Source organism: Pisolithus orientalis, assembly GCF_024613125.1.
Source record: "Pisolithus orientalis strain OTSU chromosome Unknown F5J12scaffold_54, whole genome shotgun sequence".
Taxonomy (NCBI): domain Eukaryota; kingdom Fungi; phylum Basidiomycota; class Agaricomycetes; order Boletales; family Pisolithaceae; genus Pisolithus; species Pisolithus orientalis.
Window position 1 is genome coordinate 6035 of NW_026260835.1, and position 114751 is coordinate 120785.

Sequence of the window (114751 nt, forward strand, 5' to 3'; positions counted from 1 at the left end):
ATGAGGGATCTTTTCATGGAAATATGCAACAGTGAGCATTTATTTGGTTCTATTCATGTGATCAGTGATATTCATTGATTATGTAGGTGAACTTCCATCCACACAGCAATCTCTTCAAATGGAACAATGGGGATTGGCACCTGTTCCATGATGCAATCAAGGTATGGGCATGAGCTTAATCTGATACACCTTTGACATTGATAATTTTAGTCCTGCATGCCTTACATGCCATGGTATCTCGCTATTGTGGAAACACCACTCCCAGCCACATGCTGTTCGATCCCACCCTCAATAGGCACCTTGTGCAGGCTGCGAATGCCATTGCAAGAGAATTGGGCACAGCTGCAAGGGACCAGTATGGTGCAGCCTCTCAGGGCCTTCAACTCATCAGTATGCTTGATTTGATGGAAGTCATTCATTATCTGCATTCCACCTTTGAAAATTGTCCCAAGCCATTCATTGCCAGCCAATCACACCCATCTTGCCAGTCTGTGGTAGAGATGGGTATCCTCTACTTGGCATGCCAGATTGAGGTGGCCTCTGTACATCTGAAGCAGACTGCTGATGTTATGGGATGGCCCACACATTGGTTTACAAACCTAGCAATGGACTTGGTAGGTTTTACATCAATTTTTCACAATGTGGGACTGATACATAATTCCTTCAGAATCAGCTTAATAACTTGATTCTGGTGATGGTGTTGCATGCCAGTTATACTCCCCCCCTCCTGGCATGCTACCATGTGTACCTCAGACACCAAGATGATGAGGTTAGCTTCCACAATCAAATGCAGCTAATTCCCCTTAGTGCATTTAGCATAATCGACAATATCAGTGCCATCATCCCACATTGGACCCCACATGCAGCTGATCCCAATTCTGGCTTTGCATTCCCTTGGTGGCTATATCATTCCAAGGAATATGCAGCAGATTCCCAAAGATTGCAAGGCAAGGGATTGTTTTCCACAGCCTGGGATTTTTTTAAGGTATGCCACTTATTCTCGTCGCTGCAAATAGTTGATGATGGCCCAGGGCTTATGGCCATTGCCTGAGGCGCCAATTGCAGACCATCTCAACGGCCATATCGAGGAGCAAGTAAACTACTGCATCAAAAATATTCAGAAATATGCCAATGTTGTCAATGGTCAGGGTCGACAAATTGACCATTTCTATGCTAGGTGGTGGGCATTGTGTGGGTTGTTGGGCATGCCGCTTCAATAGTTTACATGTTTTTGACTGTGGAGTTGGTTGAATATACATTGCTATAAATGTTGATCATTTATGAGATGCCACCCATTTGCATGATGTCTGAACCCCTGCCCATCCATGCAATGTCTGACAATCCACCCATCTGCATGATGGCCTGAGTAGGTTTATTTTTTTTGCAGTTTATGATGCACACCCTTTAGCTCTGAGTACCTGCCCAATCTATGATGTCAAAGTACCTGCCCATTTGCAAAATCTTGGCAACACCACCCATCCAAAGTTCAAGAGCCAGCATATCATAATAAAATATGAGATCCACATCACCTACTAAATCTTACATTAAATTTTGCAGCTTCAAATCAACAGTTGTCCAGTTGCAACTGGTCTAGGTAGTAGGTCGTCCATCCATGGTGATTGACACATGGGAACATGCACTGACTGATGTACATTGGCATGCATGTAGTATGCCAGGCATGCTCTGTCACTGTCTACAGCTCCCACCCCATGCTCCAGTGCTGAACCTGAAAATGCAATAATTGTCCCTGGGTTGTAGCATAGCTGCAGATTCAACATTGGAATGACAAAGTCCAAGGGTGGGTAGTTGCCCATGGTTACCAGCATGTCATACCATGGATCCTGTCCATTGATATCCCTGTGGTAACAAGTTGCCTGATTCACCATCACAGACATGCTGCTATATGTGGAGCTCCATATTGGCGGTATGGAGCTCATATCCAAATCTGCCTGCTGTTCTGCCTGTTTGCCAAGGCAGATCAACACTTCCCTGCCATCTGCATACATTTGTGGATGGATGACATGCAGGATCACAGATAACAGGGCATTGGTGTCAGACATTTGGTCAACCCATTCCCTTGTAGAAGTGTTTTTCATCCTGGATTTGAGCAGCTGTGAGGCTTCTGGGAAGCCATTTTGGGGCTTCAAGACAGATGAGCACTTTATTCACAAGGAAAGAAATGATCACCCACCCCATGACCCTGTTGAAACCATGTGGGTGACAGGTTGATGGCACCTTTCAACTCAGCATTATTGCAGAAATGTGACTTGTCTGTCTGCCATGCCTGTGGGGAAGCCTTTATGCTCTCCCACAGTGGTTCCCTCAGAAGATGAAGGCAGTTCCATACGTCAGCCTGCCATTGCATTAAGTCAGTAGAATATGAGATTCTGCATTCCCTTACCCTTCTTTTTGGGCTGAGAGCATCCAGCAAATACCAAATGCAGATGGTGTTTGAGTCAGTCACCAGAATGGATGGCTCAGTCACTTCTGTGTATCTCTCAGCAGCTTCTGCATTGCAGGTTTTTCCACCCCAATTTTTCCTGACATTGACTGCAGAAGGATGAAAACTTCCATTGCACCATTATGATGGACTTACTTGGGCGATGATAGGCCTGTGAGATTACTGATGATATGTGATCCACTTCACATAACACCAGAAATGGAATCAATATATCTGGAAGGGTGTGAGGCCTGCTGAATACCTCCTCTTGAAATCTAGCTTTCATGTATGACGCAATGCAGTCTGTTAGTTCCATTCACCATCTGTGGGGGGTTTTATACATGTCTCGCATAGTATTCATGCTTGGGGTGGATGAGGTCAGAGTTGTATAGTGGGTGAGCCACTTGCAGCTTGTTGGAAAATTACGGCATGTCAGGATGCTTGCCTCAGTATTTTGCTGTGATCTGATCAATATGTTGTGATGCTATACATGCTATTGGTGTTGGGCCTGTCTTATGTTGCAACAGGGGTGGATCTTACTAGACAGACCCATCCTTGTTTTATGGCGATATAAAAGATATTACTGAAGGACCTGTCCGTATGTTATGACCATATAAATAATACTGCTGAAGGGCCCTTCCATATGTTGTGACACTATAAATGATGTTACTGATGGGCCTGTCTTTATGTTGTGACAGGGGTGCATCTTACTAGACAGGCCCATCTATGTGCTGTGACACTGTAAATGATGTAAATGATATTACTGATGGGCCTGTCTTTATGTTGCGACAGGCATACATGTTGCTATTGATGGGCCCATCCATGTGTTGTGACCGTGTAATTGATATTACTGACAGGCCTGTCTCATGTTGCAACAGGGGCATATCTTACTAGATGGGCCCTTCCATATGTTGTGATGCTATAAATGATATTACTGATGGGCCCATCATTATGTTGTGGCAGAGGTGCATCTTACTAGACAGGCACATCTATGTGTTGTGACACTGTAAATGATATTACTGACAGGCCCATCTTTATGTTGCGACAGGCATACATGTTGCTATTGATGGGCCTGTCCATGTGTTGTGACTGTGTGATTGATATTACTGACGGGCCCATCTTTATGTTGTGACACTGTCAATGATATTACTGATGGGCCCATCCTTATGTTGTGACAGGCGTACATCTTGCTATGGACAGGCCTGTCTAGATGTTGTGACACCATAAATGATATTACTCCTGGGCCTGTCCATATGTTGCCAACTCTGTAATCTATCATAGATGGGCCCCTCTTTATGTTGTGACCCTATAAAGCATATGACAGGCAGGCCCATCCATGTCTTACAGTAGCTTAGCATACTTACTTGGTCATGGGCCCATCTATATGTTGCAGCATCCTTACCCTCCACAGGCCCTCCCATATGTTGTGGAATTGCATTTATGGGCCCATACATATGTTGCTCTCACTATAGGCCCTCAGGCCTGTCCATGTGTCATGGCTAATCTATTTAGACAGGCCCATTGTGGGGTCTATATAAGTGTTGGCATTTTGGCATGCAGGCTACCTATATGTTGTGACTAAATGGACTACATGGGGTCTGTTGTCATCATGTCATCAGGGTATGGTGTCTGGGGGTTTTCCAGCTGTATGACAAGGTTTTTAATGCAAGTAAGGGTTCAAGGGCATCCTTTGTCACTTCATACAGGTATTGGTTGGCACATAGGTCATCAATGAATCCACCAATCGAGGACTTCAAAATCTCGAGTTTAACATGGTTGAGGAACTTTGATAGCGGATCAAAAAGGCCCCAAATGAAGGGGATGGGTGCAACGTCACCAAGGAGAAAGTCAACAAGGATGGGTCCAAGTGTGATCTGTTGCATAAACTTGGTGACCTGATCGAGTTTGTGTGCATGGAGACTAACCTTCTTGATGGAGGGTAGGTAAATATCTTCAACAAGTTCATACTTGTCATCATCGTCATCGTCATCAGGGATGCCACAATAGACGCTGGTCAGATGCTCAGCTTTGACAACAAAATCTGAGATGCATTCTGCAGCGTTGGTTGGAGATACAGTGGAAGAAACTCTTCGAGATGTGGACAGTAAATATACAGGAATGACATAAATGTCTGTTTGCATGTGGGTCAGCAATCACCAGGGAAATTAAGAGTAGAAGAGTGGGGGGAAAGATGAATTGAATGAACAAGAACATGTTGTCACTGTTTGCTGGCCATGAAAGTATCTTGAGGTTAGGAAGAAGCGCATTCCCAGGTGCACAGGGAGGGGGCTCAAGAGACATAAGGGGTCCAAACTCATGAAGGGATCTTGCTGCTGATAACCCAGAATATGCACGGGTCTAGTGTAGCCTTAGAGAATATGAAAGTGAGAAGGTTCGAGTGGCAGGTCAAAACACTGCATCCCACCCATGTTGATTCCCCAACATGCAGGGTACTCACAATTAAATCATCAGATCTGCTGCGAACCTCGACTGGTAAGCAGGTGAGGAGAGGATACAATGAGTCGAGATCAGTTCAGAGTGCATTGGGGGCTGGTTCCTTAAGAGTCCATACAGTATATTCATGTAGTCTCGCTACACAGTTGCTTGCCAGCCTTGGTATTTTACTTTGTTTGTGCCCCTGGCAAGCCACTGCTCTGCCATGCTGTGGAGTTTGTATTTTGAACTGCTCCAACAATGATGGATAGTGAACCCCTGGAACCCCTCCTACCAATTATTGCAGCACTAGTGACTCTCATCAGTGAGTCTTGCCTCAAGCTAGTGACTGAAGATATGCCTTCTGATAAGGATTGAACCAACTGGACTGAAGAAGAGAAAGAGGCCCTTGTCACTTTCCTTGTTGATGAGAAAATTGCTGGCAAGATAGGTGATGGGTCATTCAAGTCTGCCACTTGGAGTGCAGCCACTGCCCACATAAACAAGAAATTCCTGAAACAAAAAGGAGTGATGAAGACCTCTGATATGTGCAGAGGGAAGCTCAGTAATGTGAGTATCCTGTTCCCTCCCCAGTGCCTGTGTAGTTTAATTGATCATTATCAGTACAGCTCAAATCCATGCTGAGGGATATCAACTTATGGTGACTTTGTTCTGGAAAGCATTGGGATAATGAAAATGGGGCAAATATCATCTCTGAGAGTGAGGAAAGCGACTTCAAGGAGTGGTTAGCAGTACATGTCCATCATCTTGGGTCCATAGCTTGACATCAATAACATCCATTGACAGGGCCAACCCAGGAATGCTATGTGCCAGTTTAAAAATGTCAGATGGCCCCTGCTTATGGTGATGGAATTGTTGTTTCCAAATGACCAAGCCCATGGTATGTGTGCCTACCATCCTATGACTTCTGCAGCATTCATATCTGGCACCAGCTAGCCATACCTCCAGTGATCCAGTGATGACTCCATCTACATCCTCTGCCACTTTACAGTTCATAACTCCTCAGGTTGGAAGCTCCACCAGCATCATTGCAGATGATGCAATTGATCAAATGTCCATTGACAAGGTAGCTCCTAACAGAATGAACATGCAGTCCCAGTTATTTTCATCACAATTTAATCCACCCATGCTGACTCTTGCTTCCCCTATGACATTACTTAGTTCATATCCCCCCTCAACTACCAGCTCTATGCCATCAAGTAGGAAGCATACACATGTGGATGCCAACCCTGCTTCACCCTCTGCTGAGATTCCATCAGTACAAGCTGTGCTCCAGTTGCTCTCTATCAAGGATGATGTAGAATGCTCTTCAAAGAAGTCAAAGAAGAGTAAAGAAATGTCCACACCTGCTTTACTCATTGGTGCACAGGGTTCTCTTACATACCTTGGGTCTGTTATCAGTTCATTGTCTGCAGTTGCTGTGCAGCAAAGGTGTACTGACCATATGCACACCACTGTAGAGATGCTCACATGGCAAGATGATGACCTTCCCCTGTTAGCTAAGATGGCCCTGATGGAAGCATTCTGTATGGATGGGGGGGCAATCAATTTATACCTCATGTTGGATGACAAGACCCTTTGTAGAAACTGGATTCAAACTCATCTTCATAACCAGAAACTCATCCCAGATGACCTTGTGTTGTAGTACCTCCATCATGTTTGCATCCCTGCTTGCAATATATCTGACCTGGTGCTTTGTTATGCAAAGAATGATTGAAATATATTCATTTGTATAGTGAGATAAGTGTATGTAGAACAATCAAAGATCAGGTTTGCCCTCACTTCTGCAGATAATCCTGGTAGTCATGCCACATTGCCTCAGCAATAGAATTGCACAAGGCCCTGGCTGATAATTCTTGAGGGCTGTTGTCTCCCTCATCATCCCCTAATAGTGCGCTTTCTTCTTGCTCAATGTTGCCAACTTCCTCAGTATCCCCATCACCTCCACTATCCCCCTCCTGCATTTCTCCATCAGCATCTGGATCCCATTCATGCAACATAATTAAATTGTGGATAACACATAGGGTGATGGGAATGAGTGCCTGCATCTTGATAGGATATTCTGGAGGGAGAAGAAGAATTTGGAAATGATGCTTGATGACACCAAAGATTCATTTGACAACATTCCATGCAGATGAGTGATGCAAATTGAAAAGCCCTTCTTTGTTTGCAGGCCTGTAAAATGGGAAGTATATGGATATCAATCATGCAGTAAATGCATACCTTAATGATGCTTGGCACCACTCTGCCAGGTGATAGCATGTGTGGCAGTAAGGTACGAGGACTCCTTCTGACAATGGGAAACCAGCATCACCAAGGAAATACTTTCCTTGGGGAATATTGAGGCTTGATGTGCACACTTCCTGGAAAATTCATGCATCCATAGCCAAACCCTCCCAGCCAGTCAATACATAAGTGAAATTCATGCCAAAGTCACAGGCAAACATGCAATTCTGGGACATGGTGCCCTTTTGGTTGTGGTATGCAGTGCAGTCATGGAGTGGCAGGGAAGCAGGAATATGACTGCCATCGATGGCACTGATTGCATCCTTGAAGTATGGCCAGAACCTATGACTCCACATGATTTTGGGGTGGATGGTGGTAGTTGAAGAAGTGAATGGGAGTGATACATTGTGAGTCAAAGTGTGGAAGGGTGGTGAAAACCAACCAAAACCAACACCAAAGACAAATATGAGTGAGTGGTGGTTTACCTCTGTGGAACCTGGAGGGCAGAGAAACCTAAAGTGGGGGAAATGTCAATGGCAGGTGCTCCTAGCACAAGTCAATGATGAGTTATGCATGAGAAGATGAATGAATGCTGATTGAGAAGGGGATGCTGAACAGAGTGAAGGTGTTCAGCCGAAAGTACTTGGGAGTAATGGACTTCAATAGAATATGCTCCTGGTGCAAGTCAATGACAAGTTATGCAGGAATGGATGGATGACTAAGCAGACTTGCTGACCAAGTGTGGATGAAGCTTCAGATAATGATGGAGGTAGATAGACCCCTTTGTAGAGCCTCAACTACCAATGATATGAATGAAGACAGATAGACTCTTCTGAATGAGCCTCAACTGTCAACAATGAGTTATGCTGAGCTGAGCTGAACTGACTGCTGAGTGAATGGCTTCTGGTTCACTGGGGGTGTAGCTAAGTACATGGGGGTTTATATACTGTGGGGGGAGCGCAGCTTGTGACAAACAAGGCACAAACACTTGGTAAGTAATGAGTAAGGACTGAGTAATCATGATGAGTAAGCAAGAAATGAAAAGTAAGCAAGCAAAGAAGATTGGTAAGTATTGGCAATAAATGAGTCAAGGACAGTCAAAATATCACAGAATGAGTCAAATGGAGTCAGAAACTGAGTAAGCACACTGATATCACATTTGGGGGTGGTGATGCAAGTCAGATCTCAGCAGAGACATCTCTAGACCCAAAGATGGCATGACAGATGGATGGTGTTTCCAGATAGGGAAGTATTAATTCCAGAATTGAAGGGCATGAGTCAGGTGTCAAAGGGGCTAGGGCATTGGGGGTCTGTGGGGCAATGGGAGCATAAGCAATCACATCTCCCACCCTTTCATCCTCTCAGTGAAGTTAACAAAAGCTTCATGGATGGGGCTCTGATGGAGGAGGAGGGGAAGGGGGGATGTCTTCTGCTGGATCTTGCAGTAAGAAGGCAAGATGCATGTCATACTCATCATGAATGTGATCAGGGAGGCTGGAGAACAGTAGACTATGCTGCAGCTGTCACAATGCAGGAAGAATGATGGATGAGATTGGAATAAAGACAGTGCAGGGAACAGGGAGGAACGATCCATATGCTTCATCAAGAGGGGAGACCAAAATGGCCACATAAGACCTTTCTAACTGAGTGACAGACCTGAGGCAACCAAAGAACATCCTTCTGGAAGTCATACTGACAAGGAGAACATGCTGACCAAGCTGCATGGGATGAGATGGGGCTGACAATGATGGGATGAACCAGGGGGCTTCAGGATGGAAGCTGGTGGGAATGCCTGGCAGATATACATAGCCACTGTCTCTGGCAAATGAGATGAGCGAGATGGTTGACGAAGAGGCAGCCATGATTGATGGACTTAGCAAAATGAGTGTCTGATGGATGGAGTGCTGTAGAAATGCACAGGGTGTGAGGATCCTCTCCAAATTTGGAAGGAAGAACCACATGGCTGAGCACTTTAAGCAAGTGTGAGAATGGAGTCAATATCTTTGGAAATGGTGGAGATACAATGAAAACTGGAATGCTGTACATGGGCGCTAAAAACCTTTAATGCATGCTTAACTTGCTTCCTCTTTTCTCTTTAGCACTGACGACTCATTCTTGTGTGAAGGATGACTGTTAATGTCCAGCAGTCTTTCTATGCATGAGGCCTTTAGTCTTCATCTGCATGGCATGGGCATTGCACACAACTCATTGACAAGTTAGGCAGAGTCAGCTGAAACCATGTCCACAACACCTTTGGTGTGTGACAATGTGCTTCAAATAGAAGGGTTCAGAGGCAAAGATTGTAACCATTTTGTGGAAGTATCAAAGTACAGACATTGTTGGAAATGCGCATGGAAAAAGAATCAAAGTGTACCTTGAGATTGTATCATTGGATCTCTGAAAACATTCTCCAACATGTCTGATTGGTAGGCCAGTGACACATGTATACAAAAAAATTGTGAGCTATTCTTCAAGAGAGGTGTACTTTGAGGCTTGGTAGCCATGGTTGCAGAGTTGAAGAGTAACTTCTTTGAATGTGTATACACTCATACCTAACTCACAATGTATACAGTCTGGGTGACCAAGGATCAGCTCAACCAACCAAGCCTCTCCAGAAAGTGCAGATGTGTGGTATGGCCATATATTCTTAGGGATCTCTCCAGAGAGGAGATCAACCATTAGCTTGGTGAGAATCTGGACAATGATGAGGACCTTCTCTCATATGAGCTCTCACAATTGATGTGCTTCTTCATCATTCATGGCTGAGCACTGAGCATTGATCAGCAATATGAGCATAATATGAGCATTGCAGCTGGCAGTCAACTTTCAATTTCTGACCATTCTTACTAATCACCCAATATATCTTTGTAGAATTGTCAAAGAGTGTAGTGAGACTACGTGAACATACCATACAGACTCTAAGTGATTTGCAGGTACAGGTGATGCACTGGCAGACTGTTTGGTCAAATTGAACATGGTGTTGGAAGGCAAGGACACAGCCACATTGGGCTTAGTCAGATGGAGGTAGACAACTACATCACATGCTTTCCCCATGGATTCCTGGATGCTGTCAGGCCAGGTTTCCAAACTCTTCATGAGCACCAATCATACCAGACTGACCATCTGGTCACATGGGCCTTGAACCTTTTGGGGTGGTCGATTTCTTTGGGGTATTGCATTCATCATGCTCTGACAGATGACTTTGAGCTGCACAATTCATTGTGCACATGTCATGGACAGTGGCATTTGATGCTTGTATGTTGACCTTGCTGGTGTCAGTGATTGTAGAGCTCTCAGCTATGAGTGTATACAACAGGAGTATGCCTTCGAGCATGTTGCAGTCTACAGTGATGTCATTGGTGTGTTGTGCTAGTTCTCCTCAGGAGTTTGTGGAACATTATCCATTCTTGAGTATGAAGGATACATCTGCAAAACTAGCTGGGCTTTAATGGACCATAATGGACATGTGTCGGCAATGTCATGGCAATGGTGACTTAAGAGGTCATGTGTAGTTTGGGAAAGACTATTAATGAAGTTAACAATAGTTATCCTGCAAATATTTGAGTAGTGATTGATTTTGGCCAATGACTAGTAGTATTACATTCATGCCCCTAACATCTCTGCCCCTCATACATATATGTCCTCTAAAAGCTTATTATAATTTTCCAACTCATTGCCTTGTAGAGTACTCATGTGAGAATATAATTTGCAATGTAGCAAGCCACTGGTTCTTGCACTGAAGTCTTGTGGTAAGAATATACTGTTTGAATACTCATTGAGCACTTGGTGTAGGATTGTTCCAGTGAAGACAATGGTGGGGGTGAGGTTCTTTCTCTTGACATCAAGATACTGCTGGTATTGCTTGTCACCCCAGAGCAGGGTGACAACAGTTTGAATGAGTGCTGGGTGGCCAAAAGGTATGCAGCTCATACCATACCCATTTTGAAACAAAGTGGTCAGGGCACATTTGGACTGTAAGATGGACAAGGCCTACCATTAGGGCCTGTTTGGCAGCCCTCTGTTTTCATTTGTTTGCAACTGTTCTGTTTCATTTTGATTTCCCATGGTTTGCAAATGGATGAGTCTGCCCTTGCTGTTTCAAAACAGTCTGTCATGCTCCATTTTACCTTGGGATACTATATCTTCAAGTTTCGTACTACTAATACCCTACTACCACTGTCTTTACAAGTATGGCTCATGCGTCTCAGGCTGCCAATCAAGCTCCTGCAAGTTCCACAACTTCTCATGACAATACCAAGGCTCCTTGTAATGCCAAGTGGAGCACCAGTGATGATACAGCACTTGTCAACACCCTCAAGACCTATGCAAGTGGGAATTCTGCAGATAATGGGACTTTCAAGTCTGTAGCATTCACAGCCACTGCAAAGGCACTCGAGCACAGCCATGAGGCAAGTGGTGGTGCCCTGAAGACTGTGAGGAACTGCTAGGTGTGCTGTGGCATCTTGTCTATAGATGGTAGAATGGCCATTGTGACAGCTGCAGCCAAGACAGCAGTAGCAATTGCTGCTACTTTCTTTTTATGGTGGTGGGATAATGATCTCAAGGCTTTCAAGGATTTTCTCTTTTTCTGAGATGATGATGGAGCCATGGCAAGGTAGTGCAGTACCATTGATCACTATCTGATGTCTGATCTACATGTGACTATGGGTGTGACATATCTGTGACATTTTGTGATGCTTCTGTTTTACTTGCCCACCCATTCTGTTTGCAAATGGTGGGAATTCAAAATGAAACAGAATGAAGGCAAACAAGCAGCTGCTGAATGGGCCCTTAGAACTTCATCCAACCACATGTATCTGGAAAGAAGAATGGGTATCCATTCTTGTTGCAACCTGACTTCTTGTCCACAAGATTGTATATAGACAGTTAATCCATACAGCAGTGGTGCTAAGATGCATGCAACATTCTTGAAGTCATTGCAGATGTTTGTCACAATATCTTGGAGTTTTTTCATTCCTTTGTGGCATTGTACTCCAGCCAGTGTTTGAAACTGGCTGTAATAAATATCAGTGGTCAGAATCATGCATTAATAAGATATTTACCTCAATCATATGGTATTGCTGCATTGTACAAAGCCTGTTTGATCATGGTCACAAGCTCATCACTGTCAGGAAGAAGATTTTGTGATAGTAGGATTTGCTTTAAACCAGTTCTCACATTGATGGTGATCACACAGACCTCCTGTGCTCCCAAGATGATCACAGATCTGTGGTCAGTCACTGATCCAGACTCTGGCACATGTGGGGGGGGGGGGGAAGTCACAAGCTGGATCTGTCCCAAATGACACTTTGAGTGGTTTTGCCCACCTGCTGCAAAGCAAACCAGAGATTAGACCATAGTGTAATGGTAGTGATGAACAACTTACTCAAATGACATGTCATTTGGGGATAGAAAAGGCTTCATTCAGTGTTGTTTCTCCAGGCCAAAGATGCCTTTGTGCTAACTCAGCATGCTGTGATGGTATGCTGTACAGAGTAGGATGAGGGGCTGCTGAGTGCATGAACCTTGTGGCAAGTGTGGGCAGGGCATAGTTGAGCTCAGGTGGAAGGTACATGTAAGGTCCCAATGTAGACCCACCACACTGCCCTTGTTGGACATGTGAGTATGAATGAGGCACTTCAGGAATGGGAGGGTATGTGTATTCATATGTGTATTCAGGTGCAAAACAAGTTGGTGCTTCAGGTGCACTGGTGAGAGCTGGTTGCATGGCATATGATGAGGGCCCATCCATAGAAGGTATCTGATCTTCTTGATCACTGTCAATATTGTTCAGATAGTGGGTGTGGGCCTTGACTCACAGCTGCCATTCAATGTCAGATGCTGGTGCAGGTTGCTCCTCTGTGAGGCCAAGCTGGGTCACCACTGAGTTTTCAGACAGATTCATCCCAGAGTTCCCAGGAAATTTCTCTTTTGTCTGAATTAGATTAAGGAGATTAGAATCATTTGAGAGACATTTTTACAGATGACAGGGTACTCACCTTTCTCCCTCACTTTCCCCTTGACAAAGCACTCATGATAGTTAGAGAAGAACAGGAGTTCACATGGTGTTCTTATCATGATCACAGATGTGATAGGGTTCACCAATTGTCTCAATTCAAATGTATGGCAATTCCAGATGCACAACACATATATATTGGGGAAACCTGCTATCAAAACATGCTTAAATCTGAAGCTAGTGTCATTAGAGATACAGCAATGCTTGTTGAAAATGGCACTTACTACTGTATTACAAATCATCTTCAGAGTCACTGTGCTCACTCCCATCTGTTTGCAAAGTGTCAACAGTAATTGAAGCAGCCAAGATGGCTGACAAGTCATCTTCAGAGTCAGCTGCTTCCCTCTCCCTTCTTTCACCTGACACCTCCTCCATCTGGGCAAGACATTCATCTTCCAATGCAAGCAATGTTAAATCTCGACCATATGCCCTGACCTCAAAGTCTGCCTTGTGTTTCAGTTCATTGACTGAGTGATGTTCCATGGTGGTCATGAACAACTGGAGATCATCAGTTGATTGAAGGAACTTCTGCATATTCTCTTCTTGGATTGTGAGAAGGAACTATCTCTGGTGGTTGACAGCTTCCAGCGCCCAGGCAGTTGTAAGAGCACACAGTCATGCAGATTCTCTGTCAGCCTCCCTCATTGCCAAGGCCTTGCTGAATGCATTCTCAGGCATCACTCACAGTCCATGCATGAGAAGTGATTTTCCCTGAATAATGTGTGAGAATGCATGAAACAGACATATAGAGATTGTTTACCACTCTCACATCTTCCAAAGTGATACCATCATATGTCTGTTTTCCAAGGGATTTCTCAGTAAAGCAGAGTTCAATAGAACTTGCACCATGTGGCTTCTGGTATGGTGTAAACTTGTTACAAGCTTGCTTTGCACAGGCCAATAATGTATGAACAGTAGGAGGGAGGCATGTAGCAAGATAGTCCCCTGAGTGATCCCCTGTGGGACCCTTTTTGACACTGTGGGAAATGCAAAGTGTTTCTTGCAAGCTGTTATGTTCCAGTAAATGCTTTGGAACTGGAGTACTCAGCAATGGTGTAATTCCTGTATATCTTTCTATCAAATAATTTCTGGGTCTTGGAGGTGCAAAGGGGAGAAAGGAGTGGGGATTTTCTGTGATGTCTGCTAGTATCCAAGTGATGGGATTGGGGAGAGCTTGGGGGAGGGGTAAGGTGAGAAGACATGATCACAATCACCAATGGGACTACAGATGCGGCCTGGGAGGACAATGCCAGAGGGAAGTGGAACCCAGGAAGTGGAGCTTGAAAGACTTAGAGAATTGTCAAGCCTCTCCCACTAATACATTGATATGGATACTCAAATATGCCCACTTCCCCCTGCTCTTTGTTCAACACAGGAGTCAGGGGATCGCACTGCCCAATACCATGCAAGATTGGGTTGGGTGTATGGTCAGTCGAAGAACACACTGGAATGAATAGAAGATGATTGGTATCAGAAGAATCATGAAATGAACATTTACTGGCTTTTCCAAAGTCATGCAGAGTGGGGGTTGGGAAATTTTCTTGTTGAAAACCTCATGCAGATTCAAATCAATGTATTTCTCAAATTGGACTGGGTGAGTTTCATGTTAGTATTACCCAGAACACTTGCCTCAACATTCCAATGCAGTTGAAAGGTCAAAAACCATCATTCTCATCAGCTTGCCAGCTCCTTGAGTGGACAGACACCCTGTCATCAGGGCTGAAATGGCAAGTCAAGCAACTCAAAGTCAATGGCTACAACACAGAGAAGAAGATCAGGCTCATGTATCGAGATGGACTGGAGGTTGTAGAAAGTCTTTTTGGAAATCCAATATTCCCATAAAACATGTCCTTTGACCCCCTTCATGTGTGGAGAAATACAGAGCACAAGTATGGTGAATGGTTCACAGCTCATGAGGCAACCTGTATCCAGGTCTGCTGTTTCAAAGCACTTACTGCCTCCTGCACAAGGCTAATTTTTGTTAAGGACACACTTCCTGAGGGTGCAACCATCATTCCCATTATTGCTGCATCAGACAAGATGCCTGTCATGAAGCATACTGGTAACCTTGAAATGCATCCCCTGTTTCTAACAATTGCCAACATTGACTCTGACATCCACATGAAGGCCACAGCACATGCCTGGCATTGTGTTGCCTTCATGCTGATTATTAAGTTTAATGTTCATCCAGACTACCAGACAATTTTGCAGGCTCAGCTCTGGCATAGATGTATAGACATTGTCATGGAGAGATTGAAGCATGTTGCTAATGTTGGAGAGTTCATGATGGATGCTTTCAGTGACATCCAATTCTGCTTCACACTCTTGGTAGCATGGATGGCTGACCTACTGGAACAACAATTAATTGCAGCAGTGGCTAGAAATGCATCCCCTATCACCCTGGTGACTCTTGAGCAGTTCAGAGACCCAACATGTCAGCCCCCTCACACAAAACAGTATACCCTTGATTGCATTCACCAGATCAGTAGAACAGGGGGCAGAAGGGACCCTTGGAAGGTAGATAGTTTCCAGAAGGTGGTGAAGGCTAACCAACTCCTTGGAGTCCAACTTCCATTCTTCTGAAATTGGCAACACAGCGACCCTGCCAGGTTTCTTGTGCCCAAAGTTCTTCATTCCCTCCACAATTTTTTCTGGGATCATGTACTGAAGTGGTGCAAGGAGGTGGTTGGGATCGATGAACTCAACACTCTCTACAAGGTCCACCACAAATGCATTGGTTTTCACCACTTTGCTTCTGGGATATCACATGCAACCCAGATGACAGGATGTGAATATCATGACATACAGCACACAATTGTTCCCATGATCACTGGTGCTGCCCCTGCTGTGATGGTTCAGCCTATCTGCACACTCATGGACTTCATTTATCTTGCCCAAAGGCATGTCCACACTGAATCATCCATCAGAGATATGGAAGCCTCACTTGCCAAGTTTCATTCAACAAAGAATGGCATTCTTGCCACTGGGGCTCATGCTGGAAAGGTGGATTTCAATATCCCCAAGCTAGAGCTCATGCTGAACTTCATGGATGCCATCAGAAGAAATGGTGGGTTGATCCAGTATAGTGCCAATGTTTCTGAACATCTTCTCATCACTCACTGCAACATGCCATTCACTCAGACCAATAGGCAATCCAACTTCACTGAACAGATCATCTGCCTCCTTGACTGTGAGGAGTGCATTTGCCTGTTTGATGTATACCTTTTGCTCCATGAACATAACAAGCCCTTGGTGAATGCCACTGAGGATGAAGAGAATCTTCTCTGTTCAGCAGACCCTACCTCATCATGGATCTCTTGTGTTACCCCTGGTGAACAATGCCACTTTAATTCCCCCCACTCTATTTGAAATCTATTCATGAAGGGTTTAATGTCCAAAGGAACTGTAGCTGTGCTATCCATCATGATCACTCCTGATCATGTCAAACTGAAGATCACTGACATTGGTACCACTTATGCACTTCCCAACTTTTTTGAGAGGCTCAATGAATATGTCATGTGCCATGTGGAAAGCATTGCATCCCACATTGCCCTGCAGATGTTTGATGGAGTCTCAGTGTGGTATAAATTTCACATTCAACAATACTTGACCTGCAGGCCCTCAGTGATCATGCTGAGTCAAGTGGTTCAAGCTCAGCCTCCATCACCTGACTTCCCCCATGGGAACTGCAACACTGTTCTTCTTAATGTGGATGGACAGAATCCAGACAACCCTAATTGTATGTTCCATAATGTATGTCCCTGGATAGTGCTAATGTATCATTTATTCACACCACAGGCATTAAGACTTTTCAGTGTGTAAATTCAGTTGTGCAATGCCTTAGCAACAGTTAAATTAATGCAGCATTTCCTTGGGGAACATGATCACATCAATTTTTTCTTAAGAGACATGAATGTTCCAACGTCAAAAGTGATAGAATTTCTTACATTAGTGACTTGATTAATGCTGCAGATAAACAAACTAAAGCATTGTTTTGTTCACAATTTGCGCCATGGCAACATGAATTCCAACTTTATCATCTATGCAAAATTGTATCTGGCAGGAAAAGGTATCGAAATTAATAAATAATCCCAATTTGCGACATGGCAAACTGGGTGTAATTTCCAAAACTACTCTGATGTGCAAATTCAGGTGAAACTCAAGTGAAGATTTTCCTTTGTTCCAAAATGAATCCAGCCTGGTACCATTACCAAATTTAACAAGTTTGCCTGATTTGCTAAGTCACAAATCTGTTCCTGCCTGCTGAATGGTCACAATGGCACTCAACTCCAGCTCTCAGCACTCAGTGCTCAGCTCCAGTTCCAGCTCCTGCACCAACATTCAACATTCACTGGCACCAACCATTGTCATTGTCTGGAAATGGTCAGTATGGTGCCATGTCCACTATCATCAACAAAGCAATAAAGGCCTTTCTCCTTTCATCTCATCATTAGCAGCTCCCTGCCATTTATATGCAACAGTTTTTCCAACCATCTTCTTTCCTGTGCACTGCAATGAAGGTCCCTTCCAGTCACATAAGTGTAAACTCCCACCAGGCTGCAGCTCCCTATCGTTTGCCTGCAAAATGTGCAATAGAGGTAGGTTTTATTGATCCAGACTATTCCAGTGCTTAGCCATTTTGCATAAGGTATCACCCATTTGTCACACATCCTTTCCTTGGGACAAGCCCCTAGCAAGAGTTGATGATTACTTCTTCCAAATAAATGTGGCAGCTATAGATGTAAAGTACTGGTACCTTCTACTTGTGGATGGATGATACTTACACTGCACCTTGTAGTCAATTCCCATTCACTGAGAGTGCTTCCCATCTAATCAGCATCATTTACCATGTCTTTTAAGGTGCATTGCAGTGTTATTCATTAGTGAGCATTGAATTTATAAGCTGATAGGTGAGTGGACACTGTTGACATTGCTGTGGTGTGCCAGACAACAAACCTGGCACCAAGTCTATCTACAGTTTGCAACAGTAGATCTCCTTCTTGATCATTGTCACCATTATTGTGCCTCTCTGGTGGAAATGATGCTTTGCTGTTTTGCAAAACAACTCTGGCCAACTTCAATTGTAGTGTCATCTGTAGAGGAGATCATGATCAAACCATGGTTGTGTCACCCACATCCAGTTCGGGCCCCATTCAGCATGAGTGCAAGATCCAGAATGAAAATATGTATATGTGTTGGTATACTTCTTGTGGGCCTGGTCCCATTCAGTACCCTCCTGCTGATCTGGAGGTTGAACACATTGACCTCTACCTCCATCTATGGGGTGAGTCTGCAGTGCAAGTATGGATGTGGAATTGCAACAAGGAATTATGGGAACCTGCCAAAGAAGGCAAAGCTCACCCTGTTCTGCCTGGGCATAGGTTGTGGCTACAAATGCAGGAGGAGCCAAGTTGGATCATGAGAAAGACTGCTATGATGTACAGGGGTAAACAGAAGCATGAGGGTCAGTAGGCAGGTGTATTGAGTGGCTGACATACATGCACATATTCATGTTGTTTACATTTACACCTGTGTTGAAATAATACATTCCCCTGGAAAACATGCTCTCACTGTTTGTGCACAATAAAGACTATTATTTTGCCCAGATGATCATTGAGGTCATACATAGAAGGATGCAGGCTGCTGGACTGATTGATATGAATCATTATCATGTTCTTCACCAACAACTTTACTGATGATGTCACCACCACTCTGGCAGCAGACATCTGATTCAGAGAATGCACATTCCCATAGCATAATGGGGAGAGTGTCTGCCATTTGATACTCCATGTCTGATGAGGTCAAGGACACTGACTGGCATGACAAGATTGACCCAGGTAACAAGGATATGATGACAGAAGTCTGTGAACTGTTTGGTTAGATCAAGCTTGGAGAGGTTCTGGAAGTCAGTTCACCAACAAGGCAGTTGGTGGCACGTTGTATGAGGGAGATGTGAGCAGTGAAGAAGTACCCACAGCAATAGCATTTACAATTAAATCAGGTTGAGAAGGAGGCAGAGACTGGGGACTTGTGAGGATGTGGATAGTCAGAAGAAGTCAATGCCTTAGAATGGGAAGACATCCAGAGCCAGATTTACCTTTCTTGTGTCCTGCACATGGACTGGAGTTGGTTGAACAGGGGCTAAGGGTGTGATTCATCTTGGGCTCAAGGTTATCACAGCAGATTACAATGCAGTCACTGCCTGATGCCCTCATATATGGTGAGTGATCACTGGGGTAATCCTGCCACAGACAGTCAATCATTCAAATGACAATGGTGGAGCAGTGAAATAGTCTACCATACTGTCAATCCCCAGTGATATCTTGCATAGGGACAGACACCACTGGCACCCTCAGCATTTGAATGAGCACCTTACAAAAAAGGAAATTGCTGCAATAGGTTTCATTTTACTGCATTATTGATTAAACAACTCACCTTAGCATCTGTGGTACTGAGTATCTTGTTACAGTGCAATCATGGCCAGGCAACAACAGTACAAGATTTGTTGGTGCCATGTTCACAGTTGCTGCAGGGGCCACTTGTGAGATCCTCTGATGAATGTATCCATCTCGGGTGTTCTGTTGAAACTGTCTACCCATGCTCACCATCAACATGACAAAGAACTGTTGCAGAAACATCACCAATCCATGGAAAATGAGGGTGTGGAAAATAGGATTTTATTGGCATCCCTTAATATGCTGCAGTTAGATGCTACTGTAGCATCCAGGACCAACTCATTGACCATCCTGGACACTGCTACTATGGATGTTGAATGTGGTTCATCCTCCAGCAGTACATTTCATTAAATGAGCTTTGATTTAGCTAAATCTAGGTGGCCTACCTAAATCATGGAGTGATGTATGTTGTCAGAATATCTCACTGTTAGCATCCTCTAATATTCCATCAAGCTGCTGGGACATCCAGAAATCACAATCACTTTGGCAAATCTGTCCTGCTCACATGCATCAGCATATGTTAGTCCTTGTTTTATTTGTCTGGAATCAGACTGACAATCAAGGCTACAGAGGGAGTGCAGTGCTATCACCAGACAAGACACACATCTTGATATCCAATCTAATGACTGGCCTGGACCTGTATCCTGTGGGCCACTCTGTCATATCCTTATCATTTCCATTCCCATGCAACTCTTCTAATGGAAATTATCCATGTGCTATCGATTTTGTTGATTGTGGTTGGAAGGTGGTCAGTGGAGCTACTGATGGTAAGGTATGGGTGTGGTGTATGAGAATGGGAACACAAGTCCAAACTCTTTGTCATGGAAGTATGTCCAATCCTCTAACATACCTCATAGCAACTGCTTATTCTGTAGGTGTCATGGTACAGGTGCTGTGTAGTTTCCAGGGCAGGAATTACAATTTCTTGGCAACATATGCCACTGGACATGGCATGTGCATGACCATCAAACTCTGGAAGGCAAAAACAGACACAGAAATCGAATGTGCTTTTGGACAGGTGGGTCATTTTGCAGCCATAGAGTACTGTATTTCATGGCAGGGATGTAGCTTTTCAACTTGGACGAAGCAGATCATCCAAGGACTATTAAGATTGTTGTGATCACATTCATTCTAGTTCTTGCTTTGAAAGGCACTTGGGCACTTGTTCTTGTGTGTATACCATCATTCCCACATCACTATCTCTGATGACTTTGCAAATAGTCTTTAACCCCCATTACAGTCAGTGATGACATATGAAGGTTTTGTCCTGCCTGCTGAGTTCACACTCAAGTTGGCACAGGACATCATGCTTGTTGCTCTGACACCTGAATCTGCTTTCTCTCACCCTTGGCATTTCTTGGTGAATGGCACATTTGTTATACATTCATTTCTTCAATGTTTCTCACATTCTTTAAACCTCATTACCATAAACAGCTCATATGGGTCTGACAATTAAACTGTGCAAGCTTCTACTAGAATTCCTGTGATGCATACAGGATCAGATTGATGTTCCCATAGAGGCAGAGCACATTTTGTACATATGAAGAAAGTGTCACATCTACTCATTGACCTGTGATGAAGGGTGCTCTCCTTTCCCTGAAAAAACTTTCCTGCATGTTTCGAATGCTGTGTTCTTGAGATATATGGTGGCGAAGGATTCTGTGAGCCAGAGGGAGACATAACATGCCATTTTGGGAAACTTTTCATGAGCCTTCCATGCAAGGTGTTAGCATCATGGAAGTGAACTAAACAGCTTGTGTGACCCACTGTCAACAAATATCTCATTATAGCCTTGGGATCCTGCTGACTGTATGGTTTCATCAGGTCAAAAAACTGCTTGCAAAGTGCATGTACATCATCCTAAATGATGGAATCTCAGTTGGTGTTACCATGTTACCAGAAAAGTGTAAACATGATCTCAACCTGGACTTTGTTGTAGGTACTATCGGACCAGCCCAATGTTTCCCTCAGAGACCACCCACCTAGGCCTGGCTTTGACATCGGTCCAGGAGGACAAGGGATGAGAGCAAGACCTAACATATTTAAAATTCAAGCCAATGGTCAATTCATGTCACCATTATCAGTACAAACCTTCCAATGGACTCTGGTAGACAAAGTTAGGAAGCATTGGCATTGTCTCAGCAGTGGTCGCTTTGTCCCCATCCTCTGGCCTCCAATGTCTAGAGTTTATACCTCTGTCTGGAGATGACAGACCAGTGGGCAATTCAAAGCCAAAAATCTGCTCTGACATTAATTTTGCTTCATCTTCCCATGGACTTGGACTGCATTCTGCATCGAAGACCTGTGTATCAGTAACTGGAGGAAAGTAGCAGTCATAATGCATCACCATGGCAGGTGAACTGGGGTGCTTCGAGTCGAAGTATCTTACATAATTGAAAAGCCTTTGTCTGAGATGTTCTTCAGGTAAGTAACTTCACTAATCCATAAGACTTCAATGGAGACCCCTTGTACCAAGCTTCTCTGGACCAGTGAAGGACACCATAGGTCTGTACACACCATTGCATTCTCTGACAATGCCCCATACCTTGCAAGTGGCAGTAAGGATTGGAAATTAATGATCCCCTTTTACCTGTATCTGAACATGCAGAGCAGGTAATGATGGCCATATCATTATTTGGAACATGCAAACTGGGAAGCAGGTACAATCCATAAGTGCTAGGAAAGGGCCCATAATGGTCATCTGATGGTACTGCAACACTATGGACTACAATTCTTGCTTCCTTATATCGGGTGGTGTGGATGGAACACTTCAGCTTTGGAAGAAACCAGACAAAGGGGTATATTCCACACCATTCTGTTCCAAATGTGAAACTGAATTTCTTTTTGAAGAACATTTTCTTTAAAGCTGGAATGTTTACTTTGTCAGAAGCTTGTGTTGAGGATATTGCAGTGCATGACAGTACTTGAAGAGTTGCTGTGGTTGCAAGAGGTCATATTGTTGTTCTTAGCCTGGATGTACAACATGACATAGGTATGTTCACTATTTGGATAAATAATAATGCCTACTGGTGACTGGTGATTTGTTTAGGCCCCTTTCAACCCATGGCTTGGGAACCTCCAGCAGGTGTACCTCTGTGCAAGTCAGTTCCTAGATGAGTGCATTTCTTCAAAGATGGAAAGGCTGTCTTTATTGCATTCTTGGACTCCAAAGACATGTAAGTTGTATAGTACTTTATGAATATTCTTCATTTCCCTCCACTGTAGCATTGTGTGGGGCTTGCCAGCATGGAATGGGTTGTGGTGGTCCAAGCTACTGACAAGAATGTCCATTTACTCCTAATTGCATTGCTGTGTACCTCAGCTTACCCTTCCCTTCCATAGTGGTCATACTGCGTGGTCTTCGGAGATTGCAATCAATGGCACAGATAATGGGGAGATTCAGCTTTGTGAAGTTATGTCTGGGAATCAGTGATGCATCCCTCATCACAGTGCAAGTAAGTTGTCCCATTCAATACAGGAAGCTAAGCAGGTTTTTACTAATGCTCTCAGGTGCTCAGCTGGTCCAGATGGTGGCAGTGAGTGTCTCCATATTGAGAGGGCCCTAAGTCGCCACCAGTGCTGAAACTCTGGTCCCTGGGCTCTGCAGTGGAGCCACCCACCTCAAAATCAATCACTGACTTCATGTGTATGGGACTGAGATATGTTCAATGTGGACCATTCAACACACAAGGGATGGCCATCTACCTACTACTAGTTGTGGCATTAGGTATGGGGTACATTGCAGGGTTGCTACAAGTTGGGGTAGGGTTGTGGAAGGAATATACCAGCTACTAGGTTGAAGCTCAGATTGTTTTTGGATATGTAGCATCTAATGACCATCTTGGGATAGTCAATTGCAATCGCAGTTCTCAGCAATCTTGCCTAGCCAAGTCCTGTTTGTGCCTGCCAGGAATTTGTGCCACTAATAGTCAAGAGGGAATGATTGTCTTCTGTTGAGTCTTCAGTTTTTATTCTGCTGTCCAGCATATCCCTCAAATGCATTCTCAATAATGAGCCACCACCACATTCCTTAGCATCTCTTCTGCTGGTCTGCTGGTTTTCTCTTATCAGGTGCTGGAGGGTGATATAACCTCTCACCTGGCATCACCAGTGGAGGAAGGACAATAAATCGATGGCAACAGCATGACCAAATGTATAGAAACCTTGGAACAAGCCCAGTGGAATGTTTAGACAAATATCATATGGAGGGACATTACAAAGGTGTGTGAATAAGATTTGTTGTGTAGGTGGTATCAACCAATACCCTTTAGGTTTACAAGTATGTCAATCAGGAGCATCAGTCAGATGTTTTCCATTGTTGCTCAGTCATTGATGGTGGAAGTCAATGTACATGTTGTCTGTGCCATAATGTTGATGAGATCATATGCCTGAGTGCATCCCACAACCAGCATATGGCCATATCCCTCAGTTTTGCACCATCTCACACACTCCTGTATCTCTGGTGGTTATTCCCCCAACGTCTGCCTCTCTACCCTAAGGAACTCCTGCTCTGACATCTAACCAGTCATTTTCATCTATGGTATTGTCCAAGGCACAACCTACTGTTGATTTGCATGTAGTGGGCATGGTTCAACATCAGTCAGACAATTCATATCCATCATTACTGCACTATTCAATGTCTGCAATCTAGCATTGTCCTTCCATGACTGTCATCCCATTACACCCATCAAAATGTCAGAACAACTTGATGCCCCTGATGATCATGTGCCCCAGTTTCATGCCATTTCACAATTCCAGGTTCCCCCACTTCATGAGCATTGAGCTCCTTCTCCCCTTGCACAGCCAAGGTCAGTTTGTCTACTGGCCACATGCCACTACTGCACCTTCTACAGCCATGACCTTTGCCTTCAATACTCCACCTCTACTGCAGCCCCCACCACTTCAACTATTCCTACCCCCCTTCCCTCCCTCTCCCTCCTTGACATGATGCATGCTCTCAACACACACCGTCATGAGGACATGTAGTCTGTGGATCCAAATTTCATCCCCCCTTCCACACCATCAAGCTTTCTGTTGCATGTGTCAGCTGGGTCATTGTCATCATTGGCCATCACCAGCATCAGCCACAGAAAAAGGAAAGCTGAGTCCATTGCAATGTCCAAGGGTGGATTGAAGCACTCTTGCCCCCCATTGGCCAGAGCACATGCTGAAGAAGATCACAACTCATTCATCACCACCATCACTTCCAAGCTCAATAACATCATGCTGTAGGGAGTGCAATTTCACTATCAGGGGAGTTGTTTTATTTTGCTTGTTTTACTTGGTTTTCATTCTAAACTCCTTTTTCTATGAGTTGTACTTAGATTTCGCTTTTTTGGTTGCTTAGTCAGCAGTAGTACTACTTGTGTATAGGTTTTTCTTTAAAAAAAAAAATAGATGAGTTACCACAGACAAGAGATGAGCTTGAGCAGGTCATTCCCTGCACCAAGACAGCCATAGAAGCTTTCAGATGACTACCAGGATCCAGTCCCAGGCTATAGAAGCCCCTTTTGGTCTACTCATTCCCCTCAGATATCCCTACTAACCCCCTCTCCTCATTTAAATCCCATTTTCCTACAACACACATGATTGCTGCCCCATTGCCCCTGCCACCCCTGCCACCTATTATGATCCCCCTTGTCAACACTGCCATGGACAATATCAACAACATGCCACAGCTCTCAACAGATGATCAGATCAACATCAGTGACTACTTCCTTGGCACAACCCCAGATGAAGTGAATATCTTCCTCAAGCATCAGGAGCTGGCAAAGCAGATTTGGGTGCAGCATTGGCTGATGAAGTACCAGGATGGGCAAAAATAGGTTTCCCCTTTCTTTTTTTTATACAATACACAAATGTACTTGCCCCCCCCTTGCACATCATTTGAAGTCCCCCCCCTCCCCCCCATCATACAAATATGTACATAATAAAATGTACATAACAAGCTTCCTTTGACAATGGAAGCCATTTCTCTACATCCATGAGTGTGAAACAATTGTAAGAACATATATTTGTACACCATGAAATCTGAATGTTCAGGTTCAGAGAAGGCCCCTAATTGTAAGCTGGTGCTGATAGTCAATCCACATCTCCTCTGCAATGTTGTCACACCTATTATCAGCCCTTCTCCTCTCTGCAGCATCTGCTGGTCCATCACCAAGGCTTCCAATACCATCATCCTCTCCTATGTCCATGGCAAGGTCAGGGTCAAAGAACTCTTTTGGATCCTAGCACTGTATGAAATTGTGGAGGGCACAGAGAGCAGCAGGTACTTGAGTTTGGGTGTGGATGCTATATTCAGGGGGAATTTGAAGAATCCTCCACCTGCATTTTATAACACCAAATATCTGTTCAACAGCATTTCTAAGTCCAGCATGGTGAAGGTTGAATAACTCCTCTCAGTTTTGAGGTCTATAAAATAGAAGTTACAGGTACACTGGGCAGGATGGAATAGCAACTTACCTTAATCCAGCCTGGTGCCATTCTTTCAGATGGTAACAAACACTTCAATAGGGAACCAGAAGTGCATCACAGGTCCCAAACCCTGAATCTGCAAGAAGGTACTTCCCAGGTGGCATGTGCAAGTCACTCCTGTGTGCATCATGCCACATGGTTGCATCTGCAGTTGACCCATCAAAGCCAGTGAGGGCATATGTGAAGAAGAAGTCAAAATCACAGATGAAGAGACAATTTTGAGACAGGTAGCCCTTCTGGTTCCTCATGTAAGGCTGGTCCTCAGCAGCAGTGAATGCTCATATATGAGTGCCATCAACTGCACCAATACAATCCTGGAAAAATCAGAAGCATGGGTCACTAGTAATCACAGTTGATATGGGAGTGTTGTTGGTGGGGAATTGCACTTGGGATGCATAGAATTGTCCCCCAGAAAAGAAAGCCAACATTGCTTTGAAATATCTAAAAAATTGTGAGAAAAATATCAGACAGTTCAATGGACTCCCTACCTAGTGATGGTCCCTGGTGAGTGTTGGAACCACTCAGCAACATGCCAGGATGACAACCCAGTAACACAGGTGTAGAGGAATATCCCAAGTTGTTCCTCCACATAAATTCCATTGCAAGAAGGCACAAAACCATGGTGGGTGAGCACCTGCATCAAGTGATCAGAAACCCCATGGCTGACACCAAGGCAAGTCTGTATCCTGTCTGGATGACCATTCAGGAGCTCTAGCATCCATCCCTCACCTGTCAGGATTGAGGTATGGTAGGGGTTTGGTTCTGAGTCAGAATGAAAAAGGAGGTCATAGAGGCATAGCACCTGTATCATCACTGCTACTACAAGTGCAGCAAGACAGTGACAACAATGGTGCTGGAGTTGCTGTGCTTCAAGATCCATAGCAGAGTTGTTTGATCTGTTATCACAATGTTATCTATTGAACTACAAGTTGTATTGTTGTCTTATATAATCATCACATGACTACATTACTGAAGCAGAAGCCCAAACTTAGACTTTGCATTCATGCAGGCATGCACAGCTGATATAAACATCACGTGACTACTTTGCCAAAGTCAAAGTCGAAGTTTTCAACTTCAACTTTGGAGGATGAACAATGCCTAACTGTAGGGTTTTGGCCTGACAGTTGACAGTATGTTCTCAAGTGATGTTTGTTCATATGACAGATCCAATTTGTTTCTCATTTACTTTTGATGTTTTACTTATCCTGCTCATCTACATTGACATTCTGTTCTTGTCTGCTATGGTATAAAGAGACTTGTATGACATAGAGTACCAGGACTCCTTTCCCTACATTGAATACAGACCCAAACATCTGGATAACTTTGTAGTGTGTCTAAGGAAGTTCTGCTGTGCCTACATTGCAAGTCCTGAACTTTGCATTGGAGTCACATATTTTTATCCTTTCTGAAACTGGTCTAAAACCTCAAAACCAAACCTCCCCCCAATACCTCCCTCAACAATTTGTGAACTGATCCCCTGCATAGAATAGAAGTGAGTATCATGTCAACAATCACTGAAACTGTTATGCTGATGACTCGTATTGCATCATGAATTGAGTGTGGATACACAAGCACATGACTGTGTGAGAAGTGACATGTAATTTAACTTCACTAGTGGATGGAGCACTAGTCTTGGCCAACCAAAGTTGTACTGTCAAGTCCTCATGGGTACAGCAAGCAGAGCTAAGGGTGGTTGCAAAGTAGATTTCAAATGAGGAGCTGGTATGATACATGCAAGTTTATATATGTATGTAAAGTACCTGCAGGACAAACATTTGAAAGTGTTTAAACATACACCCACATCCCCAATAAGGCATTGTCAAGTCAGACTTACATGGGCATAAGGGTGAATGAGTCTGCAGATGGAGGGAACTGGGGGTGAATGGAGAGTAACCATGTATATGATGTATGCCAGGGTGGATGTGTACCTGGGGTACATGTGTCATGTGACTGCATGGATCAGGGCCACCAGTGGATCACAGATGGAAGGGTAGATGGACATAATGTCTGGTTATAGTACAATGTGGGGTAGACAGGGGAGGACAAAAAAGGAAACATACACAGAACACAGGCCTAAGGCCTGTGGGCAACAGAACATTGTCACTTGAAAGCATGACAAGGCATGAGCAGTATTGTACAAAGTCTAGAACAGAAAGAATGTGAGCACAGCATGACATCACCCCCCCCCCCCCCCCCAAAGGCCTGAGGTCCTCCAAAGGTGGGTAGAGGCCTTGGGCTACCCAGGAGCAGATTTCACTGTTAGTTGCCACTGTGAGCTGGGCAGTTAGACAACCAATGTCCAAGGCATGAACATTGGTAGCAGGCAAACTGATGAAGGGGATGCTGCCAACTGAGGGGTACAAGCCCACCAAGTTCATGTTTGCTGAGGGCAGAGATAGGTACTGGGATGAAGGGAGGTGCTGGAATAGGTCCTGATGTCTGAAAAGTGTAGAAGAGGGTCCTTCTTGCTGAATCTCTTCAGGCCTGAGCAAAAAAGTCGAGCCAGTCACACAGGGTTCCATTGAATGGGATGTCTCCTCTGTTCAACATCTCTTCTAACCTCTGAAGCTCCTCCTCCTCCAGATTGTGCGCTCCTTTGGTGACTGGCTTCTTCTCCTGCGACCAACTGTGCTTCTTTTCTGTTAGGGTCTGAAGGAAGGCTTGATCTTCCAGACACTGCTTGACACATTGGAGGGAAGAGCCCATAGACCATGACATCAAGGGGGAGCTGGTCAAGAAAGGAATGAAAGGAGGATATCAAGGAGGGGCTGAAGTCTTTGTGAATGATTTTGACAATGGCTTCTTGGGTCTTTAGGGCTTCTTGGAGGATGGAGGAATTGGTGCAATCAATGTCCTTGTGTGTATGTGCTTTGAAACTTCCTTCCATGGCCCTGACCTGGTCATAAACACATTTCCCAATTACTTCTGAGCTTTGGAAGACCATAGACAGTATCCATAAATGCTCATGGTGTTCTCCTGCTCTCCAGCCATGTGATTCCCAGTGCTTGAAGTCATTAAGCAGCTGCATGTAACTGAGGAAGAGGCTTGCCTCAGGAGCCAGCATGAGAGGCTGGGGTTGGAGATCTGTAGGTGGCTTGGGAGAGCAGGGGAGTGTTGCAGGATCAGAGAGAGGGGTCATAACAAGGCTCAGGTGGTCCCTCACAAGCCTTGGACTTTCCCTTGTGGGTGTCCTTGCGAGTTCTTTGGGAAGAGGGGACTGAATGGATGACCAGGTACAGGTATGGGCATGTGGTGGAGGTGACAGATTTGTGAAGGGGTTGGTAGGCACTGCCATGTGAGGAGTTGGAGGGTACCGAGGGGGATAAGGAGCATAGCACTCTGGGGGAGTGTACTGGTGGTTCTGAGAGGTGTGGAGGGGTGCTGGCATGGCAACTGAAGTATGGATGGGAGGGATCATAGGGTTTGTTGATGTTGGCATGGAAGTCATTGTCAAAGTAGTCTGAACTGGGATTTTCAGTATTGGGGGTGTAGGACAGAGCAATCAAAGGTCATGAATGCATTTGTACTCCCCAAGAACCTCTGGCACATTTATAAGGTTGTCCTTGCTCTTCCAGCTATTCTGGGAGTGTGGGTAACCAAGCCATTTGACTAGATAGAGGTATTTTTGCTGCAGGGGTTCACCAGGTTTTCTAGATGATGACTTGACCTTGTGCACATGTTTGTGTTTAAGTATAGCTTCAACCTCCCATTCATTCTCATCTCCTACCAGCTCTGGTGGGGGTGGGGGTTGTGCCAGGCCATACTCCTTTCTCTTGACAAAAGGGGTAAGTTTGGACACATGGAACATGGGGTGTATTTGCCAACTCTGGGGAAGTTGGAGCTTGTATGCAACCAGGCTAACCCATTTGGAAATTACAAATGGTCTGTGTCATCAGGGCACAAGCTTCTTTGATGGAACTTCCCTTTTTAGATCAGAGGCATCTAACCAAACCTTATCTTGTATGGAGAACTCTGTGTAACTCCCTTTCAATTGCTGTCTCATCAACTCCTGAGCTTCTTTATGAGTGATAATCATGGCATCCTGATTGGCAGCCAGCTGCTCAAGTCAATCTCCTGTGAGTGACTCCACCAGGGGTTGTCTGGTTGGATAGGGGGTGGGGTCAAAACCATACATGAGTGAGTATGGCATCTGGTTATGGGATGAGTGTACATGCAAGTTATGTGCCATCTGAGCATCTGGGAGTTTGGTGTGCCAGTTGTGCAGGTCCATGTCTGCATACATGTGAAGATAGGTGCTGACCTCTTGGTTTACATGTTTGGCCTTGCCATTGGTCTGTGGGTGGTATGCAGTGGATGCTTTCAACTCAATTCTGAGGGACTGGTAAAGGTCATGTTGTAGGGAGCTGTATACTCCCTGAGGCCGGAACAGGAGTCAGTCACTAACTTCTGCTGGCCTTTGGATGCTTTTGGGGTTCTTCCTGCTCATAACCTTGTGTTGCCTCCCAACCCCTGTTGCCTTCAGAGTTTCTCCTGACCTTTGGCATGTCACCCAGCCATCAATGAGCTGATCCAGAAATTCTGCATTTGCCCAGAGTCATCTGGAATTCAGTAGCTGAGCCACCCCCAGCCATGTCACCACTCACCCATGTCAGTCACTTTTACAAAAAACTCCAGTTACCTCTGTTGCCCCAAATTCTGCAAGCCAGACTTCATGCCAGTACACTCTGCCCTCTTGTGCTTCCCCCTCCCACTGACTCCACCTTTCACTTGTACATGTAACCTTGTTCTGTCAGAAGATACCCCTTACCATTGTCCCATTTTACTCTCATCTACTACTTGCCAGCCTGTTTCACATGCACCTGTATTTCCTTGATGTCTGTCATCCTCTCCTTTATTTTCTGGTCTTTTAGTTTTTCTGCCCCACTTTACTCTGACCCATACCTGCTTCCCTTGTACTATATAATTCTGCCATGATGTTGGAAATATACCAACCACCTTTAGAGTTGCTGTCTGTGTGTGCTCCATGAGTTTGAGAGGTTCTCAGAGTCTAAGTGCATTTATTGAGTCTCCAGTGTCTACAGCGTCTCCAGTGATCCTTGTGTCTCTTGCATCTTCCAATCCTGCGCACCTTATTCTGTATCCCCCTCACCTCAAATACACTCTTCTTGCCACAATTCAGCTTCTCAGAATTTTGTATACCCATCTCACTGTTCCTCACACATCCACAACCCCCTGGAATTAAATTCTGTAACCATTGCACCTATTATCCCACCCCTTCTAGGGTAATCCTCAACTTCTCCTTCCATGCAGCACCCCTCAGGTCAATCCTAGGGAATTCTCCCTTCAGCTTTCCTCTAGTTGCATGCTTCCCAGATGTCATGTCCCACAGCATGTGAAAGTGGAGACAAACTGAGGGCCTCAGTCTGAGATGATGGCTTCTGGGATGCCCCAGTGGGGGTAGACATATGCATGGTAGAGGTCTGCCACACCTATGCTGTCTACTGTTTTGGTGGTCAGTAGGAAGAACATGCCTTTGGTGAGCCCCTGGTCAATGATGGTGAGGATGGAATTGTATTTTCCTCCAGACAGGGGTAGATCCATTATGAGGTCCATAGAGACCTGCTTGAAGGGAAAGGGGTTCTTGGCTATGTTGTGCAGAGTGATGGGGGGCATTGTCAATGTGTGTTGACCTTGTTGGCTTGGCACAAGGGGCATCCTTTGCAGTAGTTGCAAATGGACTGGTACATTCCAGGCCATCAAATGTACTTGTTCATTTTCTTCGTCATTGCCTTCACTCCAGGGTGTCTGAACACAGTTGTGTCATGGTACTGCCAAAGGATGTCTTGGTGAATGGGTTCTGACACAAATATTCTTCTTTCTTTCCTCCTGACTCTGTCAGACCCCTTAGTTGTTTCTGGGAATGAGAGGGATTTGGATGCCTCTTTTGCCTCCTGGAACAGGTCAGCATTTAGTTGAAAGACACATCCTTTACCTTTCTGAACCTTTGGCTTTTCCTCAAGTGGGTGTTCAGGGGTATTCAGTTCTTTGAGAGCGACCTTCCAGACAGACCTAGGGGTCTTAGTGGTTTCCAGGATGACCTGGTTGATCTTAAAAATGGAAACAACCAGGGGTCTCACCCCCCCCTCAAGCCAAATGGCCTTCAGAAGTGGGGTAGAGATGATGGTAGGCTCAGCATTGAAATCCAAGTGGCAGGAAAGGGTGTCAGTGGCAGAATTTTTTGTACCAGTGATGTGAATGAACTGAAGTGGGTATTCCTGGAGTGTGGCCTGCCAGTGGGCCTGGTGAGCAGTCAACCTCTGTGGTTGTGCATAGTAGGTGATATTTTGATGATCCATATAAACACAAGTCAGTGCTGGTGGTGAAAGCAGGTAAGGGCACCACTGCTTGAGGGTGCACATTACTGCCAGCATCTCCAAGTCATAGACTTGGTAGTTCTGTTCAGCTCCAGTGAGCAATTGTGACATAAACATGCAGGGATGAAGTACACCTGAGTCATCAGCTTGTGACAGGACTGTGCCAGTACCAAGCTTTGAAGCATCAGTATGGAGCACAAACAGCTTTTGCAGGTCCAGGAGATGAAGAACAGGTTTGGATGACAGGGCCTTCTTCAGGGCTTCGAAGGAGAATGCCTGTTCAGGCCCCCAGGTCCATTTTGCATTTTTCTTCGAGATGTCATGCAGGGGTCAGGCAGTCTGTGAGAAGCTGGAAATGAACTGTCAGTAGAAGTTACAGAAGCCAAGGAAGGAATGGAGTTCTTTAAGCATTGTTGGAATGGGCCAGGTTTTGATGGCTTCAATTTTGACTTCCAATGGTTCATATTGACCCTGGCAGATCATGAACCCCAGAAACTCTATTTCTTCAGCTTCAAATGTGCACTTCTTGAGCTTCAGATGGAGGTGTTCTCTTGCAGTGATTTGCAAGAATTGCTGTACTGAAGTGCACAAGCCTTCTCAGGTTTCTGAATGTATGGTGACATCATCCATAAAAATAACAGCCTTCCTTTTGCTTTTGAGTTCTCTAAACATATGGTCCATGTACCTTTGGAAGGTAGGCAGTGAATTGCACTGCCTGAAGAACATTACTGTTGGCTCAAAGAGTCCTCTAGGGGTTATAAAGGCCCCTTTCCACTTGTCACCCTCCTTTACCCTAATATTTGTAAAACCCCAACAAACATTGAACTTGGCAAAGTACTTCAATTCAGCAAGTTCATCAAGAAGGGTTTTAACATCAGGAAGGGGGTACAAGTTGATGATTGTGTGCAAATTCAGGTAGTGGTAGTCCTGGATGAGTCTTCTTTTTCTGTCCTTTTTTCCTACAAAAAACATAGGAGCTGCTTGCAAAGACTTGGAGGGTTGGATCTTTCCACACTTGAGGTTCTCACCAATGAACTTGTTGAGAGCCTTCAGCTCATCAAGTGAGAGTGGATAGATTGCTCCTTTCTTTGGCTGGAAGCTCAGTTTCAAGTGTATTTTGTGGTCAAGGAATCCCTGGTGAGGTGGAAGAGGGATTTCTTCTTCAGAGAAGACTACTGAGAACTCCCAATATTCCAGTGGTAACTCAACCTCTGCTTGTATGTGCAATGCTTCAGGTTTCATAGAAATAGACATGTGATTTATTTTGATGGTCTGGGCAAAGTCAGTTCCACAGACACAGTTCTTCTTGTCAAGGCCATGGTTGAGTTCTCCCCAACCAATTAGCTTTCAAGATGTCCAGCTAATTATGGGGTTATGTTCTTTGAGCCAGGGCATTCTGAGAAGGAGGGACTCCAAGTTCCCAAGTTTGAGGACATACACATGGATGTGCATGGTTCTTCCCCAGATCTTGGCTCTGAAGGAAGTGATGTGGGTTACCCAATCTCCAGTTCTGCCTTTGTAGCTTCTCAACTCCCATGGTCTTGCAATTTTACATGTTGGGATGTCATACTTCTGGACTATTGCCAGGTCAATGATGTTTGTTTTGGTGCCCAATTCAAGGATGGTTCAGACAGTAGCATTTTCGTGATTGATGAGGTAAGTGAAACCAGTGATAGAAGTGATTGACATATCTTGTTCATAATCATACACCTTTTCAGTTTCTGTCTTTACCTCTATCTTTCATGACACTATTGGCTATCTTCCTGATGCTACACCTGTGGAGCCTTTTAAAAATCAGGTTCCCTTTTGGTCCCCCATTGTCTGTGGGTTCATCATTCTCCCCACTGTACTTATTTTCTGATTCTTGATCTTCTTTGTCATCCAAAGTTTTATTGAGTTCCTCAAGCATTGCCAGGATGTGAGTACAGAATTTCTGGGCCAGGGAAGACCTACTGTTTGTTGTGGACAAGGGGCACTTGGAGTTCATGTGCCCTGTCTCACCACATCCATAACAAGTAGGAGCTTTGCCCTGTGATTGGACCTTTGACTTCCAATCAACATCCATAGTGTAAGGGTCTTGGTATGGAGTTGTCAGAGATGAAGACAACTTTGATCCATGAGAAGGCTGTTCCTGCTTCCATAGATAGGAGCAGTCCTGGTAGGTTGCCTTTCCAGAGGAGACCTTGAGAGTAGCCATTGCTGCTTGTGCTGCCATTGCCTGGTGGATCCAATCTTTGACAGTGTCTGGCTTGGGGCCAGCAATGAGGATCCATTAGTTGATTCCTTTGTTAAGGCCTTTGCCAAAGAAGACTGCCACAGTTGAGTCTTCAGTGGATATCTGGGCCTTGTTGAGGCAGTTGTGGAAGTCAGCAATATACTCATCTAGGGAATGGTCTCATTGTCAGATAGCAGAAAGGTAGATTAGCATGGTAGACCTTGCATCTCCAACTTGGACAGTTTCCTTGAGTTTGGCGACAAATTCATCCCAGCCATTGAAAATCTTGAGGTCTCCAAGTGTGGTTGTATTCTCATTGATGTAGGCTTCCATGAAGGCATGGGCAGATCCACTCCCCATATAGGAGAGGGCAAATGCAATCTTGGATTGGTCCTCATAATAAATATGTTTGTTTGTGGTGAGATAGAGTTTGACACTGCTCAACCAAGCAGAAAAGTCCTGGTGAGCTCTGGTGTACAAAAAGGGTTTGTTGAGGCTGATTTCTTTCAGCCCCCCTCCCTTAGAGTCATGTTCCTTTCCTTTCTCCTTGGAACCTTGGGAGGGGCCCTTAGGCCTAACCACATCTCTACTGAAGAGAGATTTATAAAATTTGGCAGCCATTTCAGGAGTTACCCTACTCTGTCTGGCAAAGGGGTCCTGGAGACTGAGTCCAGAGGTTTGGTGGGCAAGTTCTTCTGCCATTGGATTGGTAGAAGTTGGTAAATATATATCAGTGGATGAAGATGAAGAGGGGTCTGCTGGTCCAGCTGTCCCTTGTGGTTGTACATCAGTGTCTGAGCTGATAGGCTGTGGATTTCAGTAAGAAGTGAAGTTAATGGGTGAGGTTGATTCTGCTGCTTTCCCAAGTTGGGGCCTTACTGGCAGGTCTTCAAGACCTATTCGAGGATTTGGGGTTTGCACCAAAGGGTGATGAATAAGTGGCCTTGCTTGGAGGACTTCCTTTCCTTTACGAGAGGGTACTGGAGGTTTGAATGAAGGGGCTGCTGATGGAGGCCTCTTACTTCCTTCTTCTTGGTGTGAAGACATGTTGATGAAGAGGAAGGTTAGTGCCAAGTGTTAGGGGCTAGCTCACTGATATTAAACCAAGTAGTTCCTGTATGAGTGGTGGGGGGTACTCATTTTGCAGGCTATTTTGCCTAGCAAGGATTCCAGAGTACAGGTATCCAAAGGGTATTCTGGCCTTTGATGTGGTTGGGTGATTCAAAATCTTCTGTTATGCCAACAACTCATATGGCATCATGAATTGAGTGTGGATACACAAGCACATGACTGTGCAAGAAGTGACACATAATTTAACTTCACTAGCAGATGGAGCACTAGTCTTGGCCAACCAAAGTAGTACTGTCAAGTCCTCATGGGTACAGTGAGCAGAGCTAAGGGTGGTTGCAAAGTAGATTTCAAATGAGGAGCTGGTACAATACATGCGAGTTTATATATGTATGGAAAGTACCTGTGGGACAAACATTTGAAAACATTTAAACATACACCCACATCTCCAATAAGGCATTGTCGAGTCAGACTTACATGGGTGTAAGGGTGAACAAGTCTGCAGATGGAAGGAACTGGGGGTGAATGGAGAGTAACTGCATATGTGACATATGCTGGGGTGGATGTGTACCCAGGGTACACATGTCATGTGACCACATGGATCAGGGCCACTAGCAGATCACAGATGGAAGGGTAGATGGACATAATGTCTGGTTATAGTACAATGCAGGGTAGACAGGGGAGGACAAAAAAGGAAACATACACAGAATGCAGGCCTAAGGCCTGCAGGTGACAGAACATTGTCACTTGAAAGCATGACAAGGCATGAGTGGTATCATACAAAGTCTAGAATGGAAAGAATGTGAGCACAGCATAACAGAAACATCTAAAGCATGATACAATCTCTGCCAAGCTACTCAAGCTCAAGCAGCATCACCACCCCATAGTCCAACAGCCCAGCCTGGTGCTGAAGTTGTTGAGAACCCCCTGCTGTCAAAAGTGACCCCTGTTGGAAGCTGCTCTCCCATCCTGAACAAAAACCCAACTGACACTATGTGAAAGTATAGTGATGTCATGTGAGTAAGCACCAGAAGTGCAAGTCCAGTGCCCAGAAGTGTGGCCATAGATGAGCCTGGCTCGAGGTTAACCTCACTGGTATATCCTGCAGTATTTAGGCTCCTGGAGAATTATGAGACTAGTGCTGTTGGACCATTGGTGCCAGCTCACAGTATACAACTAGAACTGCCTGGTGATACCAGAGATATTTCTCCTTCACCTTTGCCCATGAGTGAGACCAAAGTCGAGCCAAACAACCTGCAGTTGTGGATCACAGTAGTGTGAAAGAGATTGCACAAAAGACATGCCCACAATAGTAAACTATGGCCTGAACTTGAGTGAACCATTTGAGAAGCCAAGAGAAACCTGACCCCTGAAAAAAGGGAAAGGATTAGGAGGAGATCAATATCTGTGCAAAAATTTGCATGCACAGATACATCTTCAGAACCTGAGAGCTACCCTAGAGATATGAAAGGGAAATACATTGACCCCAAGAACTGGGGAGTGTTGAGCCTAAGTGGCAATGAGGGAAATCCCAAAGCACAATGTGCTGCATTGGCATCTTGGAAAACAGTCCAGAGGCTGATTTGAAGTGATGGTGATGAACCTGGACATTCAGGGAATAAGCCAACAAGCCTGTCAAGGCCAGTCCAAATCTGACAAAGAAAAGTGGCAAGCCTAAGAAGAGAAAGGAGAAGTCCTGCCAGTGGATGAAGGTGGTGAAAGCTGCCACCTACTCTTCTGGAAAACCCCCCAACCCAATAAGAGAAATAGTGGAGAAGGTTGCCTGATGGGATGACAAGTGTGGTGAACAGCAAAAAATGCCAAAAGCTATGGAACCTGCTAAGCAAATCAATCCAAGAAGTTATATTGGGTTGACACTAAAATGTCTTGAAAAAGGCAACAGGCACCCTGACAAGCATGAAGAGAAGAAACACTGATCTAGGGGGAAATCCTACTGTGAAAGCGACTCAGATTCCACCAAGACTACATCTGACTCAAGCAGCAGCTCAGACAATACCTCATCCTCAAGCAAGTCCTCTGAATCTGAGGATTTGGATGAGGCATGTTCGATGAGAGACATGTCGCAAATTTATTTGGTCCATTGTCACGTGCCCCCATTGTAAGCAGCATGTAATGGACCACTTGCCATTATAATGGTCAGGTTTGGCTAGATTATAGCAAATATGTGATATTTTATCTAAGATATAGTGCAAATGTGTAAAATATTATGTACAAATACCCATTTTTGGCAATCTTTCAATGACACATGGGTGGCATTGGCATGGCTTATAACGGAAGTGTGAACAGCCACCCTTAACATGTATTATAAGGTTCTTATCATGTGCCCAAGAAATTTGCGACACAGCTTATCTTTGGATGATGGCAACTTGTCCTTGAGTAGTGATGACAACTCCACCACCACCAGTAGCCCAATGAGCTCTAGTGGATCCTCAAACAGGAGTAAGCCCCACAGGTGGGGGAGATCCTGATGTCATAAACAGGGACACTGTATTGCTAAAAAATTGTCTAGGTCATGATAAAAGATGACACTGAAACCAATCCCACCAAATAAGTATGATGGGTTAGATGACACACACTTGTACCACTGCTTCATCACCAAAGGGACAGCATATGTTGAGGATGGTTGAGTGGTGCCAAAGAAATGTGCTTTCATGTTGTCTCACTACCTGACAGGCAAGGTGTACAAGTTCTACATACAAGAAGTATCTGGAGATCCCTATAAATGGAGACTGTCAGATTTCTTCATGGAGCTTTTTAACTATTGGTTCCCTATCAACTTCCACCTGTGGCAGAGAGAAAAGCTGCAGGTGTGCTACCAGAACTCTAAAACTGTGAAAAATTATGTGTACAAGCTGAATGAGCTCTGGAACATGATTGGGGAAATGGATGAACATGCTAAAGTCCATAAGAGCTAGTTCAGAAACAAAGTCCCACCAAGAATCCAACTAAAAAAAACCCAGAAAAAAGTCCCAGGCTTCATCGCATAAGCATCCAACATTCAAGTGGAGCTTGAATTTGGGAGGAGTATGCTTGGTGTGACATATGTGATATCACAACACAACACATGGCTGATATTGCTGATGAGTTGTCCTCTGTCAATGTGGGCTGACCTGTAGATGAAGAAACCAATGACGAGGATATCAACAAGGACTACCATTGATGCTGCCAAATTATCATTCTTCTTCTATTCTATTATCAACTTCAACTGTTTTCTGCAGATGCTCTATTGACAAACACTCTAGCTGCAATCACTGAAGCAACACAGCATGCTGAGCCAATCCCATACCATACTTCTGCTCTAACTGGGGCAGGGTGGGCTACCAAACTTTTGAATGGCCACCCTGAGAGGATTCGCACAGAACTTGCAGTGCATAAGCATGTCTTCAAGATACTGATACTGCTGCTTCAAGAACATGGCTACACCCATTCCAAGCACATCATGCTTGAAGAAAAACTCATGATCTTCCTCTACACCTCTGTAACTGGCTTGTCAGTCAGACATGTAGGGGAGCATTTCCAAAGGTTGAATAGTATGGTTTCCAAGTGCATTTCTGATTCACATTCCTTCTGATATACTGATCACTGTTGTAGGTACTTCAAAAGAATTTTGTTCGCATTTTCATCTTGAGATATATACAGCAAGTTCATATGATTACCATGCAGTGATGACCCTGTCCACCCCACAATTTTTGATAACCCCAAGTTCTACCCATTTTTTGTGGATGTGATTGGTGCGATTGACAGCACACACATTACATGCACTCCAAGCATGGAAGAAAGGGACACCATGTGAAACTGCAAGGGCTTTACATCCCAGAACTGTCTCATTTGCTGCGACTTTGATATGTGCTTCACATACATGCTTAGTGGGTGGGAGGGATCTGTGGCCAATGTATCGATCTACCATGATGCTTGGCTGAGTGATTTAGCCATTCTGGTTGGCAAGTACTACCTTGCTGATGCAGGGTTCCCAAACTGCCCACAGCTTTTGATTCCCTTCTGAGGACAGTGGTATCACTTAGCAGAATGGGGCCACACACAATTACAGTAGGTGATTTTCACTGCTGTCTTGTTCTCTGATTCACACAGATTTCTAGGCCAGTAAATGCTGAGGAGTGTTATAACCTCCACCATGGTCAGCTTCACAATGTGGTCAAGCACATAATCAGTGTCATCAAGCAGTGCTTCTGAATTCTTGTTGTACCCCCAGAATTTGATATGAACATTCAATCCTGTATCCCACTGGCACTTTGTTGCATCCACAATATCATTCGCAAGTACAATCTGCTGGAATTAGAAGATATCAAAGGCTTCATACCGCCTCCACCACTGGATGGATCAGCACATGCAATTGGCTCGATTGCCAATGCTGTTCCAACTGATGCAGACTGCCTACAGATGACAGAGAAGTGGGGTGTGATTGCACAAAGCATATGGGCTAGTTATGCTGCAGAATGAGCACAAAGGGGGGATCCAGTTGCTAACTAGCTACATATATCATTTATTTTCCCTCAATTCCTAGACATCATCTTTTTGAATGCAAGTTGATGAGTGCAGTGTTCAAATCAGAGAGAGATGTATTGCAAGCCAATGCAAAGATGGATTTAAAACTACAAGGTACGAGTATGACATATGATACAATCACTGCATATATGTCCTGATCTCATCAAGCCTCTTCTCAAGCCAAGCATGCCAAGCTGCAGCAAAATGATCAGGATTGCTTGCGAATGATAAGTATAAGCTGGCATATGCAGCATTTGCCTGGAACTGGTCTGTGATCCAGGCAATATTGATTGGTGAGAACTTATCTACATCTATTGTGAGAAGTGTCTCTGTTGCCTTGTGGACCAGCAGATGAACTGGATCTTGCAAGAAGTTGGGCTTGGACTGGGATGTGGTTCAATAAGGCACAGGTGAGCCTGCCATTGTTGTGATCACATCAGTGATGGTGTTCATCTGGTTATGCATCAAACTGTGGAATTCTCCTAAATCCTCCCCTATGCACTCAAGTGTCACATCCACTCCATGTCACTTTCAAGCCAATGAGGTGAATGAAGCTGCAGTGGATGACTGGGCACCCAATACAACAGACAGGCTGTTGTCATCATCTGCCTTCCACTTTTGAGAGTGCTCCATATGAGCTGAGATGCTGGAGGATGACTTGACAGAGCTGATAGACAAACCATTTAATGAAGATGGGGCAGATGGGGGGGGAAACTTGATGGTGTGCCAGGGACACCAGCAGACTGGCCTGATTGCCAATTGAAAACAGATCCACTGTGAACTGAAGCAATGGTGGAGGGTGCCAGGTATTGGGAAACTGTTGGAACAGGGGGAGCTGGGTTTCCAACTACCAGTGAGCAGAACATGGTGTGGTTCAGAGATGGCAATGCTGGTGGAGCATGGTCCTGGGACAGTGTACTTCCCCCCATGCTCTCACTCTTGCTGTTGGAAGGACCCAACCCAGCATTTGACAGGCCTCCAGCAGAATCGTTGATGGTCAACACTGAAAGCAATTCAAGCCCTTGCCCTTGGAGGGCATGAGGTCTCTCATCTGTTCATAGTGCACCCAACCCTTGTTTTTATAAGGGCTTGCATCCTTGTGGATCTGTTGATGTTGCCATTAGCACAGGAAATTCCATGCTAATTGAATCATACCCATACCTTCAGATAGTTGTTCCATGTATCCTTGCTTGTGACACTGATATCAGCCCCTGCCTCCAGGGAATATGTGAACCCAGATGCATGGCAGAGATGATCAACAACTGCATATGTAGTTCATAGCTGCATGATATCAGCTGGTTATTCTGTTGTTTGACTGATAAGCCACATACCCTTTTCCATTTCTGTTTACATGCTTTAGGGGTCTTGATACCCCCTTTGACAGGTTCAGGAAGGGCTTCAGCAGCCACATTCCAAAATGCATCCTTAAAATTTAAACCATCACCAGCAGTTGCCTTGTGGGAAGCAATGAAATTAAGAAGGGCCTTGACATCATTATCTGACCACAACACTGGCTTGCCTTCTGGGGACTGTGAAGTATGCGATTTACCCTTGGAGGCTGATTTTGCTGTTTTACAGGGGCGCATGACAATGGAAGGATGAAGGAAGATCAATGGACTGTGGAATGTCAGGCTCATAACCCCTGCCCCTAGCACAGCATCTCAGCTGTCCACCAAGCATCTCCTCTCAAATTCAAGCTCCACTTGAATATTGGATGCTTATGTGATGAAGCCTGGGACTTTTTTCTGGGACTTTTTTAGTTGGATTTTTGGTGGGACTTTGTTTCTGAACTGGCTCTAAGCTCTGGTCCAGCCTTTGTAAGGAACTTCAGTGAGACCTGTGGCAAGAAAAGCTAAACACAGAAATCTCTTCATTAAAGAGAGTCATAGCAAGTGTGGAAGTTCTCAAAATTGCCCAGTCCATTACTGGAGATTATGTCCCAAATTCCCAGTGACAACAGAGCAGAAGGAGAGCCATTGCAAGTGCCACTGCTTCTCCAGAGGAACCTGAATCCTCCAAGCAGGGACAGAGACATCACCATAGGATGAGATGTAGGGACTACAATCAGCAAAAGGAATCGGCACCAATGGATGCCAGTCAATCCAGGGGAAAACATGATGGGCACTCTGACAAGCAAAAGTGTGACACACCTAAACTCAGTAAAGATGAGCAGGAGCAGCACAAGGCTGAAGGCCTGTGCTACATCTGCCATAAGCCAGGGCACTTCTCCAGGAACTGTCCAATGAGACATATCATGTCCTCATCAAGCAGGCCCCCAGGGTCATGAGCTTCAGGATAGATGTCAACTTTGGCAATGTTGAATGTCAATGGCAATTAGCCAAATCCTCAAGTGACTATGCTGAGGTGTCTTTGAATCCCATTCACATGCAAGGACTTACCATCCACAATGATGATGATATCCCAGACCTGGAAAGTGTCTGGAGTGATGATGATAGTGAGAACATTGGAAACAGTGTCATGATGGAAAATGACCACTTACCAGAAGGAATGTGAGTTCATGTCTACTCTTGCAGCCAATTCCTTGGTCACCACTCCACAGGTCCCATGCTCAGGCACCCCCTGGAAGAGCAGGCTGTTGAGTGGTTATTGGGCATATGCTATCCAGGTGATGACCCAAACTCACTGAATACCTTCATGGACACCTGGTTCCTAGTCTATGACATAAGAGATGGCCTGCATATGATCACCAACAGCAAAAGGGACATCTTAGGTCCTGCAGATGCCATCACTGTCAAGACCAGCTTGCTGAGGAACCCTGCCTTCCAACTAGACTCTTGGTACTGGTTCAGAAAGGGGGAGAAGGCCAGAATGACAAAGTCTGACTTATGTTGAATGGACAGAGCTTGAACATGGTGATCCACACCTATGGGATGCCTGATTGAGGGGACCATAGAGACCAAACTTGATATGTGTAGTCTTTGGGTGCTTGAAGGAGAAAACCAGAGTCATTTCACATGTGTCCTTAAAGATGACTTGACTTATGAAGTCTATGATTACTATATGGCTATGTGCTTCGAGCTCTCTGCATACAAATTGGGATTGCAGGAGTTTGATGTTGTACATTGGTACACAAAGAGATTATTCCATGCATGTATGGATCTCACCAGGTCTGATCCTACTGAGGATGATGACCTGGGGTTAGTCTGTCTGTTCAAAAGGGATGATGATGAGTCAAAGGATGAATGGTATGAGCTTGATGACCTACCATGTAACATGCTTCACATGCATGGCACTGCCATTAAAACAGATGGCCACTTGACCTTACAGCACAATGCTGTGATTGCAAAGGACATCACTCATAAGGTTCCAAAGCCATCAGTCATGGTGGTGCATGTCAATGGCCAACCTGCTCATGCCCTGATTGACACCAGATCACTGGCTGATTTCATGTCAGTGACACTTGCTTAACAATTGAATGTAAAGAGAATACCTTTCAAAAAGTCCCTTACCATCCAGCTAGCTGTCCAAGGCTCATGATTGAAGGTGAATTTAGGAACAAAAGTATGGTTCCAGTACCAGGGAATAGACTGTGAACATCACTTCAATGTGATGAACATACAGAACTATGATCTAATATTAGGAACACCATTCCTCTACCAACATCGGGTATTGGTAGGATTGCACTCACCACATGTAGTGATTGGCAGTGAAATGCCAATGGAAATGAAGGGACCCCAGGTCTCTGTCCTAGAGTCCTGGGCAGCTGAGGTGTATGATGATAGCCTTGAGAGAGCATGGCATTACCTTCAGGAGCCATCAAAGCCACTTTGTTTGTTAGTTGGTCAATGGCCTTACCCCCATTCTGCACAATCAACCATGAGATCCCTTTAATTGATGAGAAGAAAATACATCTGTGGAGACCATCTAAATGTCCAGAAGCATTACAACCACTTTGGACTGAGGAGAAAAATGTGTACCTGAAAACAGGTTGATGGGAGATCACCACTGCCTGCAATACATGCCCTATGTTGCTCATCCCCAAGGCAGGAGATCCTCCACAGCTGCGAGTTGTGGTCGACTTGAGGGAATGAAATAAAAACACCCAAAAGTTGTCATCACTGATGCCTGACATGGAGGGCATCCTTCGACATGTGGCTCAGAAGCCCTACCAATCAATAATAGATGGGGCTGACATGTACAAACAGATATGAGTAATCCCAGAGCATGTTGAGCATACTGCAGTGATGACTCCTGATGGGAATATGGTCAGCCTTGTTGTGCAACAAGGAGATTGTAATGCTCCAGTGACTTACCAGGCACTCATGAACCATATATTCAGGGAATATATTGGAGCCTTCATGGATGTCTACCTTGACAACATCATCATCTACTTTGATACCCTGGAGGATCATATATGCCATGTTAAATTGGTGCTTCAAGTTCTTGCTCAGGAGAAACTGTACCTGAGTGAGAAGAAATTGTGATTCCTTTGTGATGAGGTCAAAATCCTTGGATGCATTGTCACCAATGAGGGAATTAAGATGGATCCTGAGAAAGTTGATCAGACCTGTAACTGGAAGGTTCCTACCAAATGAGCCCTGTGCAAGGGTTTTATTGGGTCAGTGGGTTACCTTGCCAATGATATTTACAAAGTGTGCATCCCTTTGGGAGTCCTAGCTGAAGCTAGTGAGGAAACTCATCTGTTTTGGTGGACATATACTGAACAGTGTCAAGTCCAGGCCTACTCTGTCCAACTCTGATGCAAAACAAGGTCTGTGGAGAGGTTCAGAAGCAAGTCTGACACAGTCAAATGGAACTTCAACTGGTGGAGGATCAGCAGGAATGAAGTCCACTGAGACAGAAGTGGAGTGGAGTGAGAGTGTCAGGTTTAGCTCATGTACTACCCCCTTGCATGATCTCAGCCCTCATATTTCAGAGGAAGAGACCAGACAAAAGATTGGAGATAACTCTGATAGACAGAAGACAGAGAGATATGGAGTAGGAACTTAGGTGATATTCATACTGAAGGACAGCAGAGTACTGTACATGCCTTTATACCACTACAGAGGTACAGTAATCAGATTTGGAACTGACATATGGAGACTTGTAAATTTTCAAGTGAAAACTTCCTGGATGATGAATGAAAGGGAGATGGAGAACACATGATGGGTAACATAGGACAAACCAAAAAGGAAAACAGTCCAGGTGCTGAACCATGAGGTGCTCACACTGTGGAGTACCTGACTGCACACTGCCAAGGAGAAGTCTAAAGGCTGGACTGGTAGGGGTCACATGACCCACTGAAAGATGGTCTGCTGTCACACACCAAAGGTGTTGTGGACATGGTTACAGCTGACTCTGCCTAACTTGTTGACAAGTTGCATGCTATGCCATGCAGATGAAGACTAAAGCCCTCATGCATAGAAAGACTGCTGGACATGAGCAGTCATCCTTTGCACAAGAATGAGTCATCAGTGCTAAAGAGAAAAGAGGAAGTGAGTCAAGTGCCCATCAAAAGTTTTTAGTGCTTGAGTACAGCATTCCAGTTTTCATCATATCTCCACCATTTCCAGAGATATCAACTCCATTCTCACACTCACTTAAAGTGCTCAGCCATGCAATTCTGCCTTCCAAGTTTGGAAAGGATCCTCACACCCTATGCATTTCTACAGCACTCCATCCATCAGATGCTCATTTTGCTAAGCCCATCAGATATGGCCACCTCTTCATTGATCATCTTGCTTGTCTCCTTTGCCAGAGACAGTGGCTATGTATATTTGCCAGGTGTTCCCACCAGCTTCCATCCTGAAGCCCCCTGGTTCATTCCATCATTGTCAGCCCTGTCCCATCCCATGCAGCTTGGTCAGCATGTTCTCCTTGTCAGTATGACTTCCAGAAGGACATTCTTTGGTCACCTCAGGTCTGTCACTCAGTTACAAAGGTCTTTTGTGGTTATTTCAGTCTCCCCACTTGATGAAGCATATGGATCCTTCCTCCCTGCTCCCTGCAATGTCTTTATTCTGATCTTGTCCATCACTCTCCCCACATTGCAACAGCTGCAGTACAATCTACTATTCTCCAGCCTCCCTGATTGCATCCATGATGAGTATGACATGCATCTTGCCTTCTTACTGCAAGACCCAGCAGAAGACATCCCCCCTTCTCCCTCTCCTCCAACAGAGCCCCATTCATGAAGCTTTTATTAATTTCACTGAAAGGATGAATGGGTGGGAGACACAATCACCTATGCTCCCATTGCCCCACAGACCCCCAACACCCTAGCCCTTTGACACCTGGCTCATGCCATCTGTTTCTGGAATCAATACTTCCCTATCTGGAAACACTGTCCATCTGTCATCCCATCTTTGGATCTAGTGATGTCTCTGTCAAGATCTAACATGCATTGCCACCCCCTAACATGATACCAGTGTGCTTACTCAGATTCTGACCTTCTTTGACTCATACTGTGATATTTTGACTGTCCTTGACTCATTTGTTGTCAATACTTACCAATCTTCTATGCTTGCTTACTTTTCATTTCTTGCTTGCTCATCATGATCACTCATTGCTTACAGTCCTTACTCATTACTTACCAAGCATTTGTGCCTCATTTGTCATAAGCTGCACTCCCCCCACAGTATATAAACCCCCTGTACTTAGCTACAAAGAATCAGAAGAAGTCACTCAGGAATCAGTTCAGTTCATCTCAGTCCTAACTTGTCATTGACAGTTGAGGCTCATTTGGAAGGGTCTATCTACCTCCATCCATTATCTAAAGTGACATCTGTGCTTAGTCAGCACATTTGATTAGTCATCTCCCCACTCTTGTATAACTCCACATTGACTTGCACCAGAAGTCCTTTCTGCTGAGTACCTTTGCTCTATTCAGCATCCCCCAACAAGTTTATATTCATTCATCCACTCCTGCATAACTCATTGTTGACCTGTGCCAGGAGCACTCTCTATTGAAAATGATCACTCTACTCAGCATCCCCCTCTCTGTTATCACTCTTTTGTCTTCTCCTGCATAACTCATCATTGACTTGCACCAGGAGTACCTGCTATTGAAACTCCTTTCTGCCCTCCAGGTTCTGTGGAGGTAAACCACCACTCACACACATTTTGTCTTTGGTGTTGGATTTGTTTGGTTTTCACCAGCTTTCCACACAGTCCAATGGTAGGCTGGTACCAAGTCCAACAGCATTCAGGTCAGAGAATGCTCACAAATGGCAGAGGGCAGGTGGAGTAGGTGTGGAGTGAGTGGAATGACTGGCAGAGTAGGGAGTGGAGTGAGTAGGGACTTAGGATGAATGCATGGTCATGACAGTGCCCCCCCCCTAGGGCCTGAACCCCTGAAGGCTGCATGTACAGAATGAGATCAACACAAGTTGACTATTTGAAATTGTTTTGATGCCTCAAGGACAATAGGTCAAGCTGCAGCAGAGCTCCATTGGAGTTTGAAGAACCACTTAAAAACACATGCTAGGGCACTGAACCTTTGTATCTTATCCCCCCATCATCATGTCTTTCCAGTGCCAGAACACAACCCCCCAGCCAACCCCAGGCCACTCCCACAACTACTCCCAAGTTGCAGATGAGGCACTGGTTGTCCTTACCAATGACTTGACCAACACTGAGTGGGAGAAGACCATGGAGAAGGCCTGCTGACAAGAAGAGGCAGAGAAGAAGGAGAGGGAGCACAAGGCCAAGCAAGAGGAGGCCAAGTGACAAAGGCAGAGGAGGCTCAACTGGAGGCAGAGCAGAGGGAGAGAGAGGAAGAAGAGGTGCAGAGAAAGAAAGCAGTGGAGGAAGAGGATGTGCAAAGGAAAAAGGCAGTGGCAGAGGAGGCAGAGTGGCAGTGGAAAAGGGCCTCAGAGGAGAGGGCCCAGGCCAGGCAGGATGAGGCTGCCCAAAGGTGCATGGCAGAACACTGCAAGTCAGGTGGAACTGACTTGTGGTGTCATTCATTTTTTTTTTTGATTACAGGTTATGTGGCATGGTGTATGAGATCAACACCACCCAGACAGTCCCTGGGACCTCTGTGGTGGTCACTGTGACCAGGAGGGCCCCATGCATCTGCTGTATAGTGGGTCAAACAGTGGGGCAATGCAAGCCAGGGCAGGGCAAAGCCAGGGCCTGTGTGCTCTGTCAAAACAAAAAAAAAAGGTATGTAGTTGGACAAAGGAGGATGCAGTGGCAGGGCCATCACAGAAGAGGGTGGGGATGGGAAGCTCCTGAGGGGAGAAAAAGAAGGTACCATGAGGGAAGGGGAAGGTGAAGGTGACTGAGCCAGAGGAGTCAGATGATGAGTGGGAGGCAGGTGAGGAGGATGAGGAGGAGCTGGCAATGCTGCACAAGGGCCCCTCAAGGGTGGGCAGAGTGGGAGCAGGAGTGGCAGCTACAAGCTGTGGAGAGGTAGTGGAGGCACACAAGAGGGCCACCATGGCCTTCAAGAGGATGGCAGAGGTGGCAGAGCAGATGGCAGAGGCTGCAGAGCAGACAGCTGACAAGTGGGGGTTGTACTGCTCATGGGCAGAGTGGGTGGAGATGAGGAGGAGAGAGGATGCATGCAAGGCCAGGATGGCCAAGTTTGAGTGCACAGGTGGAGGCTGGAAGAGGCCACAGTCAGAGGCAGCAGAGGACAAGATCAAGGAGGCAGACAAAGTTGCAGAGGGGGATAACAAGGAAGAGGAGGAAGTCAGAGAAGAGCTGAAGGATGGAGAGGGACAGGAGGGTGACAATGAGCAGGTGATGGAGGAGTAGATAGATTTTTTTTTGTCTTGTATATTGTATACTACTACAAATTAGACTTGTTTTTTTTTATTTATCATTATGATTCTGAGAAGTGAGGCAGACATGCAGAGGAAGTCCTAAGGTACTTAAGGGAGTTTGGAAACACAGCAAGCATTTTACAATTTTCTTTGCACAAACATGCAAAAAAAAATTCTTTTAAAAGATACTCTATTTTATCACATGCTCTCTGCTTGAACAAGTGGAAATAATCTTATGTATTGAATGGCTTTTCTGATAGAAAACATGGCACAGTAGATTTCCAATGTTTTGCTGGTGAAAAACAATTACTATGACCCACCACCAAAAACCAAAAACAATCATCAAAAAAAATATTAGTACTGTTTTCTGCATGTTATGTAATTGATTAATCAAATGTTGTAACATGAAATAATTTAAACACACTAGTCATTAGAGAATGTGTGATGTTACATAGAACATCACAAGTAAATGATAAATGTTTTGTATGTGATAATACTAATAACCTTTAACCAAGTCTTTCAATGTTGACCCACAAAACATCAGATTATTGGATCAATGTTTACTTCATAAACATGACATTTAAAACAATATTTGTTATGTGCAAAAACATGCTACTGAGATTCCATATTAACATGTCGAATATTCTCAATCAAATCACACTGATTTGTCTCCCAGAGAACATGATAAATAAAGAGTGTATTAAAGTGTCCTAATGTACCACAGAACATGATAAGTGGCATCCATAACCATCAATGCTATCACTGCTTGTCCTTGCTCAACCACCCCATCACATGCTGTCACATGATCTTATCTCATGGAATAAACCTCAGTCAGTCATGATATGTGCCACCTGACTTTTTATACTTGAGTATTCTGTGTCCTTTGTTGTTTTTCTTGCAACAACACATTCATGACACACATTATAATGTTCTGTGGTAGAACAGGATAGTCCAAAATCCATGGTTGCCCTGACTGACTAGAGAAAGAGTAGCCTCTGATAGCACACCCACCACTCATGAATGTCCCCAGTCCACTTTTGAAAGTGAAAGAGCACAAGGCAGTTCATGCAAGAAATGGGGAGTTCAGCACTGTATTTGCAGTAGGCAGCAGTCTGACAATAACTGTACAGCTCAGAACCTTCACAACACCTCTACATATAACATGCTTACTTCACAGTTTATAATGCTCCATGGCAGAACAGGATGTTGATATTTTATTACACTATTTATTTATCATGTTCTGTGGTACAGTTGTGGACAGACAAACACAATGATTTTGATTCTGGATTCCCATGACTTTTTTGGGGCAAACTAACACTTGATTCAGATGCTACAGGTGAAAATACATCAAAAAACAGTGGTCCAAAGTTTTTCCCATGACTTTGTAGGGTGGCCAAAATTTTGGTTAGATTGAATGTGGTACTTAGGGTGTGGTAACATGTTATTGACCCTATATAAAGTAGGATTAAGAACCACCTCAATGAACATCATGGCTTTCTGTGAGAGCTGATGGACATCAGGACCCTTCTTGTATTCCTTGTGGCATCTGAGTGACTGCTTTCATTGGGCAGCACACTTTGCTTCTCTCAGAGGTAACCAAGTCTCACCAAGAGGGTCATCACCAGCACTAATGGCAAGGTTGACCAACTGAGCACAGAGATCAGCCTCACCAACACCCATGATTTGGAATGTGGCATCATCATGTTCAAGCTCATCCTCTGACTCACTCTCACTGGCTGTAAACTTCAAACTGTCAAGTACATTGGTGCATTTCCACTCCAGTTCTTCATCTTCTGCCTCAGGGCTGGGAGCATGAGATCATGTCCTCATGCATTTTCTTGTGTGCTGATCCTTGTCAGATTTGGGTGTATCAGGGAATGATGCATTGCTTGTTTCAACAACAGCTGAGCTCTGGTTATGCAGACCAGCCATGTTGCATGTTACAGTGGGTTTTCAAGGGCATTCCTGTGTCTAAGATCAGAAATTCACATGGCCACAAACCTCAGACTTGCTCAATTTTTTCTGCTCCTCACTAGTGTGACAGCTGCACCCTGACATTGCAATCATACTGTACTAGGCTAATGCTACTTATTCTGCTTTTTCCAGGATTTTTACAAATTCTTTTGGGGGCTGGCCACATTTTTGGGTCAAAATTTCAAAAACTTAGTATAACAAGAATTGGCTCATGCAGATTGCATTGTTATGTCCTAAATATGCCTAGTATACATTTGTAACATCCCTGGAATGTTGTGCCATATTGGAATAATTCAATGAGTAAAATTGTCATGTTTGTCTGTCCACAACTGTCAAACAAGATATTTTGTGCATGACAGACCCACCATGGTCCTCATTGGAAGAACTGGATGAGTCATTTTATCAGTGATACATTGTACTGTTTTATGTGTTTCATCTTTTATTTTAGGATATAATTGTGGAATCTGTAGATAGACCTCAGTATGCTGACAAGCTACTGAGGGACTAAGTGCACAGCAGAGCAGAGCAGCAAGAGGCCTGATGACACAGCTAGGGCAGAGATGCTGAAAGATTGGAAAAACAAGTCAAGCACACTAGAAGGGAGTGGTCAGCTTGTCACCTATGAAACAATGTCAAAGAGAGACAAACTTGGATCTGTGCACAAGGCAGTCATGCCCACAAATGAACCTAAACAGCTCAGAACCTTCACAACACAAACCTTGACCCAAAAGCTTTGGTGCATCGACTGTATGTCTTCAGGGGATCACTAGAAGTAGTTTCAGCACAAATCCTGCATATGGGTCTCATCCTGGTGCCTCATCCACTCAATTCATCAAAGGTACTATTTGTCATGCTCCATCTTGAACATATTTCACCTGTTCATCCACATAGTATTCTCAGCCATATCCACCCATAGCCATAGCCCTATATTGTGCATCTGAGTGTCTCACATAGTAGTTCATTTCAGCACTTAATGGAAAACTGTTCTTCAATGTGTCATGCACTCTCAAGCTTCTTCCTGATGAGATTGCTAGAAATGGTTAGTAAGGACTTCTTCAGGAAAATGAAAGCCCCTTGTGGTGGGCTCCAGATGAAGAGAATTGATTTTTAGTAACATAGAAAAATTAGTTAGATAGGGTGAGTGCAGTCTTGACCCCAAAGGGGCTTTGTCCTGAAGAATTTGGGTGAAATAAGGGAAGACAAAACAACCCTAATACTTAGCTCTTGGTGCACTCCTGTTCCTGTTTGACCTTCAAATCCTCACCTTGTGTGAGTCTATATTCTATACTTCTCCTCCCTTGTACATGTGTGAACTTGACAGAAAAGTCTACAGTACTAGAACCTGTGAAAGCCCATAATCTCCCAGCCAAGTAAGATGCAATCATGCCAATAGCAAGCAAGGTTAGTGCTGATGCAGGCAGCACTTCCCAAGTTCTCAAGGACATATAGCACAAAACACCAAAAAAAGAACATGCCCCCTCCTTTTCAGCCCTCCTAGAACACTGATTTCCTTTCCCTTCCCTCCAGACCCCAGAAACCGAATTACCATAGGTGAAGACTTCATCTTCCCTACACTGCCTGCCTTGATAGATACAAAGATACATTTCATGTCCATGTCATTCCTAATGTACTCCAAGTTCCACTCATGTTTGGATGGACTCATAGATCCATCATCTAAATAATATGTCAGCAAGTTTGAAGATAGTCAGAAGGTCTCACACTCACAGTGAGTAAGTATGAAGCCTTTTGGCACTGAGGAACTTTTGTACCAAATCCAGCAAGGATGTGAAGTACAAGAATATGATCATTTTTCCTCAGCCTGCTGAATCACCATCAATCTTGAGAAGGTTGACCAGCTGTCTCATCTTTGCTGACAGGGCTGGAACATTGCATATCCCAGACACAGATTTATGACTAGAAAATTTCACTGTGGGGTTTGGTCAAGCCCATCACTAGCTGTACAACAGAAGGTACATCCTTATGTCTGGTTGTTGTCATCATCAGCTTCCAGATGAAGTCTGGTCAAGAGACCAATTCTCTGATGCACTGACTTCATCCACCCAATGAATCAGAAGACAACAATGCAGAGACATTTTCATTGACAACACCACTACAACACACAAGCATCAGGTGATCACAAGCTATGGAGCAGGCAAAATTAATCCTTAATGGCATAGCAGAGAACCAAGTCACTCACCTTGACAGAGGCGAAGAAGCATCTCCAAAACACAAGCAAAATGAGTCTTCACTATGTCCTGCTTTACCCATTCCTTGACCTTGGACCTGAGGTGCCCCTCAAGGCTATGGTATAGTCCTCATTCACCTTCATCAAACTGGTATCAAACTGCATGGGCATGACAGCCAGGGAATTGCAGTGCATCAATTTGAACAATGTCTTTCCAGTGAAAAAGCATAACAGCACTTAACACAACCTGCAGGATGCATGAATGCAAGTAATAAATGCACTACACCAGCCCACAAGTAATGGGAGTGGAACAGCACACCAATGCCAGGATGGGGGATGGTAGTGAATCTGGGTTCAAATTTGATATAACTGAGAATGCAGCACAATCAGTTCTTGGGAGATCTGGAGGCATATGATCATGGGCAGTTGAGGGTCATTGCTACTCAAGGGTAATGTAAAGCCAAATTCATCATTGAAGAATGTCATCCTCAAGCTAATGGCAATGGGGGCAATACTGGACACAGTGAACACACAGTGTCACAGGATCAAGAGAAAACACACATGTAGAGGCAGTCCAGTAAAGACCATCTGCAATTGCATATGAGAAGACCTCTGTCAAGTGTCTGAAATCTGGCATCATCAAGGGCAAGGCAAGACACAGTCAACAGAGATGGTCATGATGGTACCATTGTTGAGCAGGGTAATGATCAGCACCAGCCATAGTGGAATGCAATTGCAAGAATAGTGAAGTGGATGACAATACAAATAGTCATGGCACAAGTGCCATGCATATGTTGAATGATGATGAGGGAACCTCAGATGGTATGGACAATAGTGGAGAGACCAGGTTGTGTGAGGACAATACTGGCAGCAAGTCGAGCAACATCAGAGAATGGCCAGAGTGCTAGATCTCGCTGATCACCATGCCAGCTCAAAATTTGTGAATAATTGCCAAAGCTTCATAGTGTGCAGCCCTCAGACTTGAGTGCATGAGATCACTATTGTCATGCCTAGCAGCATTTTCAGTGATTATCAGAATCTGTATGTGCAAATGACTGGACTGAGAATTAAGTATGAGCCTACCTCTAAGTATCCACTGTAGGATCCATATGCTTCATCAAGTGGGGAGACTGAAACAATTACATAAGACCTTTCTAGCTGAATGACAGACCTGAGGCAAAGAATGTCCTTATGGATGTCATACTGACAAGGAGAACATGTTGACCAAGCTGGATGGGCTGGGAGAGTGCAGATGAGGATGGGATATACCAGGAGGCTTCAGGATGGAAGCTGGTAGGAATGCCTGGCAGATATACATAACCATTGTCCCTAGCAAAGGGGACAAGCAAAATGATTGACATGGAGGTGGTCATATCAGAAGGATTAGCAAATTGAGTGTCTGATGGATGGGGTGCTGTAGAAATGTGTAGGGTGTGAGGATCCTTTCCAAACTTGGATGGCAGGATCACATGGCTGAACACTACAAGCAAGTGTGGGAACAGAGTCAGTATCTTTGGAAATGGTGGGGATACAATGGAAACTGGAATGCCATACATGGGTACTAAGAATTTTTGATGGGTGCTTAACTGACTTCCTCTTTTCTGCTCTGGCACTGACAACTTGTTCTTGTGTGAAGGATGACCACTAACATCCATCTGTCCTTCTACACATTAGGGCTCTAGTCTGTCATCTTCATTCATGTCACCATGCATAAGTTGTTGTTGAGTTAGGCAGAATCAGCCATGACCATGTTGTGTGTGTGTTCATGTGCAACTCATTGACAAGTTAGGCAAGAGTCAGCTATGTTCATGGCCACATCTCCAAACACCTTTGGTGTGTGACACCATGCCTTCTGCTTCTCTTCATTATGCCACTTCCTCTTGGCCACCTTCACCTTGACCATAGGCTCCTTGTTGTCACTACCAATTTAGAGGTTGGGGGTGGCTGCTCATATCAGGTTGAGTGGAGTTTCATGGTCATACAGGGTGGTTGATTGGTGTGTAGACATGATGGTGGATGGGACTTGAGCAAGAACAGCACAAACAACTCTTTTTTAAACCCTGAGTAACACATGTCTTCTGCCAAGGTCTGCTGACCTCATATACCTTAGGGCAGGTCTCAAGGGCTTGACCCTAAGAGGGGTATACTGTCATATGCCAAACAACTCAGCACTCCAGTCCTTGACAGAGGAACACTGATAGTAGCTAGGTTGCCCCTTTTTCCTCTTTCAGTTAGACACTTACACTGCCCTCACCTGTGCCAAGGCAGTGTCTATCATTCAGACCTCAGTCTTAGCTTATATGCAGCCTAGGCATTGCATAACCTTTAGTACATTCTTGCACATCACTATTTAGTCATTTAGGTTACCAGTCCTTGGTATATGAGTCTTAGCTAGTACTCAGTCTTCAGCCTTTGGTCCCCCTGTCTTGTCCCAGACTTAACACTTCATCCTATAGACTTCAGTCTGAAATCAACTCAGTCTTGTCTCAGAACTCAGGCTTCTGTGGTGAGAATACTTAATATTAACAAGCTAACCTAATGGAAGACTTATGGTAGTATGTCAGCAAGGTAGCTGTAAGTTTAATATAGTAGAACATACCTCAGGCTTCTGTGGTAAGAAGGCTGATGTGCACAAGGAAAAATAATCAGCCTAAGTGCAAAGAAATATTATGTAAGCTTGTCAACTGTTAGCAAATAAACATAGGGGACACATGTTCTAACAAATATGGCTGGCTGAAAGTGGTTCTGCTAATCTGAATGGTCTGGGAGAAATGTAATTTTCTGAGTATCTGAAGTTCTGAAGTCCCAAAATCAGAACTTTCAGAAATTTTCAGATCAGCAGAACTGCCTCCCTGACTTCAGATGTTTCAGATGTTCAGATCTTTTGTCAATTTGCTGATGCTGGAGAGGCTAAAGTTTTCTCCTCTGGGCAGACCATGCAGCTTGGCTGCATGACCTTCCTGACCAATATTTGGCTGATGCCATGTCCACTGCAAAGAAAACACCCACAGCCCAAGGTTTGAAGAACTACAAGTTAGTCCTTTCAGATTTCAGTACTGATAATGTGATTTGGCATGCAGCCTAATGGTCGCATTGCCCACTGGGAAGTTGACCACAGCCATTCACACCTTATTCTCAAGCCTTCTGTGAGCAATGATGAGAATTTGATTGCTGGATCACCAGCAAAGAAGGCTCCTATGGGTGACTTGAAAGCCTTAAATGAGGAACTGGTTGAGAAACCAAACAAATTGTAGCAACAGCACACTGTTCCAGTATTACAATGGAATCATTGGATGCATGTCAATCATTGAGCTTGTAACACTGTACTACTATTCAATGCAGTTACACACTTGAGGCCAGGATCAACAGGTGCAGTAGTGTAAGAGTCTGTATAGGACAGGAACCCACACCATGCCAGACTTGTAACATGGCTGGTGTATACTTATCATTATCATTTCAGAATGGATTGGAGAGGGTGTTTGAACAACTTGTTTCCTTGAGCGTTCTGACCTCATCAAGATTGAGTTTGATTGTTTGTGATGTGCAATGTCAGGCCATTGTGGTTTCAAGTCAACCTACAGAAATTCCATCTTCACTGTTACATTTACAATATGTTGGTTCAATATTTGGAAGTTCTGCCCATGTACACCTCTCATTTTCCTCCTTTCCCCATCAACAATTTCTTTGCTGAAACCATCTGAGAATAAATGTTGTATAAGCACTAAATATGTCAACTTACACATGCAATTCTCCATTATGATCTTCAGAGTAGCATCACATAAGCCATCAACATTCCCATTGTGATCATGAAAATCTGCCTTGATAGATTGGGAAATGGTAGTCTGGTTATTGGAGCTTTTGAATTGCTCCACACTCAATAACAAAGCCTCCTCCCAGGTATGATGGCCATGCTGCATTAAAAAGTAAGCATGCTCTGTAACAAGTAAGCACGCTAGGAAAGGAGTAAATGTGGTGTGTGTAGTGATGAGCAAACCCCTACCAATAGCATGTTCAGCTACTGCCTGGACAGTTGGGAACTCATTCAACAAAGTGACATCTTTGGAGAGAGGTGGCATGTCAATGTAAGGGTCCACTTCAAATTGTGGCTGTGATTATACATGTATTCCTTAGATGAGAGAAAATAATAATCCAGCACTTACCAGCTAAAAATTTTGATAGTACAAATCAGAGCCATAAATAAGGTGCTGTCATGGATAATGAAATACATCTACTGACCTCCTGTGTCACACCAAAGCCACCATAGACAATGATAATCAGAATATATTCACTCTATCAATACAAGATCACTCACTTTCTATCATGTGGGGAGGCATTGAAGGAGCAGTAAACTCAGCAGACAGTTGGGGCAACATTCCCAAATTACTCACAGCCTAGTGAAGTGTGATGAGAAGGATGGAGGTGAAACTAAGCAGGAAGGGTCCATTGTTGCTCTAACAGACTCACATTCTGCCATACCATCAATATGAAGGCCCAGTCAGCAGAGAACCAGCAAAATATGCCATGAAAGCACCCACATCCTGTGATGCCACAAACATGAAACATCCAAGTGAACCCAGTCAGCAAAGACCCAGCTTGAAATAGCATAGAATGCTCACATCCTGTTATACCACCAACAAGAAGGGTACAATGGGGCTCAGTCAGTAGATATCCAGCTAAACATACCATGAAATGCTCACAAGCTGTCATGCCACCAACATACCCCAGAGTGCAATGAGCACAGTCAACAGGGATTCAGTTGAACATGCCATGGAATACTCACTTCCTGTTATGCCAGCAGCAGAAAGTGTGCAGGTAAACACAGTCAGCAAAGATCTAGCCAAGAATACCATAAAATCACTCACAAACTGTCATGCCACCAACATGAAGAGTACAAGTGAGTACAGTCAGCAGAGGACCAGCTGAAAATGCCATAAATCACTCACAAACTGTCATGCCAAAAACATGAAGAATGCAGTCAACAAACATCCAGCTGAACATGCAATGAAATGACTCACTTGCTGTCATGCCACCAATGTCAAAATTATAAGTGAGCCCATTCCATAATGATCCAGCTGAAATGCTATGACATCACTCACTCGCTGTCATTGAAGGGGGGAAGCAGTGAGCAGTCAGTAGGGATGCAGCCAAATATGCCAGGAAATCACACACCCACTGTAATGCCATCAATATGGAAAGTGCAAGTGAACCCAACCTGTAAGCTGAAATTCAGTTGAACATAGCATGAAATCACTGACTCCCTGTCATGCCACAAACATGAGGAGTCAATTAACCCCAGTCAGCAGAGATCCAGCATTAGATGCCATGAAATCTCTCACTCTCTGTCATGCCACCAACATGGCAAGTGCCCAGTCAGCAGATATCCACTTGCAGATGTCAAGAAATCTCTCACAAACTGTGATCCCACCAAATTGCAGAGTGCCCTGTCAGCAATTACCCCACTGTAGATGCCAAGAAATCACTCACTCCCTGTCATTCCACCAACATGAAGAGCCCCAAATGAGCCCAATGAGCAGAGATCCAGTTGATCACACTATGAAATCACTGACATCCTATTATACCACAAGTCATGAGGTGTGTGAGTGAGCCCAGTGGCCCCAGTCAACTGACCATGCCATAAATACACTCACTTCCTGTCATGCCACCATCAGAGAGCACACAAGTGACCCCAGTCAGCAAATATCTAGCTAAACTTGCCACAATATCACACACCCACTGTTATACCATGGCAGCATGAAGTGAGCATGTCAGGAGAGACTCAGCTAAAGCTGCTGTGAAAACACTCACATCCTGTCATTCCACCAACATGGATGAGCCTACTCAGCAGAAATTTCATTGAACATGCCAAGAAATTACTCACTCCCTGCCATACCACCAACATGAAGAGTGCAAGTAAGTACAGTCAGCAGGGATCCAGCTGAACATATGAAGTTACTTACAAGCTGTCAAGCCACCAATGGAAAGAGTGCAAGTGAGCCCAGTCAGCAGAGATCCAGCTGAGAATGCCATGAAATTACTCACTCGCTGACATGCCACCAAAATGAAGTGTAAGTGAGCCATTTAACAGAGATCCTGTTGAACATGCCATTAAATCACATACCGACTGTCAAGCCACCATAATGAAACATGGAGTAAGCCCAGTCAGGAGAGATCCAGCTGAAATCATCACAAAATTACTCACTCCCTGCCATGGCATCAACATAAAGTGTGCAAGTCAGCAGATATCTATTTGAACAACCCATAAAATTACTCACTCCCTGTCATGCAACCAAGATGAAGAGCACAAGTAAGTTCAGTCAGCAAAGATCTGGCAGCTTAGCATGCCATGAAATCACTCACTTTCTGTCATGCCACCAATTGAGAGTGAAAGTCAGAATAGTCAGCCAATATCTACTAAACATGCTATGAAATCACTCACAAACTGACATTCCAACAACATGAAGAATGCTTTGTCAGCAGAGAATAAACCAAAGATGCCAAGAAATCACTCACACCCTACCAATGCAAAGAGTGCAATTGAGCACAGTCACAAGAGATCCAGTGAAACCTGCCAAGAAATCACTCACATACTGTCACATCATCAGCACAAAGAATGTCAGTTAGCAGAAACCCAGCAGAACATACCACAAAATCACTCACTCGCTGACACAAAGCATGCACATGAGCACAGTCAAGAGAGATCCAGTGGAACATGCCAAGAAATCACTCACATACTGTTATGTCACCAGCATGAAGAGCATCAATCAGTAGAGATATAACTGAATTTACCAAGAAATCACTCACTCCCTATGATACCATCAACATGAAGAGTACAAGTGAGCCTAGTCAGCAGATATCTTGCTGACCACACCTTGAAACCACTCACTCCCTACCAATGTGAAGAGAGCAAGTGAGTGCAGTCAGGAGAGATGCAGTTACATTTGCTAAGAAATTACTCACATACTGTTATGATGTCACCAGCATGAAGACAGTACCAGTTAGCAAAGATCCAGCAGAACATGCCACAAAATCACTCACTCGCTGATAAGAGAGATGCAAGTGAGCAAAGATCCAGCTGAGCATGCCATAAAACCACTCACCCCCTGTCACATCATGAAGCATGCAAGTGAGTCCAGTCAGTAGAGATCCAGCTAAACTTGATGATATCACATACCCACTGTCATACCACAAACATGACATGTGTAAGTCAGGAGAGATCCATCTAACCACACCATGAAAACACTCACATACTGTCATGGCACCCACATGAAGAGAAGTGAGTCACCACACCAGCAGAGATCCACCACATCATGAAACTACTCACTTTCTGTTGAAGGAGCAAGTGAAACCAGAATAGGAATGTCATTGAGCCCACAATACATATGTTTGGTGAGATATTCAGCCACCCACCTCACAATTTGGAAACCAGCTCATCAGAACATGTTCAAAAAATTTCACATCTAGCACAAATCTGCCCTGAGGGTACTGCTGCATGCATTTTTTCAATGTCCTTCACAATATCAGTATCTTTGTCCAAATACAGTTGCTTACTTACTTCTGTACAGCATACTCAACACATAGTGCAACACTTGACTGCTGTGTTGATATCAGCAGCTTTTGTAAACCTTCCTCATTCAAAGAATTTGCTGTGCTCTGCATCAAAGTAGTACAGTCTGCATCCTGTTCATGCATCTCTGTCATCCATGTTTTTGAGCAGGACTTTCTCAGAGTAAAGTATGAAAACTCACTTTGAAGTGACACATATGCTCTAGGTGGAAAGTTGCACTTGTGAAGCATATCCTTTATGTGTGCACACCACTTTTCCAGCAATTTTCTTTCCTTTTCTACAACTTTGTCCTCTTCTATCTCCAAGCCTTCATCTTCAAGTTCTTGAACAGCATCAAGATTCAGAGTGTCTGCCTTTGTCAATACCACTATCAGAGGAACTAAGTGGATATGAGGTTCACAACAACTACATATACCTCACCAAGAGTCCTTACCATGTCCTGTGTCACATTCATTGAAGAATTTTTCCTCAGCAGCAGTCACTGTCCTGTGGCACTCAGCCATTGGGATGCAAAACCTAGGCTTATCTGTCACCCTAGCCTGTACCCACTCCCAATGTGATCCTTACCAGATGGCATGGATCCGCTCATTCACCTTCCTCGTGGTTGCACGGTCAACCACAAACTTCTTCATTTCATCATACTGGTGTGTACTTCCAGCCTCAAAACCACAGGAATCATGGAATACAAATCCTGGGTTGCTCTGAAATAATATCTCATGTTCAATATTATGGTAGCCACGCTGAAAGTACTCAGCTTCATTATCATGGGTAAACAGGGTACCTTACTGTCAAGGTGCCTTGCACAGCGACACCATCAATCTAAGAATTGTCACAAAAGTGCATGTAACCCTATATATATTACTATACCTTGTTTCCTTTCCCATCATAAACCTCTGGCTCAGCTGTGGAGTTGCAGACCCTTTGGAGGATGGTGGTTTTACCTGCGTTCGCTCTGCCCATAATCAGGATTCGAAATCGCTTGATGTTTTTCATGTACTCTTTAGCCCGTTCAGGGCTGAGGCAACAAGCAGGCGCAGAAGATGTAGTTGCTGTAAGTTGGCATTAGACAGTTTGGAATTTACCAGGTGCTGATGGCAAACACACTTTCAGTGGTATCTTCAATCTGAGCGAGCACTGGACCAGCTTCGTCGCCTCCAAGATTGCTAGTTACTGTATTCCCATCTTATGTAAATGCAATACCTTACATTTTCATAAACTAAGACACTCCTACCTAGTGTTGCCGCCGAGGTGAGGTGACTTCGAGGTGAAGTTTCAGTCGTACCGGTTTTGTTGGAGGGATGAGAACCTCCGCCGCCTGCAAGCGAGAGCGACTTGAGCCAGTTTTTGATATGACCAGCAGCCATGTAAACACCAGATGTGATTCTCGATACCTCGTAGTGCAGGGGAACAGGCGTGTGGAAGGTCAACTTAACGTAAGGTGGTCGCAGTCGTGGTGAGGGCTAGAGACCCAATGTGATCACTGATATCGAGGCGCCTATCGACGCCAGTCTGACACGGCCCGGTATGCCTTAGCACTGCCTACAAACTAACGTCTTCGAAGACGCATCTGTGCCCACATTCACTACTCTCGATCTTTTCCGAGATTACAGTACTCATCTCTTGCATCTGGCGGCTGCTATTCCGCCATCGGTGTCCATGACGGCGCCCGGAGATTTTCCTCCACCGGCTCACGCCACTCCCACTCACAGTGTTAGTTACATTGGGGACTTTCTTCCACTTCATAGTCTCCGGAGCGGAATACGCTCCAGTTAATTGCGTTGGAGAGATGTGATTTTAACGTCCCGACAACTTGATTTAGCTGTTGGCACGCAGAACAAGAATCGCATCACCAGTCGCCTATCAGGAAATTGACCGCGGTGTCGATTTCTTCGCCATTCCCAAACCTTCCGCGAGCAACAGTGACTCTAGGCTTGGTTGTTGGATGACCAACAAAGAGGGTTCCATGGACGACTTGATGGCCCAGCGGGAGGGACTTTTCAAATAGACCAGGCAAATACAGCTCTGCAGTGTTAGATCCGAATCATCGTATGTATGTCAATCGTCAATCATTGAACTTCTGCTTTTATCTTATCAAAATTACGCATGCATTTGCATAGCATTTGAGGTCGGGATCCGTCGCCAGGAAATCTAATATACGGCATCGAGCAAAACATACCTCGATAGTATACAGCAATTCAATCTTCCCTCCGCTCAAAAATAACCTTCGTCCGCTCGGCCATATCACCCCCATTCCCCACATGTCCTTTCCTCTCCGTGACCGGGGCCACGAGAATGCGCCACTTGGATTTTGGCGATGCAACAAGGCATTGCGCACAGCCGCGTCACCTCAGTTGAGAAATAGCGGAAGAAACTTTGGCCCTCCAAGAGGACTGGATGATTAACTGAGATCGCTCTGCGGTGTGAGTCCCGTAACCTCATCTTCGTCCGTACATGTATGTAATGAGAGTGCGTGGAATGAGGAGGTACTGACGCAGCTCGGCGAAGGAAGTTTTCCCTGCCTGACCCGAGCATCATAGCTTGTTAAGAGAACTTCTCCCTAAGGTATTACAACAATTTGCGAAAATAATGTCAGTAGCAAAATATTTATGAGCGCGTCGTGAGCTCCGCCCAATAAGGAAATGTACCAAGCCGGCATGAAACCACTAGTGAGACTAACTACTGGCATCACCGCGACTCACGAAAATCTCACTGGCGACGGGTCAGCGCTTCAGCACTCGCGGTCGTCGACGAAACGAGCAAGAACGAGCGCATGCCCTCCCAGCACCATGGAAGAGTAGCATATAGTCACTGTGCACAGCTAAAGGATGTGTTTATTCGAGATAATAGATACTATGTGCTGCAATGATAGTGGATGGGTACATTGCAGCACGTGTTGAGGGCTCCTTCGATGCAAAGCAGTTTTACAGTTTCATTGCAGAAGAAGCGGTATGTATTTACTGCGCCATCTCAGGAGTACATGATGTAGTCTGGCCATATGCACTGGTAGTACGTAGGCCAACAAATTCCTACATTTCCATATCGGGCAGAGCTCAAGCGCTCACGACACGCTCACAAATATCTGACAATATTTTCGCAAACCGCTGTAAGCGAGATTGTGGAGAGACGCATCACAATCAGGTTGCCCTGGCGGACAGAGCCCTAGTGCTACATGTCGAAATTTTAGATTTTGAAATTTCTAACTAGTGTGATGGCTTCTTCCAACTCGGCGACTACCCCCTGATTCTCGTACCTATCCGAAAGACAGAGAGCCAGGTAATGGAGCGAAGAAGAGCGATCAGGATGTCCAGAGGGACGGAGTTCAGTGCTTCCTGGTGCAGCTTAATCGCTTCGCCCAAGTCCTGCATCCCAGCTTGTTTCTGGAACCTCATCCTGAGATTACGAGCGAGATTGTTGAGAGATACGTCACGATCAGAGTGTCCTGGCGGACAGAGCTCTAGTGTTGCACGTTCGAGTGTGACAGCTTCTTCCAGGTCGGCAACTACCCCCTGATTCTCGTACCTATCCGAAAGACAGAGAGCCAGGTAATGGAATCAGGATGTCCAGAGGAGCGGAATTCCAATGCTGCACGGTGTAAACCGATTGCCTCGTCCATGTCGTCAATTTTCCCCTCTGCCCGAAACCTGTCGTAGAGGGCTGCCGCAAGGTTGTAGAGAGCATGATCCCGGTCCTTATGCCCCGGTGGACAACGTTCCAGCTCTGCTCGCTTGTCTGAAACGTTGTCTGTCAGATCCATTGGATGCTGCTACACCGGGACAATGACGGGGTGTAAATGGTTGTGCCTTAGGGGAAGGCTCAGTAATCAGCTGCAATAAGCAAGGAACAGCAGAGCCATACGTGATCCTTGGATACCAGGAAGATATGAGGGGAAGCAACCGTTAATGTCAGAATGCTACCCGAATCAGCAAAACTGATTAGTGTAACGATGGTGAAAGAACTCACGGGTAAACACACAGTACAGAGCAGATAATCTTGAGTGTCGGTGAATTTCAGGTTCTAGATGGAACCGCTTGGAGATCAATGCAAGTAACAGAACGATGAACCAATAGGGACTTCAACGATGGATGGAAAGAGGGCCAGTTGGTTGGCAGTGAGCGGAAAGGCAATTGTACGCTGCTCCAGTCTCGCAGATCAAAGAGCCGGGAAGGAGCTCACCACAGTTGGCCAATGTCGAGATGTGAGAGAGGACAGGAAGCTGAGGTCCATGAAAAGCACGGGTCACTACTATTCCTGTGCCTTCGGCCCCGCCTGGACCACATGTCTGTCGGAGTTCTGACGCTCGATACTTGTCCCAACTGTATGTAGCTTCTTGATCAGCGCTTGCTTCTTTCACACAGCCAGGTTGCCTCGGACCAAGCCGTCATCATCGCTATGGTCTGGGCAAGGCATGCGTCCCTACTAACAGCTGTCCCAGCTCAACCGCCCCCAGACACATCACGTGACATCACGGCGGTAACCCACATTAGGAATGTCGGAAGTGTAAGTGTGGACGAGGCAGTAAAAAATCTATTACATGGTGATGCACTCCATATGTATGCCACAATAGATGTGAGTTGCGCCCACGTCTCTCAGTTTTTTGCAGGATGGAAGTACTATCATGTGATGAGCAATGCACAATGGACAGGTAATGCACAATTGTGTTCCCTGCCCACAACACTCAAGATATTCATAATATAACATCATGGGCACATTGCCATAGGCATATTCTACTAGCTAGTGTGCTTCAATGTAAAAAAAACATAATGTGGTAGCTCTCTAGCATGCAAACTTCAAGGAAGGTGGCGGGAACCACCCCATTTTTATGGTATTTTGACCCAGATCCCAGAGATCTACTAGGGCATTGGACTCAAATTTTTCGAGTTAGTCGCATCGTATCCATACAAATATTCACAGCACATTGTTTCAGTGAAACAAAGGAAGACTCGACTGCAATATTCATGATTGTGCTAGAGTGTGACAGAAATCAAGTATAGGGGCGTCACGCGCGTCAGCACATTCAGACTCCGTTTAAATAGGGAATTCAGCGAAGCACGATAATCGGGCGGAGTACAATTGTTAACACTGCGGAGCTTAATTTATGCGTGCGGAGATGACTGTCAGGAGTGACATGGTGTGACAAAATTGTGCATTACCTATACTTTTAGACATGTCGTTTACAAGGCTCACTGGTACACGCATTTTAGCATATTTTATCGAGGTTTTTGCACAGGCCTGTAGCAAAGACCTGCCTCTATCAGGTCCCCGAATCCCGAGTTCAAGAAATCTTGTTGTTGTGTAGCTATTCCAAATTTTGTAAAAATTGTGCATTACCTGTCGCATGATAGTACTCAATGATAGCTTTCTGTTGGTCATGGGCTCTTCCTGACAGGCCAAGCGGTTCCAGAGTTATTTACATTTTTGTGGGAAGGGCAACCCTTGAGGTCTTGTCACTGTATCTCGTGTGTCGTCGCGCCGTTTCTCTCGCCTTTCGAATCTTTCGTTCCCCTTTCCGAGCCCTCGCTGGGGATGCCTCCTTTGTTCAATTCCGCGCAGTCATTATAGAGATACGTCCGTTTTTGTGTTAGGAGTGCTGGGCGATGCTTTTGCACATACCTCGTGACCGGCTGACCAAGTTGCTGCAGTTCCCTTTTCTCTGCACTCGTCTAGGTGTCCCCTATCATCTCCCAGTGCTTTGTGCTGGTCCCCCCAGCCGTTGTCATTCAGGCGACTCTCCTCTCCCCACCTTTGAGGACTTGAGATCGTATCTCACGTGTTTCTCCGCCGTTCCTCTCGCATTTTTGGCAGTTTGTCCCCCTCGCTGAACACTTCCTGGGAATGTCTCGTTTATCCAGTTCCGCACAGCCGTTGTCGAGATATGCCCGTTTTCGTATTCAGAGGGTGATGAGGCAACTTTGGGTATAGCTCTGGATTGAGTGGTCGAAATGGCGTGGTTCCTTTTTCTCCGTATACGTCTGCGGGTTCCCTACCGTCTCCCGGATTTTGGTGTCAATCCCCCCAGCTGTTGTCGTTCGAGGGTCTCCCCTCTCCCTCCCCCAGGTGAAACCTCACGGGTGCATGTGTAATATCTCCCCCGTTTCGCCGTCATACTCCTCGCTTTTTCAGAATATGGTACTACTTGACGAGGCCTTCCAAGTGGTGTATGGTACGTTGCGCTTGCTGCAGTGGATGTAGAAGGATCTCTGGATTTGCAGTTGGAGGCACCTTCAGACGATTTTGCAAATATCTTGCGACAGGATTCGCGGATTCCCTCCGTTCTTTTTTTACCATGTTATTCGCATTCCCCTCTACTGATGCCCCTCGTTTCGCATCGTTCCGAGCAGTTGTTGTTCGGCGACGTGCCCTTGTCCCCTTCCCCTTCTCATCATTGCCATCTGCCTAGGAACTACCCTTGGGTTGACCGGGGGCAGTCAAGATCTCAAGGCCCCCTCAGATGTACGGAGTTGGTTTTCCCTATGAAGGGATTTGGTTTATGTGCTTTATTTTTGTTGATTTCCTTTCTTACTTATGACTACTGTGTTTTTGCTTCATAGTATGCATTTTTGCATGCTTAGTCAGCACCCAGTAGCACAAGTGCATAGGTCTTTTTATTGTACAAAAACAATAGATGAATTACAGCCTACCCAGAGATGAGAGACAGTTCGAGCAGGCATCTATGGGCCCAGGACATAAGATAACAAGGGTTGCATTGTGCAAAACATGTGCATGTCAGACTCGGAAGACCAAACAACACTGCCAAAAAGATGCTGCCGGTATGTCACGTGACATCACGTGACATGTCGGGGGGCAGTTGAGCAAGGGAAGCTGTCATTATCCTGGGGGGCCCCCTTGGAGTTGTACCACCATGTATGAGTCAAGTGGCACACCACTTTCATGCCACTCCATCCATTGTTTCCAAACAATGGATGAGTTTATGCCCCAAACCAGGCGAAAAGCCTCAATGGGAGGGCCCCCTGGTTCTGTGAATTTTGAGTATATATGGCATTTTATCTAAGATATCACTACAAGCATTTCACAATTTTTCATCAGGGAAGATGCTGACAAAGTTGAAGGAAAAGATACCATGTTATTTTGGATGTTTTCACAAACAAAATCAAAAAATAATATTGGATTTTCTTTGTCTTCTCTACTGGTAAACATGAATTAATGGTAATACCCTCTAGAGTTGAACCTAATGGACATTACCAACAATTAATGTTTATAGGTAGGTTATGCAAAGCAAATACAACATTACTTTTGGATTTTTTCTGTGAAAACACTGGAAATGAAACAGTATCTCTTTCTTCAATTCTTTCACCATGTTTACTCACCACAAAGTGTGAAATGCTTGCAGTGTATAGGGCAAATGTGTAAAATATTATGTATGGAATATCCATTTCTGTCAATCTTTCAATGACACATGGGTGGCATTGGCATGGCTTATAATGGAAGTGTGAACAGCCACCCTTAACAGGTATTCCTGGACTCTGTCAGGCCTGGTCTGCAAACTCTTTGTCCTCAACAATCATACCAGACCATTAAGTCCAGTCACATGGCCTTTTGGGGGCAACTTGCATGTGTTGCGGTTCTGGCATTTTGTTTGTGTTCATCATGTTGGTGAGCATTGTGCAGACAACCATGGACAGTGGCATGTGCCACTTGTGTATTGACATTGCTGGGGTCAGTAATGTCATTGCCATCAGTTACAAGTTTATTCAGCAAGAATATATGCTGGACCATGTTACTATACACAAGGAATTTACTGCTGAGTCTGTGTATCCTAGAGGATCATTGTTGGTATGTTGTACAAACTCAGTATGTGAGTTTGTGGAACAGTACCCTTTCCTGACATTGAAGGATATTAAGTCTATCACAGAATTTCACAAAGTGGTTCTGCTTCAACATCTGCACCACTGGGGGTGTGTCAATGCCCTCCATGTTCAAGTGTACTACTACTTGTCTGTTTCTCTTGTATGTGTTTCAACAGCTAAAGACTGCTTGGAGAGGGAGATGCCTTCTTCCTGCTTTGCAACCAGCAATTTTGCTTGAGAGAAATGTCACTGATGTTAGAGCCATCAAGAGAGGTACCAAGCTGGTTTGATGTCAACAGGTAGTAAGGGGGGGATGTCAATGAGGGGCCATGCCCTTATCACCCTATGAGATCATTGAGTGAAAAGCTTGACATCATCTGTGATTGGCAGACTCATAAACAACAGTTATGTCATCTACCATCCCATGTAGTCATCATAAATGCGTGTCCCATAAACTTTTCCATTCACTCCCTCACCTGATAGAATCACCTGTAGAATCACTTGTAAATCAAAATAGCTTCATCATGTGCTTTCCCCAAATGTGTCCAGGAGTGCCCAGAGAGCTTTGGTATTATAAGGCTCTTAGCATGTTGTGAGTCAAAGTGTGGAGAGCTGGTGTAAACCAAACAAAACCAACACAAAAGACAACAAAGTGCAAGTGGTGGTTTACCTCCACAGAACCTGGAGGACAGAAAAATCTAATGTGGGGGGGATTTCAAAGGCAGGTGCTCCTCACACAAGTTGTCAATGAGTTATGCAGGAGTGGAGGAATGAGTGGTGAGAGGGTGAAGGATGCTGAACAGAGTGAAGGTATTCAGCTGAAAGTACTCCTGGCACAAGTTGTTGTCAAGCTATGTGGGAGTGGATGAATGGATAATGACTGTGAGAGAGATGCTGACTGGAGTAAGGAACTTGGATAAAATGTGCTCCTAGCACAAGTTGATGTTGAGTTATGCAGGAGTGGAGGGATGACTAATCAAATGTGCTGACTAAGCACAGATGACACTTCAGATGATAAATGAAGGTAGATAGACCCTTGATGGAGCCTCAACTGTTGATGACAAGTTAGGTCTGAGATGAGCTGAACTGATTCCTGAATGACTTCTTGATTGCTTTTTTGTAGCTAAGTACAGGGGGTTTATATACTGTGGGGGGAGCACAGCCTATGACAAATGAGGCACAAACTCTTGGTAAGTAATGAGTAAGGACTATAAGCAATGAGTAATCATGATGAGTAAGCAAGAAATGAAAAATAAGCAAGCATAGAAGATTGGTAAGTATTGACAACAAACAAGTCAAGGACAGTCAAAATATCACAGTATGAGTCAAAGAATGTCAAAATCTGAGTAAGCACACTAGTATCACATTAGGGGGTGGCAATGCATGTCAGATCTTGGTGGAGACATCACTAGATCAAAAGATGGGATGACAGATGGATGGTGTTTCCAGATAGGGAAGTATAAACTCCAGAAATGGATGGCATGAGTCAGGTGTTAAAGGGCTTGGGCATTGGGGGTCTGTGGGGTAATGGGAGCATAGGTGATCATGCCTCCCACCCATTCATCCTCTCAGCAAAGACAATAAAAGCTCCATGAACAGGGCTCTGATGGAGGAGAGGGAGAAGGGGGGACATCTGCTGGGTCTTGCAGTAAGATGGCAAGATGCATGTCATACCCATCATGGATGCAATCAGGGAGGCTGGAGAACAGTAGATTATACTGCAGCTGTTGCAATGTGGGGAGAATGATGGACAAGATTGGAATAAAGACATTGCAGGGAGCAGGGAGGAAGGAACCATATGCTTCACCAAGTGGGGAGACCAAAATGACCACATAAGACCTTTGTAACCAAGTGATAAACCTAAGGCAACCAAAGAATGTCCTTCTGGAAGTCATACTGACAAGGAGAACACACTGACCAAGCTGCATGGGATGGGACAGGGCTGATGACAATGGAATGAACAAGGGGGATTCAGGACAGAAGCTGATGGGAACACCTGGCAGATATACATAGCCACTGTCTCTGGAAAGGAGACAAGCAAGATGATTGATGAAGAGGCAGCCATATCTGATGGACTTAGCAAAATGAGTGTCTGATGGATGGAGTGTTGTAGAAATGCATAGGGTGTGAGGATCCTTTCCAAACTCAGAAGGCAGAATCATGTGGCTGATTGATGGGTGCTTGACTTGCTTCCTCTTTTCTCTCTAGCACTGACAACTCATTCTTGTGTGAAGGATGACTGCTAACATCCAGCAGTCTTTCTATGCATGAGGACTTTAGTCTTCATCTGCATGGCATGGTGTGCAACTCATCAATGGGGTAGGATCCCCTTTTTCAGCAAAGCACTTTTCTGAGCAGGTAAAACAATTGTTTTTAACCCATTTTCTGACAACCTTGGGTGGTGTCACACACCAAAGGTGTTGTGGACATGGTTACAGCTGACTCTGCCTAACCCAGGTTTGGCTTTAAAAACCCAATTTAATGACATTTGGTCCATGTTTGACATAAATTCCTTAAAAACTTGAGTACTGGGTCCAATATGTAATGTACAGGACTTTTGGGAAACTGGGGATTTGGCCTCTAGAGAACTCCCTGTTACTCTACCAACTTGACTCCCAATTCTCTTTGAATGGCCTCCATCAGCTGATCTTGTTTTTCCCATGCCTGACTGTGTGTTGATCTACTGATGTGCCTTCTTTGTGGATGATGGGGTCCTCATAGATCATGATGCCTGGTTATTTGATTTAGGCACCACCGTACTCAAGAACACCAAATGGGTCATTTCTAGACAATGAACATGTAATCTAAGCAACTTAGCTATGCAATGGAATAAGGAATAGTTGAATATGATTGCATGTGTCTATAATCCTATGCTGTCAGCACAGGATTTGCTAGTTGAACATGATCATATTCAGACCAAAATTAGTAATAACCATACATGCGCTATACATGATGCAGAGCTTATCTTGGCAGAACAAAACCTTAACTCACTGTTGGCCTTCCTAGGCCTGGCAGTAGATCTAGGCTTTATAGTTGCTGATGCCAAGACACAGCATGTCCTGAGAGAATGGAATTATTCCTGGACTGTTACAGCCTTGCCCTGAAGGACCCAATCATAATTAGACCATATAAGGACTAATGGAACCTTATCTTGACACTTCATGGGAAGTCACAGGGACAATGATTGGGCTATGTATGAGCCCTATTTCCTATTGGATTATCATATATGGCCACATCATATGTGTTTGTCTAGATGTATCCCTATGACATCATATGACATCACCAATGATGCAATCATCAATAAGCAACAAGCCTGCCCTAAAGACACTGGGGTGTATATAAAGGCTTTTGAAAATCCACTGAAGAGCTGCATCTACAGTGAAATTCCTTGGTGGCTTTGATGAGCCATGAAAATTTGGATTTTCAGTACAGTGCAGCCCACTACATTTTTTGTTTTATCCCCTCCACCTATGGCAAAGTCCCCTTTTTCTGATGTAGAAGTGATTCCTTCAAGATGTGACATGCACAGTCTCCTCCTAATGTGATTTCAGTGTGCTTACTCAGTTTCTGACATTGCTTGACTCATATTTTGAAATTCTGACTGTCCTTGACTCATCTGTTGCAAATGCTTACCAATCTTTTGACTTTGCTTACTGATTCTTTCTTTTTGGCTTACTTATCCTTACCAATGCTCACCAATGCTTTCTAAGTTGATTACCCACTGCTTACATTCCTTACTTATCAGTTACCAATCACTTACCAAGTGTTTACACCTTGTTTTCCATAGGCAATACCCCTGTACTGTACATAAATCACTGTACTTAGATAGCTGAAAACTGAAAGAAGACATCAGAGAGAGCTCCCCTCACTTGCATTTCATTGTCCCTCAGTAATTCATTCATCAGCTTCAATAGTTGAGACTTTATTAAGGGTCTAACTATTGTCTACTTTGCCTATCATTGCCTATCATCAATATACTTCACTCCAAGTCCTCCCTGAATAGCTTAGGACATCAAATTAAGTCATCATCCATCCTTCTGTCGGCTGACAGCAGTCTACCCCATTGCATCCTCTCACATTCTTGCTCCCTCTTCATCAGGAGCACCCCCAACCCTCAGCACTCATCTTTGAGTGTTGTAACTGACAAAAACCCACCTGAACAAGAGCTTCCACCATCTAGGTACTGCATAGGCACACCACCACTCGCTTTCTTTGTCTTTTGTGTTGGTTTTGGTTGGTTTACACCACTGAACCACACTTTGACTCACAGTGCCTGCTGATAGACCCCAATTGGCTTGGTGCCTTCTTCATCCCCAGCATCCTCCCTCATAGTGGCAAGCTTTTTCTGCACATGGTTGTGATACAGTTCCCAAACAACCAACCACACAGAATACTTGTATCTGGACTGGAGAATGTTATGGGGCTTCTGGGCCCACAGTGGTTTCTTCAGCCAAACAGTGGCAAGCTACAAGTTATTCATTAGTCTTGGAAGACCCAATCAGAGCTGCAACTGCATACCCCCACCTTCAGCTGCATTTCTGCATGAAACATCTCAGTGTTCTTTTCTAATTTGTGCAGCTCCCCCAATATGGACTTCAAGATCATTGGTTGCTTTGTCTTTCTGGCCTCTTCCAATCCTTCCATCTGCAAACCAAGACCTCCAATTTGTCTATGTCAAAATTCTTGTGGTCCCCTGTTGGAAAATTATTCAGTCCATTGCAATGATGTCAGATTTTTGCACAGTGATAATCAGTTCATGATTAGATTGCATGTGAGAGTGCAGAGTTGCAATACACTGGCAATGCCATTGCAATGCCCTTTGCAACAGTGACTGCTACTGTCTGCATCTTGCTTTGCTGTCCACTCATTTTTCTTTATTGTATTTACTGTCTTTACTCTCACAGGATGCATTCCATTTGTTGACCAGTAGTATGCCTCTGGAAAAGCACACTACTACCTGTGAATCATGTGGGAAATCATTCAAGCCAACTGGAATAGGACCTCATTGCAAATCATGCATCAGGTGGGCTTGAAAAACAAATGAAGATCATGCTCACTTTGACTTGCTTTGTTGAGAAGGTACATAGGAATTTTACCAGTTGATTTTATTTCTGATTTACCACTGGATTGATTTGAGCAGGCATTTTTACTGGTGGATCAGTGACAGGGCCCTCTGTTGAGATGCATGCTGAGCCAGCACTAGGTAAGTTTCCTGCCACTCTCTGAATTGGACTCACACAATTGTTAGCAGAGCCTGCAACATTCTGGCCCATGGTTATGGATCTTGAGCTGCCTGCCAGCACTGATGTGGGTGTGAATGATGAACTGAATGGTGTGTGTCAATATGTGATCACATATTGTCCATGCCAATATGTTATGCAGTTGCTGAACCCAAGATCAATATCAACATTGTTGATGATATCCAAGTTGAATACCACCCAAATGCTGGAAAGCCAACTGTGAAAGTGCCATTCACCAAGTTCACCCAAGGTCATGCACCCAAGACATACAAACTGGATCCATGCACTGCTCTGTGGTACCTGTTCCCAACCCATCTTGACTTCAACCTCTCAGAATTCATTCATGATGCTACTCTCAACAAGGAGCAAGTAATTGTATCCTCAAGTGTTTGAAATGTTCTCACATTGAGGACTGGACTCTGAATAATTACAATGATCCTGAGAGCACTCAGTGGGCTGCTTCACACTGCATGACAGCAGTAAGTGTCATCTATTCATTGTCATTGTCAACCCTAATTACATCCTAGCCCAGTTTCAGACAATGATAATGAGTGCACCATTTGGAGGTGAGATGATGGAGTTTAAGATGTATTGTCATTTGTTGTGGGATTGGGCCTATGATCTCTTGAAGGATTCAAGTGTGGGCCCATATTTTGTATTTGGTGCTCAGTGCCTATCCAAGTTTGATGGTGCTTCATTTGTTCATTTCATTGATGAGCCATGGATGGCTAACAAATTTTGGGATGTACAAGTATGTCATTAGTTGTCTCTGCATGAAACTTCAACAATTCTTTTTCAGAGTGATCTACCTTCAGGTGGAAAAGTTCTAGCACTTGTTTTATATGCTGATACAGCCAAGTTGTCATCATTCGGTTGACAAAAAAGGTATCCAGTTGTTGTGTGGATTGTGAATCTACCTACTTGGATCCATAATGGTGAAGGTTTAGGTGGTGGCCATGTAGTCAGGTGGTTACCAATTGTAAGTTCCTTTGTTGACAGTGTTGAGTACACTGGCTGATTTTCTGTATTGTGCTTCTAATAGGTGAAGGAAGACAAGAGGTACTCTGGAAAGAAATCATTTGCCAACTTCAAGAATCACATTTGGCATGAATCATTCAAGAAGATACTAGATACAATATCAGAGTACTCAAAAACTGGCTATTGGGTAATGTGTTGGGATGGCATCACCTGCTGATTTTTTCCCACCATACTAATTCTTTCAGCTGATTATGAAGAGCAGTAAGTGGATATGCTGCCCAAAATATCATGAATGTAGGCTGACAATCTTTGTCACTCAGAGCAGTCATGGCACTCATACATGGTATGATGTCAAATCACCATTGCCCTGTTTGCCTTATCCATTAGGATGAGATATTAAAATTCCCTGAGGACTGTGAACCCCAGTGAAAACTGGCCATGGCCAGGTGTGACATGAGGTGACAATATGTGAAAGTAATGTGACAAATATGACATGGTTGATAATCAAAGTTACTCCTTCCTTTTTTGGCTATGTTGTGTTGTGATTGGTAAGTTGGATGTATCTTTTACACTACATAGCAACACAGTACACTGCACTGTGCACTGCTCTGGCTGCCTCGATGCCTATGGCATCTGCATCAACTCCCTACATATGCATCTGCAGCAAGTATAATTTCAGGCAGCCTCACCCAGTGTCAAAGGCAACATGGTACTGTCATTTTGTGGAGGCTGGGACCAAAGAAGAAAAGGAGTGCCTTTGATCCTCCCAAGTCAGACCCCATGCAGGCCACAGCTCAGAAAAACTCACTTGTTGTGCAGCTGTTATCCAAGTGATGGTGAAAAGGCAACTCAAAACCATGGAGGATGGACACCATAAACATGTGCACACTCATGAAAATGTGAGTCCATTTATTTTCCATTCTGTAGAATACTGATTTTGAGACTGATCATAGGAATCACTAGCTCCTGAGTTAGGTGGACCCACAGCATCCACTGATCCCTCTGTAGATGAGGTAAGTGGCTGTGGACAACCAATTTAACACCTTCTAACCCTCTAATGTAGGATCTACCAGCTCCTGATCTAGGCAAACTTGCAATGCCCACTGGACCATCTGTAGATGAGGTAAGTGGCTGTAGATGACTGATTCAATGCGTTCTGACCTCCAGCACAGGATTTACCAGCTCCTGAGTTAGGTGGACCTATGGCATCCACTGATCCATCTGTAGATGAGGTAAGTGGCTGTGGATGACTAATTCAATGTGTTCTAACCTTCTAATGTAGGATCTACCAGCTCCTGATCTAGGCAAACCTGCAACACCCACTGGACCATCTGTAGATGAGGTAAGTGGCCATAGATGATCAATTCAATGTGTTCTAACCTCCAGCACAGGATTTACCAGCTCCCAAGTTAGGTGGACCTACAGCATCCACTGATCCATCTGTAGATGAGGTAAGTGGCTGTGGACAACCAATTCAATGTGTTCTAACTCTCTAGTGTAGGATCTACCAGCTGCCAGGTTAGATAGAATGGCAGCACCTGCCAACATATGGCATGAGTGGAGGACACACCCCATCATTGACATCAAGACTCTTGTGCAATCTGCTGTACTCTCACCTATGTGCCAGTCCATGGAGTTTATATTGGCCCTCAAAAATGCTTTGCTCAACACAATGTTGCAAAACTCAGTACTGACGCCCTTGAGAGGTTGTGGACCCCCCCTGCTGAGGTCATTACCATCAATAATCCAGGCATTCACTTCGCCATATCAACCTACTTAGCCCTTGAGAATGCATCCCAACAGGTGTACAATCACATCTGCAAAGCAGCCCACATTGCCTTCAAGTGCACCCCAGCCATGGACTCCATCCTGAGCTTCTATAATGTTGAAAAACTCATCACTACCTACACTGGGGTCATCTCCATTGAACACAACATGTGTCACAACTCCTGCATTGCCTATACTGGGCCTTTTTCCCATCTCAAGGCCTGCCTGATGTGTTGCACTTCTCAATGGAAGGAGGAACAGCTTCAAGGAATTTGCAGGAGATCCAAGGTTGCAGTGCAGACATTCACAATGATCCCAATTGGCCCCCAACTGCAAGGCCTCTATCAGCACAAGGATAGTGCTTTGATATGGGATATCTCACTTGGCATACAGCAGAGGTCCTTCAGCAACTATGTGAGACTGGTTGCATCCCACTAATCAATGACATCACTATGGGTTGGGATTACCTTGGGGCTGTCCTCAATGGTGACATCAAACACAATGATGCCATTCCCATGCTCTCACTTGACAGAGCCCAGTTGTATGACAGTAAGGAGTCAGATTGTTGGATGTATATATGGATCATTATAAATCTGCCACTGGACAAACAATATCACAAACTCCATGTCTGCCCTGGGGGTTTTATTCCTGGCCCCAACAAGCCCAAGAATCTCGACTCACTCCTCTTTCCTGGCATCCATCATCTCATGGCCCTTCAGGCCAAAGGACTCCCCATCTGGAACACCCATACCAACACTTGCTACTCCTCCAATGTCTATCTACTTTTTATGACCACAGACAGGCCTGGTTTGATTTATTGGAATGGCATAGTTGGTCATAGCAGCAAGAATGGCTGTTGCATGTATTGTGGTGCCATCAGCAGACATAAAACAAATGGCAAACACTACTGCCCAGCACTACTCTGACCTCACAACTGCTGTGTCTGTGGCAGCAATCATGCTGACATCAACATGTTCAATCTCCCACTAGGTGGATGTGCCAAGTATGCCAACAATCTCAGAACTATTGTCACTGTGCAGAATCCCACACAATGGGACAAGAAGAAAACTGACACTGGCCTCACCAAACCACCTCTCATTCTTGTGCTCCAGCCAACTTGTTCTCTCTGCACTCCTCTGTGTATGACAACTGATATCATGCATTTGCTGAAAACATCAGTGACCTTCTCATTTCCCTCTGGCATGGCACCATCAATCATGTAGCAGGCAATGATCTGGAGATATGGCCATGGGCCATTTTAGCCAATGAAGAAGTTTGGCATGAGCATGGAGTGGCTGTCAAGCAAGCAGGTCATCATCTCCCCAGCTCTTACAATTGCAAGCCTTGTAACATTGCCAAAAAAATCAATACACAATACAAGACCTGGGAGTTCCAGCTGTACATATTTGCCCTCACACTGATTCTCCTCTATGACCTCCTGCCCAGATTGTACTGGGTGAATTACTGCAAGTTAGTTCACAGACTTCAGATCATGTGCCAACACACATTGACAGAAGAACAACTCCTCGATGTGCATGCACTCCTCTGCAGCTGGGAACATGAGTTCAAGTCTATCTATTACCAACTTCATGAGTGCCATATCCATTTTGTGTGCCCTTGTGTACACCAAGTCATTCATCTTGTACCAGAGGCAATTCATAAAGGTCCTCCCTTCTGTTATGTGCAATGGACCATGGAATGGACCATCAGGAATCTCAGTGAACAGATTTGACAGCCCTCCAAGCCCTACACAAATCTCTCTCATGAGGGCATCCACTGATGTCAAGTCAACTTGCTCATCTCCATCATACCTGAGCTCAATGATTCAGTCAACAGACTACCTTACAGCTCCCTTGATCTCTGTGATGGCTTTTCTCTGCTTCATAAATGTTCCAAGACCTCAATCCTTCCCCACAGTGATGAAGGTGCTGCCATTGCGCTATTTCTCAAGCCCAGACAACCTTTGCCACATATCAAGAAGTGGGCTCAACTTTGTCTTCCAAATGGCCAGGTTGTGTGCTCAGCTTGGAGAGAGAGTCTTCAACCTCCAGAGCAACTTCATGTCTCACACAATATAAAGGTAAGTATATCATCCTACTGAATTTGATCACTATGCTAACTGGCTCTTCATGTAGTGTCTTTGTGACAGTATAACCCACTGTGCCAAAGTCCAATATTTTACTAGGCTGCCAGTTCAAGCTGCAGATGGTAACTGGACTTTCACTGACATTGCAATTGTTCACTTGTATTCTGCACCTGATGAAGACTTACTGAAACTTTCAAATCATGTTCTCTTAGCCTCCCAACTGCTTGACACTATATCTGTAATTTGTGTCAAACAAATCATTAGCATCATTGTGATGATCCCACAGCAGGTGGTCTTGCCCTTGGGCATTGCAGAGTTGGTGTATTGTATAATGGAAAGGCCTGGATTTGATGTATCTGAATGGGGGGTTCTCTACAGCATGTATGTTGAAAGAGATGATGAAGATGATGGTCATGAGGATGTCAAATAGTGTATATATCGAACCAGATTCTTACTGCAGCTACATCTGAATTCAACCTTTTCATGAGTACAGATATCAAATGTATTGACAGTGTAAACATACAAGTATGACAAAACAAATTGTAGGTATCATAAAACTCAAGCTAGCCTATGGTGCTTCCCCCCCCTCTCAAGCCTATCCTCATACCTTTCCATTGCTTCCCTCCTACACATGATTTTGATGGGGAGAATGGAGGGATCAAACAAATGAATGTAGTACTTCCAAGGTCAGGATGGTGTGCCCTCCTTGGCCTGGGGATTTCCATTGTCCCAGGTGAGGACAGTGCAGGGCAATGGAGCTACAGTAGCAGACTGCCTGCATCAATTGTTAGATTTGACTAGATTTTGAATAATCTACTTACAGACTTGTGTCACAATCAGAATCCTCCAACACAATGCTGCACTTGCTATATTCTTCAAGCTTGGGAGTAACAGCCTGGCTGGCCTTGTGCTCGGGTTCTTCAAGCCTCAAAGTGGTAAAGTCCTGGCTTTCCCCCTCCAACTTGATGGGACCCTTGTATTCCAGCATGACATTCTTGAGTGGCACAGGTTGTGCATAGGGTTCCTTAACTCGAGGACAGCTGTATTTGTGGAATTCAGGGTGTTTGACATGTAACATGATCCTCTGACAAGTTCAATGAGATTAGCAAAGTCAAAAAGTAGATTGGGAGAAAACTTACTTTAGTTCCAGGAGAAGGCATGTCCAATGAAACGGTACAGGCATCCCAGTCAGAAGAAGGCCTTTGATGTTGACGACAATGACATTACTGACCATTGTAATAGTTGGAGCAGGAGCAAATGTCAAATTAGTCAGTGGTGACATTTCATTATGTTTAAGGTTACAAGGCACTTGGTAGCAGTTAATAAGGTATGGGAAAATATCTTCAGAGTCACATCCTCCCCTGTCTCTAGATTACCATGTACTCCCTCAATGCCAGCAACTTGCACTTCAGCTTCAACAACAGCTCATAATTCTCACCTCAGTCTGGTGACCCATTCTTGGCCCCAACAGGCAACTGCATTGATGATAATTTGATATTTTCTTCTTTGCAGCACAATAGTCCTGGTGTCCTACCCTCTCAACAACAGCTGTTTACACAATATTCACCCCAGACTTCAATTAATCAAGTTAATGTAAGTATAGTGAGTTAAAACTAGGTGCTTACCATATTATAGAGTGCATATATGTAGCAGGAGTCATGCATCACCTTTCTGCAAGATTGTTGCAATGCACTGGAATGGCATTTGGTCAAGGTAACCATGGAACATGACACAATCAGGTGAGATATTAGTTTACAGGCTATCTATTGCTAATCATTACACAGGAACCTCTTTGATAAACTCACAAATGTAGTCAACTCAGGAATGTGGGATCCAAGTTTACTCAGGAGTAACTTGCCTCTACAGCTTCCAATGACTGCAGGCAAGAAGCCTCTGATGTGCAAGACACCCAAAGGTGCAATTCTGGACAAGAAAAGACTACAAAGACTGGTTGGACTCCCCAGAGGCTGGAGGGAGCAATTGTGGTCTGTATGCATTCCTTGAAGATGAAAATGGTGATGTTCTGACCTCAGAAATGCTAACCAAGATTTGAAGAGCTCTATGTGCAGGGTGGATCAAAATTGCCCAATGCAAAATAGCACTGGATACTTGGGGTAGGGTGAGTATGACTGCCCTCCAATTCATATGGGCACATATGGAGAAAGACTTGCCTCTGTTCAAGCTCATGGAAAGTGGCTGGAAACTTGAGCATCTGTGTATGAAGACATACTTGGCCTGGAGAACAAAACATCTTGACAACCATGGCAACTTGAAGAGGACTACATGCAACACAATCAAAGGAGAGGCTCTCAACAACCACAATGACGTCAAAAGCCTCAATCCTGGCAGTAAGAAGTGCAAGGGACCCACAGACACTTCATTAATGCTGTCCAACAAGAAACAAAAATGTGAGTAATCCTATCTGATACCTTGTACTGATATGCGAAGCCATGGCAGCCTTGCAGTCCCAGGACCCATCAGAATCACCAAAGCTCACAGCACCAGACTCATCATCCACATCCATGCTGACATCTGCATCCACATCCACATCCCTCAGTTTGGGAGCTTGTGTAGAGTTGCCAATACAAGGTTTGCATCATATTCCTCTGCAGCACTGACTTACACCTGTATAGAACCACCTGAATATCCTGTCAAGGCTACTTCAGCACAATTGACCCCCCAGGATGTGGGCACAGACTTGGCCAACAAGGAAAACAATCCAAGTGTTGATAATGTCAATATCCTGACCATTGCCAAGAGTCCTATTGTATATAATCCTATGTAACTTCATGCATTGTTCAGGATTGCATTTACTGATTTTGGCATCAACTTTGCAGGAGTTTACTTGCAATGGCTGCAGGGAAGGTCAATGTATTGCCTGTCCCTCCCATTGTGGAGAGTCCATGACTTTCTGACAGCACATTCACCAATGCATCCAATGATTGCAAAACTGGCATGAGTGACTCAACAACCAAGGCAAAGAAGACTCTACGGCCATTGGGCATGAAGAATGGATGGTAATGAATGCACAGTGACATGCTTCATGTACATATGTTAATGTACTCAACAGGAATCTGTGTATGCTATGGTGGTTGAAGAAAATCAACCCCACAGACAGAAGGAAGATTTCTGCTTGTACTGGGATAAGACTCTAACACCAGCTGCATGTGAAGTAAATGATTTCACTTTCCATGTCAACTATTTTTACTGACGATTTGTAGAATTACAACAATGAAGCCAAAGAGCTTGTAAGTGATGAACATGCTGGAAAAGCACTCTAATGCATTATTAGGTTGTGAAGAATACCTGGACCAAGTCCATCATCGAGCAAGGTATTCTGCATACCACCTAGGCACTGTTTGCACTTTGCACAAAATTGCATCACATCAGATTGAACCACATTGCATTGCATTGTTATTTCCATCTGCTGGAATCATTGGCATGGGTTATTATTCAACTTATCTTGATTGTGTTGCATTGGCATTGCCAATGCTGTCTACTATTCAATTAATTGGACTTTGCACACACATATTGTACTCTCAGGCTGGCATCCCCTGCATCCAAACTGGGTCTCATGTATTAGTCCCCCACCCAGTAGAATGTAATACATGGTCACACCATATCATATTGTGTCATTTTCGAGCAGATGGTGCAGTGCCAGTGTGAATATGGCCTGATATCACTAAGTAATATCATGTCACACCAGGTCACATGCACTCATATTGAGCAAAGCCAACAAGGGCATGACTTAATGTGGCCAGATATGAGTCAGTATATTTGCACCAAAAAGATCATATGGTATCATACAGAGGTAGTACCCAGTCATACTATGTCAGTCTCATGTTGCTAGCAGGCTCTGACTCTGTGTGACCATGTATCACTTGCCCAGTTTGGTCACATCCTGTCACCTCATGTCACACCTGGCCATAGCCAGTTTTCACTGGGTGTGAACATCATACCAGCAAGAATGTTTTCAAGACATTACAGGAAGCATACTCACAGACCCAAGCAGACAGCAAGGAACAAAGTCTGGTGAAACAAGGACTACATGATGTAGATGCAAGTGGCTCATGCTGTTACCTTCCCTCTAGCTCTAATCACCTCTAGAGTGCCTTCTGGGAGGTCAGGAACATGGACATTTATCAAGTGTTGTGTTGGGATAGACTCCATGCCAACTGTGTGGGAAAATTTGGTGATCATTTGTGGGGAGAACTTTTGAGGATTCTCAAGACAATGGGTCATCAGATGATGGGAGAAGTTGAACAGAAGTGCATCTATCTCATTGCATGAAGCAGTTGTGCTAATAATTTACTAGTCTCAATGCAATGCCTCATTGGTGCAGTCTCAATCATTTTGAGCAAGTGCTTTCAGTTTCATATACAGATGGTCAAAAGTTTGAGGACCTATCCAAGGTATTGTACAGTGGCTCAAAAAAGTGTCCCAATGTTGGGTGATTTTGGAAGGATTTAAGATTTATGAGAGAACCAATAGGAATCAGTTCAAACTACTGCAGGACCAAAAGTAGCACTAGCTGTTGCCTTGACAACAAGGGCTTGTTCATGTAGTTCAGTTTTCATGGCACTGAGATATAACCATTTTAAAATGACATGTCATTGGGACACTTTTTTGAGCATGATGTTGTCAGCCATTATCTAGTAAATAACATAATGATTTGACAACTTCTGAAGGATATTTTGCTTCAATCATGCCTGATTATGTAATGTACATAATCTTGAGCCATAAAAGAGGCTTGGTGCCCACTCAGCTAACCCTACTCCACCATGAAATGCATTTTTGCCTCTGCTAGAGCAAATATCCATCTTCTTTCTGAATCTGGCCTTTCTGCTCATCAAATATCCTCTAAAGCTGGTCTGGGAAGGTCTACTGTGGCCAGGGTCATCAAAGAGTTCCAGCTAGATAAGGAAAACCTCAAAATGGTACATTTTCACTGGCTTTCTTCTACTGGCAAAAGGAGAATAGTCTCTAGTGTGACCTCTGGAAGACCTGAAAATGCAATCCAGGCCACCCATATAATAAGAGTGGCCATTTCCTCTCCTTTCTCTGCCCAAACTGTTTGTAGTGTGCTTGATTCTACATCCCTGAAGGCTATAGACAAGCTGGAGAAGCCACTCCTGTCTGGCAAGCACAGGCAACAGGGACTTCCCTTTGCTCTTAAGCACCAAAAATGGACTGGGGAGGACTGGAATAGGGTCAGCTGGTCAGTTGAACCCAAGATCAATAGTATTGGGCTTGACTACAGCTGTCAGGGATGCAGAATTGAGCACACTACAAACAGTTTGGGCAGAGAAAGGAGAGGAAATGGCCACTCTTATTATATGGGTGGCCTGGATTGCATTTTCAGGTCTTCCAGAGGTCACACTAGAGACTATTCTCCTTTTGCCAGTAGAAGAAAGCCAGTGAAAATGTACCATTTTGAGGTTTTCCTTATCTAGCTGGAACTCTTTGATGACCCTGGCCACAGTAGACCTTCCCAGACCAGCTTTAGAGGATATTTGATGAGCAGAAAGGCCAGATTCAGAAAGAAGATGGATATTTGCTCTAGCAGAGGCAAAAATGCATTTCATGGTGGAGTAGGGTTAGCTGAGTGGGCACCAAGCCTCTTTTATGGCTCAAGATTATGTACATTACATAATCAGGCATGATTGAAGCAAAATATCCTTCAGAAGTTGTCAAATCATTATGTTATTTACTAAATAATGGCTGACAACATCATGCTCAAAAAAGTGTCCCAATGACATGTCATTTTAAAATGGTTATATCTCAGTGCCATGAAAACTGAACTACATGAACAAGCCCTTGTTGTCAAGGCAACAGCTAGTGCTACTTTTGGTCCTGCAGTAGTTTGAACTGATTCCTATTGGTTCTCTCATAAATCTTAAATCCTTCCAAAATCACCCAACATTGGGACACTTTTTTGAGCCACTGTAAGTGTCTTACCAAGCTCTGATTTCACTGACATTTCCTGAACAGATAATCATATTCACCTGTCATGACATCTTCCCCTATAAGACAGCAAAAGATGATTACCTCCTGTTATGCTGTCTGCATGCTTGCATCAAGTTTGATATGTGTACCACACTTGAATTGCATATGACAGTGGATGTTGCAGTAGAGGTAGATGGGCAAAGCAGCTACTAGTTTTCATTACCATTAGTTGCAGGCATGTTTATTGTAATACTAGTTGTATGCAATTTCAAAAATTTTGTCTAAGTCTTGAAAAGCTCCTTAGGAGGTGTTGACACTTGTATAGAAAGATTGGCTGTGTGGACTAATGGTAACACATGCCAAAGTCTCACTACTAGTCAGCACTAGACTAACTAACACTGAGTCCTTAGGTTTGAATCCTGATGAGAGCAATAAAAAATACTTAGTAATACTCACTAGTTAGATTGGGCATGGGTAGTAGTAGAGATTTCCATGTAAGGTGATACTAATAGCATAGCATGTAGTAGACAAAGATAAGATAGATCAAAATCAGAATAGAATAGAATTGTGGTCAGGTGATAAGATAAGATTACAAAAGGTAATATAATATAAAATTTTTGTTGCCTTAGTTTGAAGTGTATTGCAATCCTTGGCTCTTGTTGCAATACATACATATGTCTTACAAACATGGTGCTCAAAAAAAAAATCTATTTAAACACACCAAATAGATTATAATATGTCTCTATATGCCCTTATCTGTATTGAACTCTTTTACTTGGAGATGATGATGGATCCATATCCAGTAGGTCATTCTCCCATTCTTCTCCCCAACAAAATTCTTCCAGTGACATATCACTCTGTTGGTGATATTTATCTGCCAGAGAAAATTCTTCAGCAACACATAGCAACTCATCATCCATCACTTCATCCTCATCCTCTTCACCCTCTGACTCCAATCCATCAAACTTCTCCTCATTATCACCATCAATATATATAACATGACCACCCTGCACTATGCTGTGCAGTTCTTCATCACTTGCACCCCAGTTCTCATTAGGTGTTCCAGGACAGCCTCTAAGTTGCCTCTTCCACAAGATGCATAGACCTGCTAGCTCAATGCTCTGCAGTCAAGTTCATAGGCAAGATCAACATCTGCAATGTGTGTTAGTCATGGTAATGCAATGACACATGTCTCTTACTAGCACTCTGTCTGCTTTTCTGCACATGACCCCACTCTTCAGAAAACCACTGTGTCAAAGCTCTTCTTTCCTGCAACAGGTACCTTTCCTCTTCTTCACAACACCTCAGCTCAAGGAGTGATCTGATCCCTGAGCACACTTTTTTATCAGCTAACCATGGGGGTAGTAACCCATCTGAATCATCCTCAAGGCCAATATCCTGTCAAATATCATCATCCACATCCAGTTTGACCAAAGAGTCCCTTGGGATCAGGAGTGGTGCTATTGACCCCTGGGGAGCTTTTCCCTTGTGTATGAGGCCTACAATTTGCAGACACAGATTATTGTAGCTACTGGCAAGCTTGGCTATTCCTGGTTCTCATCACTTCACAGATGTTTCTGTGTGGTTTTGAAGTCTTTGTTCTTCAAGGCAAGTCAAATACAAGGGTATTCATGAATGATGACCTCTTACCACTGGCAGTCTGCCAATATGAGCAAGAACTGGGTACTTGCCTACACTGCCATCAGACCAATGGAGTCAGAATAAATGATTAAGACTCACTTTCTGGTGCCTCTCATCAGCTGCAGTAAAGGACTCATTACAACCCTTCAGCACTGACATTGTTATCCTCATTCCCTCTTCAAGCTCATCCTCTCCATCACCAAGATAATTCTTTTTCAAAGCCTGTCGAATCCTCCATTGGGTTGAAGACTTTGACTTTTGCAACTTGTTAACCTCATGCTCCATAGCACAAATATCTTCTTGTGAAAGAAAGACTGTAGCTGTAGGGTTTACTGGATCATATGGATACTCACTTCTGCGCTTCTGAGTAAAACAAGCATCAATGCAAATGATTGCATCAACATCAGAAAAGCTAGAACAAAGGAAATTTTAGCAGTTAACAAAACTATATCCACCAAGTGACATACCCCATGTTCACTATTATTGCTCTGCCAGCTCTGGCCACCAAAGCACAGAGGACAATGCTGTCACAGGTATAAGGACAGACAGTGAGATCAACAGATTGCAGAGCTGCCATGAATGCATCTAAGCAGAGGAAAATGATGAGGAACACAGATATCTCACCATTTGAAATCAATGCAAATGACTCTCAGCTTTTGAGTCTGGTGACAACCACATGTTGGCAGTTTGTACTCAACAGGACTCTGGAAGTAGTTGGACAGTCATCAATATGCAAGGTACAGCTGAAGGAGGGAACAGATGACAGCATGTGGCCACCACTGCCACTGCTTCATTTTCTCTCAGGCATTCCTAGACAGTGACAAGAGCAGGTCTTGGCTAATATGTAGCCCATCAGTTAAGCAGTTGCAAGCAGCATCATGGGAGAGGTCACATTCACTACTTGCAGAATGCTCTAATGGGTGAGCAGTGCTTGAAGCAGAGTGGCATCAGATGTGTGGGTCAGAGGAATTACTGGGATGTTGTGTGGAAGTGCAACAGCCAGGTAAGGTGAGCAAGCACTCAAAAGGAAGGTAAAGCCCAACAGTTCTGGGAAAATGGCAGAAAGGTTCAGCAACCTGATGGTCAACAAGGACTGTGAGACCATCTGCATGAAGCAAGTCAGGAATCTGGTTCATTGGGCCCATAGCTTGTACAGAGGGACCACACCTAGTAAACTGTTTAGGTTGATGAAAAGACATCTATAAAATTTGGTCAGATGCATAAACTGTCTAGGCAAGTTAGTGGTAGATGATGATCCTGCAACACTTGGTTGCAGGACTGTGACCAGGACACTAAATCCTGGTTGCTGGAAGGCAACCTCAAGATGCCACCAGCATAGAAAAGCAAACTGACCTTTGCACATGACTAGCAAGGGTGATTGGGAAAGAGACAAAGCAAGTGTGCAATGAACATCAGAGAGACAGGGAATGATGGAACTGCAGTCACAACCAATCAGTGACAGGTTTAAACAGGTTTAAACCATTTTTTTGCTTCTTGATGAACAGAATAAGATTGCAACATGCTATGAACATCTTTCATGAAACATACAGAGTAAAATGGTATCAGGGAATGGTGCTCAGCCATGTGATTCTGCCTTCCAAATTTGGAGAGGATCCTTGCACCCTGTGCATTTCTACAGCACTCCATCCATCAGACACTCATTTTGCTAAGTCCATCAATCATGGCTGCCTCTTCATCAATCATCTTGCTTGTCTCATTTGCCAGAGACAGCAGCTATGTATATCTGCCAGGCATTCCAACCAGCTTCTGTCCTGAAGCCCCCTGGTTCATCCCATCATTGTCAGCCCCATCTCATCCCATGCAGCTTGGTCAGTGTGTTCTCCTTGTCAGTATGACTTCCAGAAGGACATTCTTTGGTCACCTCAGGTCTGTCACTCAATTAGCAAAGTCTTATGTGGCCATTTTGGTCTCCCCTCTTGATGAAGCATATGGATTGTTCCTCCCTGCTCCCTGCACTGTCTTTATTCCAATCTCATCCATCATTCTTCCTGCATTGTGACAGCTGCAGCATAGTCTACTGTTCTCCAGCCTCCCTGATTGCATTCATGACAAGTATGATGTGCATCTTGCCTTCTTACTGCAAGATCCAGCAGAAGATGTCCCCCCCTTCTCCCCCTCCTCTGTCAGAGCCCCATTCATGAAGCTTTTGTTAACTTTGCTGAGAGGATGAAAGGGTGGGAGACACAATTGCTTATGCTCCCATTGCCTCACAGACCCCCAATGCCCTAGAGCCCCTTTGATGCCTGACTCATGCCCTTCAATTCTGGAATCAATACTTCCCTATCTGGAAACACCATCCATCTGTCATGCCATCTTTGGGTCTAGAGATGTCTCCACCAAGATCTGACTTGCATCGCCACCCCCTAATGTGATATCAGTGTGCTTACTCAGTTTCTGACTCCATTTGATTCATTCTGTGATATTTTGACTGTCCTTGACTTGTTTATTGCCAATACTTACCAATCTTCTTTGCTTGCTTACTTTTCATTTCTTGCTTACTCAGTCCTTACTCATTATTTACCAAGTGTTTGTGCCTTGTTTGTCACAAGCTGCACTCCCCCCACAGTATATAACCCCCCATGTACTTAGCTACACCCCCAGTGAACCAGAAGCCATTCACTCAGCAGTCAGTTCAGCTCAGCATAACTCATTGTTGAGAGTTGAGGCTCATTCAGAAGAGTCTATCTGTCTTCATTCATATCATTGGTAGTTGAGGCTCTACACAGGGGTCTATCTACCTCCATCATTATCTCAAGCTTCATCCACACTTAGTCAGCAAGTCTGCTTAGTCATCCATCCACTCCTGCATAACTCATCATTGACTTGCACCAGGAGCATATTCTATTGAAGTCCATTACTCCCAAGTACTTTCAGCTGAACACCTTCACTCTGTTCAGCATCCCCTTCTCAATCAGCATTCATTCATCTTCTCCTGTGTAACTTGTCATTGACTTGCACTAGGAGCACCTGTCATCAAAATTTCCCCCACTTTAGGTTTCTCTGCCCTCCAGGTTCTGTGGAGGTAAACCACCACTTGCTCATATTTGTCTTTGGTGTTGGTTTTGGTTGGTTTTCACCACCTTTCCACACTTTGACTCACACCAGTCTCATATGTCACTGTACACCTTCATAGAGACCAGGTTTCCCTATAGTAACATTGCTGTAAGTGAAATGACACAAAATGAAAGAGAAATAATGAGCTGTTGAGCTCAGTGTGTGAATCTCCTTTGTCTCTCCTCCATTGAATGACTTCTATTGCTTTGAATGACCATCTATTGCCAGTGAACCACATCACCATCCCTTGTACTCTTGTTGCCTCTCCTAGTCACTCATATGTACTTTGTACCTCTAAACTTGATAGCATTTGTTTGTACTTGTCATGTACTCCTGTAAAGTCCCAGCAACAAACTTGCTCTCCATTCATGATGAAGAGCACTTGTCCTTCAACTCAAGAATGGACAGTGAGGCACTTGAGTTCATGTGAGTCAAATGGGGTGCTGAATGTGGATAGGATGGATTCAGTGTTGGGCATGGATGTGACATAGGGGCTGAGCATGCACATGGAGCTGCGCAACCTGCAGTGATATTCAGTTGTGGCACATATGGGAGGGAGAGTGCAGTGTAGAGATTCATTGAGCTTTGCTGTTGCACTCTCAGGGTCTAGCCTGAGTTCGCTCAGTGTGGTGGAAGAGTAAGAGGGAGGAGGAACAAGCTTGTTCCCTGCAAGTCTGTGTGCATGCATGATGTTCTCAATGAAGGTACAATTGAACAGATTATTGTTGTCACCAGTCTGGATGTGGGTTTGGCTGCAGTGACACACTTGATATGAACCACCCTCCACTTGATGGTCTCCAGGTCCAAACATCTCCTGGGCATCATTATATGCATCAAATGACTTCTCCAGAAAGGGTACTCACTCATTGACATTCACAACATCAGTGCCAATAGATACAATGCCTGTGGAACTTGTGTAGATGAGCCCACAGACACCAGCTGCAATAGCTGCATCAATGATGGCTCAGGCCTTGACATAGATGGGCAGGTCTTTCATGCCTCACTGCAGTAAAACTGTCCATATGACATGTGCAATGCCTGATTCCTTCAATATACATCAGTAAATCACTTTTGCTGGCCAGAGCTGTCCAGAGCTGTCCAGCACTGGACAGATTCCCTAGGACTACCAGCTCACAAAGTGGTCTACTGATGTATCCAACATGTCCTGTTTGTCTTCAATGTTCCCCAAATAAAATGGGACATCATGATGTCTCTGCACAATATCCAACATGGGGACAGCATCTCCCCTCACTAGTTGTTCAATGATATGTTGACCTATAGATTTGGTTGGTCATCTTGTTCCAGGCCTTCATACTGTAGGTGTGCTGTTGCTTGAAGGTTTGTTGACACTCTGTAAAAACTTGTGTTCCCTAAAATGATGTAGCTGTAAGTGAAACACTTGAAAGAAAAACATAGAACTTGGGCCTTCAAGCCCATTCAGCATGGTCTTGATACACCTTGTGTGTCGTGTGTGGAGTTGCGACTCTGAAATACACTGTTGTGATAGATGCATTCCTTCTTCAATATCATTGTCCACTCTAATATAACCTAACTGTGAGTAAAAAGCTGTACAACTAAAATAAAAACTTGGGCTGTCACACTCAGCATCCATGTCTGTCAAATCTCATATCCTCAGTGATTGTTGCCATAGATTGAACTGTAGTCTTCGCAGTTGTTTCACCATACTTCATTCATGGTTTGTTGTAGCTTTGTTGATACCTTGTAACAAGTCATACTCCCTAAAACAGCATAGGTGTAAGTAAAATGGCTTAAAGGCAAAACTAAGGCTTGGGCCTTGGAGCCCACTTGGTGTGGTCTCTATACTCTTTGCATGTTGCACATCTTGCCATGACTTTGAAATTTGCTGTTGTAGATTGAACCACATTCATCACACTTGTCTTTCTGTACTCCTGCAGGACCTTGGTTCGTAGTTCTTCATAGATTCTCAAATAGCAATAGCTAGGATGTAGGTTGTGCTTTGTCACCTATACCCATTTTCCTTAGAGTAGAAATACTGTAAGTAAAATGCTCTTGAATCAAAATGAAACCTTGAGCTGTAGTGCTCAGTATCTGCACTCATTGTGCCTTGTGTCCATTGAACAGCTGTTCCAGCATTGTGCAGTCTTCAGTCTGTGCTGAGTGTTGTTGTCATTGTCATTCTTTGCACTGCAGTGCCCTGGATGTCGCTCACATGTCATCATTTACAGTCACTTTCCCTAGGATAAAGTAGATGTAAGTAATGCATTCCAGAATCAAAACAGACCCTTGGGCCATTGAGCCCAACATCTGTGCTCATCACACCTTGTCTCCACTGAATGGCTCTTCCAGCCTCACATGACCTTCCATCCTGTAGAACTTTGTATTCCCTAAAACATGGTAACTGTAAGTAAAACACTTCAACAAAAAGACTAAACTCTGGGCCATCAAGCCCAACCAGTGTGGCTTCAACACTGTTCGGATGTCACATGCCTTGCTGTGATTCTGACACTTGCTGTTGTGCTACCCTTGGTAGCTGTCCTCAGGTGTAAGTCCACAAAATCCCTTCAAATGTCTCTCTTTGGGCACTTCATAGTTGCCATAGTTGTTGTGCTGTATATCCTTGTAGCTTCTGTACTAGATGAAAAGAACAATACCACCTTTGAGCCTTCAGCTTGCTCTGGCTGCTCACCCCATTCATAGTAGCTTCATTGGATTGCTTTGCATAGCTTCTCTTCGATGGTCCACTGACTTTCCTTGTAGGTCATCGCAGTCCATCATATCATGGCTGATTGGATGTAGCTTGAGTGTCATCTCACACATCCATTTTTCCTAGAATAGAGTAGTTGTAAGTAAGACATTATGGAATCAAAACGATACCTTGGGCTGTCGAGCCCAGTACCTGTGCTCATTGTGCCCCATTTCCACTGAATGGCATCTCCTATCTCATACATCTGTTGATCTGCTCCAAGTAATGTTGTTGTTGTTGTTGTCACCATAGTTGTCACCATGGTTGTCACAGTTGCTCTTGTTGTACTTCTGGGTGAGCTTCATTTGTAGCTTGTCTTAGAATCTTGAATTGCAATTGCCAGAATGTTTGTCACACATTGTCACAACCAACCGCTATCCCTAGAATAACATAGATGTGAGTAAGGTGTCTCAAAGTCAAAACAAACCATTGAGCCATAGAGCTCCATATCTGTGCTCTTCATGCCTCAATCCCATTGAATGGCACATCCAACATTGCTTGGTGATCGATCTGCACTAAGTCTGACTGTCATTGTCATTCCTTGTATTGTGATCTTCCAGATGTCAGTTGCTCTTCATCATATATAGTCATTTTCCCTAGTGTAGAATAGATGTAAGTAAAATGGTCTAACACTGAAACAAACCCTTGAGCCCTCAGGCTCAGTATCCATGCTCATCATGCCCTGTTTCCATAGCATGGCACTTCCTATCTTGTATGACTGTTTATCTGTGCTAGGTAAGGTCATTGTCATTGTCATTGCTATCTTGCTACTCACTGCCTTTGTCACTCTTGTTGTCATTGCTGTCACTTGTAGTCATGGTAGCTTCCATACAGTACCTTGTTTGCCCCATTCTTCATATCCTTTGATCGCTGCAATCTTGCATAGTTGGCCTGTAATACTAGATGTGTCAGTATGTAGTACTTGAGTGTGTGCAGCCACAATGTGCAGAGTGTTCACATGACTCAGCTTAGTCAACATCACAGGACTTTCTGCAGAAGTCCTAATACTGAGCATGCATGTCAATACTCTCAATGAACTCCTGAATAAAATATATATTGCTGACACTGTGCAGCCACAGAACATTTCAAGTGCGAGGTCATCCACCCTCACCACATGCTTCAACATTTCAACTTGCAGAATTTCTTCCAGTGGCTTCCTTTGTGTGACCAGCTTTGATGGCCTCTTGATCTTGACCCTTCTTGAAATAACCTTTGACTTGGTAAAATTCATGCATTGCAGCATTCTGTGTGAGTCTATGATACCTTTGTCTGCCAACCTTTTTGCTTCAAGACTGTCTGTGAGCTTTCCAAGCTCTTTGACTTCAACTCTTGTGTGCTTTGTGTGCTCTTTGAGCCTTTCTGCTTCAAATTCAAATGGAATCTTTGACACAAGCAGGTCATCAGTTAACTGATGTGCTTCCCAGCTGACTGCAGGAGCTTCGATGGGGTCTTCTTTAAGACTTTGATACCTTATACCAACAGTATCAGTAGCTAATTGAGGACTTTGGTGAAAGCGAAACAAGGGACCCCTTCGAGTGCACTTGCTTGCCTCAAATTTGATTTGGACCTTTGTAATGAGTGGTTCTTCCACCAGTGCTGGTTCAACTCACTCAAGCTCTACTGCTCCCTGTAACTCAGTAGTCAGCAGTTCATTCATACTCAAAGAAAACTCATTCATCTTGAAACAGGCTGCTGCTGCTGCTGCTTTGATGAGCCTGCCAGGACTTCAGTGTTCATTATTTGCCTTCTCAGATGGACTGTGTGGCTGTGCACAATTTGTTGATGCTACTTTTGACACTTTCTCATGTTCTATGTATCCTGATAATTCTGTAGATCCCTGCACATTGGTTGTCAGTGAGTCATGTGTAGCTGTAGGCAGAAAACACTTCATAGGTAGTTGTTGCTCGACCAAACTAGATCTCTGGTCGCTTCAGGGCTCATAGTAGTCTCCCATTGTGAGTCAAAGTGTGGTTCAGTGGTGAAAACCAACCAAAAACCAACACAAAAGACAATGAAAGCAAGTGGTGGTGTGCCTATGTGGTACCTAGATGGTAGAACCTGTTCTTTGGGAGGGTTTTTGCAAGCTACAACACTCAAAGATGAGTGCTGAGGGTTGGGGGTGCTCCTGACGAAGAGGGAGCAAGAATGTGATAGAAAGCAATAGGGTAGACTGCTGTCAGCCTACAGAAGGATGGATGGAGACTTAATTTGATGTCCTAAGCTGTACTGAGCTCAGGGAGGGCTTGGAGCGAAGTATATGGATGATAGATGATGATAAGCGAAGTAGATGATAGCTAGACCCTTAATAAAGTCTCAACTATTGAAGCTGATGAATGATTTACTGAGAGATGATAAATTGCGAGCAAGAGGGGCTCTCTGATGTCTTTTTTTTGCTACCTAAGTACAGTGACTTATATACAGTACAGGGGCATTGCCTATGGAAAACAAGGTGTAAACACTTGGTAAGCGATTGGTAACTGATGAGTAAGGAATGTAAGCGATGGGTAATCATCTTGGAAAGCATTGGTAAGCATTGGTAAGGATAAGTAAGCCAAAAAGCGAAGAATCAGTAAGCAAAGTCAAAAGATTGGTAAGTATTGGCAATAGGTGAGTCAAAGACAGTCAGAATGTCAAAGTATGAGTCAAGCAATGTCAGGAACCAAGAAAGCGCACTGGAATCACATCAGGGGGAGGCTGTGCATGTCACATCTTGAAGAGATTGCTTCTAGGCCAAAGTGGGATGACAGAGAGGCAGCACTGATCTGATGCTGATACAGTACATCCAAAAGTGGACAGGGTGAGTCAGATGTCAACAGGTGTCAAGCTTTGGGGGTCTGTGGGGTGACAGGAGCATAGGGGATTGCAACTTCCCCCCCCAAACCATCCTCTCAGTGAAGCAAATAAAAACTTCATGAACGAGGCTCTGTTGGAAGAGAGGATGAAGGGGGAGCATCTTCTGCTGTATCTTGCAACAAGGAGGCAAGATGTGCATCATACTCATCATGGATGCAATCAGGGAGAGTGGAGAACAGTAGATTATACTGTAGCTGTCACAATTTTGGAAGAATGACGGACGAGACTGGTATGAAGACATTGCAGGGGGCAGGGAGGAAGGATCCATATGCTTCTTGGACTGGAGAGACTGAAATGACCACATAAGACCTTTCCAAGCGAATGACAGACCTGAGGCGACCAAAGAACATCCTCCTGGAGGTCATACTGACAAAAAGAACACAGTGTCCAAGCTGGATGGGCTGAGAGGGGGCAGATGAGGGTGGGATGTACCAGGATGCTTCAGGATGGAAGCTGGTAGGAACTCCTGGTAGATATATGTAGCCATGGTCCCTAGCAAAGGGGACAAGCAAAACAACTGATGTGGAGGCAGCCATATCAGAAGAATTAGCGAAATGAGTGTCTTATGGAGGGAGTGCTGTAGAAACGTGTGGAGTGCGCAAATCCTTTCCAATCTTGGAAGGTAGGATCACGTGGCTGAGCACTACAAGCGAGTGTGGGAATGGTTTCAGTGTCTGCAGAATTGGTGGAGATACGTCGAAAACCGGAATGCCATACACGGGCACTTAAGAATTTTACTGGCGCTTAACCTGCCTCCTCCTTTTTCTTTGGCATTGAACCTGTTCTTGTGCGAGGGATGACTGCCGACATTGCTGGCTGTCCTTCTTCACATGAGGGCTATGGTCTTCACCTCCATTCATCAGCTACATCCATGTCCACCTCACCAAACACCTTTGGTGTGTGACAGCACATGAAACTCCTGAGCCAGTACAAGAATGAGAATGATGAGGGAATGACTTACATCAGGCCAGTGGGGCCAATTCCCCTTTCACTTGCCATGGTACTGGACTGGTGCCATGCATTGGTAAGTCCTTTGCTACTCATGAACATTCTATCCCTAAACTATCTGTAGGATGAAGGGCAAGCTATGTTGTCAGTTCCCCCAAACCTTGAGTCTTTCAATTGGAGCAACAAAGCGCCATTTTTGCATCCAGCCTGCAAAGTGCAAGCCCAAGCATTGCAAAATATTGACATCAACTCTATTACCAGTGTTCTCCTTCTTCAGACACTTGCAAACTCCAGCCTACTGTCACCCAGTGTATCTAGAGCCCACACTTCTCCAGTTCCACCTCCTGTGACACCCACATGCCCACCACTGGATCCTCCCATTTCACCACCCATCCCATCTCCATCTCATCTCTCCTGCTTTCTTTGCTATGCTGAAATGAACCTCAGTGTTCACAATGCCACCCTCTATGAATAGGAACTTGAACTCCAGTCAATCAGGCCTGACATCCTCATGGATATCAATGACCAGACACTCACTAGGGCTGGTATCACCACTGGTGACATCATTCATCTCAAGAAGGGAAGTTTACGTTGATGGAATGGTCCTGATGTGAAGAAGAAGTGTAGCAACACTGGGGCATCATCAGGCAATGAGTGAGTGGGCCAAGCCTCATCCCCACCCACCAGGCCATCAAAGAAGATCACATATGAGAAGCAATTCAAGGATGGTGGTGGGTGTCATTTCACAGCATCTCCGATGACAATTGACAAAGACAATGATGGTAGCAAGCTGGCCCTGCTCAACTATGACCTTTATTGTCACTGTGAGAGTCAAGATCAGTGGTTACCTGTGCCCTGGGGTTTCATTGTTGATGAGACTGGGGAGGAATCAGAGGATGACTTTTTTTCTACATAATGCCTACATACCTTGCTTCATGTAACACCTATGTCATATACATAGGTATCATATCAATTGCAATGTTGGCCTAGAGGCTGTTTTTCACATTCATACTATGTTGAACCCACATGCAAAATCAACTGGTAATTGAAGGGGGGAATCTACTTAGACACAGCAATACAGTCACTACACTATGTACCAAGACACACAGAAATAACCCTCAGCCCTTTCAGGCATAATACTTTGACATGTGCAAACAATCACCATCATTGATAGGTTGTCCAAGTGGCAACACAAGTATGCCTTGATCATAGAAAACACTTGCTTGATGGGGTTGTAGTCTGGTGAGTATGGCAGGAGATAGATCAACTTGCAAGCTGTGAGACATCAGCAGAAGAAACATCAATTGATTGATAGTGATGTACAATGCATATCTTCAACTAACTTGTGAATTTCTTCACCATGGTGAATGTGGCAGTTGTCCATAATAATAATGCTGCAGGGGCCAGGATATGGGTTGGTGAAAGGCATCTGTTGGATAGATTAGCATGTACAGGCTTGAAGATGATTCACTTATGACATGCTCCTTCAAACATCACAGAAAACACTCTCCATCAACAGTGCCCTTGATGATATCATATGTGATGATGCCATCAAGCATGATGGCAGGGAGAATAGAGTAGTGCATTCCATGTATGAAGTACCTCCTGACTTGGCAATGTAGACCTGTGACCATTTGCCCGTGCAGGCAAGTGGAGTTACACTTGTCCTTGGAAGTTTCATCAATGAAGACAAGCATATTTGGGTCTGGCACTTCTGCTGTGATGCAATTCATGTAGAGCACATGTGACTCCTCATTCCTCTCAGAGGCAGATGTGGAGATGACCTTCTGAGTGATGTGGAGGCCCTGAAGAGTTTGAGAAAGTGTAGATGGAGTGATACAAACTTGACACTTGAGCCAGAGCTCCTCTCAAAGCTTGTCTAGGTAGATTGTGCTGCAAGTGGTAGAATGGTGCATTGTTGGGATGGAATAATGATGCTTGTGGTTATTACATGAGTAGTGAGTGGAACAGAAGGAAAATATCAGAAAAGAAGATTGGTGTCATGCTGTATCATGATAAATACCAGGTGGAACGAACCATAAGGAATATGCAACAACCAATACAGAGAGAGTATGTACCACTTCATAATAATGTATGCATGCAATGGTAGTGAGCAGAGACTTGAACAATTCAGACTCTGTTCATGCAGGTCTCATGCATGTGATTGAAAATGAACCTGCACAACAAACCCTTGAAGGGCCAAACCCCCCCCCCCCTCAAGAATGAACTGTGGTGAATGCTGAGACAGGGGAAGGAACTGGACGGAAGATGTAATAATAAAAACAGAGGAAATACATCACTAATAAGTGGAGACTCGAACCCCTGAAGGCCCAAAACAGAGGGAATACATACCACTTGGTAATGGAATATGTGTGCAATGGTGGTAAACAGAGAGCCTTGGAAGATGAGCTCTGTTTGTGTGGGTTTCATGCATGTGATCAACAATGAAACATCAGTAAATGCTGGAACAGCAAGAGAAGAGTAAGGAAGATGCAACAACCAAGACAGAGGAGATATGTACCACTTGGTAATATGATACACATGTGACAACAGTGAACAGAAAGGCTTGGATGATGCCATGACTCTGTTCCTGAGGGTCTCATAGACACAATCAACAAGAACCTTTGAAGGCTCCAAACCCCCAAGGGTGCCAAGCCCTCAACTCTTGTGGACAACCATGCCAAACAGTTGGGGCAAGAACAGATGGAGGTCAGTAACAACATGTCCATGAACAGATCCCAATCTTGAAACCTTTGTATTTGCAATATCTCCACTTACCTGCACCAGGTGGAAAATCCATTAGTAGTTGTGTTGTTGGTTACACTTGAGCCAAATTAAAAATAAAAAGCAAAGCTTTATACAAAACAGGTATGTTTACAGGGTCACCATGAAAAATACTCTGGTCAAAGTATGCCAACACTTGTCTGCCAGGGACAGATCCCTTGGTTCCACATCCAGATGTCTGCAGACAAGAACAGTGGCAGAATCAGGGGTGTTGGCAGATGTTAGATGTATTGATATGGGGGGAGTGGGGACCTCCACTCTGATGGGGGAAAAGGGGAGGAAAGGGACTGCAGTGGTGCCCTCCTGACAGGATGATGACATTGAGGGAGCCAAACTCAATGGAAATGATGGTGCTATGGGAGATGATTACTGTCAAGGAACAAAAATCTTGGAAAATTGCCCACCTTCATGCTGGGATCTCGAAAGTAAGATGTCAGCATGGGTTGCAGCATCAACTGTGCTCAGTTCAAGATGTGAAACAATAGTGATTAGAGTGCCTGCATAACCCTTGAATGTTAGCTATCAGACAGTGGTTAGAAAATCATGCACTTAGGTTGATGGCACTTATGCTTCAGCCATTATTGAGTGAGGGTGGCTGGCACATAGTGAGACAAGCATTGGAAGGGAGAGGGAGAGAAACACAGACAATATTGTAAGTCAATAGGCAGACCTCCAACAGAAGGTTCTTCTTCCCCATTTGTTAGCAGCCATGGAATAACACATAGGATCTGCCTCAGTGAATCCTGCATGCACAGTCTGTAGAGATGTTGTAATTACACTCTCATTAAATGGATCATTGTATGCCGCAGGTAAAGAATATAACTAATGGAATAGATACAAAGGCTAAACACTTACTCATTCACAGCTCACTATGGTGGAAGTGGAGACAACACTAGGAAGGATGGGAAGACTTAATTAGCATCCCTACACAGGAGTAATTGGGGATCAGGAACTGAGGAAACAAGTGAGCCTCAAACTCACCAGCTTGTAAAAATGAACAGAATATCCTTGGGAAACAAAAAGGTAGAGTTTAGGGTATATCCATACCAAGATGACTCTTGAAGGCTCCAAGCCTTCAAGAGCTGTCAAGGGCACCAAGCCCCTGATGCTTGGTAGGGGATGCACCAAGTGTTCCCCTGGTGTAGGATTGACAATGAAAGTGGAGAGTGGAGAGTGGAGAAGGGAAACAAGTGTGCAAATGTGTCAACATTGTGTATGTTTGGTTACTAAGTACACACCTATGACAATTAATTTGTTGGTATTTCCTCCAGGACTCTGGTTTGAATTGAACATGGGGGCATTACAACATATGTTATATATTAGGTTCAGGCACCAATTAGCCTGCCCCATATGTGTGAACCTGACTGCATACTAGTGGCATCACAATGTTGCCATGGCACTGCCACCACCAAATAGTCTGTGTGCACCACCAGCAAATTTCTTGTGTGAAGTCAGCTCTGACTTAATGGAGTAATGATCACATGCTCACTGCACTTGTTGCACTTCTTTTGCCCTTCACACTACTGTCTAAGGTGAGTTTCTTCTTTATTCTTCTTTCTTTTTATCAATTTGTGTCATGGAGAGGAATGTTTGGTGCATTCCTCCACCAGGATTTGAAGGGTTTGGTGCCCTTCAAGTGCTGAGATAGGTTTGGTGCCCTTCAAGCACTGAGATAGATTTGGTGCCCTTCAAGCACTGAGGTAGGTTTGGTGCCTATCTCAGTAAACTTGGCATGCTCATGGTACCAGTCACATGGATGAGACTCCATTTCATGGAGGTGCTACCTTGCATAGTGCAACTCAGGGTGTTGAAGACTGTGTGCCCAGCATCTGTGCATGCAATCTTCATCAGGTGCAAGGTTCTATATACTGTGTAGGTGTGTGATCCACTTGTTTTCTCATTTATCTCCCCCTTGATGATCTCACAGATACCAGCAATGCTAGTGTTGTCAGAGGAACATACAGTATATAGAACCTTGCACCTGATGATGTTGTGGCTGGTACTCTGAGTCAGTGCCAGGGTGCACTTCAACAATTCTACTGTAGCTGTATTGCTTTATTTATCTCCTCCCCCCTTTGAATTCCTCTTATCTCCTGGGTATGTTTTTATTGACCTTGTAGTGGAATCCATACTAAGATGCTACATATTTCAGTTCTTATTTTATTTACTGTATAGGATTGACATGCCTCAAGAGTGCACTCAACAGGTCATGGCAGCAACCCAACTGGGTGATGGTGCACTCTATTATTTAACCTAATGTGGCTCATAACCAATGCATTCTCTTTCAGGGAATTATGGTGCCTTTGACACATGCATTCTTGTGAAATATAACAACCACTGGATCACCTCTCCTAATGCTGACTTCATTCCTGAACCATTTCTCTTTGAGGGGAAGACAATCATGCTCTGCTGTGACAGCCAATTCAGCCACATTGACTGTTTCCAGTGGCCTCAACTATATGCTGAGTGTTATATGTGGGCCAGATGTATCCCTTGATATGCAGTCTATTGGGATGACCCAACATGGTCTTGGATGTGGTGGAACATCAGGAATGTGCTGGAAGACTTTGCCCTGAAGAGAGGATTGGTGTTCAGGGTTGGTAGGGTTCATCCAGACAAGTGGAAGCATCTGGAGATCATGTATAAGCAACTAGAAGAATGGGTGAAGAGCTGGCCACCAAAGAACCCTGATGACAAAGGACCTCTCCAGGTGCACATATGGATTAGGCAATGTTGAAGGTCTCTCATGCATCTGAAGGTATGATATCTCGTTGTCTGATATTTCAATAGTTGACAATTCTGTAGCAACTCCCATTCACCTTCCATGATATGGTGGTCCTAGTTGTGCTCTTCCAATGTCTTTGTCTGGATATTTATGGCATGGTAGACTCCCTTGAGATAAAAATTACCCCCCCCTTCTGGCCCATTTTTAATGCAAAACAGTGTTGGATGGGTGCATTTACCATGGATCCTGATGTTTGCAAGTGACTCTTTGAAGCATGCATCCCTGTATGGCTAGTCTGGAAGCTGGAGTTAGTGCCAAAGGATATGAAGATACATTGCAAGGTTGATGTTACATGCCAGAGGGCATTATCATTACCCCAGATGAGTTCAAGGTCAGCCAAATGCTCAAGTGGAATGCTAGGTGGTATTACCCTGGTGATCCTATGCATGTCCACACCTGCAAAGCTCCAGTAGTGGGTCTTGAGCAATTTGTGGCACCTTGGCCAGACCCAATTCCCATGGCATTGACTCCCACAACCTCTGGCTCAGTGGCCTTGAATACTGTGAGTTCCAGCATGCTCAGCTCCACCTCAGGAGTTGTCAGAATGGATAGGGCTAAACATCACAGCAGTCCTTGTGGGTGTTTCATTACTGATTGAGATCTTTACACTTACAACCATCTGCTCAGATAATTCTGCAGGTTCAAAGAAGGCCAACTCTTCCACCACTCTGAATATTGACTTGCCACAGGATTTTGATGATCCTGCCTTCCCTGCTCACATTTACCTGTGGCATGCTGTGCTTACTGATATCAACAAGGACCCCAAGAGAATTCATGCCAGTGTGCCCAAAATTGTGTATTGTGTCCCTCACCCCACACTATTTATGAGAGGCAAGTCCTTGGAGTGGAGGCAGAGGTACCTCTGGAATTGGTTGGTGGCCTGAGCAGGTTGGATCACATGACTTGCTGCTTTGGATGCATCCCCCACCATTCCCTGTTTGTGGCATGATTATCTTAACATGATTCCTGACCACATTTTGATCAGTTTTTCTGGGAACCAAATATGTGAAGCTGCTGATATCTTTGGTCCAGAGTTCATGAAGGTTCAGCATGATGTACTGTGTCATGTGCAGTTCTGCAATGTTACAATTGATCTCACAGACCTTGCTACCATTGACTTGGCAACAAAGGGCAAGATTCTCTGGGACCTGTATGAGCACAATTTCTGCTTCAAGCTGGTTGCCCTGGACCATCTGCTGGTGCCTGCCCTCCGGTTGAATGTAGAATCTGAGCAGCTGGACCAAGTCCATCAGGTAGGTTTTTGCCTTGCACCTCAAAAGAATCCATTTACTAAATTTTTCTGCATATCTTCCTGGGAGATTCAGAGCTTACCATGTTTGCTGAACCCTTCCTGGTTAAGGATCAAGGTCTGGCCCCACTAGAACCCCAAATGAAGCTGGAATATGTTGAGAGGTTCCAGATGTTGCTTGCTTTGTGGCCATGGTTTCTGCCAGATTTGGGAACCTCACTTCCATTGTCAGCCTCACCAGTGCATGTTTGGGCAGTAGAAAAACAGCTTGCATTATTTTATGTGCAGTCATTCTTCAATAACTTCAGTCATTTGCCTATCATCCTCTGTCTTATTCTGAAAAATCCTCACAGTATTTACAGCTTGGGTGATAACTGCTTAATCCTGTCATCATCCGCATTATCATCTGCATTGTCATCTGCACTTCCCCCCCATCCCCCACAAGCATAATTACATGGCTATGTACTTGTAGTTACTGTAAAATCTGCATCCTTTTTACCCCTCATCTGTGTCATTGTTCTTGCCTATTGTGTATCAAAAGGTCAGCTTTCATCTATCACTGCCAGCTAACTGGATGTGCTCATGGTGGCTTGGTGTTGACAACCAGTGGACTAGAATTAGGTGTTCTGGTCACAGTCCTCCAACTTGGTGTTGCTGGATTGTTGTCTCTCCCTGGCTAGAGAACTGATCAACATTCCAGATGTCATTTCATCACCCAAGGAAGTCTTTGAATCACCACTCCTCAATTCCCATGACCTCCAACTCACATTCCTCTGGGAGTCATCCTCCCCCTGTACCAGTCTCCAACTTGCATTCCTCTGGGGGTCAAGCAGTACTTGTTGACCATGACTGGGTTGAGCTGCTGTGCTGCATGCCAGGCACAGCCAATTTTTACCTTCCCATTGAATGCCTGGTCACTTTGCCTGGGCATCACAGTTTCATGCAGCTGCCTCAGGGGACTTCAGCCCTCCACACTGCTTCTGCTATGAACTCCCCTCCCCTCATGGGAGCTTGCCTCCCATCTGAGGACAAGCTCACCCCTGCCCATTTGGATCATCTAACAGAGGGACTACATGTCAGTCACAATGACTTTTTTGCCCCACCATCCTTGCTGCCCTGCAATGCTCACAAGAAAATGAGACAGTGACAGTGGTGGTTGTCTGAAACCATCCCCTCACTAATCAAGCCTTATCTTGCATATCAACAGCTCTCTAGAAATTTCCACCACTGCATTGACTATGAGTGACCAGAGTGTAGTTGTGTTTCTTGATGGTTGAAGGTGCTTTGTGTTAGTTTCAATGGTAAGATTTTATTGCATGTTTTCCTCTCTACTTAGACATATGTCTTGTGCCAGGTTTGCAAATGGTTGATCTTGCCATCTGTCCATGTGTGCTGGTGGCACTTCAGATCCTGTAGATGGGGTACTTTCCATCTGTGCCACTGGGGCCAACCCTTGCTGTCAGTTTACAGCTTCTGAGTCTGGTCAGCCAGGTCTTTATGTGCATGCCCCCAAACATTTCTTCATGGTGCAAGTCCCTTGAAGCATATCTTGATAGCATGGGCTACAAGGTAGACACAAAGGTTTGTGTCTGAATTCTGTCCCAATGATTATATTATTTGTATCCACTGTTTTCATTTATGTTGTGATTATGAGACTACAGTTTTGTGTATGTCTAACCTATTGGGACTTTGTTGTTTGTGTCTAATGAATGATTGCACTGTGGTTGTATGAATGTGCACATGTCTGTAGATCTGATCTTGTGCTGTGTTTATCAAGTCAATGCATGCTTTTAACTATTTCCATCCATATCTATTAAAGATGTTTGCTAATGATACTTACAGGAAGGTATATGTCAAAGGTTTAGTAATGCATACCACTGGTATTGCATCCTCAAAATCTCAGTTGATGAATATGTTCAACAACACCTGGAAAGTGTTGCAACCCCACCAGCTGACATCCTCCCTGCAGTTCCATCATCCTCTCACCACCCTCCAGATGTCTTAAGCTCAAGGACATGGCCTTCAGAATACCTACAAAAGCATTGTCCATTGTGCTTTGGTAGTTGCAACTGGAAAAATAATAATAGGTATGTTTCTTGGTGCACATACATAATGCTATGTTACTAAATAGTCTTGGGTCCTAGCTCCTCTGATCCTGATGCAATTGTTTGCATTGATGCTTGCTTTACCCAGAAATGTAGAAGAAGTCAACAGGATGATCCAGTAAACCCTACAGGTTCAGTTTTTCTGTCACAAGAAGACATTGATACTATGGAATGTGAGGTTGAAGGTTTGAGAAGGACAAAGGCATCAATGCAAAAGAGGAGTGGTCAGTCTTCTAAGAAGAATTGTGGAGATGAGGATAGATTTGAGCAGGGTATGAGGATACCACCATCAGTCCTCGAGGGTTGTAATGAATTCTTCACTGCAGCTGATGAGAGATGTCAGAAAGTGAGCTTAGTCATTTAACCTGTCTGCAATATTCTGACGGTGGTATAGGCAAGTACCCAATTTTTTTCAGATACTGGAGTTATGACCCTACTCTGTTGTTGTGATTGTGTTATTCACCCTGCCAACATGACTTCAGCAGGGGAGAAGCAACACTATGCACTTGCCCTCATCAAATCATTATTCAGTCACCTCCCTGATGATTTTCACATTGGGCTGTTATATGACATAGGCTGTCAGCTTGAACAGAGCTGCAGAAAGTGGGGCTAACTTGAGCCATTTCTGCCCTGAAGTTTCTTTTGCTATATCAGTCTTTCATGCCTTTGGTCATCAATGGGCTTGCCAGCTCATCTATCACCCTTGGAAACAAGAAGGGTTTGGACTTTCTGATGGAGAGGGTTGTGAGTGATTTTGGAGTTCAATTAAGTCACTAATACCATCTCTGCAAGTTTCTGGGGTATGCAGTTAGTTGTGTCACAAAATGCAGGCTAATATTTTATTCAGTATCATCAACACCTCTTTGTCATTGACTCCCAGGTGCACTATCTTGACATGAAGAGTCTTACTGGTCTTGGCCAGTGGCTTTTGCAGTGCTGGAACCACTGTCAAGAAAAAAAGGCTTCTGCAAAAATGGGTCTAAGAAAATCTGGAATCAATATTCAGACACTTCAAGCTGAATGGGAGGCTCAGGTTTCAGTACAAACCAAGCCAGCATCTCATAAGCTTCCTGTATAAGTGATTCCTCTTGCTGTGAGCTGACAGTAAATTAAGGGTACTCTGCAAAAGCCACAGAAAATTTTATAATGCAAATGATGGCAACTCAGAAATCACTGGAAACTTATGATGCCAGACTAGATGAACTGGAGAAGGGTCTTCTCTGAGGAGGAGCTGATATGACAAATTTAAATATACAGATAGCTGAGTGTCACAAAAAGATTATGCATTTCAAACAAGCTTCACAAAGACAGAGGGCAAGCCTTGGAATAGATGGGTTTGCAGAGCTTTCCAGGCTCCAGAATAGTTCCTTTCTTCAGGCTGGTGGTTCTTCCTCTTCTAGATTTATAAGTTGATTGAATTCAAGGCATTCAGCTGCATATGCATGCATTGGCAATCAAGAAGCATATCTGAGACCATCTGTGTCAACAAAAGTTTGAATTAGAGAGACTAGAAATGGTCTTACCTACCAGACTAGTTAGTGGTAAGTGGTGCTCTTAAGCATTTGCCTCTTGTGGTTGACTGCTTTGAAGAACAAAAACTTCAAATCCATGTGGAAGGATCTGTCTGGTGACAAGAACCTGGAATTGTCAAGCTTTCTACCTCCTACAATAATTTGTGTTTGCAGTTGGTAGCTCTCATCCACCAGGGGAAAGCCCCTCAAGGGGCCATAGCACCTATACTGATCCAAAGGGATGGTTTGTTCAAACTAGATGTGGATGATGATATCTGGCAGGATATTGGTCTTGAGGATGATTCTGTGGGATTGCCACCAGCTTGGTTAGCTGATGAAAGGGTGTGCCTGGGGATCAGGTCACTCCTTGAGCTGAAGAGGTGTGAGGAGGAGGAAAGGAGGCTCCTGTATGAAAGAAAAACCTTGATGGAATGGCACTCAGAAGAATGGAGATGGCTGGAGAAATGCAGAGTGGATGCAGGTAAGAGAGCTGTTGTGTCATTGAATGTATTAAGATAATTGAATAAAAATCAGGTGCAGATCTTGCATATGAACTGGACTGCAGGGCTTCAGCACTAGCAAGTCTGAGTCTCTTGTGGCAGGAAAAATTGAGGGACTTTCCAGGAGGTGCTGATGAGAGCTGGGAGGCAAGGGTTGAAGAATGGAGGAATATGGATTATGCACCACTCATCATGGACATGGACAGAAATGAAGAGGTGGGATGGGAGGACTTGGAATCTGAGAATGATGATGGGGATGATGAAGTGCTTGATGATGACTTGCTGTGTGTTGCTGAGGAATTTGCTCTTGCAGATGAATATCACCAATAGTTCAGCGAGATGTCATTGACAGAGTTCTCATGGGCAGATGACTGGGAATTAGATGTATTGGATATGGATCCCCCATCATCTCCAAGTAAAAGACCATGTAGATAGTAAAGCTAGTCTTGTATGTCTCTGAAAAATTCATTAGATGAGTTCCCATGGCATCTGAGGTATTTTAATATACCAGGAGTATGCAGAATTGGGGGGATGGCCCCCAGTAACCTCCAAAGCTATGATGAAACCCTCAAGAAAGCTTTCATTGGACATCCCACTGGCCACTGGAAGGAGGGGGGGTGGAACATCCCACAGTAGCTTCCAAAGCTACCATGGGACATCCCATTGGCCTATGGAAGGGAGTGGGTGGGATGTCCCACAGTAGCCTCTGAAGTTATCATGGGACATCCCACTGGCATCTGGAAGGGGAGTGGGATGTCTCACAGTAGCCTCTGAAGCTATCATGGGACATCCCATTGACCTCTGGAAGGGGGGATGGGATGTCCCACAGTAGCTTCCAAAGCTACCATGGGACATCCCACTGGCCTCTGGAAGGAGGGGTGGGATGTCCCACAGTAACCTCTGAAGCTATCATGGGACATCCCACTGGCCTCTGGAAGGGGGGGAGGGATGTCCCACAGTAGCTTCCAAAGCTACCATGGGACATCCCATTGACCTATGGAAGAGGGATGGGATGTCCCACAGTAGCCTCTGAAGCTATCATGGGACATCCCACTGGCCTACGGAAGGAGGGTGGAATGTCTCACAGTGGCCTCCAAAGCTATCAAGGGGCATCCCACTGTCCTGGGCATGGGGTCCCATGCCAATTAGATCATATAGCATCCTATGCCAGTGGGGTACTCACAAGCTCATCCCCCACAATAGAATCATTTTGATACTATGTATGTATGTATGTACCTCAACTGTAAGTTGGAAACAAAAGTAGTGATCTTAGTAAGGAGTGACTGTTGTAACAAACACAAGAACTTACAGTACTATTGGGGGGATTCTGAATCCATTAACCTTTAGTAATTGACAGGTTCACCTTCATCCACATTGTACAATTCTGCAGATGGCATCACACAAACACACTCATTGCCCAGTAGTCTTCATATATCACTTAATATGTATAGCAAGTGTTTTTTGGGAGGGTAATGTTTCCATCCATCCCCCCAGTTTGATAGGTATGCTCATTGTCTGGATGATGATCATAACAGCAATGTGTTTGTGATTGAAAGCTGGCATTCCAATGTGGGTGTGAGCTGCACTTTTGCAGTTGAGGACCCCTGACACCTAAGGCAGCCATGGGACTGCCCAAAATATATTACCAGGGGGCTGGGATTATGGGACATCCCAGGTCCTGCACACTGCAAATAGCCCTGGGACATGGCCAGATGTCCCTGGGATGACCTGGTCTGAGTGGCTTTTAGATTGGATGATTTGTAGAAAAACTTCAGCCTAAATGCTTATGAAAATTGGTTACCTGAAGTGACCAGAGAACATTCTGCAAGCATGAGCAAACCAATGCATGACTCTATGCACATCTACAGCATGTTCCCAAATGAAGCAACATATGCCAGGATTCTCAGGTAACATTTCAGCATTGCCATTGGCATCTTCATAGCAGGTTGCAGGGCCCTTGACAGGCAGGTCATCAATGAAAACATTGGCAATGTGAGGGATTTCATCCTGTAGACTGAAAGCTGTACAATTCTGAAATTCTGATGGCAAGTTGGTGTAGCCTTGAGGCACAGCAGTATGGCACAGTAAGCCAAGAGGCATCATGAAGGATGTCAGATCTTGGCTATTGGGATGGAGTTGGCATGCATCAAATCCTGAAACTAGATCAAAGACCATGTAGCATTGATGACCAGTGAATGTCTCCACAAAGTTGTCCAATATTGGTGGAACACCAGCATCTTGAATTGTAACCTTATTCAGAGGCTGTAGATCATGGACAATGTGGATCTTGCCATTCTTTTTCATAATGCAAAACCATTTGGAGTGATAGGATGACTGGGCTGGCTGGGGAGACTGAAATGACCACATAAGACCTTTGTAACTGAGTGACAGACCTGAGGCAACCAAAGAATATCCTTCTGGAAGTCATACTGACAAGGAGAACACACTGACCAAGCTGCATGGGATGGGACAGGGCTGATGATGATGGAATGAACCAGGGGGCTTCAGGACAGAAGCTGGTGGGAACACCTGGCAGATATACATAGCCACTGTCTCTGGCAAAAGAGACAAGTGAGACAATCAATGAAGAGGTGCCCATATCTGATGGACTTAGCAAAATGAGTGTCTGATGGATGGAGTGCTGTAGAAATGCATAGGGAGCAAGGATCCTTTCCAAACTTGGAAGGCAGAATTGCATAGCTAAGCACTTTAAGCAAGTGTTAGAATGGAGTCAATATCTTTGGAAATGGTAGAGATATGACAAAAACCAGAATGCCATACACAAAGGCTTGATAGGTGCTTGACTCACTTCCTCTTTTCTCTCTAGCACTGACAACTCATTCTTGTGTGAAGGATGACTGCTCACATCCAGCAGTCTTTCTACACATGAGGGCTTTACTCTTCATCTGCATGGCATGGTGCACAACTCATTGACAAGTTAGGCAGAGTCAGCTGTAACCATGTCCACAACACCTTTGGTGTGTGACACCAGCTTGACTTTATGATCAACATGCTTGTATGCTCCATACACCAGCCGACCTGTTTCATTGGCTGAGTTTCCTGTATCTGTAAGAAGGCTTTTTCTGAATCATAACAAATCAAGAAAATCAGATAAAGAATAGAAAAAATGCAGCTGATTTTCAGTTTTCTGACTATGTCATCCATATAGCCAACCTGTTTTCCTTGTTGTTTTTCAAAGGTATGATCCATATAATGCTGGAAAGAGGGTGAAGAGTTGCACTGCCCAAAGAACATTACAGTGGGCTCGAACAGCCCCCAAGGAGTGATGAATGCTCCTTTCCACTCATCTCCTTCTCATATGCGTAGGTTGGTGAACCCCCAGCAAATATCAAACTTTGCATAGTAATGGGATTCCACCAGTACATCAAACAGGGACTGTGCATTAGGAAGAGGGTGGGCATCAGGGATAGTCCACAAGTTAAGATAGCAGTAGTCTTGGATTAGCTGCTTCTTTCCATCTTTTTTTGCGATGAAGAACACAGGTGCTGCCTGCAGGGAAGTGGAAGGTTGGATTTTTCTGCATTTAAGGTTTTCTTCAAGGAACTCATCAAGAACCCTGAGTTCATCTGGGGACATGGGATAGACTGATGATTTTTTGGGTTTGAAGTCATCTTTCAAGTGAATTTTGTGGTCAAGGTCTTTTCAGCAATGGGGCAGAGGGATGTCATCTTCCACAAAAAACCTTGGCAAAATGCAAGTATCATTCCAGAAGGTGAACCTCTTCCTTTTTATCCACTAAGGTGGCTTCCAATTCAGTCAACAGGGTTGTCTTCCAAACCCAGGGTTCATCATCCCAACATTCGATTTTCCCAGTCTCCCAGTTGACACAGGGTTTGTACTCCTTGAGGAATGGCATTCCCAAGAGGAGATCCTCTTTCCCATTTAATGGCCCAACAAAAGCTTTAATCTTGAGTCATCATCCCTTAACACTTGTGCAAAGGGTGCACTTGTATCAGATCATTTCCCAATCTTTCTGAGTGAAGGATGTCATGGGGAACAGTTCATCAACACAATACATGATGATATTGAGCTTCTCAACAATCTGTTGAGAGATGAGTGTTACTCCTGTGCCTGAGCCGATACAGGTGACAATGCTTGCATTACAGCCCCCTAATTGTACTCATCCAAGGAGGGAAACAACATGCATATCAGATTCCTCATCTATAGAAGTACATTTAGCAGACAATATGTAGGACTGACTGACTGTAGCAAGTAGTTCAGCAGCCTGGTTCAAAAATCCTCTTTCTTTAGCTCAGCCTCTACTATCTCTGCAATCCATTGTTCTGACTCAGGTTTCATTTCTTTCCCATCTCCACAGACCACTTTAATAGAGAAACTTGACTTCATCTGGTTTTTGGAAGTCTTCTTCAGCTTCTTGCAGTCTTGTTGAATGTGACTGGTTTCTTGGCAATTATAGCATTTAATATCCACATGATGCATGTTTGTCTTTTGTCATTGATTGACATCCATGGCATCAGGGTTGCAGTGTGGAGTGTGGTAGGAGATGAACTGGCACTGATTGTGGTCAGATCCTTTCCTTCTAAGATCTGACATGTGGTGATTGCCATACACACTTCCCCTGCAGTGACAATCCATTCTTTAATGGTGCTTGGAGTTCTTCCAGTATTAAGAATCCAGATTTGATAGTCAGGGGCAAGCCCCTTCCCAAAGAAGATGCCCCCTTTGCAAGAGTCCTTGCACAACCCAGCTTTGTTAACAAGTCCCATAAACTCTGCAATATAGGCCTCAAGTTCTCACTTCTGTTGAGAGACAGAAGAGAGCTTGAGTATGGCAAGTGCAATTTTGGTCTCCCAACTTGAATATAGCTTTTAGCCTTTCAACAAATTGTTCAAAGGACTCATAGAAGGTCAGATGACCTCCAATGTCATTTTTGTTCTGGTAATTTTCCATGAAAGAAGCAGCAGCTCCTTTCATCATAAATGTGAGATCAAAGGCAATATTTTGATTGCAAGGTCCAATGGCTTCCACCATATTCTTGGGGTCAATTGATATTAAACTCCCTTTCTCTGTTAGGTAGGGTAGCACGCATGCTTCCTTTGGTTCCCTCAATGTTCTTTCCCTTACTGTTCCCTCCAGGGGGGAACTCTGGGGTTTTTCCAAACTCTTGGGCATACCACCAAGTTAGCATCCTGGCACTAGGGGTGCTGCCTAAAAAGGGATCCCTCGCCAACATCATTTGTGTGGCTTCTTCCTGCACAGCCTGAATCATAGAAGTGACCTGTGCTTCTGAAAAGGTCCAACTGGGAGCCTCAGGCATCTCCAGCACAGATTCTGCATGACCTAATTCCATTCCAGACATCTCCAGTTCTTGTTTGTCATCAAGTACTGATCCAAGATCTGTGGACTCCAATACATTGTCTTCTTCTCTGGAACTAGTGACAACCTCTGACTCACATTGTCAAGACAGAAAAGCAGCAGTGGGGTGTGGGGGTAGAGGTGGCCTGACTCTGAGACCTCTTCCAAACAATCCTCTAGGGTGAGGAGGCAGTATGGGTGGTTTGCAAGAAGGTGGAGACACTTTGACAAAAAGTGTGAATGAAGGCTGAGGGAGGGCTTACTACCTGAGGGTAACCTGTCAGCATAGGGATGGTCTAGGGAGGGTAGTTACAGCCTAATAGCTTCCTGTAGACTGATATGATTGATAAGACAAGAAGGGTGTGATTCCATGTTTGATAGCACAAAGGAAACATGAGAGCAAGAAGACTGGTGTCTGTCAAGCTCTGTAAAGTCCACAAGAGTTTTTCACTTTCATTATGCTCTGACATGGTGACTTTGTCAAATAAACTAGGCACAAAGCAGAGGGACACACTATGGGCCGAACTTGTCATAACCCCTACAGATCCACTACCAACTCTTACTTCAACAGGTCCCTGTTGAAGGGGAAGACACCCAACATGAAGGAGACCAGAAGAGAGTAAAACTGTGGGGATTTGCAAGGTAGCAAAAAACTAAAGTACAGGGTATGGTGCTTCTACCTATATACCTCTCTGCAGAGGGTGCACAATAGACCTATATGTAGTTGATCACTGTGGGGATAAACATAGCTCAGTACTGGAAGGAACAAAGGCCCAAACTAGCAGTGCAACTAGGAATGCACAGCAAGGGGGCAGGACAATAATGGGAGTGAAACATATCAAACTTATCATACATGGATAAACAAGGGAACAACACTGGGGAAACATACAAGGCAACATTCAAGGTGCAGCAATGATGCTGTGCAACCCTTCTAAACAAACCCACCTCTCCAGGGATGCTGTATGACCCAGACAATGGCAAAGATGATGGTAGCAACCACCACAGCCCCATGGAAGCCCAAACATGAGAAGACATAAGTATTGTGCAACCAGAAATGGCAAGAGGGCAGATCCAGGTGTAACAGTTGGTGGGGAGGAGTGCCTTCAAGAAAATTTTGCAAAGTGTCAATGACCTGTCTGGAAAGTGTAATGGCATACAGGCAGGCAAGCAGAAGCATGCCTGGATGTTGAGAAAATCAGCCATCCCCCTACCTGGAGGTCAGTCAGCATCCAGGTAGATGAGGAGTCCTTATGATGTAGACAGACAATATGTTGATTTGTTGGAATGACAGATTCAGTATGGACATGTGATCTGTCTCCAAACCATATGTTGAGATGTTTATGAAGGCTTGAGTGGAAATCACAAAGTCTGGATTTGGTACAGAATATCTCCCAAATATTTCTGACAGTCAGAGTTGGTTGAGGAATATGGTTAGCAACATTTGTATAACAGGCAGACTACCTTCCATGGTCTATGTCAAGTCCAGGCCTACTCTGACCAACTCCAACACTAGACAAGGTCTGGGGAGAGGTGTAGAAGCAAGTCTGACATAGATGAACAGAACTCCAACTAGCAGAGGATCAGCAGGGACAAAGTCTGCTGAGGCAGAAGCAGAGCAGAGTGAGGGCATTGGGTTTAGCTCATGTGCTACCCCCTTGCATGATCTTAGCCCTCATATTTCAGAGGTAGAGACCAGACAGAAGATGGAGAGATATGGAGTAGGAACTTAGGTGATATTTATACTGAAGAGCAGTGGAGTACTGTATAGGCCTTTATACTACTATGGAGGTACAGTAACCAGAACCAGAACTGACATATGGAGACTTGTAAATTTTCAAGTGAAAACTTCCTGGATGATAAATGAAGGGAAGATGGAGGACATACAATGGGTAACATAGAGCAAACCAAAAAGGCAACAGTCTAGGTGCCAAACCATGAGGTGTGCACACTGCAGAGTAACCTGACTGCATGATGTCAAGGAGAAGTCTGAAGGCTGGACTGGCAAGGGTCACATGACCCCTTGGAAAACAGTCCACATGGTCTGATGGTAGGCTGGTACCAAGTCTGATAACAGTCAGGGTGGAGGAGACTTGTGAATGACAGAGTGAGGGCAGAGTTGGTGCAGAGTGAGTGAGATGACTGGTGGAGTATGGTGTGGAGTGAGTAGGGACTTAGGATAAACACATGGTCATGACAGTCTAGTTACACAGCAGTTGTTTCAATGTTATCAGGCACTTGAAAGGGTATTCTAAAGTGAAATCAAAATATTTTCTTATGATATGAATTACAAGCATGTTATAATTTTTTATTCTGAGTGGACTGATAAATTTTGTCTGAAGTTTATATGGTGACAAACATTAAAGCATCTATCTAAATGTGATTGAAAGATAAATATTAGGAGGTCATCAAAAGATTATTGATAATAATGTCTTAGCCAAAAAATATGAATAATAGCGAAAAATTAGAATCAGAAATTGCTTCCAAGCCATGCATCATTTAATATTACAAAATACATTATGAGATCCATCAAAATAAAATATTTTGCACACAAAAAGGCGGTATTTTATAGGAAATATATTATTTTGATACACCCCATAATTCATTACATAATATTAAATGATGCATGGCTTAGAAGCTATTTCTGATTTTAATTTTTCGCTATTGTTCATATTTTTGGACTAAGATATTATTATCAATAATCTTTTGATATCCTCCTAATATTTACTTTCAATCACATTTAGATAGGTGCTT

The 114751-nt window shown here is 44.3% G+C and overlaps 19 protein-coding genes across 19 annotated transcripts; 11 read left to right on the top strand and 8 right to left on the bottom strand.

The window, feature by feature from the left end:
* Positions 1 to 230: 230 nt before the first annotated feature.
* Positions 231 to 1220, top strand: F5J12DRAFT_897463 (uncharacterized protein; the record flags this gene model as incomplete). Its single annotated transcript, XM_051748029.1, has 3 exons — positions 231 to 614; positions 668 to 985; positions 1032 to 1220. 3 exons carry the CDS (start codon positions 231 to 233, stop codon positions 1218 to 1220), a joined length of 891 nt encoding a protein of 296 aa, XP_051595451.1.
* A 10090-nt stretch (positions 1221 to 11310) lies between these two features.
* F5J12DRAFT_786312 (uncharacterized protein) lies at positions 11311 to 11712 on the top strand (the record flags this gene model as incomplete). Its single annotated transcript, XM_051743409.1, has 2 exons — positions 11311 to 11539; positions 11594 to 11712. The coding sequence occupies 2 exons, from the start codon at positions 11311 to 11313 to the stop codon at positions 11710 to 11712; spliced, it is 348 nt and encodes a 115-aa protein (XP_051595452.1).
* An 806-nt stretch (positions 11713 to 12518) lies between these two features.
* F5J12DRAFT_786313 (uncharacterized protein) lies at positions 12519 to 13619 on the bottom strand (the record flags this gene model as incomplete). The annotated part of the gene is made up of 4 exons (XM_051743410.1): positions 12519 to 12897; positions 12940 to 13055; positions 13361 to 13362; positions 13400 to 13619. The coding sequence occupies 4 exons, from the start codon at positions 13617 to 13619 to the stop codon at positions 12519 to 12521; spliced, it is 717 nt and encodes a 238-aa protein (XP_051595453.1).
* A 653-nt stretch (positions 13620 to 14272) lies between these two features.
* F5J12DRAFT_786314 (uncharacterized protein) lies at positions 14273 to 17112 on the top strand (the record flags this gene model as incomplete). Its single annotated transcript, XM_051743411.1, has 12 exons — positions 14273 to 14326; positions 14512 to 14563; positions 14594 to 14730; positions 14784 to 14949; positions 15019 to 15068; positions 15123 to 15592; positions 15618 to 15653; positions 15746 to 16388; positions 16521 to 16717; positions 16754 to 16875; positions 16935 to 16950; positions 17109 to 17112. 12 exons carry the CDS (start codon positions 14273 to 14275, stop codon positions 17110 to 17112), a joined length of 1947 nt encoding a protein of 648 aa, XP_051595454.1.
* A 1812-nt stretch (positions 17113 to 18924) lies between these two features.
* F5J12DRAFT_786315 (uncharacterized protein) lies at positions 18925 to 21040 on the top strand (the record flags this gene model as incomplete). The annotated part of the gene is made up of 13 exons (XM_051743412.1): positions 18925 to 18973; positions 19018 to 19088; positions 19138 to 19166; positions 19307 to 19356; positions 19606 to 19677; positions 19969 to 19994; positions 20045 to 20110; positions 20142 to 20237; positions 20337 to 20358; positions 20467 to 20609; positions 20660 to 20761; positions 20813 to 20830; positions 21026 to 21040. 13 exons carry the CDS (start codon positions 18925 to 18927, stop codon positions 21038 to 21040), a joined length of 759 nt encoding a protein of 252 aa, XP_051595455.1.
* A 1271-nt stretch (positions 21041 to 22311) lies between these two features.
* F5J12DRAFT_786316 (uncharacterized protein) lies at positions 22312 to 23477 on the top strand (the record flags this gene model as incomplete). Its single annotated transcript, XM_051743413.1, has 8 exons — positions 22312 to 22389; positions 22641 to 22692; positions 22725 to 22767; positions 22817 to 22876; positions 22934 to 23020; positions 23042 to 23046; positions 23102 to 23127; positions 23442 to 23477. 8 exons carry the CDS (start codon positions 22312 to 22314, stop codon positions 23475 to 23477), a joined length of 387 nt encoding a protein of 128 aa, XP_051595456.1.
* A 26812-nt stretch (positions 23478 to 50289) lies between these two features.
* Positions 50290 to 51082, bottom strand: F5J12DRAFT_786317 (uncharacterized protein; the record flags this gene model as incomplete). Its single annotated transcript, XM_051743414.1, has 3 exons — positions 50290 to 50392; positions 50519 to 50746; positions 50976 to 51082. 3 exons carry the CDS (start codon positions 51080 to 51082, stop codon positions 50290 to 50292), a joined length of 438 nt encoding a protein of 145 aa, XP_051595457.1.
* Positions 51083 to 56033: 4951 nt separating this feature from the next.
* On the top strand, positions 56034 to 56355 carry F5J12DRAFT_727270 (uncharacterized protein; the record flags this gene model as incomplete). The annotated part of the gene is made up of 2 exons (XM_051741791.1): positions 56034 to 56138; positions 56182 to 56355. Coding segments are annotated over 2 exons (279 nt in total), but the record flags the coding sequence as incomplete, so codon positions are not given.
* A 3702-nt stretch (positions 56356 to 60057) lies between these two features.
* On the bottom strand, positions 60058 to 61794 carry F5J12DRAFT_466462 (GTP-binding protein). Its single transcript, XM_051739567.1, has 10 exons — positions 61770 to 61794; positions 61533 to 61714; positions 61452 to 61484; positions 61233 to 61405; positions 61099 to 61181; positions 60847 to 61044; positions 60654 to 60792; positions 60509 to 60608; positions 60340 to 60425; positions 60058 to 60139 (listed from the first exon to the last, which is right to left on the bottom strand). The coding sequence occupies exons 2-9, from the start codon at positions 61656 to 61658 to the stop codon at positions 60342 to 60344; spliced, it is 936 nt and encodes a 311-aa protein (XP_051595459.1). The 5' UTR covers positions 61659 to 61714; positions 61770 to 61794; the 3' UTR covers positions 60058 to 60139; positions 60340 to 60341.
* A 1825-nt stretch (positions 61795 to 63619) lies between these two features.
* F5J12DRAFT_786319 (uncharacterized protein) lies at positions 63620 to 64419 on the bottom strand (the record flags this gene model as incomplete). The annotated part of the gene is made up of 4 exons (XM_051743415.1): positions 63620 to 63691; positions 63739 to 63830; positions 63916 to 64164; positions 64185 to 64419. The coding sequence occupies 4 exons, from the start codon at positions 64417 to 64419 to the stop codon at positions 63620 to 63622; spliced, it is 648 nt and encodes a 215-aa protein (XP_051595460.1).
* Positions 64420 to 73282: 8863 nt separating this feature from the next.
* F5J12DRAFT_786320 (uncharacterized protein) lies at positions 73283 to 76211 on the top strand (the record flags this gene model as incomplete). The annotated part of the gene is made up of 17 exons (XM_051743416.1): positions 73283 to 73349; positions 73611 to 73673; positions 73722 to 73802; positions 73853 to 74079; positions 74121 to 74189; positions 74243 to 74461; positions 74510 to 74525; positions 74604 to 74689; positions 74753 to 74875; positions 74934 to 74949; positions 75508 to 75587; positions 75642 to 75701; positions 75752 to 75811; positions 75861 to 75920; positions 75971 to 76030; positions 76080 to 76139; positions 76185 to 76211. The coding sequence occupies 17 exons, from the start codon at positions 73283 to 73285 to the stop codon at positions 76209 to 76211; spliced, it is 1374 nt and encodes a 457-aa protein (XP_051595461.1).
* Positions 76212 to 78436: 2225 nt separating this feature from the next.
* F5J12DRAFT_727293 (uncharacterized protein) lies at positions 78437 to 78971 on the top strand (the record flags this gene model as incomplete). Its single annotated transcript, XM_051741795.1, has 2 exons — positions 78437 to 78535; positions 78591 to 78971. Coding segments are annotated over 2 exons (480 nt in total), but the record flags the coding sequence as incomplete, so codon positions are not given.
* A 257-nt stretch (positions 78972 to 79228) lies between these two features.
* F5J12DRAFT_786321 (uncharacterized protein) lies at positions 79229 to 79823 on the bottom strand (the record flags this gene model as incomplete). The annotated part of the gene is made up of 3 exons (XM_051743417.1): positions 79229 to 79316; positions 79363 to 79581; positions 79681 to 79823. The coding sequence occupies 3 exons, from the start codon at positions 79821 to 79823 to the stop codon at positions 79229 to 79231; spliced, it is 450 nt and encodes a 149-aa protein (XP_051595463.1).
* Positions 79824 to 80260: 437 nt separating this feature from the next.
* Positions 80261 to 81893, top strand: F5J12DRAFT_786322 (uncharacterized protein; the record flags this gene model as incomplete). The annotated part of the gene is made up of 9 exons (XM_051743418.1): positions 80261 to 80280; positions 80326 to 80526; positions 80660 to 80949; positions 80990 to 81130; positions 81175 to 81322; positions 81379 to 81406; positions 81612 to 81713; positions 81763 to 81789; positions 81834 to 81893. The coding sequence occupies 9 exons, from the start codon at positions 80261 to 80263 to the stop codon at positions 81891 to 81893; spliced, it is 1017 nt and encodes a 338-aa protein (XP_051595464.1).
* A 3995-nt stretch (positions 81894 to 85888) lies between these two features.
* F5J12DRAFT_727295 (uncharacterized protein) lies at positions 85889 to 86044 on the bottom strand (the record flags this gene model as incomplete). The annotated part of the gene is made up of 1 exon (XM_051741796.1): positions 85889 to 86044. A coding segment is annotated over one exon (156 nt), but the record flags the coding sequence as incomplete, so codon positions are not given.
* Positions 86045 to 86203: 159 nt separating this feature from the next.
* Positions 86204 to 86655, bottom strand: F5J12DRAFT_727241 (uncharacterized protein; the record flags this gene model as incomplete). The annotated part of the gene is made up of 2 exons (XM_051741787.1): positions 86204 to 86540; positions 86570 to 86655. Coding segments are annotated over 2 exons (423 nt in total), but the record flags the coding sequence as incomplete, so codon positions are not given.
* A 6400-nt stretch (positions 86656 to 93055) lies between these two features.
* On the bottom strand, positions 93056 to 93665 carry F5J12DRAFT_786324 (uncharacterized protein; the record flags this gene model as incomplete). Its single annotated transcript, XM_051743419.1, has 4 exons — positions 93056 to 93144; positions 93192 to 93397; positions 93539 to 93555; positions 93615 to 93665. 4 exons carry the CDS (start codon positions 93663 to 93665, stop codon positions 93056 to 93058), a joined length of 363 nt encoding a protein of 120 aa, XP_051595467.1.
* A 10298-nt stretch (positions 93666 to 103963) lies between these two features.
* F5J12DRAFT_727302 (uncharacterized protein) lies at positions 103964 to 104674 on the top strand (the record flags this gene model as incomplete). Its single annotated transcript, XM_051741797.1, has 2 exons — positions 103964 to 104128; positions 104390 to 104674. The coding sequence occupies 2 exons, from the start codon at positions 103964 to 103966 to the stop codon at positions 104672 to 104674; spliced, it is 450 nt and encodes a 149-aa protein (XP_051595468.1).
* Positions 104675 to 104926: 252 nt separating this feature from the next.
* On the top strand, positions 104927 to 106682 carry F5J12DRAFT_907475 (uncharacterized protein; the record flags this gene model as incomplete). Its single annotated transcript, XM_051748943.1, has 10 exons — positions 104927 to 104998; positions 105047 to 105230; positions 105289 to 105396; positions 105445 to 105452; positions 105500 to 105724; positions 105910 to 106033; positions 106125 to 106193; positions 106243 to 106262; positions 106305 to 106505; positions 106542 to 106682. 10 exons carry the CDS (start codon positions 104927 to 104929, stop codon positions 106680 to 106682), a joined length of 1152 nt encoding a protein of 383 aa, XP_051595469.1.
* Positions 106683 to 114751: the final 8069 nt, after the last annotated feature.

What these genes read in the sequence shown, in the direction of transcription:
- F5J12DRAFT_466462 (XM_051739567.1), bottom strand. Translation starts at nt 61,658, where the DNA reads ATGAAAAACATCAAGCGATTTCGAATCCTGATTATGGGCAGAGCGAAC. An exon ending in CTGTGCAAGGCACCTTGACA is followed by an intron (nt 61,406 to 61,451) that starts GTAAGGTACCCT and finishes GAGTACTTTCAG; the next exon opens with CGTGGCTACCATAATATTGA. An exon ending in AGCATATGTGTCACTTCAAA is followed by an intron (nt 60,793 to 60,846) that starts GTGAGTTTTCAT and finishes CATGGATGACAG; the next exon opens with AGATGCATGAACAGGATGCA.